This window comes from Dipodomys merriami, unplaced genomic scaffold (genome assembly GCF_024711535.1).
Source record: "Dipodomys merriami isolate MVZ:Mamm:240054 unplaced genomic scaffold, mDipMer1.0.p SCAF_30, whole genome shotgun sequence".
Taxonomy (NCBI): Eukaryota; Metazoa; Chordata; class Mammalia; order Rodentia; family Heteromyidae; genus Dipodomys; species Dipodomys merriami.
This window is the reverse complement of record NW_027204493.1, coordinates 14,608,460-14,752,638: the sequence shown is the minus strand read 5'-3', so window position 1 is coordinate 14,752,638 and position 144,179 is coordinate 14,608,460. Positions and strand designations below refer to the sequence as shown.

At 36.6% G+C, this 144,179-nt stretch overlaps 2 protein-coding genes across 15 annotated transcripts; one reads left to right on the top strand and one right to left on the bottom strand.

Moving 5' to 3' along the window:
- Positions 1–3,089: 3,089 nt before the first annotated feature.
- On the bottom strand, positions 3,090–61,802 carry Ddx4 (DEAD-box helicase 4). 4 transcript variants are annotated; one of them, XM_070041189.1, is made up of 22 exons: positions 61,721–61,802; positions 60,009–60,094; positions 56,122–56,182; positions 44,771–44,848; positions 40,677–40,754; positions 38,575–38,625; positions 34,615–34,674; positions 25,859–25,963; positions 24,800–24,883; positions 24,282–24,329; positions 22,059–22,106; positions 21,914–21,961; positions 21,571–21,713; positions 20,525–20,677; positions 19,061–19,215; positions 15,891–16,020; positions 12,286–12,452; positions 9,819–9,964; positions 6,651–6,750; positions 4,736–5,006; positions 4,492–4,602; positions 3,090–3,746 (listed from the first exon to the last, which is right to left on the bottom strand). In XM_070041189.1, exons 2-22 carry the CDS (start codon positions 60,078–60,080, stop codon positions 3,660–3,662), a joined length of 2,196 nt encoding a protein of 731 aa, XP_069897290.1. In that variant the 5' UTR covers positions 60,081–60,094; positions 61,721–61,802; the 3' UTR covers positions 3,090–3,659. The 4 variants fall into 4 exon arrangements, with proteins under 4 accessions (XP_069897290.1, XP_069897291.1, XP_069897292.1 ...); XM_070041190.1 differs by having other exon boundaries at positions 25,907–25,963; XM_070041191.1 differs by lacking the exon at positions 24,282–24,329.
- Positions 61,803–75,553: 13,751 nt separating this feature from the next.
- Slc38a9 (solute carrier family 38 member 9) lies at positions 75,554–143,826 on the top strand. Of its 11 annotated transcripts, XM_070041179.1 has the most exons (16): positions 75,576–75,703; positions 78,454–78,581; positions 84,801–84,945; positions 95,027–95,159; positions 96,461–96,582; positions 96,698–96,761; positions 97,334–97,427; positions 99,435–99,605; positions 105,385–105,444; positions 109,299–109,493; positions 111,713–111,820; positions 118,868–118,974; positions 131,544–131,657; positions 134,630–134,778; positions 139,093–139,182; positions 140,508–143,826. In XM_070041179.1, exons 3-16 carry the CDS (start codon positions 84,836–84,838, stop codon positions 140,671–140,673), a joined length of 1,683 nt encoding a protein of 560 aa, XP_069897280.1. In that variant the 5' UTR covers positions 75,576–75,703; positions 78,454–78,581; positions 84,801–84,835; the 3' UTR covers positions 140,674–143,826. The 11 variants fall into 11 exon arrangements, 10 of the variants coding, with proteins under 10 accessions (XP_069897284.1, XP_069897280.1, XP_069897279.1 ...); XM_070041183.1 differs by lacking the exon at positions 78,454–78,581 and having other exon boundaries at positions 75,554–75,606; XM_070041178.1 differs by lacking the exon at positions 78,454–78,581.
- The last annotated feature ends 353 nt before the right edge of the window (positions 143,827–144,179 follow it).

The following is a 144,179-nucleotide window of genomic DNA, read 5'->3' as shown; positions in this document are numbered from 1 at the left end:
TGTTGTTGTTTTTAATGTACTGAATGAAGTTATTTCTTTTTTTTTCTTATTTTTTTCCTTTGGTTCATCCCCCATTTTCAATGTTTGTGATTTTGGTACCCTGTGTCTTGTATATACATTTATCTGATTTGGGAGAAGGAAGGGGAGCAAAAAAATAGTGAGGCAAAGGACAAAGGGTGAACTAACGTAACAACCATAATTACAAGACACTATGTTGGAAATGAACTTTACAATTTGGTGGGGGGTGTGGGGAGGGAAGTGGGAGAAAATGAGGGAGGGGGTAACAATATTCAGCAATTACATATCTAGCTGTAACCCCTCTGTACCTTTTTTACAATAAAATTAAAATTTAAGACAAAGAAAAAGCTCTTGGATATTAAAACTCACCCAAAAAAAGGAAAAAGCTGAAAAATTCTACCAGAACGTAATGACAAGCAAAAACAATAATTTTTTTACAAAGATATGATATAGAAGATTAATTCAGCAGTTCTGGATAGACATTCTAAAAAGAACAGAAAAAAATTTGGTGATAAGTATCTAAGAAATAATGCAAAAGCACTCTGAACTATAAAGATAACTATTCAAAGCACAGTAAATACTTCCTAGGATTAAAAGGACCATTAATCAGCTGGGCACCAGGTGGCTCACACCTGTAATCCTAGCTACTCAAGAGGCTGAGATCTGAGGATCTTGGTTTGAAGCCAGCCCAGGGCAGAAAAGTCTATGAGACTCTTATCCCCAATAAAGTACTCAGAAAAAGCCAGAAGTAACACTGTGTCTCAAGTGGTAGAGTGCTAGCCTGAGCATAAAGAGGTTCAGGGACAGCACCCAGGCCCTGAGTTCAAGCCTCAGGACTAGCAAAAATAAATTAAATAGATAAAGGACCATTAATCATCAATCAATATGAAACAAGACTATATTAATCAATATAGAACAAGACTAATATGATCTCTTATGGAAAGTTTAAGCCTAGATGTAAAAAAAAAAGGGGGACAGTATATATACACAGTAAATAAATTGCTTAGATTATGAGCCATATTTAAAGAAAATTGGTGTGTGGAATTTTTTAAATCAATATCCACTTGGCCCTATATATTAGAATAATTCTCCCTGCAGACACAAATAGAGGTCATAAAATTAAGAAAACAGTTAAGATAATCAAGACTATTAACTGAGCCTACCCAGTGACCAATATTTAAATGGTTAAAATGTAAACACTGGCTATTGTGTGCTGGCGGCCTGCCTAGCTAACCCTGAGTTTTCAGTCTTTCCCAGGAATAAGCTTCCAATATGAAATATTTTCAAGATTTTCATTAGTTCAACTTTTTGAATTGAATTGTCTATGTTCTTTGAATATTTTTCTATGAGTATTCCTATTCTGTGAATATTCCTTCATATCCTATGTAAAGAACTACACTGAGTGAGAGAAAATGATGCAACAGGTAACATCACCCAAAGATATGTTGTACTTCTAAACTGATAACCCCTTCTACAGCAACATAAGATAAAAACATAAATAAAAATAAAAGATAAACATAAGATAAACTACACAGTGATAATCAACTCTGGTCACAAGTAATATTTTTTCTAATCCACTTTTTATTCTTTTTATATAAATTAGTAATCCTTTGACTTTTGTTATTGGAGGTTTTAACATCAAACTTTGTCTTCAAAGATTTTTTTCTTTTTCCAGAGCTGATAACCAAATTCAGGGCCTTCCACTTGCCAGGCCACTGAGCTAAATCCCCAATTCCAAAGTTTTTTTGTTTTTGTTTTTGTTTTTTTTTTGTCCGTCGTGGGGCTTGAACTCTGGGCCTGGGCGCTGTCCCTCAGCTCTTCAGCTCAAGGCGAGCGCTCTACCACTTGAGCTACAGCACCACTTCCGGTTTTCTGGTGGTTTATTGGAGATAGGAGTCTCACGGTCTCTCCTGCCCGGGCTGGCTTTGAACCGCGATCCTCAGATCTCAGCCTCCTGAGTAGCTAGGATTACAGGCGTGAGCCACCAGCACCCGGCTCCAAAGATTTTTAACTCTACCTTGCATTCTCGTTCTTTTAAAGTTCACATGGATTTTGAATATAAGGTAAGGTAGTAATCAGACACCCCAATGCTATCTGTTAAATATCCTTCCCTTTTTTTTTTTTTTTTTTTTGGTTGGTCGTGGAGTCTGAACTCTGGGCCTGGGCGGTGTCCCTCAGCTCTTCAGCTTAAGGCTAGCACTCTACCACTTGAGCCACCTTCCCCGCCCTATCCTTCCTTTTTTCATATATGCCTCACTAAATTCTTTTAACAAGATACGTATTAAGAGGTGGATATGTGTGCGTGTATGCGTGTGTGTACACGCCAGTCCTGGGGCTTGAATTCAGTAGCTGGGTTGCTGTTTCTGAGCTTTTTTGTCCCTGAGCTATTTTATTCAAGGCTAAGCTAGTACACCTAACTACAGCTCTACTTCCAGCTTTTTTGTGGTTATTTGGAGGTATGAATGTTATGGGCTTTCTGATCAGGCTGGTTTTGAATGGTGATCCTCAGATCTTAGCCACTGGAATGTGACAACATGTCACTAGATTATTTTAACAAACAATCTAAATACTCAAAACTGACCATTTTTATCTCAATAATATTTATACTTTGTCTTATGTCTTAACATTTGAATTCATTCCTTTACATTAAGATTTCTTACACTTTAGGCACCTACTTTTATCTCAATAATATTTATACCTTGTCTTATGTCTTAACATTTGAATTCATTCCTTTACATTAAGATTTCTTACACTTTAGGCACCTACATTCAAGATATACAAATGGTGAATGAAAAAATATGATTTTTTCCACTTCATCAATAATAAAATATGTATCAAAATCATGTCAAGGGTAAATAGTGCTGTTTGGAGTTGATGAGTGAGTTTTGGATTCTAGACTAATTTTCATTACCACATCTGTATGTTAATGTATACTACACAGTAATGTGTAAGACTTTTTGTTCACTATACTGGTTTCACAAGATGCAATAAAACAAATTTCAAAATATCAGGAGTTGAGAATTGTGAATTTAACAGAGAAAAATAAAGTGACATTGGAACCTTAGGGAAAATGTGTTTCATCTTTTATTTCCAAGGAAAGTCGTATATTATAAAAACAAACAATGTTATGCCATTGAGTACAGAGATCATTTTGCAAACTTAACCATTTTCAGCACACATCTGAAAATCTAAAATCAAAATCACCTTGAAAGGCTTCAGTCTTCTACTGTTTACAAAAATCATGTTATCACATTGTAATAACAAAAAATTGCTTTAAAGGTTCAAGTAGAAATGAGACCCAATAATTTGTAACCACAAGTACATTATATCCTATTGGTTGTTTATAGGAGCAATTAGTATTATACTGAGACTTAGCATTTCTACATGACCTGAATACTAGAAATAAGACACTTAGATTGCTTTAATATTTTCAGTTAACACCATCTGTATATGTAACAATAACGTTGTAACTTTTAGCATTTTGCATAACTAGTTTGCATAGTTTTTTAAGGGTAGGAGAACAGAAGGATAAGAGTTATAATGTCAGATTTCACACTTCTGTTAAAAATTTAAAAATCAAAACTTTTCTTCTCTCCATCAAAACCATACTTGAAGCATTTTTTGGTCGTTTGTTTTTTGCTTTAATCCCATGAATCATTATCTACTGGATTCGCAGCTTGTAAAGAAGAAAATCCGGCTGTATTCAAAGTGCTCTTGCCCTGGAAATTCTAGGAAGGAAGGAAGGAAGGTAGGAAGGAAGAAAGGAATGGAGGGAGGAAGGGAGGATGGAAGGAAGGAAGAAAGGAAGGTTTTTTTAAGTTACAGTTACATTGCCCAGACTAATAGCAGAGACTTGAGCTTTCTATGTTATCTGTTCCAAATATAAAGACCTTTATTCTCTAGCTGAAGATATGTACTCAGTAACTCCTCCTCATCCTCAAAAAAGACCTTCATTCTCAATGGATATGATTCATTTTTTAAAGACTCTTATCAAATGGGAAGTGTAAACTTCACAAAGTTACTAAGACAAATATTTTATCAATCCCTAGTTTTGGAAAGTAGAAAAACACTAATACTTCAATAACATATAAATAATTAGTATGTTTATTGTTTCTATATAAAGGTATACTGCCTTAAAACTGACAAAAAAAAAAAAACCTTCCAGTCCCCTAATTTGAACATTTTGTATTAATAATATGGCCAAAATTCTAAACTTAAAAGAACTCTACAGAAACTTCAGAAGATCTCAAATTAAATTAAAAATACCAGAAAATTTAGAAATTGAAATGAAAATCTAATTCAAACTCCTTACCTTTAAAATTCAAAATATATTTACACAAAATTTTACAAAGTAGCTTTCTTCTAGACATGAAAATAATGGTTTCAATGAATTACTGAAGTTATTTCACTATATCAAGCATAATATTTTCAAAGAACTGGAAGCCAAGTTACAAATTTTTCACTTCAACTAACCTTTCTAGTATCGACTGATGCAAACACATTTCCTCTTGTACTACCACTGAAGCCAGGAACATATGTACTAAAGGCAATTTCCTCCAACCATGCAGGAACATCCTGTTGAGCCTTAAAAACAAATTAAGTTCAAATACAATACACAGTCTCAAAGATTGAAAATGTTTACTTTTATGCATATGTATAAATGTCTCAACAACAAAGAAAGAACACTACCCATTCAACTCAAAAAATTAAAACTTACATCTGACAGTACTTTGACTAGAGGCTGTGCTAAATGGTTATCTGATTCAGGATCAAAAAAAGAAATTGCTCTGCCGGTATTCCCACAACGCCCAGTACGTCCAATTCGATGAACATATTCATCAATGGTAGAAGGAAGATCAAAATTGATAACATGTTGAACATTCTCAATATCCAATCCTCTGGCAGCTACTGAAGTAGCAACAAGAACTGGACACTTTCCATAGCGAAAATCTCCAAGAGCTTGCTCTCTCTCTCTCTGTTCTCGATCACTTGAAAAAAAAGATACTCCCATTAAGACTACTCTTAAGAAAAAACATTAAACTTTTAATTTATTTTAGTTTTTTGTGATGGAACTGAGCTTAAACTCAGGGCATGAACCCTCTTTCCCTTAGCTTTTTCAATCAAGGCTGGCACTCTACCACTTAAACCAAAGCTCAACTTCCAGTATTTGGGGAGTTAATTGGAAATCAGAGTCTAACAGACTCTTCCACCCATGCTGGCTTTGAACTTAGATCTCAGCCTTCTGAGTAGGTAGGATTACACACAAGAACCACCAGAATTTAGCTCAACTTATTTTAATTTGTAAAAGTAATGGAATTTAGTATTAATGTCCTATATACTAGGTACTTAATACAGTACATTAAGCATTAAGCATTACTTGACTGTTGTAATTTATGATAAATTCCTAGATACTTAATACTGTATTTAAGTACTAGTATGTTAAATAACTTCTAAGCCAATACTGTATTCTCACAATACTCTGAGTTGGAATAATGATCCATTTGTGGGTGAGGTAACAGCAAACTGAACTAGAATATAAATATAAACTTAAGTATAACAAAGTTCAAATTCTACTTACTAATAGTCTTTATGCCTTCTAATTTCAATGAAATACATACAATTAATTGATTGCAATACTTTCTCAAAACAGTTCTTAAAAGTATAAGTTGAGTCCAGTGCTGGAGTGCCCAGGTCTTGAGTTCAAGTTCCATGACTGACAAAAACATATGTACATTCGAAATAGTACATATTTAGACATTTTAGATCTACTTGTAAAATACCAATAAAATTGTGTTGATGTAACATTTTTAATTACTCCAATGTTTTTAAGTCCAGCATCAAAAGGTTAGATTCAGCAGATAAAAAACTTGTAAAACCCCAAATCCTTAAGTGAAATCTTGTATTCCCAGTCCTCATGATCAGGAACCTAATGTACATCTTTAACTTGCCAATCCCCAACACTTAGTTCCTATAATAATTAAAAATAAAATAAACAAAAACTGTTTAATCCTCCTGAGTATTACACTGTTTTTTTTTGGTTCAAGTAGGGAAAGAGTAAGTTCAGATTTTGAGAGAATTCTGAATCCTAGGATTTTATCATATAAATTACAGCAGTCAAGGGCTGGGAAGGTGGCTCAGTGGTAGAGCGCATGCCTTGCATGCCAGAGGCCCTGGGTTCGATTCCTCAGCACCACATAAGCAAAAAGAAAAAGGCCGGAAGTGGCGCTGTGGCTCAAGTGGTAGAATGCTAGCCTTGAGCTGAAGAGCTGAGGGACAGCGCCCAGGCCCAGAGTTCAGGCCCCATGACCGGACCCAAAAAAAAAAAAATTACAGCAGTCAAGTAATGCATAATGATAAAAACAAGTTCTAAGGAATGTGCCATTAGCCTATTTCATCACAGTGCAAACATCATAGTGTACTTCTGTAAACTAAGACAGTTATATTACTATGTGATATATATAACCTTATGTGACCTACTGTCATATATGCAAGTCTGTCACTGACCCCAAGTGGTACCTGACCTCCCCCGCCACACACGCACGTACAGAGTTTTTAAATGTCAAACAGAAGTCATTTTCCTTTTGTGATTTTCATACTGTGATATACACAGGTTATCACATTAATTTACTCACCCATGAATACTTGTAGTTGATATTTTTTCTTGACAAAGAAAGGTTGCAATAAAATCTGCTTTTTTCTTAGTTTCAACAAAGACCATAGTTCTCTCATCACCTTTGAAACAATGAAAATTATTCAAAGTACAAAATTAGGAAAAGGGGGCATGTTAGAACAGAAAACTTTGTTTTATCCACTACTATACTATCAACACCCAGAGAGAGTCCTGATAGGTAGGAGGAAGACAAATGTTTCCTGAATGAATGTCAAGGATAACTGCCAAGGACTATTTTTCTAGTAGAGAGATTAAAGGATTGCCTTTTCTCCTCCCAGAACAACTAAGAACATAGATATTGAGGGAAAGGTAAATAATTGCCTGCTATTGGTAGTTTCAAACTTGTCTTTGTCTTTCTTTACCCACTTCATTTCTCTCTAAAAATAGCCTTCCGACTTCTAATGATAATTCAACCTTTCATTCTGCCTTGATCAAACAAAATGTTTGTAACAGTGGCATATGACTCACAGCTGTAAACTCTATAACCTATGTTATAGCATTATCTTTTAATTCAAACCTTCATTTCCAAAATTATACAGACACATACAAACACACACATTATATGTCTGAAGCTATTAGGAAATATTTATTACTTCATAGATTAAAGTAGTAAAGTGGTAGAAAAGCAAGCATGGCCCAAAGGTTTTTCCACATAGATAATGTCCCCATAAAAAATGTTAGAGAAGTCCAGTTGCTGGTGGCTCATGCCTATAAGAAGGCTACTCAGGAGGCTAAAATCTGAAGATCACGTTTCAGACCTGGCAGGAAAATCGATGAGACTATTTTCTCCAACTAACCACCCAAAAGCCAGAAGTAGAAGTGTAGCTCAAGCCAGAGAATGCTAGCCTTGAGCAAAAGAAGCTCAGGGGCAGTGTTTAGAGGCCCTGTGTTCAAAGCCCAGAACCAGAACAACAACAACAAAAAGATGTTAGAAAAGAAAGATAATTCATAGCCTTAGTGACAATAATGTAACACTGTTCATAGTCAATCTCTACCACCCCCATCAGCTCACTTCATTCATTCACTTATTCAACAAGCAAGCCACCTCGTAGATATCTGACACTATTCTAGGTTTTGGGAATACAAAAATAAGGCAAATTTAAAAAGACTCTGTGTTAAATCATAAAAATGTCGTCGTTGTTGTCGTCGTCATCATCATCATCATCATCATCATCATCATCATCATCATCATCATCATCATCATCATCATCATCATCATCATCATCATCATCATCATCATGTTTTAGATCCAGAGTTTACTTTAACTATAGTAGATGGCACTTGAGTAAAGAAACAACTTTTCGTTTCACTGATTTTTAGGTCTTTATTAATTTCTTCCCTCATCTTTATTGTGTTTTCCATATGCTAACTTTTTGTTCTGTTTATTGAGATTAAAAGCCTTTTTGTTCATTGTGAATTAAAATCAACTAAGGACATAAAAAGGCCAAGTATGGTGGTATACAGCCTTAATTCTAGCATTGGGCAGAAAGATTGAGGCAGAAAGATCACTGGAGACCAGAAGTTAAGAGACCAGCCTATGCAATGTAATAGTGAAACTCTATCAAAAGAGAGTCAAGAAGTGTAGATCAATGGGGCTGAGGAGGTGGCTCAGTGGTAGAGTGCTTGCCTTGCATGCCTAAGGCCCTGGGTTCGATTCCCCAGTACCACAGAAGCAAAAAAAAAAAAAAAAAAAAAAAAAAGAAGTGTAGATCAAGTGGTAGAGCACCTGCCAGCAAACATCAAGACCCTAAGTTAAACTCTGGTACCACAAAAAAAAGTGGGAGGAAAGGGTTTGTATGCATGTGTGTGTTTGCACATGCATGCCAGTCCTGAGGCTTGAACTCAGAGCCTGCACACTCTCCTTGAGCTTTTGTGCTCAAAGCCAATACTACCACTTTGAGCCCACAGCTCCACTTGTGGCTTTTCTGGTAGTTTAGTGGAGATGAAAGTCTCTTTCCTGCCCAGGCTGGCTTTGAACCATGATCCTCAGATCTCAGAGTCTCCTGAGTAGCTAGAATTACAGGTATGAGCCAGTGATGCCCATCTGTAATTTTTTTATAAAACAGTAAAAACAAAGATTGGAGATCTTTATGTGCTTTCTAAATTACTTTCCCAATTTTTTTTTTTTTTTTTTGGGTCCGGTCATGAGGCTTAAACTCTGGGCCTGGGCGCTGTCCCTCAGCTCTTCAGCTCAGGGCTAGCGCTCTACCACTTGAGCCACAGCGCCACTTCCAGCTTTTTTCTTTTTGCTTATGTGGTGCTGAGGAATTGAACCCAGGGCCTCAGGCTTGCAAGGCAAGCGCTCTACCACTGAGCCACCTTCCCAGCCCCTACTTTCCCAATTTTTGTTTTGCTAATTACTGAGACTGATTTCCTGTCTCCTGTTTTCAAATTCAAGAAGGGATTGTGAATGTGAGAAAAGATAGGGAAACTATGTAGACTTAGCCTGAGCTATCAAGGAAGTATCAAAACAACCACATGATAAATTTATAGTATAAAATAAAGCAGTAGTACATAAAAAGGCTTTATTTTCTTTAAAAATACAAATAATTTTTGGAAGTATTTTTATAGGTATTATGATGGAAAAAGATAGATCTCAAGTCTTAGCTCTGAAATTCTTTCAAGCTATATATACGGGAAGTGTTATTAGCAAGCAAGAAACGGGAACTAGAACTGTAAAAACAAAGTTTGCTGGTTTTTATTTTTGAGACAGGGACTTACTCAAGCTGGCTTCAAAACTATGTAGACCAGGCTGATCTTGAGTCATGATTCTTGTGTGTCAGCTTCCCTCATTCTGTATTACAATGTCTAGCTTGAAGTGTTCACTTATGATAGAATAACACAGTGACAGAAACATGTATAACTAAGTCTTTCTAGTTTCCACAAACAAAAAGTATGTCTGTTGTTAACAATTATAATCTAAATCTCAAATGCCTCCTATTTAACCTTTTTGAGAAGTAACTATATTTTTATATAATTTATTCAGAAAACTGCATTATAAGTTCTTTACAGAGGAAGAGCTTTAGAGGAAGAAGAAACAACAAACATACTAAAAGCTATACAAACCAATAGTTTTTTTTAAGTTGGTCCTTTTTAAAAATCAAAACATGACAAAAGTAACATGAGATACCTATGTTTCGTAGAATTTCAACAAGTTTTTCTCTTTTTGAGTACTGGCCAACTTGAAGAATGCTTTGTTGAACATCTCTACACGCTCCACCCACTTGTCCAACAGCAACAAACAAATAATTTGACTTTAAAAACTCCCCAGCCAACCTTGAGAGAGAAAAGATTACTTCTTAGCTTACTTTACTCCAAACATGCTGATAATATCTGCTCATGATGTCCTGCAAATATTATTTCCTTATTAATTAGCAAACAGTTATAACAGCAATAAGACAAAGCAGTTACATGTCACTCAAGTACAGTCTCCAAAGATTAGGAAGTATGTTAAGATTATGTAAAACATAATTACTATCAAAGAAGCTCAGGTCAAATTATGGATTCAGCAATTTTTTTTCACATTTTAATTTCTTGTTTAGAGGGTTTTTTATTGTTCTTTTATTATCTTTAAGTAGCTGTACAAAGGACTTGTCACTTAATAAAGCAGTTTATGAATACAATGTATCTTGATCAACATCAAGGCTTTCAACATTCTCCCCCATCATTTCCCTATTTACCCCTTCCTCAACTCTTCTTATAGATATTCTGTCTGTTCAAAGACATATACATATAATAAAAACTATGAACTAAAATACTAATTGCAATGAATAAAATTTTACTTAAAAATGGACTTGCTATCTATCACAAGCAAATAGAACCTAAAAGAAAGCAGGAGTAGCTATACTCCTTTGAAAAAGCAGATTTCATACCAAAATTTGTGAGAAAAACTAATAAAAGGAACAATCTATCAAAATGATATAATTGTAAACATATACATATCTAATTTCTTTAACAAAAGAAAAAAAAAGAAATACATTGCTGGGCACCTATGGTTTACCAGGAAGCTCTGATCTTAGGAGGCTGAGATCTGAGGGTCATGGTTCAAAGCCATCTAGCAAGGGAATCTTTGAGACTCTTATTTCCAATTAACTACAAAAAAGCTGGAAGTGGAGCTGTGGCTAAAGTGGTAGAGTTGTTGTCTTGATCAAAAAAGCTCAGAGAGGGCTGGGAAGGTGGCTCAGTGGTAGAGTGCTTGCCTTGCATGCATGAGGCCCTGGGTTCGATTCCTCAGCATCACATAAGCAGGGAAAAAAAGCCAGAAGTGGCGCTGTGGCTCAAGTGGTAGAGCGCTAGCCTTGAGCTGAAGAGCTAAGGGACAGCGCCCAGGCCCAGAGTTCAGGCCCATTACTGGACCAAAAAAAAAAAAAAAAAGCTCAGGGACAGTGCCCAGGCTCTGAGTTCAAGCCCAGGATTGGTACCAAAACAAACAAACAAACAAACAAAAACACTACTGGACAAAAGAAGCACAGCTAAGACCCCAAAACAACCACAGATTTGAAGTTAGTGCCTTCAAAATCTCTCAATAGTATCTCTGGGGACCAATTTTCAATACATAAATAAACCTCTTAAGGACATATCATATCTAAAGCACAACTATGTGCCATTAAAATCTAGAAGAAATGACAAATGGGCAAATATGATCTCTCAATTCTCTCATATTCTATATGAACCACAATCTATAACAAGCAACGGGACTGAAGAAGTAACAGCTTTCCAAAAAAAAAAGGACAAAGACTGGATGAATTCACTGCTGAATTTTACCACACTTTTGAGAAAGCACTAATATCAATGCTCCTCAAAATATTCCATATAAATACAAAGGGAAGAAACACTTCCAAACTCATTCTAGGAAGCTAGTATTACTCATGACAACATCCCACTTTAGAAAGAGGCCAAAGGTAAAAGTGTCATACTCAGAAGCTATTCCCAGAAAAAAACTGAGACAAAATAATTGGTACAAAATAATTAAAACTGTGATAAAGTTTTGTTGTTTTTTTTGGGGGGGTCCAGTCGTGGGCCTGAACTCTGGGCCTGGGCACTGTCCCTCAGCTCTTAAGCTCAAGGCTAGCACTCTACCTCTTGAGCCACAGTGCCACTTCTGGCTTTTTTCTTTTTGCCTATGTGGTGCTGAGGAATCGAACTCAGGGCCTCAGGCATGCAAGGCAAGCGCTCTACCACTGAGCCACGTTCCCAGTTTTTAAGACTACAATTTCCTTTTAAAAACTCATCAGGGTTGCAAAGACGTGATGGCTCATACCTGCAATCCAACTACTCAAGAGGCTGATACCTGAGAATTGTGGTTCAATGCCAGTCTGGGCAGTAAAGTCTGCAAAACTCTTATCTTCAATTAACTATCAAAAAAGCTGGAAGTGGAACTGTTGGTCAAGAGGTAGAATGCTAGACTTGAGCAAAAAAACTCAGTGTCAGCATCCAGGCCCCGAGTTCAAGCCCCAGGACCAGCATGTACACACTTGCGTGCGTGTGCCCCCCCCATCAGTGTAAAAATATACAAAGAAGGTAATTTCTAAAAACAGAATATTCATATTACTCTCATTTGATTATAACAAAACCATTTTAAGAAGAAAAATATTTACCTCTGAATTTCTTCTGGAAAAGTAGCACTAAACAAAAGGGTTTGACGTTGTTCTTTTGATGGCATTCCTGGGCAAGAAATCAGCTTCTTCATTTCTGGTCCAAAGCCCATATCCAACATGCGATCTGCCTCATCCAAAACTAAATACTTGACTTGTTTGAGTCCAATCTTTGAGATTATTTTCAAGGGTAAGAACAGATGATACATGCTAGTTTATATTTAAACTAAAATGTTTCCCACAATTTTAACTATTAAAATTTCTTAGGGACAAAAACAAGAAGCCAATGCATAAAATAAAAATTATTAAGCTCATCAGACAAATATTAGGTAATACTTTTATAAAGCTTTTGTAATCCATTTTTTCTAATGTATAAAACATTTTTCAAATAAGTCTTTAAAAAAAGTAATCTATAATTAATACTTCACAATAAGAATCTATGGTAAATGAAAGTTCTACTAGCTGCACTGTGAAACTTCCCATTAGTTTTATGTGGCTATTAAACACTTGAAATGTGAGTACTATGACTATGGAACTGAAAAAAAAATTTTTTTTGGTCAGTCCTGGGGCTTGAACTCTGGGCCTGGGCGCTGTCCCTCAGCTCTTCAATTCAAGGCTAGTGCTCTACCACTTGAGGCACAGCACCCCTTCCAGTTTTCTGAATGGTTTACTGGAGATAAAAGTCTCATGGACTTTCCTGCGTGGACTAGCTTTGAACCACAATCCTCAGATCTTAGCCTCCTGAGGAGCTAAGATTGCAGGATGTGAGCCCCAGCACCTGGCTAGAACTGAATTTTTAATTTTATTATTTTAAAATTTAAATAGCAACAGGTAGATAATGGTTTACTTATATTGGACAGCACAGATCTATCCTATCTGATGAAGTCAGACTCATTTATAATTTATAATTTCCTTCTAAACACTTCAAATTCTCCATAAATTAATTCTCCACTCTTTAATCACTCAAGAAGAACTGGGAAACTTTTCTAACACTTGCATAAACCAAAGTACTATCTCCTATAATTAGAACAAACTGTCAAATGAACAAATGACTTGGATAGCATATAGACACTTAGCAAAACTTAAGGGAGAATTCTCTAGCTGTCCCTTACCTAGTTTTTAAAAATTTTTATTTTATTGTAAAAATGCTATAGTGAGGTTACAGACAGTTACATGAGTAAGTCATTGAATACATTATTTGTCGATCATTGTTACCCCTTCCCTTGTTGTTGTCATATCTTCCCTCCCCCACCTTCAACACTCCTCCCCACCCCACCCCACCCTGAAGTTATAAAGTTTGTGTCCAATATACTGTCCTGTGGATACCATTGTTGCAATGGTCCTGTGTCCTTGTTTCAGCATTTTGTTATCCCCTTCCCCTCCCCAGATTAGACAAATGTATGTAATACAAGATACCAAAATCAAGTACAGTGACATGATGAAAGCAGAAAAACAGCCCCCAAATAAAGAATCAGGTAAACACAGGCAGAATCTAGGTGACCGAGCCCCTAAGAAGGTAGATAACATGACAGGGAACTACCAAACACCTCTCAATTCTAACTCTCAATATTAACGGACTTAATTCTCCAATAAAACGACATAGAATCTCAAAAAACAGGATCTGTCTGTCTGCTGTTTTCAAGAGATGTACCTTCCCTATACAAAGACAAACATATTCTGAAAGTGAAAGGCTGGAATAAATTCTACCTTAGCTACTTTTGCTCAAGGCTAGTGTTCTACTACTTGAGCCACAGCACTACTTCTGGCTTTTTCTGAGTAGTTTATATTAGAGATAAAGAGTCTCATGGACTTTCCTGCCTGAACTGGCATGGAATCCTGATCCTCAGTCTCTTAAGTAGTGAGGATTACAGGTGTGAGCCATTGGCAAGTTCTAGATGCTAAAAGTATCCTATAAAGATATCTTCATGCAAAAAGAGAACATTTTTAGTCATCATCATAGCTAAAGTGGTACAGCAAAGGCCCTTAAACTCCAGTACTGTAAGAACAAACAGAAGAACATTTTAAGTAACACTTTTAGAGTACAAGAAAGCAAATAAGGTTTATTAAAGTGTTGATGTAGAGATGTACAAGGGTGGTATGTAAATTCCTAAATGAGTATACAGTCTAAAAAACCTCTTTTTAGAACTTTGTAAGTGGCAGAGATCAGGAGGATCTCTGAGACTGCACTTCAATCAAAAAGCTGGGAATGGTGGCATGTGTCTATAATCTTAGCTATATGGAAAACATTCTTGGTAGGATGATTTCGGTTCAAGGCCACCACTAGGCAAAAATACAAGCCCCTATCTAAAAAAGAAGGGCTAGAGCATGGCTCAATTAGTAAAGCATTTTTCAAGCAACTCTGAGTTTTAAAAAAAGGAAAACAAATTATTTTAAAAGACTTAGCAAATTAACAATCTACGTTAACATCATTCACAACTCATAACAGGAGACAAAATTATAATATCCAAGACACTCAGTTAAAGGATCTAGGAACTTTATTACCACCATGCAGGGACTGCTTCCTACCACGGGGAAAGTAGGAAAACAGCCTTGAGCTTAGGGTAGGATGGGTTTTTATAGGGGTAGGTTACATAGTTACATAGACAAGCCAGGCAAGTCATATTTGGACATTTTCATTGGTTATAGCTATATGACCTTTAAATTCATTTGTTCTTTATGGTAAATATCATATGTAATAAATTGCAATGGGCTGCCCATAGTGGAACCACCAGTGGTGGTTTTCAATTGGTGGGCTGAAGGTCCTATTACTGAGGCAAGCAAGGTTACAGAAGCAAAACATAGCAAAAACATAGTCTTGAGTCATATGAGCATAGGCAAATCATAATCTTGACTTAGTCAGCATGACCAATACTATCAATGCTATTGACATTATTACAGAAATCTGACCAATACAGCAATTCAGTGCAGCTGGTGATAAGCCTTAAGGTTGTCAGAAGCCTTCTGCAAAGCTGGCAACTTGGTAAACTTGAGTGAGGGAGAGATGTTCTTTTGCTTTTTAGCAAGGATGGAGAAGGGGCAAAGGCTGACTACTGGTCAGCCTTTGTCTGGAATTTTTCTTTACCAAGAGATTTTGCCCTCTATCAATAATTTTGTTCTGTTTTCTGATTTCACATTTTAGTTCCCATGGATATTCTTTTCCCAGGGAAAAGTGTGTCCCAGGGAGATATAGGAGGAACTTTCTGCCAGTAAATAGCAACTCAGCTATTACAAACATTAACTGATGTAAAAAAATTCTTGTAGAAAAACTACTCACCAAGATACATTTGAAAGTAGGTATTTACTTTATTTTCCTGCCAATATAATACGACTGATAAGATATGGATTCTAGAATCATACCCAGATTCTAACTCTATTGAATTTATTAGAGCTAACAGGAATTTTAAATAAATTATATAATCTTAATGATACTATTTTCCAAATAGAAAATATTACTATATCTTGGAATTTCTGTGAATATATGCAAAGAACTGATGGAACCTAACAGATAAACAGGGAGTTAGGAAATATATTTTTCTTACTCCATCCCTTTCCTTTCCCCTATAAAAAAGTTATCCATCTTATAAGTTTGTTTTCCTTCTAAGGCTTACCTTCTCTTTACCTATGATATCCATCAGTCTCCCAGGTGTGGCACATAATATATTACAGCCTTGTACTATCTGTCGAATTGAATGACCCAACTGGGTTCCCCCATATATAACAACTGCTCTGATGCAAGTCCTACAGACAAAAAATTAAAAGATGTAAGATAAAATTTGGAAGGACAGAATACAACAACTTTAAAAAAAATTAAGTTTTTTTCCAGGAAGAAGTTGAAAAGCTAACACTGAAAACAAACAATGAATAGAGAAAATGTATTTTGTAACCTATTTTATAAAGGCTTTTCAAAAATAATGAAAAGTACCACTATTTTCCGCCCTAAATTACTGCTTACAAGAAATAGTCAAAGACATGAAAAAAAAACAATTTATGAAATGACGAATAACTTTAAAACTTTTTTTAAGTTCAGCCAGGCTCAGTGACTCACATCTATAATACTAGCTAGCTACTACAGGGCAGAAATTGGAAGTATTTGAATTTGAGGCCTGCCTGACCAAAAAATTTATAAGACCCCATTTTTAACTAATATAAGCTGGCCATGACTGTGTGTGCCACTCATTCCAGCTATATAGAAAGTATAAATAGGAAGACCACAATCCAAGCCAACCCAGTCATAAACACATTATTTTACTTGAAAAAGAAAGCAAAATAGGCTAGGACATTGATGAAGTAGTAGAGCCCCTATCTGGCAAGTGAGAGGCACTGAGTTCAAACCCAAGTATTGCCCAAATACATATATACATACACATATGTATATATACAGATATATACACATAAATATATACAAAAATACAGAAAAAAAAAACAGAACTATATAGCCAAATGTCTGTTATGGGTTTATCTATAATAGCTTCAAGTTTTAAAAAAAAAACCCAAATACCTCAAAATAAATAAAATGTATATACATGGACAATTTTAAAGTCATTAAAAATAGATCTGATTATGGAAAACTTGTTTTCTACAATCTAACATTGTATGTAAAAGGGCAGATAATTATCTGGGAATTCCAGAGTATATTCTTAAACATGCATTTAAAATTACACACAAACACACCAGAATTTTCTTATTTTCTATGTCTATCATCTAATTGTTAATAAGCATGTTTCTCTTAAAAAAAGGACTTTTTTTCCAAACATCTCTCTTTTTTTTTATTGTGAAAATACCGTACAGAGGAGTTATAATTAGTACATTTCTTATCAAGCATTGTTCCCTCCTCTTTGTTTCCCCTTTCCATCTCTTCCCATACTCCTCCCCTACTCCCTACCCTATCCTCCTCCCACCCCCCACCAAAGCTGTAAAGTTCGTTTTTCGACATAAGGACTTGTACATCTCATTGTTGCAATGGGTCCACCTGTATCCCTAGTTAAACGATTTGTTTTTTCCTTCCCCTCCACAAATTGTACCAACATCAAATACAGTGAAAGTATGGGGGAGGGACATACAAAACAACAAAGAAATCATCTTATAAATATGTTAGAAACAATTGCATGAAAGGAAAAAAAACAAAAAAATAACCATTTGAATACTTATCTTGGGTTCATTCCCCTAACATCAATTTATCTGACCTTTTCTGCTTGACTCAGACATATACTAGTTATTGCAAATAAGGGAAACCATGGGACCTATGTTTCTTTGGGCCTGGCTTACTTCACTTAATTAATTTTTTTCCAAGTCTTTCCATTTCCTAATAAATGGGGCAATGTCATTCTGATGGAGGCATAGAATTCCATTGTGTATATATACCGCATTTTCTTGATCCATTCATCTACTGAGGGGCATCAGGGTTGGTTCCATATCTTAGCAATGGTAAATAATGCTGCAATAAACTGTACCAGACTCAACTCCAAATGGATCAAAGGCCTCAGAGTCAAAGCAGACACTCTGAAAACATTACAGGATGGAATAGGAGAAACCCTAGGTCTCCTTGGCACAGGCCGAAACTTTCTTAATAGAGACCCAGAAACACAATAAATCAAAGAAAGGTTGGACAAATGGGATTGCATGAAGTTGCAGAGCTTCTGCATGGCAAAGGACATAGCACGCAAGATTAACAGAAAGCCCACAGATTGGGAGAAGATTTTCACTAGCCATACAACAGACAAGGGTCTCATATCTAAAATATACCTGGAGCTTAAAAAATTAAATCCTCCAAAAACAAATCTTCAAAGAAACAACTGCCCAATAAATAAGTGGGCTAAAGACTTACAGAGAAACTTCTCTGAAGAGGAAAGAAGGATGGCCAATAGACACATGAAGAAATGCTCAGCCTCCCTACCCATAAAAGAAATGCAAATCAAAACAACATTGATACACCACCTCACTCCAGTTAGAATAGCTATAATCAAGAACTCCAGGGCTGGGAAGGTGGCTCAGTGGTAGAGCGCTTGCCTTGCATGCATGAGGCCCTTGGTTCGATATCTCAGCACCACATAAGCAGAAAGAAAAACGCCGGAAGTGGCGCTGTGGCTCAAGTGGTAGAGCACTAGCCTTGAGCTAAAGGGCTGAGGGACAGCGCCCAGGCCCAGAGTTCAGGCCCCCCCCCCCAAAAAAAAGAACTCTAATAACAACAGATGCTAGAGGGGATGTGGACAGAAGGGAACCTTACCTGCATTGTTGGTGGGAGTGTAAACTTGTTCAACCACTTTGGAAAGCAGTATGGAGGTTCCTCAAAAGGCTCTACATAGAGCTCCCCTATGACCCAGCAATCCCACTTTTGGGCATTTACCCAAATGATCACAAACAAGACCACACTAAAGCTACCAGCACGACTATGGTTAAAAAAGGATTCTTTAGCCAGGAGCCAGTGGCTCATGCCTGTAATCTTAGCCACTCAGGAGGCTAAGATCTGAGGATCATGGTTCTAAGCCAGGCAGGTAAGTCTGTGAGACTCTTTCCTCCACTAATCTACCAAAAAAACCTGGAAGTGGAGTTGTGGCTCAGTAGCAGAGCCCTAGTCTTAAAAAAAGAAGCTTAGAGACAGCACCCAGACCTTAGATTCAAGCCCCAGGATCAGCCTAGAAAAAAAAAAAGGATTATTTACATAGTATTATGAAAAAAATATATACTGCTACCAAGTAATGCTAAAAATTGTATGTGATTACTGAGTTCTCTTTAAAATAAGTGAGGAAAATCTAAGAAAAACTATTCTAGATATTCTTACCCAAAAGAAAATTTTCTGGCCTCCAAATAAATCTGGTTGATCAATTCTCGAGTTGGTGCTACAATAATACACTCTGGTTCCTGAAGCTCTTTAAAGCGACTTGCAGTTATTCCATCACGCATCAGATGAGCCAATATAGGCAAGAGAAAAGCCGCCTGCAAATTATATAGCCTAATTTACAAACTTACAATGCATTATGTTCTTCCTACATAAAGCTAATTCTTATGCCCTTACAGCCTTTAAGATTCTCTTAAAAGTTTTTAACTTCAAGGCTAACATTTAAGTATTCACACTTACACAGCATTTGTCATAAAATGAAAATACTCATATATTCTAAACAGATTACTGTTACTAGCTTACAGAGGAATATGTAAATCTAATTAGCTACAGGCTACTGCATTTAGAAGTCTAAATTAGACTAATTAGACTTTGGAAGTAATAATAAAACAATCACAAATAGAAAAATAACTGGCCGGGTACCTGTGGCTCACACTTGCAATCCTAGCAATTCAGGAGGCTCACAATCTAGGGTCACAGTTCAAAGCCAGCCTAGGCAGGAAATTCTATAAGACTCTTATCCCCAATAAACTACTCAGAAAAATCTGGAAGTGGTGCCATGGTTTAAGTGGTAGAGTGGTAGCTTGTAGCACAGAGACAGTGCCCAGATCTGGAGTTCAAGCCCAGGACAGCAGAAGAAAAGAATAATAATAATAATAATGATAATAATGATGACAACTGGTTTTTATAGGTAGTGCACAAATCTGGAAATTATCTGGATTTCTGAACATATCTTATTCAAGTTCTATCAGACATACAAATTTTGTACTATAGTGTTCTCATTTAAGCAAGTACCTTACAAAATCTAACTCCAAAGCCATGTTTAAATCACTCATTAGCTGCTATATTATACAACTCACCTATTATAATTCTATGTCAGAGACTAAAACTAAAATGGTATGGACCAGGATTCTACAATTCTAGAAATAGTCTCATCTCATGGAAACCCTATTTAACAAATAAATTCATCATATTTGTCTTAAAACCAACTTGATTTCATTAATTTCTTTGCAAATTATCACAACATGAGGCTACATTTAAGTAAAGATCTTATACAATACATATAGCTGTTTCTTATCTTTACCTTTTGACTCCAAGTTTCTACTGGCTATATTACAGAAATTATTTTCTTCAATGTATCATACTGAGTCACACTGGGTGCTTTTGATGTTAATTTTGTTTTAGCTAATACTATGTCCCAAAAAGAATTAAACCCACTCAGAAATATACAACAAAACCCTAGAAATATTCAAAACTTTTTCCTCAGAAGTTTACAAACTTAAAATCAAAAACAAAATCATGAATATTTATGACAGGTCACTGAAACTATAAAATGTCTATCCAACCTATAAAACTTCTATACAGAGTTTGGACAGAGGGCAGAATACATTTGGAAAAATGACTTACAGTCTTCCCAGACCCTGTTTGAGCACAAGCCATCAAATCTCGTCCAGCTAATATAATAGGAATACTGTATTTTTGCACAGGTGTAAGCTTAGTATAACCAGCTTTGGCAATGTTGTTACTCAATGTTTGACAAAGATTAGCTTCTTCAAAAGTCTTTAAAAAGAAAAGAAAGGGAATGATTAGACTTCACATACCTATCATATGTACATAACTTCAGAAACATATTCCATTTGATAATTGGATAATTTTACTACATATACTAAAATTACCAATATGTTCCCCATTGAAAAGTAAATATCCAAGCCGAGTGCTAGTGGCTCACATTTATAATCCTAGCTACTCAGGAGGCTGAGATCTGAGAATCCCGGTTCAAAACCAGCCTGGTCAGGAAAGTCCATGAGACTCCAATTAACCACCTAAAAAAGAAACTGGAAGTGGAGCTGTGGCTCAAAGTGCTGGAACACTAGTCTTGAGCACAAAAGATCAGTGCCCAGGCCCTGAGTTAAAGCCCACAACCACCAACAACAACAACAAAAAGAAAAACAAAAACAAAAGTATCCTAAGCATATTTATTATGGCTGATAGAACTATTCCCTTTTGACGGTGTTCTCAAAACATTTTTCTGTCCCCTTAAACCTGTAAGATATCAATTATTTTTTAAAAAGAATGCTAATCAGTAAAGAGAGCTCATTATAAGCATAATTATTAACAGGAGACAGAAGAATCCCTCCCTCAACTCTCTTTAGAAAATCTACTCCCACAAAGGCACATACTTAGGAAGTGAAGATATCTAATCTCTAGAAAAACTGTCCTTCTTAAACAGTGAAATTCAAAAAGAGTTCCATTCTAGTATGGGAAGTGAAGATGAACTTAGTAGTTTCTCTTTTGCCGCAACAATTAATTCTACTTAAATTAGTAGATATGTTTCTAAATTTCCAACAAGACATTAGATGCTAAAAATAATTCTGTATTAATATCAACTTAAAATACCATGTCCTTTTAAAACCAAAGTATACTATATATCAATTTAGAAATAATACACTGACCAGAATTGCTTGTGGTGCCTCATGTCCAGATACTTCTACAAGAATAGTGTCATATTTGTCAAAGTTTATGCCTGTCTGATAATGTGCAAAGATGGAATCTTCATCCTCTGGTGGAGGAGGGGGTATGTAGGTCACTTTCGGTCCTTGGATTAAACAACAACAAAAGAAGTTTACATTCTGCCAACTAGCAGCATAAGAGAAAATAGAAAAAAATAACAAAATCAAGTTTGGGGCTTACCAGTAAAGTTCTCACTGTTCAAATTTTTAAAATTTAACTCCACATTATGTATTTTAGTAAAATGCAAAATATATATTCATAAGGATCATTCAAATGTCAAAATACCTTGAACGTCACCACTTTCTCCTCCTTCAGCTTCTGACTTCCAAGAATCTTAAAGGTGATTAAGCCAAAAAGTGATAGTTTTTAGAAATCAAGAGGTAAAATGAGTCTCATTACAAATATCAAATTATCTAAAGTAAAAACTTACTCTTTCCAGTGCCTGTTATTACTTCTTCATTTAAACCTTTATAACCACCTATTAAAGAAATTCATAGTGACAGTCAAGATACAAAGTATACAACATCTTAATTTTCACTACTTGTCTTCAAAGAGGACAAGTCCTAGAAGTTCATACATCTTTAAAGGCATTTCTTAAAAATGATGGTGGAATGCTTGCTTAGCATGGGTGAGACCTGTGTTTGATTCCTAGCACTAAATAAAATTAGAATCCTGGTATTCAAAATGCTGATTTTATGCAGATGAGACTATACTATTTTTTACTTATGCAAAGTACTATATTTTCTTGAAAAAAACACCTAAAATTCATCTTGAAAAGTACCCCCAAACTATCTCCAGTTTATGATTTGCTAGGGACCAACTACTCATGGCTCTGATGCACTACAGTGAAATAACAAAGAACAAAACCAGCCAAGAGATGAAAAAGGTGAGGTAAAGCCTAGAGAAAACGAGGTACAACCTGCCAAGAATATTCTCCTAGTGAAATCACAAAGTTAGGACAATGTAAGAGAAAGAAATGTTAACTACCAGACTTGCTTATCAGAGACTCAATACCCAGAGTTTCATTGGGGAATAATAATGCATCTTCTTGGTGCATGTAATACAAAATTTCCAACTCTTGGAAGGAAAATTAAAATCCAGAAAAAACTATGTTGTTTGTACAAATAAGTTCAAGTTCTCAGATACTAGCTGTAATGGTAATTTTAGGTTTCAATTTAACTAAATTAAGGATATACAGAAAACTGGTAGGCATTATTTTCTGGTTATGTTTATGAGAATATTTCCAGAAGAGATCAGTATTTCAATTAATGGACAGAAATGGGCAGGTACCAAATAGAACAGCACTCTTCTGGAGCTGGCTGCCCTTCTTTCCCTGCCCTTAAGCATTAGAATCCTAGATTCTCCAGTCTTTAGGCTCCAGGTCTTTCATCAGCAGCTCCCAATCATATTCAGGCCTTTGCCTCCAGAATGAAAGTTATACTAGTTTCCCTGGTACTAGGTCCTTGACAGTTGGCCTGAGTCATGCTACTGTATTTCCTGATTCCCAGCATGCAGATGGCCTACTGTTTAACTTTTAGCCTCCTTACAAAGTGAGACAATTACTCTAATAAATTCCCCTTTCATTAATCTATATGCTGAGAACCCTACTTAATAATATACTAGCCAGAAACCAAGTTTGTATAAGGATTTCCAATTCCATCTATTGGCTAATTCTATTTGAAGAGCAAGTTGGTCTGCTAACTTTCTTCTATGAGCTATCTTTTCAACTTTTTTAGATAATAATAATCTGTAATACTTTTAGGTACTATGATTGTCAAAGTTAATCAATACATAACATTTTTTACATGTGAGCTAATTTTCTGTACATGGTCTTGAAATCCTTCTTCATAGATGATGTGAGCATTAAGAAATTTTTCTATACTGAAAAAAATGTAAAAATCCAAGGGCATGGAGCTGTTATAACATGCACTCAGACTACTGAGTACTTTTAATTTTGTTTTTTGTTTTTTGTTTTTTTTGGGTCCGGTCATGGGGCCTGAAATCTGGGCCTGGGCGCTGTCCCTCAGCTCTTCAGCTCAAGGCTAGCGCTCTACCACTAGAGCCAAAGCACCACTTCTGGCTTTTTCCTTTTTGCTTATGTGGTGCTGAGGAATCAAATCCAGGGCCTCTGGCATGCAAGGCATGCGCTCTACCACTGAGCCACCTTCCCAGCCCCAAGTACTGATAATTTTTTAAGACATCAAATATTTTTTGTGCTTACAAATCATACATTTAAGTAATACCCTGAAAAAAGTTCAAAGCAAAAAAAATCACAATGAACTAACTTTATTCTTTAGACCAAATTATATAACTATACCAAGATTAGCTTACTTTTCATACTTATTTCAACACACAGATAAATATATTTCAATATTTAACACCTGCACAGTATATCTTCATGATAAAACCTTAGATACTTCTTAAATTTTTACTTAAGTATAAATGAAGACTCTAAACATCCTTAAAGCATTTACAAATACATCTATAGTATAAAATTCCTATAATGAATGTCTAGATCAGAAAATAACCTGGAGAATATTAACAAAATTTTCAATACAGGGTATGTAAGATATTCCTTACAGTGTCTAAGGACAGTAACAATTACCTTTACAATCATTTTAATCTCCAACATATAAATCAAATAAGAACGTACCTCGTCCACTACCACTACCACTTCTGCTTTGGAAAGTGTCACCATTACCTGTAAGGCATTGTTTTACAGAATATTTAGCAAAAGCACAGATCCCTCTATTGTATGTAAATCAGTTTTTCTCTAGTCAATACTGAGAAACTTCTTAGAAATCCTTTAAATCTTTTTTCCCTAGATTTAAGTCTTACCTTTATTTGAACATTTTTCATCTATAATTGTGGGAGACTTTTTTCATTTCTCCTCAAATTGCACAAACTGTTTTCCCCTAACTTAGAAAGCTTTCTCTGAAAGCAATGCAAGCTTAATTTTTTGTTCCTCAAAAGTATAATTCACATCTCATATTAACTGGTATAAAAGAAAAAATAACTGTTGTTTGCAAATTTTGAGAAGGCAAAATTATCCTTGTATTTTTGCCTATAGTTCCTACCAGAATTCAGGAGCTACCTCATATATAGTTTAGGATTAGGTTTACTGATTAATACTTGTACAGAAATAATTTTCAGCAGTAAGTGTTGTCTTACCTGCACCACTTAAGGCTGGTCTTCTAGAACCAAAAAGACCACTGGCACGCTGTGTTCCCTCATCTTGATCGTTGTTCTCACTGCCTTGTTTGGGGGGAAAAATTTAAATTGTCACTTTTAAGAAGTTTCTAATCTTATTCAGTAAGAAAAATTTGGGGGGAAAAATTTAAATTGTTACTTATTCAGTAAAACATCATGGTGTGGTTTCAGAAGTTAGAAGATGTAGGGATAAAAAATTACAATCAGTATTTTTCTAAGTACAGCACACAAATTATAAATATCTCAAAAAATTGGACTAATGGTGTGGCACAAGAAGAGAACTAGCTTTGAGTGTAAACATTTTTATTAAAATTATTTTATAAATAAATTAGGGACAACTGTATACCAAAATATTACATAAACAAAATCTATCTCCTCTTGAAAGTAGCTCTGTTACTACATCCATACACTTCACATTGCCTCATTTCACTGCTTCTTCTCCAGAATATAGCAGTTCTGTCCCACTGTTGCTAATAATGTTATCAATGAGGTATAGAATTTCTCTTCACTTTTTAGAAAAGATTAATCTGCTATGTATTATTAAATAGCTATTACAAATGTATGTTCTTAACTTTCAAAATCATTTATCTGTTCTCACCTATTATAGACATGTGCTATTTTAATGATGACTTCTGAAGATAATAGGTTAGTGTAGAAAAATAATGACTGAAAAATTTGAGGTAGGAAGCCACACTGACAAAAGAATATATATTATAGGACAGAGCCACCTATGCATAAGGTCAGCCCTAGCAACATGGCTCTAAAACACTCAACAATATGTAATACTAAAGAAATGGCTTACATAAATTTGAAATAATTCAGGTATTTCAACTTAACCAGTATGTAATTAAATTTGTGTCTGAAAATAACAATGTGATATATAATGTTGGTCATTAATTTATGTGAGCCAATGTGCTAATACATACTCATTTTAATCCTCTGAGCAAACCTCATGTGATACTTTTTTTTATCATTTCCTTTTTAACAAATGGAGAACACCATTTACAATCTACTACTAACTTGGTCTTCCTATACCACCAAATCCTCCACGGCAACCTCGGAAACTACCTCTTCCACCTCTTCTGGGTGGCCCGGAAGCTTCTGATTCATTTCCATCTTGAAAGCCTACAATAGTAAATACACAGAAAAGACACAATAATGACACAATAAAAACAAAGTAATCTTGGAACCACAGTGACAAAATTTAAGCTATGTATAATTCAGTGGTTTTAAGTAAACACTTTAAAGCATAAATGGATAGTTATTAAAAAGAAAAGCCACAATTGACCTATGAATGTTCTCCTTTACTGATAGAAAAAACAATGCTTGCTTTGAGAATCAAAACTAAAAGGGGCTGGGAAGGTGGCTCAGTGGTAGAGTGCTTGTCTTGCATGCATGAGGCCCTAGATTCGATTCCTCAGCACCACATAAGCAAAAAGAAAAAGAAGTGAGTGGCACTGTGGCTCAAATGGTAGAGCGCTAGCCTTGAGCTGAATTGATGAGGGACAACGCCCAGGCCCAGAGTTCAGGCTCCAAGACCGGACCAAAAAACAAACAAACAAACAAAAAAAACGAGTAAAAGTGTCATTTGACTAAAACACTGAAAGTTGCCACAACTTCACAATTAACTGGTATTTCTATATTTACAGACAGATTAAATAAATCGTAGGCTTATGATTCCTCCTTATAGAAAATAACAATAAACACCTTTTCAAAGCACAGATAGGTAGACACATAAGTCTCATTTCCTAAATACAAAAAAAGTGTGTGTGTGTGTGCGTGTGTGCGTGTGTGCGTGCGTGCGCGCGCGCACGCGCATGCTTGAGCAACAGTCCAGGCTTGAACTCAGGGCTTGGGCCCTGTCCTTGAGCTTCTTTTGCTCAAGGCTAGTGCTCTACAACTTAAGCCACAGCTCTACATCTGGCTTTTTTAGTAGTCTCACAGACTTTCCTGTCCAGGCTGGCTTTGAAATACAATCCTCAGATTTCAGCCTCCTGAGTAGCTGGGATTACAGGCATGAGCAACCAGAACCCAGCTAAAATAATTTTTAATTCAATTGATAACCAAACAAATTCAGTTCAAGTAAAATCTGATTCCACTGGGGAGGGGGGAGGCTGGGAAGGGAGGTGAAGGGTAAACAAAGGAGGAGGCTGCAATGCTTGGTAAGAAATGTATGCATTATCCTGCCCATGTAATTGTAACTCCTCTGTACAGTATGTTCTCAAATAAAATAAAATAAAATTTAAAAAAATCTGATTCCACTTAGGTCAAAGATGTAGGTCTAGATGTAACGGCAAATCAAAGTGACAATTACAGAGGAAAAAAAATTGAGAATCTGACTGTTGTCTACTTGTCTCCCTGGTGGATTAAGTATATCTTTATCCTTAATATAATTTAGATTATATTTTCTCTCCCATTTATATATAAACTTTTTGGGGTTAATATTATCTTATATTTTTCTTATTTTCAACTCTGCAATGAAATTTGTTTCTTAGGTTTGTGGGGTTTTTTTCTGGGGAGGAGGGGGTAACACGTATGCCTTCCATGTACATGTGGGGGCCAGTACTAGGGCTGGAATTCAGGGCCTTGCACTCTCCTTTGACTTTTTCCACTCAATGCTGGTGGTGTAACCTGAGCCACACTTCTACTTTCAGCTATTTGCTAGTTAATTGGAGTTAGGAGTCTCATGGACTTTTCTATTTGGGCTAGCTTTTACTCAACCTGTGATCCTCAGAGATTGCAGCCTCCTGAATAGCAAGGATTGCAAAAGCTACCAGGGACTGGCACTGAAATATGTTTACCTATATTCCAAGTAATGATACATAGATTTTTGTTTCTAACATCTTAGTTTTATAGTTTTTCCTTTAATGTTTGTTTCTTTAATGTTTTTGTTTTATTAATCTTTCTACCTAATTTTACCCAAATGATGTAATATATTTTTATCAATTTCTTCATGAACATTTCAGAAATCTTTAAATTATTTTAAATCTATTTTTCTTCTTCAGAGTTCTATTAGACTTTCTCTGATTTCCTTTCAACTTAATCTATTTAAGAAATCTTTTAGTTTTTATTTTAGACAAGCTGACAAAGAACACCTATTTTTTTGTTTTTTAAATACCTAATAGTTGTTGCTCTTTTACATAATCAATACTTATCAGTTTATTGATATGCCTACAAATGAAACCATTTTTATCTTTTTCTGGTTCACTGATTCTTAATTTCTACTTATTTCTTTCTATATTTTTTACCTTCTTACTACTGTGTATGATTTAGTAATTCTTTCTGCAATGTTCTGAGAGTATTAGATACTATTATTTGAATGGTATTATTTCTCCATAGCACCTAAATATCTGAGTACACTAGTTTGGGTTATCCTCAGCATTTGAATTTACTATTCTATATAATGACAATCTTTACTAAAGAAAAACTTCTGTTGCCAAGATATTGTACTTTAACAAGTAAATCTTTTCTTTTTTTCTCTCAAGCTTATTTTTTAATTTGGAAATACTAAGCTTTATATATATATATATATATATATATGAATGAGCATGAGTTTATTTCTGGTTAATCAAGATTCTGTGCCTTTTTAACTCTAGGAAGGTCATATATTCTTTTTTAATATTCTTCATTCCATATTCTCTATCCTCTCCTTGGGAGATATTTTACTATATGATAGACAAGCAGGCATTCTTGGTCTATTTTACATATCTTTTAACTTTATTCTTATTTCCCATGTCCAATTTAGAGAGTTTCCCCAGTCTATCTTTTGATTCATTTATTTTATTCATTTGTGATTAATTTGCTTAACCCATACATTATGCTTTTACTTTTTCTGTAAGTATAAGATAGGTCCTTTTTAAACTTATCTTCTGTGTCTGAGCCAATGACTATACAAGGCCTCAGCATCTCTATACCTTAATGTCTCCAAACATAATAGAAACATACATTTAAAGAAAATGCTTTTTTCTTCAGAGTTGATGGTAGTTTCTAGTTATGTTAAAACAGTAACTAGAACTGAAACATGGGTATTATGTAGAATTATAAAGAGAGAAGCAGAAACTATTTCATAGAATCTTATGAATCATTTTTGTTAAAGAAATAGGTTAAAGAATAAGATACAGAGTTAAAAGCTGGGAGATCCTGGCTCATGTAATCTTACTCAGGAGACTGAGACTAGGTGGATCATGATTCAAAGCCAAACCAGGCAAAAAAGTCCATGAGACTCCATCTCCAACTAACCAGCAAAATCAGACTAGAAGCATGGATCAAATGGTCAGTAACAACTGTGGACAAGAAAGCTGAGTAAGAGCATCAGGCTCCAGTACAAGGCCCAGAGTTCAAGCCCACAATGGCACAAGAAAAGGCACAACGTTAAAAATAAACAAAAGTCACACTTTTAAAATAAAATATTGAATTAAGAAGTCAAAAACAGACCTATTAACACTTTATAAATTATCGAGTATGTACACTAATGTCAAAATAAGATATCTCTGGGAAGAAGTTACTTGCTCCTTTGGGCTATCCAACAGTTCTTTTTTTTTTTTTTTCTGGCATGAAATAAATGAGACAATGTTCCCACTAAAAATATAGGTAGTCATATATACATATTTATAACAGAATAATTTTAACTTTTATAGTGACTAAGATATTTAAAAATTAACCTTTTTTTTGGTCAGTCATGGGGCTTGAACTCTGTGCCTAGGCATTGTCCCTGAGCTCTTTAAGCTCAAGCAAGCACTATACCTTGAGCCACAGCACCACTTTCAGTTTTTCTGGTAGTTAGTTGGAAATAAAGAGTCTTATAGACTTTCTTGCCCAGGCTGGCTTTACCGTGATCCTCAGAGCTCAGCCCCCTGAGTAGCTAGAATTACAGGCATGAACCACTGGTGCCTGGCCAAAAATTAACCTCTTTAAATGTCACTTTACATCTAACATAACATTTTGGAGAACAGTAATGAAAATCAAACCCAGGGTATCATGCATTTATTCTCCCACTGAGCTATAATCCCAGCTTGAACATCAACTTACTTTGAAAGATAATAAAAGTCATATTCTGATGGAGGCATAGAATTCCATTGTGTGTGTGTATCACATTTTTCTTGACCTATTTATATACTAAGGGGCATCTGGGTTGGTTCCTTATCTTAGCTATGGTAAATAATGCTGCGATAAACATAATTGTGCTGGTAGCTTTAGTATGGCCTTGTTTGTGATCATTTGGGTAAATGCTCAAAAGTGGGATTTCTGGGTCATAGGGGAGCTCTATGTGGAGTCTTTTGAGGAACCTCCATACTGCTTTCCAAGGTGGTTGAAAAAGTTTACATTCCCACCAACAATGCAGTAGGGTTCCCTTTTGGCCACTGATACTGCCCCATTTGTTAGGAAATGGAAAGACCTGGAAAAAATTATATTAAGTGAAATAAGACCCAAAGAAACATAAGTCCCATGGTATCCCTTATCTGCAATAACTAGTGTATGCCCAGGACAAGCAGAAGAGGTCAAAAGCTATGTAAATATGACCATATAACCTGATGCTAAGCAAAATGAACCCCAAGATAGGGACACAAGAGATTTTATCTTTCTTGTTATTCTTTTTAATGTACTTATAATGTACTATGTAATTTTTAACAAGTTTTTTATTGTAAAAATACTGTACAGAGGGGTTACAGTTACATGAGCAAGGTAATGAGTACATTTCTTATCAAGTATTATTGCCTCCTTCTTTGTTTTTCCCCTACCATCCTCTTCCCTCCCACCTCCACAAGTACTATGTAATCGATTTTTTTTTTTGTTTCTTTGTATGTTCTTCCCCCATGGCACAACCCCTGCTGTCATTTTTCTAATTTGGGGAGGGGAAGGGAAATAACAAAATGCTGAAATAAAGATACAGTATGACCCATTGTAACAATGAGATGTACAAGACAGTATGTTGAAAACTAACTTTACTACTTTGCCGAGAGGGGTGGGTGGGTAGGATTTGGGGGGAAGGGATGGTAGGTGAAAAACAAAGGAGGGGGTAACAATGCTCGATAGGAAATGGACTCATTTCCTCTGTACAGTATCTTTACAACAAAAATTTTAAATTAAAAATATATTCAAATAGCATCTCAAAAAAGTCATATTCTTCATTTCATAAAGGACAGATCACAATCTCTTGCAGGTCTTGAAGATGTTTGGTAACTATCTTCAGAAAAGAAAGTTCATAAATCACTTAACTCTTATGTAAAAGAAATGTAAGTATTTCTACTTTATAAACCACTTGCCAGAAATTTATCAACGTCATTAAGCCTTCAATATACAAAATCCACTTGTATTTTACATACAATGAAACAAATAGAATGAAAATTTTAAGAGATACGCACTACTGATTATCAATGAAAATGAAAAATAAGTAATTATACATTCTCCTACTCCCTAAAATGAAGAAAAGGAACAAAATTTTCAAAATTAACTATTATACAAAGGCTGGAGCAACTCGGGGGGTTGGGGAGGAAATACATACTGGAGATGAGCCAGGCACTGATGGCTCATACCTGTAATCCTAGCTTCTCATGAGGTTGAGTTCTGAAGATTGTGGTTTGACAGCAGCATGGGCAACAAAGTCCTTTACAATAGTATCTCTAACCAGGAAAAATCTTAAAGTAGAACTATCATTCAAGTGGTAGAGTTCTAGCCTTGAGCAAAAAAGCTTAGGGACAGCACGAAACTCAGGCTCTGAGTTCAAGCCTCAGGTCTGGCACCAATAATAATAATAATAAGGCTAGTGATTATAAACAGAAAATTTTGTGGCATTTTAATTTACTTTAGTCTCATTTGTTAGCTGTTCCACTGCTAGTTAAATGACCAAAAGATTTGAAAACAGAGACTCAAAACAACTGTAACATTCATAGCAACATAATTTACAATAGCCAAAATGGACAAACAAAATGGTGGCAAATATATACAATAGAATATTTAACCATAAAAAGGAATATGGTTCTAATACATACTATAACATGGGTGAATATTTAAAACATAATGCTAAATAAAATCAGCTGAAGAGGACAGGGTAAACATTATCGTTCCAGTTGCAGGCAAATTCATAAAGAATATAGAACAATAGAAGTGGCTCATGGCTGGTAATCCTAGCTCCTGAGTTCTGAGGATCATGATTCTAAATCAGCCCAGAGAGGAAAGTCTGCGAGACTCTTATCTCCAATTAACCACCAAAAAGCCAAAAGTGAAGCTGTGGCTCAAATGGTAGAATGCTAGCCTTCAGCAAAAAGGGTCAGGCTCAGCGCTTAGGCCCTGATTTCAGCCCAAGGACAGGCACACATGCATACATGCACGCATATGCACACGTGCACACACACACAAACTCACAAAATTACCAGAGAGTAGGTATGAATTGTTGCCAAATGGGCATAGGGTGATAAGAGAGATGATGACTGCACAACACTGTGAACATACTTAATGTTATCAATTTAAAATAGCTTTAAAACTAAAACCAGAGGAGGATATTCTTAGGAGAGGATCACAAAGGCTCAATAGCTATATTCATATGATCATATAAAATGATATTTATCAAAATGAACTTCAAGAAATGGAAACAATAGGTTTTTGTTATTTTGCTTTTTGTTTTTGTTTTGTTTTCCTTCTTTGTCGTTTTGTCTTGTATGCAAGTTTATCTATTTGGGGGAGGGTTGAGGGAGGACAGAAATGGTGAGACAAAGGGTGAACAAATGATACTCACTAGACACTCTGTTGAAAATGAACTATATAATTTGTAGGGTAGAGGGGTAAGGAGGGAAAAAAAACTAGGAGAAAACAAGGGAAAGGTGACACTGTTGTCTTACATAACTGTAACCCCTCTGGACATAACTTTTACAATAAAAAAAATCCAATACAAGGAAAAAACTAGATTTTAAACAGCTAAAAAGTCAAATTATAAGTATTTTCACAAAAAAGCAAAACCCTTCCCAAATTTAATGAAAAAGTATCAATCTGTGCATCCAAGTTCAATTGAAAGGTGGATAAATCCAAGAGCCATACCTAATGCATCAATATAAAGCAGCAACAAATGATACCAGGATATCTAGATATTTGCCAAAACAAAAACTTGCCTCATACCATGTGTGCAAACAAACTCAAAATAGATCAAACACTTATATGTATGAGCTAAAACTATGAAATTTTAGGGTAGAAATACCGGAAAAAATCTGTATGATTTCAGATTAGCTAAATTTTCTAGATATGACACCCAACCACAAGCAGCTAAAAAAATAAACATAAATCTGATTACATAAAAATTTCACTTTGGAAGTAGTGTTGTGGCTTAAGTGGCAGAGCACTGGCCTTGAGTAAAAAAGCTCAGTGGATAGCACCCATGAAGTTCAAACTTCATGACTGACCGAAAAAAAAAATTCACTTTGGTACTTCAAAAGCTATCATCAAAAAAGTGAAGACAACACGCATCAATGGCTGATTCCTGTCATCCAAGCTACTCAGGAGGCCACAATCAGGAAAATTGCAATTCCAGTCGAGCCAGTCAAGCTAGTCCAGCCAAAAAAAGTTCAAGAAACAACAGGAAAAAAAAGCTGAGCACTGTGGTGTATACCTGTCATCCCAGCTATGGCAAGAAAATCAAACAGGAGACCCTATCTGAAAAGTAAGAGCTTAAAGGGATTGAAATATCTCAAGCAGAAGACCTGCAGAACCCTCCTGAGTTGAAACCCTAGTACTGCTCAAGTTTTTAAGTAAAGACAATTCAAAGGAAGGTAAGAAGATATTTTCAAATTATGCATCTGATAAGAGTGATAATGAGAATGTGTAAATAACTCATAAAACACTAAAAATAAAATTGCCAGGGGACACAAAGTAAAGAAGTGACACTGCCCAAAAATAAATATACTCATTACCTGACTTATGAAATGGTAATCCTTTGTATATCACACCTTAATAATAACACAAAAGTTAAATCAAATTTCCAACTATTAAAATGAACAATCTGCACACTGATTTCTCCAGAGATACACAAATGTTCAATAAATACATGAAAAGCTGCTCAACATCAAAGTCACCATAAAATGCAAACAAAAACTACAATAAGGTACCCACTTATATGCTAGCATCAAAGACAGACAATAATTAATATTGGTAAAGATGTGAAGGAACCAGAATCCCAGTACACTGAGACCAGGAATGTAAAATGACGTAGTTTCTATGGCAAACAATTGCTAATTTCTCAAAAAGTTAAGCATAAGGCAAGGAGATTTTATTCCAGAAAATGAAGGCATGTTCAAAACCTTGCACACAAATGTTTATATAATGCTCTAGCCAAAATTAGCTATGTTGGCCAAAAGTGGAAACTACTCTCATTGTGTCTATCAACTGAAGTATCAAAAAAAATGGTATATAATGGATGATAAGCTTTGATTTGTAGGCATTAGTGAGTGAAAATGAGTATGGGGAAGTGAGGTGCTAGTCACTGATGAACACACCAGGTCTATGGTTTAACTTTGTTGGAGTGCTTGCCTAACAAATGCAAGGCTCTGATGTCAAGCCCCCCAAAAAAGAAGAAGAAGAAAAGGAAGGCGGTGGAACTGAATGGGAGGGAGGAAGATTAACAAAGACTACTAAATATTCATTTACTAAAGATTTAAAAGCAGAGAACATCAAGTAAAGAATTTAAAAGTTCTTCATCACCAGAATTATTCTTATAGCTCTTCTAAATCAGTTTTGTCAGCTTAGTATCTGTCTTAAACACAAATTGTACAAAAACATTAAATTTTCCTTACCGCCTCTCTTGGAAAACCCTCTGTTCCATGTTTGATTATCTTCACAATCATTATTAGACTCTTGAATAAAAATTTAACATGTCAATAGCACACAAATAATTGACTTTAAGGATAATATCTAAAGAATAGCACTGTTGCAAAGTAAATAATATTTTCATTAAGTTAAAACTAAACACCTTAATTCTTATACCTTTAATTATAACATAAAATATAAAATATCTAATATATCTCAGTATTAATTATATAATTGAAAACTCACTATTTGCCAAGAGATATTCTTACAAAACAATCTGAAAAATTCATAGATGTCAGTTTGATACAATTTCAGGAATATCTAAACTATTAAGTAATCACTAGAAAAATATGGCTTTTCTATTTAAATTGTCATTATATTCTAGCTAATGAAGAGGCTAAGATATAAGGATTTGTAATTCAAAGCCAGCCCAGGCCGGAAGATTCATGTGACTCTTATCTTCAGTTAATTGGCAAAAAAGCCAAAGGTCTGGCTCAAGTGGTAAAGCACTACCCTTGAGTCAAAAAACTAAGGTACATGGGGCTGGGAAGGTGGCTCAGTGCTAGAGTGCTTGCCTTGCATGCATGAGGCCCTAGGTTCAATTCCTTAGCACCACATAAACAGAAAAAGCTGAAAGTGACGCTATGGCTCAAGTGGTAGAGTGCTAGCCTTGAGCTGAATAGCTGAGGGACGACACCCAGGCCCAGAGTTCAAGCCCCACAACTGACAAAAAACAAAACTAAACTAAGGGACAGGGCCCAGGTCCTGAGTTCAAGCCCCAGTACTGGCACAAAAAAATTAAATTGTCATATATTTTTCTGTATTCATTCATCTGAAATTATTCAAAAAATGAGATTAACAAATAACATTTTAAACAATTTTTTAAAACATTTTTAAAAATCAGATTGACAAGTAACATTTCTAGGTTTCAACTTCTAAAGCCTGCCTGAGACTTATCAGGAGAACTGATTAAAAATAATGTCCACATCTATACCAACATTCTTTTCAGGCCCCGTTCCTGGACCAACAAGTACTCCAGGTGTGCCTTGAAAACTGGACAACTCTTTCAAAGAAAATTCCCAGGGATCCAGTGGGAATATTAAATGGTATGGCCTTGAGGGCTGGACAGCTAAATTCTTAACAAAGAGACCACCCTTAGAAAGTGGCTGCCAAACCTGCACAGAGTAATCCACAAGCTTTCCAGCACCTTCCTACTCCCTTCCCCATTTTGATGTCCTTATGCAGGTTTTGTAGTGAAAAGGGTCAAGAATAGACCAGTACCATGGAGGCAAGCATTTACAGTAAATTAAAATACCAAAGAAGGTAAGACGCTTGAAATTTTGAAAGATATAATTAAACATTTAGAATATTAAAAAATAATAATGTCCAGACCCCACTCTAAGATTTATCCTCAAAGTGTAGAATGATAGCAAGTAATTAATAATTTTTCAAACTACTCCTGAGTAGCTAAGATTACAGAGGTGAGCCACTGGCGCATAGCCAAAATTTAAAGGTTTTTATATTACTAATGTAACTTTAAGCATGGCAGAAAAGTCCAACAAAATCACATTTGTGAAATAGATAGTGTTAAGTAATATTTGTACATGTCACTGATATTTAATATCTAAGGTTTTTATTGTGTGGTACAGGGCCTTGCCCTTACTAAACAAGCCCTCTAATCATCTTAGATATACCCATCTTTTGCTTTTAGTTCTACTTTTTGCTAGCCCCACCTCCTGAGAAGCTGGAATTACAGGTAAGCACCACATCTATCCTTTTTCATTTTGTTCTTTTTTGGTAGTACTGGTGTTTGAATTCAAGGCTTCAAACTTGCTAAGCAGGCACTTTACCCCTTGAGCCATGGCCCTAGTCTTTGTTGCTTTATTTTGGGGGGTTGGGTCTGACATTATTGCCCAAGGGCCAGGCTTGGATCATGATCCTCTTACCATAGCTTCCCAAATAGCTAGCAAAGATAACTGATCTTTGTTGGCTGAGATTAAGGTATGGCTAACTTTTTGCCATTGCCGACAGAGGAACCATGAGCCTCCCTATCTTCTGTTACCATTATGGGTAAAAATCATTGTGCTGAGCTAAATAACTTTCTGAACATAACTGTTAGGAAGAGGAACTGGGTTTCAAATTCAACCTGGATTCCTTATCACCAAGTGGGCAAAACTAGAAATCAGGAAAAACTACCATAAACACATTTTCAAGTAAGACCTTCTATCAGAATCTTAAAAACCCCCTCCAGGACTTGTCAACAATTTTGAGAATGAACAAATTTGATAAATTTCTTATTTTCGGTGAACTAAGAATAAAGAGAAGAAAGTAAACAGAAGTGGAGAGAACAAGTTCTCTCGAGTTCTATGGAAAACTCAAATGCATGCTTATATGTTTACAGAAATTATTCAACTTGGGAAAGACAGTTTCCCAGATAACAAGACAGAGATCTGAACAAACCATGGAACTCCAAAGTATACTATCTTATAAATATTCTATTGAAGCTGGGCACTGGTGGCTCCTACCTATAATCCTAGCTACACAGGAGGCTAAGATCTGAAGATCCTGGCTCAAAAGCTAGCCCAGGCAGAAAAGTCCATGAGACACTATCTCAAATTAACCACCAGAAAACTAAGTGGAGCTGTGGCTCAAAGTGGTGGAGCACTAGCCTGAGCACAAAAGTTCAGGGACAACATCCAGTCCCTGAGTTAAAACCTTACCCCATGGCCAACAATAAAGTTTTACTGAAAGCCAGATGCAGTGGTATACCCAGCAATCCTAGCACAATTGAGGCAGAACAATCCCAAATTTGAGGATATGCTGGGTTTTGAGTTCCAGGCCAGTTTAAAGCTAAATAGGGAGAGTTTGCCTCCAAAAAAAAAATTCCATAGATCAATAGTTTTTCTTTTCTTTTTTTGGGGGGGGGTCCGGTCGTGAGGCCTGAACTCTGGGCCTGGGCGCTGTCCCTCAACTCTTCAGCTCAAGGCTAGCGCACTACCACTTGAGCCACAGCGCCTCTTCCAGCTTTTTTTCTTATGTGGTGCTGGGGAATCAAATCCAGGGCCTCATGCATTCAAGGCAAGTGCTCTACCACTGAGCCACATTCCCAGCCCAGATCAATAGTTTTTAAAGAACTGAATCCAAGTTTTTTAAAATACAGGCTTCATTCAAATCTATTCATTAGACATGAGAAAGAAAAGTTAATTATTGTAGTCTCTCTTGTGGGAATAGTATTCTGTTCTCATCATTCTCTGTATTTCCCCAAACCAGAGTAGCAATATCTTTGCCAAAAATGTTTTAAATTTTATTGGTAATTTACATTGTTAAGAATCATCCTCCTAGGGGCTGGGAATGTGGCTTAGTGGTAGAGCACTTGCCTAGCATGCATGAATCCCTGGGTTTTATTCCTCAGTACAACATAAATAGAAAAGGCCAGAAGTGGTGCTATGACTCAGGTGGTAGAGTGTTAACCTTGAGCAAAAGCAGCTCAGGAACAATGCCCAGGGCCTGAGTTCAAGCCCCAGGACTGGCAAAAAAAAAAAAAAAGTCCTCCTCCTAGACTTACTTTAGTCTAAATGGCCTCAGAGATATGAACAAGTGTGAAAGTGAAAAGTATATTATGTTATAAAGATTTTATTATTACAACATTAATATATAGAGAGAGGAGCTTTGATTCTTGATTTGCTCTATTTGCCCCTTTTTCTGAAAATAGCACAATTTTCAAAAGTTGCACCTCATAGATTTTAACTAAAATAGATAGAAATGGGTCAAATTAGAATGCCTTCATTATTTACCTATAAATTAGTAACACCTGTCATTGGGGCTCATATAGCTGCTTTTTAAAACCTGATTTTAGAACTAGATGAGACAAAAATAATACTAATTTCCTTTTAGCATGTGCTGTTGACTTGCATTTTTTAAAATCACTACAAAAGCACCAAACTTACCTTTCCAGAAACCAGAGCTATCACCTTCTTCAAACTTATTATTTGAAAAACCTATACAAAATAAAAAATAAAACAAATTTCTGGAAAAATTTCTACATTTCTGTAACTTTCTGCCACCTTATCAACATATAGCTCCACACTCTTAAAATTAAAAGCAACTTTCTTTTCAGCAAATTTTATATTACTTGAAATGTTCTATCAGTATAGCAATATACTTACTGTTTAAACGTTTTTGAGCTGGGTGCCAGGGGTTCACATCTGTAATCCTAGTTTCTTATGAGTCTGAGATTTGTAGGCTAGCCCATACAAAAATGTTCTCTAAGACATATGCCCAGGCAGGAAGCCTGATTCTATCTCATTAAAAAAAAAAAAGGCCAAAGGCACAGTTAGCAGTAAACTCACTCCTGCCTAGCAGTTCAAAACTTCAGAACCAGTGAGCAATGGTGGCTCATGCCTAAAAGCCTAGCTACTTAAAAGGCTTAAATCTGAGGATCAAGGTTTGGAGCCATCCTGAATAGACAAATCTGAGAGACTCTAATCTCTAATTACCCAGCAAAAAAAGCTGGTAAATAAATAAACTTAAAACTTTACAAGTTAACACACAGTCTCATTTACAAAGGACAGTACAACTAATTTTTCAGTTAATGCAGAAATCCTGTTTTCTTTTTGTATAACATTTAACAAAAAAAGTGTTACCAAGCTCCACTTTCAAATTTCTTATTTTATAAAAACCTATGTTCAACGTTTATGCATCTCTGGAACATACAAATATGCCCCTAAAACTATTTTAGAAGCATGCATCAGTAACCATAAAATTTAAAATGTTTTGCCCATGTAATTTACTCTGTATGGTATTTTCACAATAAAAATTTTTTAATGTTGCCTCTTTAATAAAAGGTATTAATGCAGACACACTAAGGGAACCAGATGTGGTAGTGTCTGCCTATAGTCCTAGCTATTTGAGAGACTAAGAGGGAGAACACTAGCAACAGTACTTTCAAGACCAGTCCAGGCCACATAATGAGACCCTGCTTCAGAGAGAAGAAGAGAGAGAAGGAAAAAAGGGAGGAGAAAGGAAAAAAGGGAAAATGAAAATAAATAAAAATAAACTCAGGGAACGTATATTTGAAAATTAAATGTCAATGTGGAATGCTCATCATCATCAATTAGTATTTAAAGTAAATGGGCTTTTTTGATACAAGTACTAATACTATCTGGAAAGCTTGTCATTTTATGTACAAAGTATGTACATTTATCTCATTTAGTATCCCAAATTCAAAAAATATGAGAATCCTTCCAGCAATAAAATGCCATGGAAATTTAATATACAATTAGCATGTACTAGCAATTCCCTATAATCTCACTATAAAACTGAATGCCAAAATAATTTCCTAGAGATCATTATAAAATATATAAAAATAATCCCTAAATAAAGAATATATTCCATACAGTATTTTCACAATAAAAAAAGAATATATTCCAACAAAATCCAAGTTTTGAGTTATTTTATTTACTTAAATATTTCCAGTCTTCAAAGTTGCCTGAGAAAATGACCATATTCTACTACCCCTCACAACTGCTGCTTCCTCATTTTCTCTCCCCAAAAAGAATCAGTGCTGAGTTTCCAAAATGCTTGGGAAAGTCTGCCACCTACACATTAATAAACTTGATCTTAAACTCTAATTTTGACTTATAAGGTTTTTGTAAATATTAAGGAAAAAATGTAATTTCAAGACTTATACCAATTCTTTGCTCAGCTATAAATAGTCTCATCTCACATGTTTGTATGTGATCTCTGAGTCTTGAGTAAAAGAGCAAAGACCAGGGTTCCTATGTAAATAAAGTTAATCTAATAAAAGATGCTGTAGCAAGGAACATGGGTATCTGTCAAACAGGGAAAAATAATAGAACACACATCCAAAGCAATGAAACTGCTGTTTCAAGCTATGACAGGGAAAAAGAAAATGGTAAGACTCCTTTGTGATCTTCATAAATTCTTAAGAAAGGAAATATACTTTATTTATACTTTAAAGGGAAATAGAAACCTTAAGATTGACAGTTAAGACATTTTGATTGTAAAGTATAAAAAGAAAAGTAGTTACCTCTGTTTCCAAAACCTTTTCCACTTCCAAAACTACCCATTGTGGGTATAGTCTCTCTTTTACTAAACTCTCCAACATCTGAAAAAGTTCATATGATTAAGTTCATTAACATATTATAATTGCATCAAAAACTTGAAATAAACATTTGAGGTAAGGGAAATATTAAATATGGAAAAAACAGTACAGCGACAATAAAAATAGTACAAGGATATAAAATTTAAATTATGCTATCAAGATTAAAATACATATCTATAAATAATGAAATACAGGTTTCTATTGTTATTTCCTTGGAGACCAGGAATTTCATTTCTTGATTTCCTTTATGTTGAACACTTACTTTGATAGACCCAGCTATTATATTTGGCCCCTACATGAAAGTCATTGCTATTCAAACTTCATGCTATTCAATACTTTATACTTATGTCCTATTTATTAATTTCTATTATTTTTCTACTATATCTCTGTCAGCTTTTCCCCATCTCCTCTACAAGTTATACTGACATCAAATATAGTGAAAGCAGGGGTTATACTGTGGGGGAGGGACATACAAAGCAACAAAGAGATAATCTTATAAATGCGTTCTCTGTCAGCTTTTCTACTTTTAAAATTAAGCATGACTTCTCCTTCACATTCTCTCTTCATCATTCCATACTATTTTCCCATATTAACTAAGCTTTGGCTTTACTTTAATTCTGAGTACCCAACATTTTTTTGGTGGTACCTGGATATAAATAAATCAATAACCAATTCACCTGTAAAGTTTTCCTTGAGCGTGCCCATCATAATCCTCCTTCTACATTTCCAATACCAAACTACCTCTACTTCTTTTTTAGTAATATTTCATGTATTTCTCTACCATTAAGAATCTTAGTCATACATAGGGTGATGCAACTATAGTTCCAGCTACCCAGGAGTCTAAGCATGAGGATTACTGAAGCTGAGAAGTTTGAAACTAATCTAAGAACCATTCTTTTAAAGAAAAATAATCTTACAAGTAGAGATTAAACATCAAGAAACTTCTTTCTTTGGTGCTCTATCATTTGAACCACAACTCCAGCCCTGAATTTTGCTGGTTATTTTGGAGATAGAGTTCTATGGATTTTTCTGTCCAGGTTTATTTCAGCATTGATTCTGTTTCTCAAACAGGATCTCTCTATGTAGATGAAGCTCTAGTCCAGTCTTGAATGCATGACTCTGCTTTAGCCTTCTGATTGCTGGTATTAGGGACATGTACCACCACGCCCAACTCAACAGTTTTGTCATCAGAAAATTGGAAACAACTGTGGCAAAATCTGTCCCATGAATGGTTTTCTCACTGAAAATTGCTTTATCCTACAATATTTAGAAACCCACATCAAAATCTTATCTAAAATAGGATTTTAAGTGTGTATATAAGTGTGTATATGTATACATATGTGTGTATATATATACTTATATATACTCCTGAATATGATACTAGGTATTAATTCTTAGTAGGAAGTATAAAAATCATCATTTGAACCTCTTAACATAATTACATGGTCCAGATCTGAAAATGTTCACTAAATAAGTAGGCTCCAAAAGTAAAATGTATGTATATTTGAAAATTAAGTGTATTAATTATAGTAGGAATATTCCTTAATATAGAATTCAAATTTTTGTTAGTTGTACCTAAGAAAGTAAGTGTCCAAGTATCAATAAGTGTCCAACTAATACAATGATGATAAAATCCCTGGAAGTATCAAAAAATGAGCCAACTTGCCAGTCCTCAAAAATGTTTTTTAAAAGATAAATTTAGGAAGTCGGATGCCAGTGGATAACACCTGTAATCCTATCTACTCAGGAGGCTGAGATCTAAGAATCTTGGTTCAAAGCCAGCTCAAGCAGGAAAGTCTGGAGATTCTTATCTCCAATTAACCACCAGAAAACCAGAAGTGGCACTATGGCTTAAGTGGTAGAGCACTAGCCTTGAGCTGAAGAGCTCAGGGACAGTGCCCAGGCACAGAGTTCAAGTCCCCTAACCAACAACAACAACAACAAAAAAGATAAATTCAGGAATCAGTGTTACATATATTTTTAATATATTTTTTATTGTAAAGATACTGTATAGAGGAGTTACAGTTACATGAGTAAGGTTACATTTCCTATCAAGCATTGTTACTATCTCCTTTGATTTTTCCCTACCATCCCTTCCCTCCCCACCTCCCCAACTCCTTCCTCACCCCCCCCCCAAAAGTTGTGAAGTTTTCAATATAGTATCTTGTACATCTTGTTATAATGGGTCAACCTGTATCCCTATTTAAGTATTTTGTTTTTCCCTTCCCCTCCCCAAATTAAAAAAATGTACATACAAGATGCAGGGCATTGGAATCAAATACAGTGAAAACAGGGGTTATACCATGGAGGAGGAACATACCAAAGAAACAAAAAAAAGCACATAGTACATTATAAATACGTTAAAAACAATAGCAAGAAAGAAAAAACCACTTGTGTCCCTATCTTGAAGCTCATTTCGCTTAACATCACCTTTTTTTTCTTTTTTTTTTACATGTTTTTTATTGTGAAAATACTGTACAGAAGGGGCTTAACATCATCTTACATGGTCATATGTACATAGCTTTTCACCTTTTCTGCTTGACCAAGAGAAACTTCTCTGAAGAGGAAATAAGAATGGCCAATAGACACAGAAAGAAATGCTCAACTTCTCTAGCCATAAAAGAAAGGCAAATCAAAACAATACTGAGATTCCACCTCACCCCAGTTAGAATGGCTATAATCAAGAAATCCAGTAATAACAGATACTGGAGGGGATGTGACCAAAAGGGAACCCTACTACATTGCTGGTGGGAGTGTAAACTTGTTCAACCACTTTGGAAAGCAGTATGGAGGTTCCTCAAAAGACTCCACATAGAGCTCCCCTATGACCCAGCAATCCCACTTTTGGGCATTTACCCAAATGATTACAAACAAGGTCATACTAAAGCTACCAGCACAGCTATGTTTATCGCAGCATTATTTACAACATAGTTAAGATAAGGAACCAACCCAGATGCCTCTCAGTGGATAAATGGATCAAGAAAATATAATATATATATATATATATATAAAATCACACACACACACACACACACACACACACACACACACACACACACACACACACACACACACACACACACACACACACACACACACACACACACACACACACACACACACACACACACATATATTAGTGGAATTCTATGCCTCCATCAGAAAGAATGACATTGGCCCATGTGTTAGGAAATGAAAAGACTTGGAAAAAATTATATTAAGTGAAGTAAGCCAGGCCCAAAGAAACATAGGTCCCATGGTTTCCCTTATTTGCAATAACTAGTGTTACATATATTGAAACTAACCATGGTACACACACCCCATAAAAGTCATATAGTTTTTAAGATAACATAACTTTCAACTTTTACTATAATAAAACAATGCAAAATCTTTGCAGCATTTTATATCTAGTCTAAAAATAGGTTACACAAAAGTATTTGGTAAGTTATTATCTGTCAAATCTTTTGTTGTTTTGTTGTTGTTGTTTTGAGATAAGGTCTCACTATATATCTGAGGCTATCCTTAAATTTACAATCCTCTACCTGAGTACTGGGATTATAGGCTTTTGCCTTTATTCTAAGTAAGTGTTGGTAGTTCAAAAAGTAAACTTAAAAACTTATGCTCTGGAAAATAATCTCAAACTAACTGCTAATGAGCAAACAAGTATCTCTCTTACTGCTTTTCTTGAGAAATCTAAAACTCAAGAAATATGTCCTCACCCTAACCAATAGCTTTTACAAGCATTCTTCCTATGTCAATTGTTGGAAATCACTCCTCATATATAAGTAGCTGTGTGGAACATAGGTCCACTAATTTTTCCATCCATTCAACTATGTCACACTATCTCAAAGAAATAAAATAGAGAACAGTGGCATTTTAAATAAATGAATCCATGATCCAAAAATCCCTACTATACACTGAGTTACTATACAGAATTGGCTTTGCATTAAACAGCCATGAAAGCCTTTACTTCATCATTCAACAGTTCAGGAAAATAAAAGAAAAACAATGATACTTACCTCTGTTTCCCAAACTTCTCCCAGAGCCAAATCCAGTCCTCAAGAAAGGATCTTTCCTTGAAGATCCATTGTCCATTTCTAAAGCAAATATCATTTTGAAGGAAGTTAGATAAAATTAAGTGTTTAGGTAGTATACACATTTTTCAATGTGTCACCCATGCAGCTAAAGGGAAATTTTATACACAAATAAGAAACAACCTAGTTTAAAAAAAATAAGCCATGAATCGGTAGCTCTCCAAAAGAAAAAAAAAGCTAACATTCATTGGATAAATGCCCAGGAGTAGAATTGCTGGATCACAGGAAAGCTCTGTTTAGTCTTTTGAGGAGCCTCCATATCACTTTCCAGAGTGGTTGAACAAATTTAACATTCCCACCAACAGGGTAGTAGTGTTCCCTTTGGTCACATCCCCACCAGCATCTGTTATTGTTAGCTTTCTTAAAAATGGCCATTCTAATTGGGATGAGGTGGAATCTCAATGTTGTTTTGATTTACATTTCTTTTATGGCCAGAGATGTTGAACATTTCTTCTTATGTCTATTGATCATTCTTATTTCTTTTTGAGAAGTCTGTCTTCAAGTCTTTAGACAATTTATTAATTGGGTTGTTGTTTCTTTGAGGGTTTATTTTAGAGTGGGTTAATTTTTTGAGCTCTAAGTATATTTTAGATATGAGGCCCTTGTCTGATGCATAGCTAATAAAAAATATTCTCCCATTTTGTGGGCTTTCTATTTAGATGGTAGCAATTTTTAACCACATGATTGCTAACAGGTTTTAAGTTTACTAAATACCCAGAATAGACAAGGACATTGGTTAAAAAAAAAAAACATAAACCAGGCACAGTGGCTCACAACTATAAAACATCTGTAAGATCAGCTACTATGCATGCAGATTGAGAGGAGTACAGTTCAAGGCCAGCCTAGACAAAAAGTTAGTAAAACCTTATCTTAAGAAGTTGAGCACTAGTGGTGCACACTTGACATCCCAGCTATACTAGAGACATAACCAAGTGTGCAAAGCTAGTCCTGAGTGGGCATCTATCCATGTTCACTGCTGAACTATTCACAATAGCAAAATTAGAGAAACATTCCAGATGCCCTACGATAAATGAGTGGATCAATGAAAGATGATATATATACACAATAGAATTTTATTCAACCATTAGAAAGAGTAAGATGTGATTTGCAAGGAATTGAATGGACTTAGAATACGTCATGCTGAGGTAGGTAAGCCAAGCTCAGAGAGACAAAAGGCCCAAGTTTTCTCTATACAGGACTCTAGGCATTCACACACACAGACCAAAGGAGGATACCCTTAGGGGAAGAATTCAAAGGTATAAAACTCCTCTGAACATTAAAATACTACTTAAGAAAACATATTTCAGGAAATGGAAACATGGGGTTTTGTTGATGGTGGTGCTGTATTTGCTTTTGGGATTTTTTTTCTTGGGAGAGGGCAAAGGAAAGGGTGCAAAAAGGAGGGAGGAAGGATAAGTAAATGCAATCATGCTATTTAGTATATGGAAATGAACAATGTAACTTGTAGGTAAGGATGGGAGGAGGAAACTGGGGGAAAGTGAAGAAATGAGTGACACTGTCCAAAAAAGGAAATGTACTCATTATCTGACTTATGAAATGGTTGTACAACACCTTAGTAACAACAATAAAATTATATTTAAAAATGAAGTATAAAAATTTTAAAAAGCTAGTCCTAGGGAAAAACAAAACTATCAAAAAGATAGCTAAAGCAAAAGATGGCTAGGGGTGGTTCAAGCAGTAGAACCATGTGCCTAGCAAGCATGAGGCCCTGAGTTCAACCCTCAGTACTGCCAACACACACACACACACACACACACACACACTCTCTCTCTCTCTCTCTCTCTCTCTCACTCTCTCTCTCTCTTTTTCTCTCCCCTCTTTCTCCAAAAACATGCACAATGCTTGATAAGAAATGTACTCATTATCTTGCCCATGTAATTGTAACCCCTCTGTACAGTATTTTCACAATAAAAAAAGAAAAAAATGCAAAACATAATCTTTAAAATACACACATAAAAAAATAATGGTTCCGTTCACTGCTGCACTATTCATAATAGTCAAGTTATGGAAACAGCCCAGATACCCTACAATAGACGAGTGTATCCAAAAAATGTGGTACCTTTACGTAATGGAATTTTATACTGCCATTAGAAAGAATATTATGTCATTTGCAGGGAAGTGAATGAACCTACAACAAATCATGTTAAGTGAAGCAAAGCTCAGATAGACAAACAATGAATGTTTTCTCTCATTTGCAGAAGCTGAAAATACACTGGGGACATGACTGGAGGCATTCACATCTAGTGAGACTAAAGGAGGATATTTATAGGAGAGGAACCCAATGGTACAATGCCTATGTGCCTTATAAAAAAAAATATTGATCTAAATGGATTCCAGGAAATGAAACAAAAGGTTTTTTTCTTTGCTGCTGTTTTTGTTTACTTTTTGTCTTATCTGTTTAGGGAGTGTAATGAGGGGAACAGAAATGGAGGAAGAAGGGTGAACAAATGCAGCAGTGATTCTAGACATTATACTGAAAGTGGACTTGTGAGGATAGGAAGGAATAACTGGAAGAGAGCGAGGGAAAAGGTGACACTGTCATAAAAGAAATGTACTCTTGGCCAGTCACCGGTGGCTTATACCTATAATCCTAGCTACTCAGGAGGCTGAGATCTGAGAAATGCAGTTCAAAGCCAGCCTGGGCAGAAAAGTCCCTGTAAGACTCAAAAAAAAACCTGCAAGTGGCTCTGTGACTGAAATGGTAGAGTGCTAGCCTTGAGGCTCAGGGCCAGTGCCCAGGCCTTGAGTTCAAAGCCCCAAACCAACAAAGAGAGGGAGGAAGGGGGAGGAAGGAAGGAAGGAAGTCTTTTCCTGACATATGTAACTGCTTTTTGTTTTTGTTTTGTTTTTTTTGTCAGTCATGGGGCTTGAACTCTAGGGCGCTGTCCATCTCTTCAGCTCAAGGCAATTGTTCTATACTGCTTGAGCCACAGCACCACTTCTGGTTTTCTGGTGGTTAACTGGAGATAAGACTCTCATGGACTTTCCTACCCAGGCTACCCTGGCAGCCTCCTGAGCAGCTGGTGGCTCGATGAGCCACCAGCACCCAGCCTGACTTATGTAACTGTAACCCCTTTGTATATCAACTTTATAAAAACCATAAACATATTTTTAAACAATGGCTTCTGTGTAAGATTGGTAAAACCCTTGCTAATGTGAACAAAAGGAGAGAACAGATTCAAATAAATAAAACTAGACATGAAAAAAGGGAATATCACAACAAATACTAAAGACATCCAAAGGATAAAGGAATACTTTGAAAACCTATACTCAAGCTCAAAAAAACTAAAAGAAATGAATATACTTTTAGAGATGGCTGACCCCTCAAACTAAACCGAAAGTATGTAAGTACTTAAATAGAGTCATAAAAAACAATGAAACTGAAGCAATAATAGTCTTTCAACAAAGAAAAGCCCAGGGACAAATGTATTTACAGCTGAATTCTACCAGAATTCTACTTTCAGAGAACAATATTCTTCCAACTATTCCAATCAAGACAAAAAAATGCTACCAAATCATACTATGAAGCAAAAATTATACTCATACCAATACCAGACAGATACAACACTAAAAGAGAATCATGGACCAATCTCATTGCTGACCATTGATGCAAAATTTTTTCAATAAAATCCCTGGACGTAGAATTCAACAACACATCAAAGCCAATCAGTCATGTTCATCAGTTCATCCTAAGGATGTTAGGATATGTAACATATATAAATTTCTTTGTAACATACAAATAATATTTTTCTTTTTTTGTCGGTCGTGGAGCCTGAACTCTGGGCCTGGGCGCTGTCCCTCAGCTCTTCAGCTCAAAGCTAGTGCCCTAGCATGTGAGCCACAGCGCCACTTCTGGCTTTTTTCTGCTTATGTGGTGCTGAGTTGCAAACCTAGAGTCTCATGCATGCAAGGCAAGCACTCTTACCACTGAGCCAATTTCCCAGCCAACAAAAAATATTTTTAAGACATCACATAAACAAAGGAAAAAATTATATGATCATCTAGACCACTGCAGAGAAGACCTTTGATGAAATTCAATATCCTTTTCTTATGATAAAAATTTTAAAGAAACTACAAATGTTGAAGACATACATTTAATAAAATTTATCTATATATGACAAACCTAAAGCAAGCATCACATTAAATGAGAAAAAAAAACTAAAATCATTCCCCTAAAATCAAGAATAAAAAATGTCTACCTTCCCCACTCCTACTCAATATTACACCAGAATTCTTAGCCAGAATAAGATAAAAACAAAATAAAATAAAAGGGCTGGGCACCGGTGGCTCACACTTGTCCTAGCAACTAAGGAGGCTGAGATATAAGGATCGTGGTTCAAAGCCAGCCTGGGCAGGAAACTCTGTGAGACTCTTATCTCCAATAAACCACCAGAAAATCGGAAGTGGCGCTGTAGCGCAAGTGGTAGAGCACTAGCCTTGAGCTGAACAGCGAAGGGACAGTGCTCAGGCCCAGAGTTCAAGCCCCAAGACCAACAAAAAATAAAAAATAAAAGGCACGCAGAGACAGGAAAATCCAAATATTCCCTATTTCCTGATACGATTGTACTTAGCAGAACCTAAGACTCCACACAAAAATTCTAGAACTGGTGTTTTGAAAAGGTAGCAATACAAAAAAGAAATCAATATTCATTGGGTACCAGTGGTTCACCCCTATAATCCTAGCTACTTAGTAAGGGAGAGATCTGGCTATCATGGTTCAAAGCCAGCAGAGCAGGAAAGTCTGTGAGACTCTTATCTCCAATTAACCACCAGAAAAACAGAAGTAGTGCTGCAGCTCACAGTGGTAGAACGCTAGCCTTGAGCACAAAGAGGCTCAAGGACAACAACTAGGCCCTGAATTCAAGCCTCACAACCAACAACAACAACAACAAAAAAATCAATATTCAAAAATTAGGGTTTTGTGTGTGCTGGTACTGGGGTTTGAACTTGCATAGCTGGTGCTCTACTACTTCAGTCCTGTATCTGGTTCCAACTTTTTGCTTGTTAAGTGAAGCTAAGAGTCACACAATTTATCTTCCCAAACTGGATCCTCAGATTTCAGCCTCCTGAATGGTTAGGATTATAGGCATAAACCCATAGAGCCTGGCTTTTCTAAATACTAAAAATACACTGGCTGAGCAAAAATATCAGGAAAACAATTCAATTTATAATAGTTTCAAAAACAATTAATACTTAGGTATTAACTTAACCAAAGAAAAGGGCTCTATAGGGAAAGCTGTAAAACCATGAAGAAAGAAATTAAAGAAGACACCAGAAGATGGAAAGACACCCCATGCTCATAGATTAGCAGAATTAATATTGTGAAAATGGTCAGACTGCCAAAAGCAATACACAAATTGAATGCAATGACCATCAAATGTCAATACCATTCCTCACAGAATTAACAGAATCAATCCAAATCATATCAAGGAATAAAATACCCTAAATAGCAAAAGTAATTCCAAGCATTTTTTTAAAAAGCACTACCGAGGTATCACAGTATTTTACTTCCAATTACACAATACAGCCACAGTAATAAAAACAGCTTGGTATTGCCACAAAAATAAGCCCAAAGACTACTGGAATAATGTAGAAGACCCAGGAATAAAACCACATACCTAAAGCCAACTAATTTTTAACAAAGAAATGAAGAACCTACAATGGAGGGAAAAAAAACAGCTTCTTCAACAAATGGTGCTAGGAAAACTCAAGTGTCTTATCTGCGGAAGACTGCAACTGAACCTCATACAAAACAACTCCAACTGGATCAAAGACCTGAAACTTGTAGGAAAACCCTTGAAAGTTATAGATACAGTAAAAATTTTTCTAAGTAGGACTCCAGATGCATAAAGGATAGGAAAACAATTGACAAATAGAACTATGTCAAAGTAGAGTTTCTACATAACAACAACAAAAAATCACTAGAGGGGCTGGGAAGGTGGCTCAGTGGTAGAGTGCTTGCCTTGCATGCTCAAGGCCCTGGGTTCAATTCCTCAGCACCACATAAGCAAAAAGAAAAAGCCGGAAGTGGCACTGTGGCTCAAGTGGTAGAGCGCTAGCCTTGAGCTGAAGAGCCGAGGAACAGCAACCAGGCCCAGAGTTCAGGCCCCACCACCGGACCCAAAAAAAAAAAAAAAAAAATCACTAGAAACAAGAGACAACCCACAGAATGGTAGAAAAATCTCTGCCAGCTAGTCACTAGATTTAATATCCAGAATATACAAAAACCTCAAAAAATTAAACAGCAAGAGAACAAATAACCCAATTCATAAATGGGCAAGCAAACTGAGCAGTTACCACAGAAATACAAATGGCTAATAGACACATAAAGAAAGATTCAACATCCTTAGCCATAAAGGAAATGCAATTCAAAACCATATAAACATCCATCTCACACCAGTCAGAAATCAAACAGTAACAGCTAGATACGCGTGTCTCACATATGTAATCCTAGCAACCCAGGAGGCTGGATCTGAGGATTGTAGTTCCAACCAGCAGCAGTAGGAAAGCCGGAGAGTTTCTTACCTACAATTATCTACCACGAGGATTTCAAGTTCAATGCCAAAAGTGGACTATACAGCAAGTTCCAGGCCAGTCTGGGATGCATAGGGAGACCATATCAGAGAGTGAGGGAAGGAGGAAGGAAGCAGAGACTAGAGAAAAACTGCTCTCCCAAACAGAACTTTTGTCAAATCACTGAGCCCACTACTAAACAATCTTGTGCACATGTGCACAAAGTTGAACTTTAAATATTTTATTTATTTTTTTTGTCAGTCGTGGAGCCTGAACTCTGGGCCTGGGCGCTGTCCCTCAGCTCTTCAGCAATAGACTAGCGCTCTACCACTTGAGCCTCAGCCCACTTCCAGCTTTTTCTGCTTATGTGGTGCTAAGGAATTGAACCCAGGGCCTCATGCAAGGCAAGCACTCTACGACTGAGCCACCTTCCCAGCCCCGAACTTTAAATATTTAAAGGTCTACTCTTAAATACAAAAAAAAGCAGACAATTATCAGTAGACTTTTAAAAATATTATCTAGATAAGACTAATCAATAGAATTTTAAAGAAAATTATCTAGATAAGACTAACATGTAGACATGTATATGCAGACATGCAAACACACACACACACACACACACACACACACACATACAAACACGAAACACACAGGGAGTGGGGGGGGTTAGATAGAAACATTAACAGGAACAGAATTAACTTCAGAATTAACTTCAAATAAAAATTATAGTCATCCTTACAGAAAATAACACAAGCAAATTAATTTATCAGAAATTAAAATAAGCGCTGGGAAGGTGACTCAGTGATAGAGTGCTTGCCTTGCATGCATGAGGCCCTAGGTTCGAATCCTCAGCACCACATAAGCAAAAGGAAAAAACGCTAAGTGGTGCTGTGGCTCAAGTGGTAGAGCGCTAGCCTTGAGCTGAAGAGCTGAGGGACAGGGCCCAGGCCCAGAGTTCAGGCTCCATGACTGGACCCCCAAAAAAACAAAACAACAAAAAAATTAAAATAAGCCACCAATGTTTTAAATAATAAACTAAAACTCCCAAACATCATGTTACATAATTTATATATAACGTACATAATCATAGTTTTCAAAATACAGAATCAAAATAAGATTGTAAAAGCTTTAGCAATGTTTAGAGAAGTAGTTATGTACAAAGGATAAGAATTCAGATTATCAAACTTAACATCCCTACAATTCCACATACTACCTAAAGTTCAGGATGAAAATTATTTCCAAAATAAAATGCTAAAGGGACAAAGGGTGAACAAATGCAGCAGTGGTACTCACTAGACACTATACTGAAAATGAACTGTATAACTTGTGGGTGGGAGCAGGAGAGAAAAACTGACAGCATGCAAAGGAAGGGGTGACCTTGTCCAAAAAAGAAATACACCCTTCACCTGGCCATGTAACTGCAACCCGTCTGTTCCTCACCTTTATAATAACAATAAAAATTTAAAATATAATAAAATGCTGTCCATAAACTATCCATCAAAGTATGAGGATAAAGTTATCTTAATCTCTCAAATATAATTCTTTTCTTACAAAGCTGCAAGAAAAAAAATGGGTTCTATTGAAGTGAAGGGGCAGGAAGATCAAGATAGAAAAAAAATAGGAGACAGAGAATATGGAATGTGACACAAGAAAGAAGTCTCCTGGCAAAACAACCAACAGTAGTCCTTTTATATTAGCTAGCTGGATGGAGGGTTCAAAAAAGAGGCTTAAAAAATAATGAATCAAATTATGTCTTAGAAACTGAATGGTATTTGTGCTTCTGGCTGAGATGGGGAATGGTTGAAGAAAATGGTTTAAGAAGCCATAATGCAGAGTAGATAGGTGAAAAGTAATTATATGGCTATGAAGATATAAAAATTAAATATAGGTGTTAAGCAAAAAGTATAATAACTATTAAGAACATGAGAAGGGAAAAAGTTTGAGTAGGGCAAATGACTATAAATACTTTTCTGCTCTAGGAAGACAAAAGATAGTGAGAAAGGGGATTAAATGCTTTTCATCGTTACAAAGTTACTATTTCATGTTTTTTTTTTTTTTTTTTTTTTTTTTTTTGTCGGTCGTGGGGCTTGAACTCTGGGCCTGGGCGCTGTCCCTCAGCTCTTCAGCTCAAGGCGAGCGCTCTACCACTTGAGCTACAGCGCCACTTCCAGTTTTCTGGTGGTTTATTAGAGATAGGAGTCTCACGGTCTCTCCTGCCCGGGCTGGCTTTGAACCGCGATCCTCAGATCTCAGCCTCCTGAGTAGCTAGGATTACAGGCGTGAGCCACCAGCGCCCGGCTTACTATTTCATGTTTTAAAGCCAAGTAATGTGAATTTTTCATTTACTTTCAGAAAAAGTTAGATTATACCAGTTGCTTAGAAGGGTTTCCTTGAAATACCATTAGTAAAGACAAGATACATTATAACAGGATTCCATTAGACAGTGGAAAGAAACATGTCTAAGTACAATTTTAATATCATAAAGAAGACATAGACAGTGAAGCAAAGAATTCAAGTAATAAGTATACAAAGAAACATGTCTAAGTACAATTTTAATATCATAAAGAAGACATAGGAGGTAAAGCAAAGAACTCAAAGTATACATATACACAATTGTGTACAGAGGAACATTCACAGACATCTGAAAAAAATCAGGCACAGATCGTCAATGATAGCTAAATCTGGGGTGACAATTTAATTTTTTGACAATAAGCCTATTTATGTATCTGTTTATAATTTACTCTTACCCGGTATATTCTGTAATAAAGTCTATTTTTAATTTTTTAAAGAATTACAGGGGCTGGTAGAGCGCTTGCCTTGTATGCATGAGGCCCTGGGTTCGATTCCTCAGCACAACATAAGCAGAAAAAAAAAGCCGGTAGTGGTGCTGTGGCTCACGTGGTAGCACGCTAGCCCTTGAGCTGAAGAGCTGAGGGACAGCGCTCAGGCCCCACGACCGAATCAAAAAATAAATAAATAAAAGAATTACAAAAAAAACTTGTTATCCAGAAGGTAAGAAGACAATATTTCTTTTTGAAAATCCCACTAACAAACAAGAGTGTTATGTTTTCATATATATTACAGATCTAAAGTTCCATTTCTTTACTAAAATTGGGTTTTGTTTGTATTACAAAAAGCCAGCTTTCTCCTAACTACAAAGTATCTACACAAATACAGTATAAATTTTTACTTATTTGTCTCTTTTTAACATTTCAAGTACAGAGAAAAAGAGAAAGAGAGAGATCAACTATACAGTATAAGTAAAATTAGCCATTTACTAGTTGTAGTCGGCAGCAATCCCAAACTTGATAATTTGAATAGTTACATATTAAAGTAGTATTTTTATTTATGAAAGATAAATAACAATTGCAAAAGCTTGTCTAAACTTCTTTGAATAGATTTATCTTGAACTTTAGGTTCATATGAGCATTAAACTTGTTTTAACCTGACAAACTCTCAAACACACCTCACAATTTTTAGCAATAAGCAATGATTTATTCAAAAATGGCATGTTATAGTACAGTGAATTCTCTAACATTTTTGCTTGTTGTTTTACCCACAACTTTCCAGATATATTAATGATTTTACAAAGTAAAAGCTCATTTTTCAAGGTGGCTTGAGAGCCACCAGATAGAGAAGAATGGATCTGGAACTCTTTCAAAGAGTTTCAGAGTCACCCCCACATTTAAAACTGTCTTATCACAAGCTTTTTATTTTAAAGCAGGCTTCAGTCAGCCAGTAGAGCTCCCTTGACTACAAAATATTCATCCTCTTTTTTTTTAATAAAATGATAAAGACAGTACCTCTAAGCCTTACACTTAAAAGGCTTCTTCCTTAAAATAAATAATAATTCAAAATAAAGTGCAATGGTGGTTTTCAGGGCCTAGAGAAAGGAGGAAGTTGAGAGCTAATGCTTAAAGCATACAGAATTTCAGTCTGAGAAGTGAAAAAGTTCTAGAGATAGATGGTGGGTAATGTTCACACAATGTGAATATACTTAATGTTATTAAACTATATACACACACAATGGTCAAAATAATCATATATATTTTAACACACACAAAAAAAACTTTCAATCTAAACTTTCCAAACTAAACAATCACATTTCAGCCTGTTTTGGATGTGAACAAAGTAAAAGACTCTTGCCTGGGTTTAATTTCTCAGCCAATGTCCTATCCTTTCCATCATTTTTCCATCTACATCAAATCTACAGAGTGGTCTAGCAGTCCCATAGGGTGAGATACACAGCCCAGGTGGAAACAAATGCAGAAAAGAGGGTTGAGGGCAACAGGACAGATAAGTCTCTTTTACCTAAACATTAATTTCTCTTAGGAACTTTCTGAAATTAGTCTTCTGACCCCAAAGAAACTCATAATAGCTTGATGTTAATGGCTGCTTTAGCTTAAACAGTTGTTACCCTGCCAATCACCATTGCTGGAACCTGCTTCAATAATTATATAGTCTGTCTTCTCCATTACCCTTGCCAGGAATCCTGACAATGCGCTAGCAACCTAGAAACCCAACATGTAACTTCCAAAATATATTCTATAATGTTATATTCTCCATTCTCCATTCTCTAGCTAGAAGCACCCCATCCCAAAATTTCCAAATTAAAATATATTCTCACCATGACATTTTCAACACCTTATTATATGTCTGCCATATGTCTGACAACCTACTCCTCACTCACTAAATAAAACCCCTAAACCTAAAATATTTTACCTTTTTCCATTAAAACATACCTGGTGATGAAACTGAAGTCCTGTTAAATGTGTCTCCATTTGCTCCAGAAGAATATTTATCCTGTAAAAAGAACAATCAGTATTCTACTTTGAGTAAGAATGTATCATCTACTTAACAAATAGAAAATTACAGCAGACCTTTTCTATAAATACATACAAAGTGACAATCAGGTTCCATGTTTGAAACCATAGATACTCAGTACCAAACCAGATACATGTTTTTTTTTCCTATACATACCTATGATAACATTTTATTTATAAATTAGGCACATAAAATATACAACAATTATAGTAATATACTGTAATAAAACTAATATAAGCCAGGTGCCAGTGGCTCATGTCTGTAATCCTAGCTACTCAGGAGGCTAAGCTCTGAGGATCAGGATTCAAAGCAGAAACCCTGAAATTCTTATCTCCAATTAACCACCAAAAAATACCCTCCCTCCCTCCATCCAAAAAAAAAAAAAAGCCAGAACTAAAGCTCAGGAACAGCACTCAGGCCCTGAGTTCAAGCTCTAGGACTGCCACAAAAATAAAAATTAAAAAAATCTTACATAAATGAGGTCTCATTATTGTACTGTATTCACCCTTCCTGTAATTATGCAACATGATAAAATGTCTGTGTAATGAGATGGTGTAAGTTATATTACATAGTCATTCTGATGTAGCATTAGACAACCTTGATCTTCTGAGAATGTTAAGAGGATCAGCTGCTTCAGAGATCCTAGATCATTAGCCCATGCCAATGTCTGACAGGCAATGTATAGAACATGGATAGACAATAAGATGACTCACATTCTAGGTGGGGGCAGAAAGGGGTAGCAGGTTTCATCATACTACTTTGAATAGCATTACTTAAAAATGGTTTATTTCTGGAATTTTCCATTTAATTATAGGTAACTCAAACCATGGAAAGCAAAACTGCTACTATGTAACAACTAAGCTTGTTCAGAACAAAACAATGGTAAGCAATAACAAGGTTTTCTAGGTCCCTGGATGTTCATTTACTAAGTATCCCATGATAACAGTTACTCTAACACTGTGTATGTATATGTATGTGTGTATGTACAAGTACTATGTGCATACGTGTGTGTGTGTCATGAATATATCACTTCAAAGAGGGGTAAACAACAGCCATAGGCCAAATCTGGTGGGTCACTCATTTTTGTAAACAGTTTTATTGAGCACATCATTCTCATTCTTCTATGTTTATTTTCACACTACAGTGGTCAAGTTGTGGCTGAGACTATGAATCCTATTTGGCCTGTAAAGCCTAATTTTCTAATTGGCAAGAGTGTTTGCTAATATCTGACTTAAGCACTTAGTCATTTCAATCTCTCACTCATATTCTCAGAAATATAATTCATTAATAAATCAATCCCTGGTAATATGCAATACACTTTGCAGAGTTCAGCATTTTTACAATATACTCATCAAAATTATACAAACTAACGTAGAACACAGAAAAGAAATTTGTAGGTAACAGACTCAACAAAAAAATTTTTTTAAGTGGCATAGTTGCTCAAGCTGTAATCCTAACTGCTTGGGAATCAGTGATGGAAGGATAGAGGTTCAATGACAATCATAGCTCACAAGACTCCGTATCAATCAATGGCTTGGTATAATAGCATACACCTAATCATCCATCTCCAGTGATATGGAAGAACACTTAAGCCTAGGCTAGCCTGGGAATAAAAGTAAGACTCTACCTCAAAAATTACCAAGGTAAGAAGGGGCTCAAAAGCCAGACGCCAGTGGCTCACGCCTGTAATCATAGCTATTCAGGAGGCTGAGATCTGAGGATCAGAATTTTTTTTTAATGCAACAAACAGGCACACATAGCCTTTCATGAAGACAAAAATCTCAACTAAAAGTAAAAATTGAATAATGACTTTTAAAGTCCTAATTCAAGACAGTCAGTATCTCTAAACTAAAGTTTGTGTTACTACAAATTTATTGAGGACTAGAAGAAAACATACTCCTCCTACAAGTAATTCCACTTAAAAAATTAAATAAGCTACAGAAACTCATAATATCTCATAGTGAAAAGCTAACACAATTTTACAATCCCATAAAAAGAAAATCAGTTATGGGTCTGGGTACCATAGAATATTGCTGTAATTCCGGCTACTAGAAAGGCAGAAACAGGGGGATCTCAAAACTCCTGTAGCCCAGTCAATCAATCAATCAATCAAATGTCTGAGGGTGTAGCTCTAACAGTAGACTGCTTACATAAGAAAAGCCCCAGTTTAATACATTCTGTGGCAAAAAGAAAAATCATTTGTAATAGAAATTTGTGATTAACCTTATTATCAGTAAAAAAAATATTTTTGTACTTTAATAATGTGGAATGAAAAATAGTATGAAGAATGTAAAAAATGGATTCAAAAACTTCTGTTGTGAAATCATCATTAAAACTATATGTTTTGGAAAGGCAGAAAAATGCTAAAAATTTAACAGAAGTGGTTGTGCTACTAGGGAAGATTTATAGGTAATTGTTCTCTTTTCCAAATTTTTTTTATTTTTTTATTATGCAAAGATTATGAAAAGGTACCATATAAAAGATATTGTTTCTAAGTTCTAAGAAGAAAGATTATAAATTCAGATTAACATTTTGGTATTTTAATCCACACACCAATCCAATCCAATTAAATCAAGGTACTGAATATTTTCTATTTTTCTGTAAAATCAGAATTTCCACAAAATCAGAAAGTGAGCCAGGTGCCTGTGGTTCACACCTATAATCCTAGCTACTTCGGGCTAGCCCAGGCAAAGTGTTCTCAGTACTCCTATCTCAACAGAAAGGGCTAATCAGAGTGTTATATGTCTTTCAGCAACCTGAGAAGCATAAATACAAGATTTTAAGGCTAGCATGAGCAAAAATTGAGACACTATCTCAAGAAAGTAAAGCTACGAGGGCTTGAGGTGTAGCTCAGGTGGTAGTGTCTGCCTAGAATCTGGTTCAAACTCCAGCACTGGAGGAAAAAAAATCATGAAGTGTCAGAATTGACTAACATACAAATTATGGCTGGAGAAGGGGAGGCCCACCGGTATGATAAAGACAAAGGACTTTTAGGGATACTACAAAAACAATCCCTTAAAACATGTATCTTATAAAGTATATTCAATTAATTTTTAAGTTAGAACTGAAACCCCAAAACCTAAGCACTAGTTGTTTTGAATTACAATGTAACTCCCCCAAAGCATTTAGAAAAGTGATCTCATATTTCATATCAAACTGGTGTCTGAACCAAACTAATATTTTTATCTTGAGAGCCTTCCTTGTACAAAATCAATTCCTAAAATTAAAATATCACCCAGATTCAATTTTCCATATGATTTAACCATTTAACATTTGTACAATATGTACACCCTAAATCACTGAGATTTAAATAACACTGTTAACATTTTATCTATTCTATGTTAGCTTTTAGTTGTCACAAATACATTATTCTCTTTGAGGTTCAGCCTACTTCCTTCTCAGTCCCCATAAAATAGTAGTAATCACCTGGAAATAACCTTTGACACACTCCAATTTACAATTTCCCCACCAGTTTTTTTTTTTTGTGTGTGGGTCATGGGGCTTGAACTCTGGGCCTGAGCACTGTCCCTCAGCTCTTCAGCTCAAGGCGAGCACTCTACCACTTGAGCTACAGCGCCACTTCTGGTTTTCTGGTGGTTTATTGGAGATAAGAGTCTCACGGTCTTTCCTGCCCGGGGTGGCTTTGAACCACGATCCTCAGATCTCAGCCTCCTGAGTAGCTAGGATTACAGGTGTGAGCCACCAGCGCCTGGCTTCCCCACTAGTTTTTGAACTTTGATAAAATTCGTAACATTAAAAACTGCACACACACAAAAAAAAAACTGCACACATTAAATTTTATTACCTTTTCAAATACAGGAACATAAGAAGACACATGAGGTTTGATGATTTCTGCTTCCCAATCTTCATCTCCCATGGTGGCTTCAGGTTCTATTTTAATATTTTTTTAAAAATGCACTTTGGCCTTGGTTAGATCAAAATTATATCTTTAAAAGCATAAGCTATAGGGCTTGGAATGTAGCTCCGTGAGAGCATACAAGGCACTGGATTTGATGACCAGTACTACCAAATAGAGAAAAAGAAGTTACCTTTTCACATATAGTTCTTGCAACTAGTTAATTACTCCCTTACCTTCCCAGAAAGTTTTTTTTGCAAAAAGAGGGATTTGGCCTCACCTCTTATCTAGAGATGACATTTGTATGATTTCTTAAAAAAAAAAAAAAACCAGTTGAACGACTTTTCTGTCTAGAAAGCATCATTTCCCAAAGATGGTTAGACTTTTTCCCCCCAAAATCTGTTCTCCTTCAAAAGGTTATTAAAGTATTAAAGGCAAGGGCACAAATTTTTCTCATATTCGGAAGCTAGACCTAAAATACACCAGGACATGATAACTTATACAGGACTCTAGGCATTCACACAGAGGAGGATACTCTTAAGGGAGGAACACAGAGGCATAATGCCTCTGTGCTTCTGGTCATATAATACTGACCAAAATGAATTCCAGAAAATGGTGCACAAACACACACTCACACAAAAAGAGGTTCCTAAAGAGCCATTTGGGAGAAGGGGAGAATTTTTACTGTACTATTAAAGGTTTTCCCATTTGCATACTTTCTCCCTTTGCATTCCCTCAAAGGTAGAGAGGGCTGGCACTGGTAGTTCATGCCTGCAATCCTAGCTACTCAAGAGGTGAAGAGGTGAGTTCAAAGCCAGCCAGAGAAGGAAAGTCCATGAGACTCTTACCTCCAAATTTAACCACCAAAAAAACACGACAGTTGCGGCTTAAGTGGTAGAGCACCAGCCTTGAATAAAAATAGGTAAGGGAACCTGGTGTCGGTGGCTCATACCTGTAATCCTAGCTACTCAGGAGGCTGAGGTCTGACTATCACAGTTCAAAGCCAGCCTAGGCAGGTAGGGCCGGGAGCCTCTTATCTCCAATAAACCACCAGAAAATCGGAAGTGGCGCTGTGGCTCGTGGTGGAGCGCTAGCCTTGAGCTGAAACAGCGCCCAGGCCTAGAGTTCAAGCCCCATGACCGACAAAAAAAGAAAAAGAAAAGAAAAAAATGCTAAGGAATAGCACCCCGACCCTGAATATAAATAAATGATAAATGTCTTTTCCTGTTTGCGGGGGAGGGGAGGGGAAGGACCGAGGGGGAGGGGAGGGAGAGGCCCTACAGACCCACCCTAAGAGGAGCGTTTGCGTGGCCCAATCTCCCTGGCAAAGGACATCTAGTTTCCCCAAGCAGTGTTGGTGCACAAATGGCACCACACACTTTTCATTTCCGAGAAAAGGCCGCCCAGGCCTGGGCACGTCGCTCCGTCCCCGCTTGGGCAGGCCTCACAGCCAGCCTTCCGCACCTGAGCGGCTCCGGGCCCAGGCTGGAAGGGGAAGGTTCCTCAAAGGCGCCTCAAACTCCTGCCCGGCCTCACCTACTTTTCCTTTCGTCCAAACCCTGACTATGCTGCACCCCGCCCCCTCCCCGAAAAAGGTCTCTGGGCCCCCTCCCCCGACGAAGGCCACAGGGGGCCACGACCAAGGCCGCCGGCCCACTCACCTCCGAGCTTCTCGCTCTCACAAGATCCTCGAAGGCACTGGAGGCTGCCTTAAACGGCTGCACGTGCGCAACGTGGTGCGTCAGGTCAGGAGCGCAGGGCCAACAAATAAAACCAGGCAACGAGCGCCACCAGCCAATCAGCGTTCAGACGGCACGAGGCTTCCCGCCCCCACCACGCCCTTAGGTTCACTCTGTCCGACGTGACACTTTTGGCGCTGGAGCGGCCGGTTCCACTGGCCTTCAGGTTGAGGGGCCCCGTGGGGACTGTGGGTACAAGTCTGGCCACGAGCCTTTTATCTACTTGACTCCATGCTCTCGGGAGGAATGCCTACATGTTTCTTGCGCATGCGCTGCTAGCCAAAAAAAACGCCCACGTCCATTTTTCTAATAGAAGTGGAATATGCGGAGAAAGCCTACCCTCCTAGCACTTTGGCTTCCTTTAGCCCTGTTACTCCTCGGCTCTGACCGTTATCCTCTCCAGTGCTGCATCTCCGCTGCGCTCAACTCACATCCGGGGAATCCGGGCCCTTAATGGGCAGCTGAGGCCAGTGAAGTTGGCAAATCCCTTGTTCCTGTCTGTAAGCAGGGTGAGGGTGAGACTGGCCGAGGGGCACCCCACGGGGTTGTGAAGAACCCAGTCTGTCATGTGAAGTTGTGGGAAGGAAACTGCCTCTGGATCCAGAAGAAACTCAGAAATCGGTCCCAGCATTGATCATTCATCAGGGATTAGTCTTTGGTTTATATCCTTAGGGGCGATGCTGGGGAATTGCCTGGCTCCGGTGGCTCACGCCTGTGTAATCCTAGCTACTCAGGAGGCTGAGATCGAGGATCGCGGTTCAAAGCCAGCCGGGGCAGGAAAGTCCGTGAGACGCTTATCTCCAATGAACCATCAGAAAATCGGAAGTAGCACTGTGGCTCGAGTGGTAGAGTACTAGCTTTGAGCTGAAGAGCTGAGGGGCAGCGCCAGGCCCAGAGTTCAAGACCCACGACTGATAGTATCCCATTTCTCCAGTAATAAAAATAATAATAATAAGCACAACTGGCTGTTTAAAAGTGTAATTTAGCATATCTGTAATCCCAGCTACTCAGGTGACACAAGAGCCTGGAAGCCAACCAGACAGAAATCTACAGAGATAAGCCAGGATGCTGGTCCCGGATTGTGGTCCTCCTTAATGGGAGATGCATAAGCAGGAAGACCGTCCTCAGAAGCCAGCATCAGGCAAAAATTTTAAAAAGGAAACTATGTGAAAATAGCTCAAGCTAAAAAGGGGCTATAGACATGGCTCAAGTGATAGAACACTTGCCTCGCAGGCATGAGGTCCTGAATTCAAACCCCAGCAACACATACACAGAGCAATAAAAGTAAAATTAACCATTTCAAGAAATAGTCCAATGAAAACAATTCAGTGACAACTGGAATTTAAAACTTTAAATCTCCTATCTCAAAAGATTCATTAGCTGAAGGAAGACAGCCTTATCATACAAAGTTTTTACAATTTCTGAAAATCTTGTGTAATAAAGTAGGACAATAGTTTTCTTATACAAGTGCGTTTTACAACAAGTTTATAGTTAAGACACTTTACACTTTAGAGATTCTAGGTTCTCCAAGTTAATACGAATAAATTGCTTTTTTTGTCTTTTTATGTTCTCAGCATTATCTCCACTTTGAACAATATTTTATTGCTGAAGGTCGTATGGACTATGCATGACTTAACACCATGGTAAAATTTGAATCTGCCGGTAGGCAAAAAGTATATTACCTCAAATGGGGGGAAGGGGACATAAGGGTTCATTCTTAAATACCTTCTTTCTCTACACAAACCATATATTAAATAAAACACAAAATAATAGGTTGGAGCCACATAAAAATCAATACAAAATGAAGCAAGTAGGGAAGACAATGTCTTCAAGATACCATCTTCCTAATTAGCCAATATAGGGAAGAAATTCTACAGAGAGGCTTTCAGCATAGCAAATAGGGTAGAGATGGGGAATCATTTTTCTGTCATAGGCCATTTGGATTTTTATAGTATTCAGTGGCCTAGATTATTTGAATATTTCACTTTGAAAAAGAGCTCCTAGATTTGAATTCATAATCCCGTCTACAGTTTTGATGTTATAAGGCTTTTACCACCCAAGACAAACCCTTGGTTTAGAGAGACAAACTTTATTTTCAATAATGTCTAAGGTGATATTCACTAATGTGTGGTAGAGATAGCACAACAATCTTTAAGCAATTCATAGACAATTTTTACTTTGATGGCTACTTTTGTATTTATACTTTATTATGTATTAGAAAACCATAGTAGCATACCAAATTTCAGAACTGATATTGTTTAGAAAGATGCTAATTTTCAAATTGTAACATAAGGAAAAATAGAATATGCAGGAATGGCAGAAATCATGAATATGGTATTCAAATACCTATGATGTGATACAATGAAAAGACAAATGACAAAGATCTGAGGACAGGTCACAAGAAAGATGTTCTCCATTGTGAGTAATGGTATGCATCATCATTCTATTCTGATTATATACTCACTTAGCAATTTCATGACTATGACTCATCTTCCCAAGTACCTTCACACTAGGAAAGAAGGTGACATGAATAAGATATATCAATATTACTTGTTCCCTATTATGAAATAATACATTGAGATTCTGGTTTGGAAACCAGCCTTGAGTTCAGGTAGTGTTCCTGAAAGTTCCAACCTGTAATCAACTATACCTTGAGTGTGTTAGATGACATAATACATTCAATGTTCCCTAAATATTGTTACAAATACATTTAATGTGAACTCTTTTTTTTTTTGTCAGTCATGGAACTTGAACTCTGGGCCTGGGCACTGTCCCTCAGCTCTTCAGCTCAAGGTGAGCGCTCTACCACTTGAGCCATAGTGCCACTTCTGGTTTTTCTGAGTGGCTGTATTGGAGATAAGAGTCTTACAGACTTTTCTGCCCAGGCTGGCTTTGAACCGAGATAGTCAGATCTCGGTCTCCTGAGTAGCTAGGATTACAGGCATGAGTCACTGGCACCCAATTCTGAAAAGTGTTTTTTGAATGTCATTGCTGTCTTATCCTGGATATTTTTTTCTTTGAAATCACTTTAGGAGAAGAACTGAGCACAATCATTTCTGTGAACTTGACCAGGAATGAATACTTTTTTGTTTACTCCTCCTCAGACTAAAGTATTAAAGCTTAGAAACATAAAAGAAATCACCAGCAACTGGCTGCAAATTCTGCACTGATTGTCCATCAATCAGCTATATGACTTTAGGCAACTTATGTCATTTCTCTTGGTAAAATAGGTATAACAAGGGCCAGAGCTTCGAGATACTTTGATGATTGTCGTACCCTACACAAAGACACCAACCTACAGGGCAAAAAGTTGCTAAAATCCATTTTACTGTACTTCCTAAGCTACCCTCCTCTGCAACCATATTTTTCTTCTATGTACAGTACCATTTTTTGACTCCCACAAAAAAATTCCTCATATCTTAAATATGTGTAATGGTATCTATTTTCCTGGATACCCTGAATGACAGGTGTTTTACTAAAGACCCTTTTTGCCTGGAACCTACCTTTTAGAATTCTGAATCTTTTATACAGTGCCTAATAAAAAGATTATTAATTTGGGAGCTTAAAGGAAGTTATATATACTGTCAAAGCTTGTAGAATTCACAAACAGTAAGACCAATATAATGACAATTTGCTTTGTGAAGGTTAAAATATGTTTGTAACTTTAAGTATCACTATCCTACAATACTGTGAAGTTTATGTAATCACTTAATTTCAATAAAAATTATTTTTTTAAAGTTATATACACTTGGCTACCCATTTTTCATCCTTTTTCTATCTTCAACCCATTGCTATCTGACATTAGGCCCCATTGCTTCACTGAAACTGCCATTGCCAAGGTCATATTATTTGTCACATTACTTGTTTCAAAACCTTATTGAGTTTTCAATTCTTACCTAGGAAACCTCTTAGGAGTCCTTGATATTGTTTAACTGCTTCTTTATGAAAATGCTCTCTATATAACCAAATTATATATATATATAACTAATATATACTTATATATTCTATATAACTTGGTCACCATCAGGAAAAAAATACACAATTGAACTTTTTCTTCACAACATTTAACAGGATAACAAATTCAAATATAAAAACAAAATTATAAATTTATTAAAATAAAATATTGAATTCCTCTATAGTTTCTACATAAGACTCAAAACTCCAGAATGAACAATTTTTCAATATATATATTTGTTTATTTGTTTATTTGTTTTTGGTGGGTCATGAGGCCTGAACTCTGGGAGCTGTCCCTCAGGTCTTCAGCTGCAGACTAGTACTCTACCACTTGAGCCTCAGCCCCACTCCCAGCTTTTTCTGCTTATGTGATGCTGAGGAATCGAACCCAGGGCCTCATGCATGCAAGGCAAGCACTCTACCACTGAGCCACCTTCCCTGCCCCACAATTTGTTTTTAATTGTGGGGCTTGAACTCTGGGCCTGGGTGCTATCCCTCAGCTCTCCAGCTTAAGGCTAGTGCTCTACCACTTGAGCCACAGCACCACTTCCCAAAATGAACAATTTTATGAAATATAACTAGATAAAGACAAAAAAATGAGACTTTTTATGGCAAAAGAAAAATAATCACAATAAAGGAAAAAAGTGATAAACTGGAAATCTATATACACAGAAATAAGATTAACACCATTAATACAGAGAACATCTAAAGTAAAAAAGAAAAGTATCAACACAGAACATCGGAAAGTTAAAAGAAAAACATTAACAACTATAAAGAAAAAGGGTAGAAAATATAAACAATTCATAGAAAAAAAAGCAAATACCCTACACTTGAAGAGATGCTCAACTTCATTTATTTTAAAAACAATGTAGATTAGAACACTGAGATACAATTTTTACACCTCTATTAGAATGGCAAACTTTAGATGATATACTATGTTAGAGAAGCTTTAAGTTATAGGCACATTGCTGTTAGGAATGCTTCGTGTTATAACCCTGAAGGAAGAAAATTTGACAATGTCTAGCAAAATCACACTCATTGCCCTTTGATTGACAAATCTGACATAAGAATTTAGCTTCCAGAAAACCCAACAGGATTTGACATAAAATTATTAACTGCAGAGCTAAAAGCTAAAACTAAAAACAACTGTAATGTACCTCAGTAGCAGAGAAGAACCTCTACCAATGGATTACAGTCATTAAATAGGAAGAGGATTATCTCTACATACTATTGGGCAGTGACTATTAAAACACATTATTAGGGAGAAAAAGCCAGTGCAAAGTAATGTGTTTTTAATAGGAGAATAAGCAAAAAAAAAATAATAAAATACTCATGAGAAAGAAAAGAGGCAACAAGTACAGAAGAAGAACGTGCATTAGACTTAGTATTTTTATTTGACAGTTAATAGTACATGCAATTTCCTATCTCAACATCCCTCAATTTGGACCTAATGTCACCTAATAACGAGATTTAGATTATGCATTTTGGCAGTAATGCTGTTTGTGTAACATCACATCTTGTTCCCAGTGTATTAAGTGCATCAAAAAGCACATGACACTACTTTGCCATCATTGATGATGTTAATTTTGATTACTTAAGTGCTGTCTCCCCATTTACTTTACTGTACAATGAAAAACTGTACTTATCCTTTATAATTAAAAAGTCATTTGAGTTGGGTGCCTGCACTCACATATGTAATCCTAGCTACTCAGGAGGCCCAGATCTAAGGATTACAGTTAGAAGCCAACTCAGACAGGAAATTCCATGAGACTCTTATCTCCAATTAACCACCAAAAGCAAGAAGCAGGGCTACAGCGCTCTCTCTCTCTGGCGCTCTCTCTCTCTCTCTCTCTCTCTCTCTCTCTCTCTCTCTTTCTCTCTCTCTCTCTCTCTCACACACACACACACACACACATACACACACACACACACACACACGGGGTGGAATACTGATTTTAGTATTCAAATACTGATTTTAGTATCTACAGATAACTTTTGTCTGATGGTTACAGTAATTGTAAAATTACTTTCTAACATTATCATCCATCCTGCATTTCATAGTTGGTATCCGCTGTTGTTTGAAAGTTGAATGCCTGCCACAAGTCCACAAGCTAAAGGCTTGGACCCCAGTGGTACTGTTGGTAGATGCTGGATTATCTTTAAGAAGGCCTTATGGCAGGTCCTTACATTATTGGGGAAGGGGGGCGGGGAGCACTTAAAGAAGACTGTGGCCAGAGGAGGCCCTTTAATCACACTCTCAAGATTTTTCTGACATGTCTCTATCACAATTTGAACCATAATATCACTTTTATTTGTAGGACACCAAACTCTTCCTTTTTCCTTCCTGGCTGATGAAGTAACCAATTTTACTCTTTCATATACTCTACCATGATGTGCTAACACCCACAAGCCCAAAGCAGTGGGACTAAATCAGTCATGGACTGGAAACACCAAAACTGTAAGTAAAAGCTAACCTTTTTTTTTTTCTTTGCAGGTGTTTAATTATAGTAAAAGGAAGCTAACACACAAAACACCAAGTTCTCTTATTGGCTTATTGTAAGCATAAATTCAGACTTGAACTCAGGCCCCTCTGCTTTTGTCCTCAGCTTTTTTGGCTCATAGCTTGTGATCCATTGAACCACTTGAGCCACACCTCCAGTCCATCTTCTTTGCTGGTTAACTTGAGATATAGGCTCTTAGACTTTGCAGGATGGTTTCAAACACAGTCTTCAGATTTCAGCCTCCTAAGTAGCTAAGATTATAGATGAGTGCTACTGACACCCAACTCTTTCAGTAAATTTGATTATAAAAATATGGGATTGTTACACCAAATTATAAAACAAAATAAAATCAAAATATAAAGAACAACCCAGAAACAAAAAAACACATATTCCACTAGTAGTTTAGCCACACAGAGAAGAATTATTTCAAGTGACTTAAGCTATAGCAATTTAGCCAGTTATGCTGATGCATAGCTGTAATCCCAGCCCTTAGAAAGCAAAGCAGGAGGATCTTGAAGTCCAGGCTGGCCTGGGTTACCTAGCAACACCTTGTCTCAAGAAACAAGAGTTGGGTGTATATTCTAAAAGAAAAACCTTTTGCTATAACACATGAGGCCCCTGGATTTAGACTTCAGCATTGTTAAATTAATTAATTAGCATTAATTAATAACAATAATCTGAGCATATGTCCCTAGTGGAATATTATCCAAAGGCAAAAAGAACTGATAACAATAAACAATTTTAGAAACAATATTATTAGTGACAAAGTGCTGTATATTAATGTTAAGAACTAAGTTTTTTCATTGTGATAACAAATTTAAATATAAAATCAGTTCGGAAATAAGTCTGTACACCTAAATTTGAGTTGAAAGTGCCAATGAAAAATCATTTCTAGAAATAATGACCATGCTTTTAGCAATAAGCATGGTAGCACACAGATTGTGGGCTCTTCAAGAAACTAATCTCCTTGAAAAAAAAGCAAGGATACTTTTAAAAACTACCAAAGCATAAGGAGTCAGAAAATAGGTTCTCACTGACCAAATATGAGACAATTTAAGCATCAAATGACAAGAAAGATAATAACATTATAATCCATTGAATAAAATAAGTCATTATATATTGATCATAAATAAATGAACAAAGAAAAGAAAATCTTTCTTATAGTAGAAAACTAATTAATAAGTGCAGAACAAATAAAAGATTTTTTTAAACCATCACTTTGCAACTAACTATCAGTAACATTTGATTTAGCTTATTAAAACTAACAATTGAGGGGCTGGGAAGGTGGCTCAGTGGTAGAGTGCTTGCCTTGCATGCATGAGGCCTGGGTCCAATTCCTCAGCACCACATAAGCAGAAAAAACCAGAAGTGGTGCTGTGGCTCAAGTGGTAGAGCCCTAGCCTTGAGCTAAAGAGCTGAGGGACAGCGCCCAGGTCCAGACTTCTGGCCCCACAACTGGCTAAAACAAAAAAAAACTTAACAATTGAAATTTTGAGGGAAAAAGGACACATAAGATCTTCAAGTATCTCTATTTTTTCGACTATAAAATAAATAAGAATTATACAATGGAGAAATTTAGTAGATACTAGTGTAACCAAGTGATCGAAGTTAACAATATTATTTTGTTACCTATTGCTCTAAAAAAACTATTATCTCTAATAGATGTGTGGATTAAGGGAGCTCAGTAGGACCTCTTCTGCAGTACATTTAGATGTTGACTGGGCCTTGATTCATCTGACAGTTCAATATCAATGTGTTTAAACATCTAAGATGGGCTGGGATGGCTAGAACAATTTTTGCATTTTTCTCTGCAAGTAACTTCCTCATATATGGTCTTCACCACACTTTGTATGGTGGTTCCCTATCTCTAAAAAGAGCATTCCAACTAAACAAACAGCATTTCAAGACACAGGGAAGAAGCTGCAAGGTTTTTTTCAGATCTAGCAAAGAAGTTAAACAGTTACCTCTGCCACATTCTTTATTAGTTATACAAAAGTCACAGGCCAGTCTAGATTCAAGAAAGAGACTTACACAATGCCATAAAATCAAGAGATACAATTCACTGAAAGACTTGGAAACTAGCTCTACATGAGGATCCATGTGTATCTGTTGACACCTTCAGCATTCCCAGTCCCTATTTGCTATTTTAATAAAATATTAAAGTTCCTAAAGGCTTTCTTCAATCATCTTTCTTCTTTTATCACTTTTCCTCCATGTTTTTAAATATCCTGTCCTCATGCTCACTGATTTTTCTCCTGTTGGTTTTACCTTATTGATGCTTTAAGATATTTTTAGAAGTTCAGTTAGTATAATTTTAGCTCAATGACTTTTTGCTTCTTTTGCTATTTTTTTCCACTAGAGTATTAAATTATTTCTCTGTGTTCTCTCGAAGTCTGATGAGTTTCCTTAAAAGTTTTCAGATAGAACATTTTTCAATGTTCTATCTGAGCATTCACCTGGACTGCTTACTATCTGTTCAGTTTCTGACACTTTATTCTGACCATTGCAATGACTGTGTTCTATGAATGGTTTTCATGCTTAGTGATATATGACATCATCTGAGAACTAAAGGACAGGTGCTTATTCCAGAATCTGGCTTGTTTGTGCCCATCTTTCCAGAAATTCAAGTAAAATGTTTATTTCTCCTAACCTGTAATCACTTCTATTTCAGCACTAGGTGGCATCCTAAGTTGAGGGCTGTGAATCTTGCTACTGGTGTATTGTCACTGCATCAGTACCAGAAGGTTTGCCCCCAAATCTTCAATGGATGTGTTATTCTGTATGAATTATGGAAGCACCTTTAAAGTCCATCCATGCAAGCCTCTCCCCAGGGCCAGTGTATACTCAAATGCCTCATTTATAGTCACAAACCTATGCTTAGGAACTGTGGAATTTAATCTGACACCACAATTCTGTGTCATACAACTCACAACCCACCAAGACAAGAACAGCAGTAAGTCTGGGCACTGGTGGTTCATGCCTATAATCCTAGCTACTTAGGAGGCTGAGATCTGAGGATCTCAGCCATACAAGAAAGTCCATGAGAAACTTATCTCTAATAAACTTCTCAGAAAAAGCCAGAAGTGGCACTGTGGCTCTTGGTAGAGTGTGAGCCTTGAGCACAAAGAGGCTCAGGGACAGAGTCTAGGACATGAGTGCAAGGCCCAGGACTGGGGGTGGGGGGGTGAGGGCGGGTGAGGGGAAGAACAATAGAGTAGGACCAAGGCTCCCAACTGCTGAGATGAACTAATAGGCTAAGACTGATTGAACCAACTGTAGATGATGCTGGCAAGAATAGAGGTTCAATGAAGCTGAATCCACAGGCACACTGGAGTTGGAGGCTGTGAGTATTTGTCTACCCAGTGTTAGGTTTTCATAAGCCCAGCACTGAATTTTAAGGCATAGTCTTTTGCTTATTACCCTTTCTGTCTCTGGTAAGTGATTTCTTTCCCATGCTATTCTACCCAAGGTTGAAGTAGTATTGGTAAAGGCAGTTCCTTGATTACCTTACCCAAGTTGATACTGAATTGGGTCATACCTGTCAATCACAAGGGGCACCCAGGCCTATACCACAGGTGGCAGAGACACAAACTGAAGTAAGTCTACCCCAACATGGCACAAAATTATGCATGGTGCTAGAACAGTCTTAAGCTCTGTCAGTCAGTACTGAAGGATAACTGTGCTGCTAGAGGTTGGGGGGAGAGTGGTAGAAAGTTTGTGGGCCACCAAGTGGCCAGTGCTAGGGTGGGTCACATCTGAGTCTCACAAGGATGCCAGGCCCATCCACTCCAAGACTGGTTAGATGTAGGCCAAAACTTGTCTGTCCCACCGTATTTAGGTTTCTGTGTGATGCTGAAGTTCTGTGCGCTTGGTCTCAGCTGTATGTAAGTTGCTAAACTAGGAGTGGCACATAGGTCCATGGCAAAACCCTGCTAACCCAACAAGTACATAGTTCTTGCTCCTCACTCTTCTTCCTGAGACTGGGGAAGGGGTGGTAACAACAATCTTGCAAGGAAAACACACATAAGCTGCTCTCCCTCAGAGGAACCTAGTTCTCAGCATTTTCTCCTTTCCACTGCTTTCCCTATCTCAAGGATTAACTATTAGTCTGTTTTTACAGATTAATGGCATACTACAGTTAACTAGGAATAAACAAACGCTCCTTCCCCCACACCCTCTCTAGCCCCAAGTTACAGAAGCTCACACCCAGAAGGGTGCTTGCTAGAAACACAGACCACAACAAAAAACAGGCACAAATCACTGTAATCAACAGTTATGTTGATCATGTGTATCTTTTTTATAAAGCCACAGGACTGCCACTCTTGCTAACTTATAACAACAAAATAAGATTTCACAGCTCACTCTGTGCAAGAGGCTACTGGACAACTAAGAGACTACCTCCTGACTTGGGCTTGTGATGAAGCATACATCTTGGCAAAAGCATGTGGTGGAGGAATTTGTTCACCTCATGGTGGCACAGAAATAAAGAACAGAAGCTAGGATACTAATTTTCTCTGAGAACACCTGATCCTCCTGCCTCCACATCCCAAGTAGCTATGTTCACAGATATGTATCACCATACCAAACTATCTCAAAGCATTTTCTATATTCTTTATGAAATTTTTCCATTAGCCCACTGGTGATTTAAAATTTTATTATTTAATAATTCTCATGTATTTGCAATTTTATTCATTTGTATTTTTAGTTTCATCCTAAATGATACTCTCTCTTTCTCTCCCTCCCCCCTCTATATATGTATATATATATATATATATATATATATATATATATATATATATGCTTTTTTCCATTTTGGGTGTCATATATATACTTTGAAAACTAATTTTTGACTAAATATGTGGTCTATTTTTGTGAATGTTCCATATGCAGTTTAGAAGAATATGTATTCTGCTTTTGGGTAGCGTGCTCTGTAAGTGTATGTTGTCTAGTTTTAGTACTGTATGAGTCTTCTATTTCCTGGTATTCTGTTTTCTTATTGGCTTCTATCTAGTAATTTACTGAAAGTATGGTAATGCATTCTAACCTATGAGTATAGAATTACCTTTAAGGTTTCATGTACTGTATACCCACTAACATAGATACAAGGTCTAGAATTTTTGCTTGGGCTAGTCTAGGCCACATTCTCCTATTTATACTTCCTCCATAGCTGGAATCACAAGGGGGACAATTAACTATACATGAGGCACTCCTTCAATGCTTTATCCTGGCAGCTCACTGCCACACCTTCACCTTACACTTGCATAGAGCCTGAAAGTGAACCAGCGGTGAAAACTTAAGACATTCGGAGAACTTTTCTGAGCATGAACAGGGCATGCACATAATTCCTAGATGTCCCACCCAGAAAAGCCTTAATTCTCCCGAATAAGCCCTTTCTCAGCCTTTCCTTTTTCAAGATTTTTTTGGTTTATGTATTGCTTGCTTGAACTTATATCTAGCGTCTGTGGCAGAGGCTGTTTGTGATACAATCCTTTACACAAAACTGCCCTGAGGAATACTGAGGCAGGTAAAACTAAGGCTAAGGCCTTAAGTTGAACTTTCAGATAACCAATAGACAGGCCCAAATTGACAACTTACAATTCCTTGAGAAGGAGATCAATTGTGTTCTTTGGTGCTTGTGATATGTATTATGAATGTGGCTTCATCTTCAATGACACTGCCAATCTGGGGAGTGGAAAATTACTGAAGAGTTCCCTTACCAAAGTTCAGCAAGTATTTTTTCCCCTCATTTCTCTAGTTATTGTAATTTTTTTCATTATTAGTTCAGAGTTTTCTTCAGAATTATTCTTGTTTTGGGAGGGGGGAAGAATGGAAATTGAACTCAGGGCCTAGCACTATCCATTAGCTTTTCACTAAGGCAAGTGCACTGCCATTTGGGCAACAGATCTACTTCTGGCTTTTTTGGTGATTAAGTGGAAATAAAGAGTCTCATAAACTTTCTTGACTGGGCAGGCTCTGAATTGTGATTCTCAGATCTGTCTCCTGAGACAAGGAACACAGTAAAAAATGATGCTGACAGTTTTGCTAGTTTCTCATTGCTTTAGAGGGACAGATATTCTCACTTTCCTATTCTTTCACTTTTTGTTGATATCTCTTTGTTTACTTTGTCCTTTCTAGCCTTGCTTTATATTGTTTTCCCTTCCTGGAATGCTGAGAAAGAAGAAAACTTTGCTATCACTGACACTATCAAAAGAACATACTGCTGATTTGAAAGAAAGGCCAAATAGCAGTTGCAAAAGTTTTATAACAAGAACATCATCAGCAAAATGATTTTCATCTCTCTTAAATACAACATTCACTAAATCACCTACTTGTATTTGCCAAGCTTTGAATGACAAAGATAGTGTTTGGTGTGAGTTTAAGAACTCAGACTTTGGGATAATACCTTGGTCCATGCTCCAAATATACTTCCACTTCAAAGTTGCTTGGTGGTGGCAACTTATTTAAAAGTCCTTAAGATTGTTTGTTTACTGTAAAATATGAATAAAATACACTCACAGAATTGTGCTAAAAATTAAAAAGGAATATTATAAGTAAATTACTTAAGGTTAACTTTTTATCATATTATGGTACAGTGTGGGTTTGCTGTTATTTTGTCGTTGTTGTTTTTACAGGTTTCCTCTTTCTTTAAAGGGCCACTACTGGCTTACTGTGTAGACAGGGCTTATGGGTTGCTATATGGTTTACAGGGATTTATCTTGAGCAAGTCTTCCCCAAGGAACACGTTTATTTTACGTTGTTAGATTGTGTATTATGTTGACTTTGGGAAAAATTGCTGGGAAGAGGAGCTAATATTCTCCAAAAGTCCCCCCTTCAAGTTTAGACACTAATTTACCATTGAAAAAGTCTCGAAGAAGGAGGAAGCATGCCAAACCAACTTTTGCCCCTCAAACCTGCTTCTCCTGACGTCCACAGGGCCCAAGCGTGTGACCACAATACATGTAACACCAGCCACAAAGGCCGGTCAGGGGAGATATACAGAAAATCAGCCTTAGAGGGAGACACGTCCCATCAGCATTTCCCAACGTCTGAGGCTGTAGACGCCGCAAGAGATGGCTTCCCGGCTAGATGCTTCCGTCGCTCTCGCCGAAACCAGCCCCAACACTCAACGAACTGGAACACCAGCCGGCGGTGGGACCGTCCTGGCCGGGGCTCGAAAGGAAGAGCACCAGCAGCCGCGCAGTCCTCTGGGAGTCGTAGTCCAGCGAGGCGGGGATTGGACTTTGGCCGCGGGCGCGGCGCACCCTGGACTACATCCCCCGCCGGCCCTTGCGGGCTAGGCCATTGCTTCTTCCTGTTTGGGGGACGTGTAGCCGGCGGGCCGCGAATTGCAAGGTTTGGAAAGAGGTCTTCGCCTCCTCCCCGTCTTTCTGAGGTGGAAGGCTTGGCCTGCTTGTGCGGAGCACCGTCTCTCGCGGGCAAACTAATTCCGGTGAGGGCGGGAAGGGGAGCCGACGGGGACCGGTGGAAATGAGTTTTCCGCCGCGCCGGCTGTCACCGGGATGGGCTTGTCCCTTCGGGGAGAAGCGGGGATCCGAGCCGGGCCGCGGGGACGGCCCGGGGTGGCGGCGCGCGCTGCTCTCAGCCGGGAGTCGGCGGGGCGGAGAGGACGGGCGTCTGCTGGAGCCTTCGGAAATGACAGGGTCACCACAAGGAAGCACGCGGAAGCTGGGGTGAGAGGAGAGTCGAGGGAGTTGCAGAACTGGAAGCGCCCTTTTCTGTCGAGTGGGAAAGTTTAGAGGTGGGGGTGGGAGGAAGCCCGTAGGCACCCGTGCTAGGACTGGAGTGGAGGAGGGCCGAGACGCGTTAGCCCGCGTGCGGTCCGCTGTCCGCCTTCCTGGGCAACGCGCTTGTTAACTGCGGGTGGCCTGGCGGGGTTTGTTCCCCGTCCTCCAATACTGGAGGCTTATGGATAGATAGCGCGTGTGTTGCTCACTTCCATCTCAGGGAACCGAGTTGGAGAAACCCCTCTCATTCATCACCAATCAGTTCATAACCAACTTAGCCGGAACCTAATTATCCTGACTCTTTGACAGTCCCTTGTCCAGTGCTATTAGTAGATCTGCGAACTGATGTGCACTTCCTTTTAAATATGTTCTGACATGGCAAATATCTGACATATGCAAAGTAATAAGAAAATGCTGAGTTGTTTTTTTTAAACTTCTCAATAGGTCAGACTAAACACTAACGAATTAAAAACCACTTTACTTGGGGCTGGGAAGGTGGCTCAGTGGTAGAGCGCTTGCCTTGCATGCCTGAGGCCCTGGGTTCGATTCCTCAGCACCACATAAACAAAAAGAAAAAAGCCGGAAGTGGCGCTGTGGCTCAAGTGGTAGAGTGCTAGCCTTGAGCTGAAGAGCTCAGGGACAGCGCCCAGGCCCAGAGTTCAGGCCCATGACCGGACCTTCCCCCCCCCCCCAAAAAAAAACGAAACCACTTTACATTATAAACAAACTTTCATATTAAGATAAAAGTTGATATCAAAGATGTTATACCTTTAGTCTTTAATGCCTCTAAGAAAATATTTACCTTCCCATTCCCAGTTTATAGCGTTCTGAGATCATTTAACAATAAATTTCTTATTACAATCTCAATACAGTGTACCTTTTATACCCACAAAATATGCTATTGTGATTTTGTGATATCCTGTCTATACAACAAAGGGTAAGTCCAGCATCGGAAAATGAGAATATAAAATTGAATTACAAGTTGAAAGAATACAATTTTATTTATTTTTCTTAACGGTCGTGGGGCTTGAACTCTGGGCCTTGGCACTGTCCCTGAGCTAAAGGGCTCAGGGTGAGCACTCTGCCACTTGAGCCACAGTGCTACTTCCGGTTTTCTGGTGGTTAATTGGAGATGAGTCAGACGGACTTTCCTGCCCCGGCTGGCTTTGAACCGCGATCCTCAGATCTCAGCCTCCTGAGTAGGGAAGATTACAGGCGTAAGCCAGTGCCCTGCTAATACAATATTTTTTTAAAGATAAAAATGTTGTTAGAATTTCCTGTCAGCCTTATATTTTGTAATATACACGAATTCCAGCCGTTTGCTGATATTTTTATCACTTAAACTTGACTACAGAACATTTAGTGTTTCTGATGTCGAAACAGGTTTTTTAGTACTTAACATTGCTTGGATTGGTAATGTTTTGCAGATACTGAGACTTGAACTCAGAGCCTGCATACTTTCCCTTTTTTCAGTCAAGGCTGACAATCTAGCACTTGAGCCATGAGCTTGGGCTGTTTCTTAACTTTTTCATTCAAGGCTGGTGCTCTGTCACTTGACCCACAGCTTCACTTCTGGTTTTCTGGTGGTTAATTGGAGATCAGAGTCTCCCAGACTTCTCTGCCTGGGCTGACTTCAAACCTCAATTCTCAGCTCTCAGCCTCTTGAGTAGCTAGGATTACAGACCCACCTCTGATAATTTCTTAATAGGTTCACGTTGCCCTCTAGAATGGAAGCATTAAACGATTAGATTAGAAGCATGTTAGATTAGAAGAGTGTAATAGCTTCTACTAACTAGGGAAGAAATTTTAGATACATTTATTCGTTCCTTTTATGGCAGTAACAGGCTTTTAGAGAAGAAAATAAATATGTATATCATAACTACTTCCACTAGTTTGCCTTTTTTATGGTGTTCCATAGCTTTTGTATTGGTATATAATAGGAGTGGGTAAAATGGCCAGATTCTATCTGTTGATAGATCTATTTTCTTTTTTGTTGGACTACAACCATATACACTCCTTTACACATTGCCTTTCATGCTGAAGCAGAGTTGAGTAATTCAGGAAACCATGTAGCCTTAAGTATTTACTGTCTAGCCCTTTGCAGAAAAGATTTTACAAATCCCTGGCTAGTAAACCAAACTCAAAATATCTGAAAGTCTATAACATTTGCAGATGAAAATTAGTATTAATTTTCATCCTCTGAGAAAGAACATAAATATTTGTGTATTAGATCCACTGTCATATTTGTTTGGGAACAAACTTCGTGTATTCTATTGCCAGTCAATGCTAACATCTTCACCTAGATTCTACAGGTTTACCTTTGTAAAGAATTGTGAAAGGGAGTTTGAGTCTAGTATGGAAAGAACTGACAGACTTTCAGATATACTGATAATTATAGTCAAACCTTTAAAAAATAATGTGATACAGGCTTTCTTGCTCTCTATGTCCTTTGTAGGGATATAAGTGCTTCTCAAGGTACCACTGTTTTAAATAAAACTGGAAAATATCACACAAATTAGAGAAGCTACTGATGTCCCCTTGGAATTGACTGTTCATCCTGCTCTTATAAAATACTGAGACTGGGTAATGTATAAAGGAGAAATTTATATCCACCAATTATTGAATCTAGAATTCCAAGATCAAGGTACACTCAGGTTGGTGTTTGGTAATGGTCTGGTCTCTGCTTCCAAGATCGCACGTTCTTGCTGTTTTCACAGGGTAGAAGGGACAGAAAAACAAAGGGGACCTGGCTAGTTTCTTCAGCCTATCAATATGATACTAATACCATTGGTAGTTCAGTCATCTTCTGAAAGGCCCCATCTTTTTAATATTAATATTGGCACTTATGTTTCACTTCAATTGAATTTTGTAAGTGGTACAAAGAGTCGAGCATAACAGGACCCTTTACTAAACCAAGTCTTAAACAATTAGGGACTGATTATTCAGGAACTTAGTTTTGACTTAATAGTTTTGCATCTGGGACTTTATCTTAAAACTCAGAGATTGATAAAGTGAATCTGTTTATGTTGTAATTACATCTGTTACGCTTATTGCAAATTGTCATAGAAGCAGCATTTGAGTCATTGATAGACTATTTGACATTTTCGTCTATATGATATTAGCTGCACAGCTCTAATTTTCCCTCTGCTTAGTTTTTTTTTGTTGTTTGTTTTTTGGTATTGGTTGTGGGGCTTGAACTCAGGACCTGGGCACTGTCCCTGAGCCTGTTTGTGCTCAAGGGCAGTGCTCTACCACTTGAGCCACAGTGCCACTTCCCTTTTTTTTAGGGGTTAATTGGAGATAAGAGTCTCATGGGGACTTTTCTGCCTTGGCTGACTGAACCATGATTCTCAGATCTCAGTCTCCTGAGTAGCTAGGATTACAGGTGTGAACCACCAGCACCTATAGTTTTACTCATCACAAAAGCATTAAAGTGGGTTTGGAACAATGTTCTGGGGATAGGGGTTGAAATCCAGGCTAATTAATTGAGACAACTCAAAATCACCAAGTTCCTGACTTTCTGAAAAATGTCATTTTTTTTTTGTTTTTTGGGTTGCTTTTTTTTAATAAAAGCACCACCAAGAACTTTGGATCCTACATTTATGATTTGCTACTTTCAATAACAGATATGGTCTATTTTCTGCCTCTCTGTAATAAATAGCTAATTTTATTATGCCTTAAAATTTTAAGTTTACTCTAAACAAGTATTCATATGTGATTAAACGGGAACCTATAAATTCTATAATGTCCTCACATTTCCCCCGATCTTGATTGCTTATTTTAGTTTGTCCGTCAGTGGGCTTGAACTTGGGGACTGGGGGGCTGTCCCTGAGCTTTTGCACTTAAGGCTCATCATGCTTTGAGCCACAGCATTACTTTCAGTTTTCTGGTGGTTAATTGAAGTTTTGTGAACTTTGCTGCCAGTGTTGGCTTTGAACTGTGTCTCAGCCTTCTGGCTAGGTCTTACAGGTGCAAGCTATTGGCACCAGCAATAATTACTTTTTCATAAGGCTGACTAAAGTCTAAAGATCTTAAGTTTTTTCTCTCTATGGGTTTTCTAGCATTTAATCTCTAGTTTAAAAAAATGAATCTCCTGGAGTTAAAAGGGTCCACTCTTTCTAAACTCAGCCTCATTCTTACTTTACATCTTACAAACCATAAATCTTAGGAAAATTAAGTAAGTTTCCCAGAGCCACACAGTTGGCAATTGGTAGAGCTAAGATTTTTTTTTAAGTAGTTGTACAAAGAACTTCCCATTCTACAAAACAGTATATGAATACAAGGTGTCTGATAACATTGTCACCCATTGCTCCTAACTCATCCCTTCTCTCACTTTTCTTTTTTTTTTAAATTGAGACTAGGTGATTACATAAATTTCACATATTTCACAGTATTGTGAAATAGTGATACTTAAAGTCACAAACACATTTTAACCTTCACAAGGTAAATTGTCATCATGGTCTATAAGTTTGTGAATTTTATGAGCTTTGACAATACAATTATTTCTTCCACATCAGGTGATGTTTACATTTCTTTCCTTTTGCTTAGTGTAAGCTGTTCCCTCTTTCCCTCTCATTCCTCCCTTCCCATCACTGTCTTTGGGTTGCTTAGTTCATTTTCATCTCTGTCCAGTGCAGCTGATGGGCCCCTCTGTTGTATGTTTTCCCATTTCCCACTGATTCTGTGTCTTCCTCCTAGCTTCCCCACATTGTGTGCATATATATATACCATATATGTGATCAAGAGCATGGAGTCATTTAACAAGGATATGACAAAATGAGTGGCTGTCCTTTGTTTCTTGAGTCCTGTTTACTTTGGGTAGAGCTAAGATTAAATGCAGGTAGGCTTCTATGTGAGCTGCCAGCCACCGTACTTGACTTAATAGAACCAGAATAAACCAGATCCCAAATTTACCATTGTGTGTAATTCAAACAAAACAATGCCCTGGTAATTCTTTTTGAAGGTTTTTTAATCGGTCATTGGAGAAATAGGAGCAAGATTATTCCTATTCCTCAGTTCCACATTTTTTCTCTAGCATTTCTTAGCAACTCTGTAGATGATTTTTTTTGTCCCCAAAATATAAAAGTTTAAATAAGTTTAGTTTCATTAAGTTAAAAAATAACATAGTGTCTTGTATATTTCGTTGTTACAATGGGTCATCCTGTAACCTTATTTCAGCATTTGTTATTTCCCTTCCCCTCCCCAAATAAGTACAAGATACTATGTTGAAAATGAACTTTAGGACTTAGTGGTGAGGGGAGGGGGGAGGGGCAAGAAGTTAGGGAGGTAGGGAGGGAAGGGATAATAGGGGAAAAACAAAGGAGAAGGTAACAACACTTGATAGGAAATGTACTCATTGACTTACTCATGTAACTATGACCCTTCTGTACAGTATTTTTACAATAAAAATATATATAATAAAAACAGGGATAGATATACCTCAAAAGTTAAAAAATAATTCAAGAAAATTCATTAGTATTGCTTGGTTTAGTTGCTTGGATTATATTGCTTGATATGGTTCTAAATGTTTGTTCATACGAATTTTATATTTTAAAATACTTTTATGTGTTTTTAGATCTCGAGAATGAGTTTTTCCCAACTTATTTGTTGGTTCCTTTTGCTTTTTTCCTCTTCTTAGGGCTCAAACCATGGCCTTACATATGATACACAAATCCCCTACCAGTGATTTTTAACCCCAACCTATGTTATTCTTTTTAGTGAAAGGATACAGGCTTCCTTGCAATCATCTTTTCAATTTTGAAGGATTTTGTTTTGTTTTGTTCGTACTGGACTTTGAAGTCAGGGCCTTGCCCTTGCTAAGCAAATGCTCTACCACTGAGCCACTCTGCCAGCCCTTTTTTTATGGTTTGTTTTCTACAAAGTCTTTATGGACAGGCTTGCTTGGACTGTGATATATTACTGCTTCCCTTTGTCACTGAAACAACAGTAGTGTACCACCTTGCCCAACCATTAGTTTAAATTGATTCTCAAGACCTTTTTGTCCCAGTCTGGTATCAAACTGATTTCTTAATCTCTGTCTTACAAGTAGTTAGAACTACAGCTATAGGTTTGAGCCATTGCTCCCAGCCAATTTTTTTTTCTTTTCTGATTGGTTGTGGGGCTTGAACTCTGGGCCTGGGCCTTATCCCTGAGCTCTTCAGCTCAAGGCAAGTGCTCTACCACTTGAGCCACAACACCACTTCCGGTTTTCTGAGTGGTTTATTGGAGATAAGAGTCTCACAGACTTTCTTGCCCGGCTGGCTTTGAACCACGATCCCAGATCTCAGCCTCCTGAGTAGCTAGAATTCAGGCATGAGCCACTAGCCAGCGCCCCGCTGGCTATTCCAGCCTATTTTTAAAGTAATTCTTTTTAGTCAAAAGAATGTTTTAGCTGGAGGTACTGGTCGTTCCATCCTATAATCTTAACTACTTAGGAAGCTAAGATCTGAGGATTGAAGTTTGGAGACAGCCAACACCAAAAAGAGAAATGGAGCTTAAGAGGTAGAGCTCTAAAGTGAAAAACCTAAGGGACAGTGTTCAAACCCTGAGCTCAAGCCCTAGTACTGGCACACAAAAAGCGTTGCTTTTACTATTTGTAAAGCTATAACAAAAATCTTACATAAAATAAGTTTTATATCTTTCCTTAATGTCGCTACCGCCTCGACCAGCAAGGAGACGCGACACCGGACTCTTCTCTCTGCCGTTTATTCAGGACCTTTTTTTAATCTTGTGACCCCAACCCCGGGGAGAATTCCCCACAGCCTTAAGTACCCGCTGGGTAGCCAACCGTGATACGCCACGTGGGAACCACCAATAGGTTCAGGTGCGCGGAAGCAAGCCAGATTCTTTGCCTTAGCCATATCAGGAGTTGTTTACCACAGAGAGCACTCGCCATTGGGAAGGCGGAGGGCGGAAGCTGGCACCATCTTCCAGGTGCGGCCTCTCACAGCTCTCTACACCTTAAGCTTTTAACTCCTTTGTTATGCCCAAATTAATTTAAAATGTATCTTTTATTCGAATGGATAAATGTTCATTTTAATTAATTTAACTGATTTAATGAATTTGAATTTAATTTTAATAATTTTAATCAAATTGCCATTTTAAAATGAAAGAAATTTAATAGAACTGCCAGTCCTTATTTTATAAATTTATTGAATTAGAAAGATGAAACTTCTATTTTTTACTTCTCTCATGCAGTAACACTAACTTTATCTCATTTTTTTCCATATTAGTGAATTTCAATAATAATTTACCTTGACTATATCTTATAATGAAGAATATTTCTTATACTGTATATTTGAATAAGTACAGTAGATTTCTCAATCTGTGTTTTATTTTTTATTTTATTTTATTTTTTTGTCGGCCATGGGGCTTGAACTCTGGGCCTGGGCGCTGTCCCTCAGCTCTTCAGCTCAAGGTGAGCACTCTACCACTTGAGCTACAGCGCCACTTCCGGTTTTCTGGTGGTTTATTGGAGATAGGAGTCTCACGGTCTCTCCTGCCCCGGCTGGCTTTGAACCGCGATCCTCATATCTCAGCCTCCTGAGTAGCTAGGATTACAGGCGTGAGCCACCAGCGCCCGCCTCAATCTGTGTTTTAAAGAGTCAACTACAAAAATTTTGTGTGTGCTAATACTGGAGCTTGAACTCAGGGCCTTGTGCTCTTGCTTAGCTTTTATAAAGCTCAAGAATGTCACTTTACCACTCGAACCACAGCTTCACTTCTGTCTTTTTGCTGGTTAGACAGTTGTCTGCTTGATCTGACTGCAAACTGGGACTCTGAGATCTCAGCTTTCTGTGTAGCTAGGATTACAGTTATGAGCCACCAAAGCCTGGCCCAAATAAAGTTTTTAAATTTGGAATAAATCTTTCACTGATTTGTTTATAAAAGTTAGAGACAGTCATCTGGCTATGAGGGATTCCTATGGACTTCCCTCTCCTCTCCAGCCCCTAAGGTACTGTGTCATTTAAGCCAGCACCTAATCTGATAGTAAATTCACTATTATCCTTACTTTATATGAAGTCTTAAGTTTTTTCTCCTATTTCTGTAATACTTATTGTTGAACTTTGAAAACAGCTCAGACTCTCTTGGTACAAAAAAATCCTTTCCAAGAAGCAGCAGTTTCCTTTAGCTATTTCTAGTTTTATTAACTTTGGCCAAGAATAGCCTATTGAAGCTTTTCAAAAGATCTTTAAAGTTTTTGTTTTTTTTTCAGTGTCAGGTCCAAATAGAACTATTATGTTTTATTCCTGGAAATGGTTTGTCCTATTTCTCATTAAGCTGAAAAGTATGTAACTTGACTTCATGTTAGCAAGTTTCTGATAAACATTTCCGACCTCTCCTTCAGTTAAGATTATTCAGCTTCACATGATAGATGCACATCTATAGTCCCAGCTACTCAGGAGCTACACAAAGAGGATTTCTTCAATTCAGAACTTTGAAGCCAGCCTGAGCAACATAGTGAGACGGTGTCTCAAAAAAAAAAAAAAAAAACAGAAAACAAAAAAACTCTAGCAGGGCTGGGAAGGTGGCTCAGTGGTAGAGCGCTTGCCTTGCATGCATGAGGCCCTGGGTTCAATTCCTCAGCACCACATAAGAAAAAAGAAAAAAGCCGGAAGTGGCGCTGTGGCTCAAGTGGTAGAGCGCTAGCCTTGAGCTGAAGAGCTGAGGGACAGCGCCCAGGCCCAGAGTTCAGGCCCCACGACTGGACCCCCCCCCCCAAAAAAAAAAAACTCTAGCAAATTCCTATACTTTTCTTATACATATATTTTAAAAATTCTTTATATTTTCTGATTTATATAGGTCTACCTTCCTCAGTGCTTAGAATCTGAGAAAAAATGGCAAATGTGGACAGAGATTCTAGACATCTCATCTCAGAGGAAGATCATGAAATAAATCCTGGTCCTATGAATATCCAATTTGATTCATCAGATCTAAGATCCAAAAGGTAAGAGTTAAAAACACTTATTAACTGATTATAAAACCTTAATTTGTTATAGAATATGTTTGTATGTCTATGTAGGAGGATATGAATATTACTATTTTTAAGTAAATATTTCTGTTGGGAAAGGGGTTGAGATAAGTTTTATAAAGTAAGATGAATTCATTTAATTCACTCTAGTGTATATCAATGTATGCATGTTAATATGCCAGGGGCTAGAAACAGAGCAGTAAAAGTAACAGACATAACCTCTCTCTTTATTGTACTTAAACAGCAGTTTAAGATAATTTGAGATTAAATTATATTTCAGTTTGTATGTAGAAAATTGAAAAGAATTTGTTGAAAAAAAGATAAATAAAAGAATTCAATAAAGTGGTTTTTACCAAAGTAGTTAAACGTAAGGCATATTCTACTCCCCGTAAATAAATAGAGATGTCATACTCTTTAAATTTAATCTGTACATTCAGTGAGAATTCCCCCCATAATGGGAGCAGCCAATTCCAAAGGTGATATGGATCAGCAGTTTGATTACTAACCACTAACACACTATCAAATCTACAAGGGTGCTTATTGTCATAATTTTTGATAGCAAAGATTGAAGGCAAACAAAATGTATTTTCCTTCAGGACTAGACAAGTATAGCATATTCATACAATGGAATGTTTTTCATCTATTAAAAAGGAAAAGGTGGCTTTATTACATATCAGAATGGAATAAGTCTTCAACCTATTTTGTTAAGTGAAAAAGTACAGACGAGAATATAGAGTATGCTACCTTTTGATTAAAAAGTCAATATATATAATACAATTTGTATAAATGTACATATTGCCCACTTAGAAACTGAGTTCTTGAAGTGACACAGTATGGCAGATACTATTAGGTAGACACCTAACAGTTAGTCAGTCCCTGTCAACAGAATCCTAATTTTTGGTTAAGATTTACACTGATTCCCAGTCTAGGAAATGAAAGGATTGGTATAAACTCTTCTGGATAATCTTGTTGCCATTTTCCAGATACTTAATTTTTTAGTCTTTTTTGCAGCTTGAGATAGAAAACTTAAATTTATCACACAAAAAAATTGTCATTGTCATTTATAGTGGCTCCAGAAAAGGAATTAGGAACTTAATCTTGTGACTCAGTCAGTGAATATATGTACGAATGCTGACTAAATGCTGAGGGTTTTCTTGAAACCTCTAAATTCTATGATAAACAATTGACCACTGTGACAATAGGGCATAGGTCATTCAGGTACATTCCATTACAATAAGTTGGCAGGAGTTCAGATAGTTGAAAACAGGGTAGATGAAATGGAATTGGATTTTCTATAACCTTTGAAAATCAAAGGGAATCAACTATTTACAATCATGGCACACTTACCTGGATAAGCATGGTTTAAGGAAGGCAAATACATATAGGAACTTAGTTCTGAATGCTAATTAGCTTGTAAAATAATTTCTTTTTAAGAAAATAGAAACTATTTGGTGAGGGGAAAAAAACTGTAAGTATCTTAAACCATTGTCTCTGTTTAAGTATGGATTTCTTTATATATGTATATAAAGGCACATAGAGGAAAAAAATATCTTCCATTAGAAAAACCAACTTAAAGAACTGTTCACAGTCATTTTGGTGTGGTCCAAGTACCGTTTCTATCATTTTCATGTTTCTTAAAAATGTTTGCTTGGCCGGGCGCTGGTGGCTCACGCCTGTAATCCTAGCTACTCAGGAGGCTGAGATCTGAGGATCGCGGTTCAAAGCCAGCCCGAGCAGGAGAGACCATGAGACTCCTATCTCCAATAAACCACCAGAAAACCGGAAGTGGCGCTGTAGCTCAAGTGGTAGAGCGCTCGCCTTGAGCTGAAGAGCTGAGGGACAGCGCCCAGGCCTGGAGTTCAAGCCCCATGACCGACAAAAAAAAAAAAAAAAAAATGTTTGCTTGCTGGGCACCGGTGGTTCACGCTTATTATCCTAGCTACTCAGCAGGCTGAGACTTGAGGATTGCGGTTCAAAGCCAGCCAGGGCAGGAAGATCTGCGAGACTTATCTCTAATAAAACCACCAGAAAACCAAAAATGGCTCTCTGCTCAGGTGGTAGAGTGCTAGCCTTGAGTTGAAGAGTTGAGGGACAGCACCCAGGCCCAGAGTTCAAGCCCCACAACCGACAAAAAAAAAGTTTGCTTTTTTAGATTAAGGTTAACTTAGCCTTACATATTTGCAAAATGATCGATTTGAAGTGTTCTTTGTGTCTTTTTATATAAGTTGCAACCAATACTATTACTAAATAGTGGTTAAATAATAAATAGTTATTGCTAAGTGCTGTTAATAGCATCCATGCTTATGCTGCATAAAATCTTCTTATCTATAGTATTACACTTTACAAATTGTTTCACTTTAGAAAAGCATTTAATGCTTCTAAAATAGGTTCGCTTGTGTGGCTTTCTATATTTTCCACTAGATGGCAGTCAAAAATCTTATATTGGTTCAAACTTAGACTTAGTAACTGCTGGGGACTGAGAGAATATATTGGATCTACTTATCATTTGAACTTTATTTTTCTTCTACCAATACCAGGGCTTGAACTCTGGTCTGTGTGCTGTCCCTTAACCTTTTTGCTCCCAACTGGCATTCTACCACTTGAGCCACAGCTCCAGTTTCCACTTTTTGCTGGTTGATTGGAGATATGGTACCACAGACTTTCTTGCTTAGGCTTGTTTTGAATTGCTGGTCATCAGATCTCAGCCTCCTAAGTAGCAAGGGTTACAGATGTGAGCCACCAAGCACCCAACTTGCTTATGTGAGGTCTAACTTAGGTAGATGAAGGAGCTTGTCTTTATAGGGGAACGACACATGTAGAGTCATTTGGATCATTGTGGGGCTTTTTCAAACTATATAGTCCACATTTTTACTCAGCATGCCTCCCTCACTCATCATTTCACTTGTCTTTCACTTATTTGGGGGTGGAATGAGGAAAGTGGATAGAGACAGAAAGAACATAAAGATTTCAACATCTTTCACGTCGAGTATTAGCAGTACCAGTTTAAGAATTTTTATTTCTACGTTCCCCAGACTTTCTGGTAACCAAAGATAGAGCTGGTATTTTTCTGGTAACCAAAGATAGAGCTGGTATTCTGGATTGCTTCAGGATTGTGTGCTTTTCTGGGACTATGCCCTGAGGGAGTTGGCCATTCCAGGCAGCCTTCAACCAAATTGTGAAATGGTGCTTTTGTTTTCTAAGCTTTCCCTTTCTTTTTTCAGTCTGTTTCCTCTTCTACTTTGCCTCAGGCCTAGGACTTCAGTGCCTTTCTCTGTGTTGTCAGTGCTACCTAAGACCGGAGTTCACTCAGGCTTAACCCCTGAAGAACACTTCATATACCATATTTTTCTTCTACTCCTTGCTGTCGTATTCTTTCATGGTTCTTTTGTAAGCTTGATATTAAGATGGAAATAATCTTACGTATCAAAGACCTACTCCGTTACCTTTCCATGGATATTTTTGCATTTTAACATGCAGAGTCCTAAAAATATAAAATCCTAACCTACAGTTTCAAGATTTTTCTAATTGGTAACATTTCAAGTGCTCTGAAAAACCACTAGGATAGAAGTGGATATTTAAAATAACATTCCTCGTGCTCTTTACATAAACAGGGTATGCTATGTCATCTTGTTTTTTACATTTTTTTTAGTGAGAATGTTATTCTGTCTTTTGTTGTTGTTGTTGGCTATGGGGCTTGAACTTAGGGCCTAGGTGCTGTCCCTAAGCTAGTGCTGTACAATTTTGAACCACAGCACCACTTCCAGTTTTCTGGTGGTTAGTTGGAGATAAGAGTCTTACGTACTTTTCTGCGTGGGCTGGCTTTGAACTGTGGTCCTCACATCTCAGCTTCCTGAATAGCTAGGATTATAGACATAAGCCACTGGTGCCTGGATTCTGTAGTTTTTTAATTGTACAAAATAATGTGTTTCATTATGACCTTTTCATACACATATACAATGTACTTTGATTATATTCATTCTCTACTACTTCCACTTTCATGTCTTTTTTTCCATCTAAATTCTGTATATGACAGAAAGTTTGTAATATTTTTCTTACTGAATCTGGCTAATTTCCCTTAACATGATTATCTCTCACCATTTTCCTATAAACGGTATGGTTTTATTTTTCTTTATGGCTGAATAATAATACTTCATTGTGTGTATGTTTATATTTTCTTCATCCATTCATTAGTTGATAGGCATAAAGACTGATTCCATAGGTGAAATTATTGTGAATATTGCTGCAATAAACATGGATATACAGGTATGTCTATTATATGGTGACGTATTCCTTCAGCTATATATCTAGGATCATACAGTATTTCTGGGTTTTAGTGTTTTGAAGAAGGAGCATACTTATTTCTATAGTGGCTGCACTTCTTTACATTCCTTCCCACAGTGTATGAGAGTCTCTTCCCCCAGCATTTGTTGTTGCTTGTTTTCTTGATAGCTATTCTAACTAGTTGATGTCTCAATGTAGTTTTGAATTACATTCCATTTATGGTTAACATCGTTTCTTCATGTATTTATTGGCTACTTATAGCTCTTCTTTTGAGACCTATCTGTTCAGGTCTACAGATGGAACCCAAGGTTTTACATATTCTGGGCAAATGCTCTACTACTGAGCTACAGTCCCAGCTTGTAATTCATGTATTTATTTCTTTTTTTCCTTTTTTTTTTTTTTTTTGTCAGTCATAGGGCCTGAACTCTGAACCTGGGCACTGTCCCTCAGCTCTTCAGCTCAAGGCTAACACTCTACCACTTGAGCCATAGTGCCACTTTGTTTTCTGAGTGGTTTATTGGAGATCAGAGTCTCTTCTTGCCCAGGCTGGCTTTGAACCACCTCAGATCTCAGCCTCCTGAGGAGCTAGGATTACAGGTGTGAGCCACCAGCACCCGGCTCATTTATTTCTAAATACTTTAAACACTTCTAAACACTTTTAATTTAAATACTAATATCTGCATTATAAATACTAGGCTATTGCTAATGTCATTTATTTTTGTACTTATTTCTTTGATTTTTTGTTATATTAATAACAGGTTCAAAAGCCATTTAAATTTTTCATTTGAAAGTTTTTGAACTTAGAAAAATTTGAATCTATATCTATAAAATTGCAGAAATTAGTTGAGAAATGAGTTAAATCCTTTGTTAGTATGTGAAATCTTCCATGTACTACTTCAGGTATATATAGATAAGTGTATATCTTGTTCATTTCTTCAGTGTGTATGTTTTTGCACACTCATGTATCACATACACATCCATGAGTCAAGCACTAGGAATAGAACCCAGGTCTTTGTATATGCTATGCATACACTGAATTGCCACACCCTATTTTCTGAAACACCTTTCTTTTCTTCTTCCCATGCCTGGCTAAGTCTTTCATAATTTAATTTTTTTTTTTTTTTTTTTTTTGCAGTTCTAGGGTTTGAACGTAGTGTCTTGCACACTTTCAGCTTCCATGCTCACAACTTGCCCTCTACTATTTGAGCCACCTCTCCAGCCCATCCAGCATTTTGCTAATTAATTGTAGATAGAATCTAATATTCTTTTCTGCCTGGGCTTACTCAAACTGTGATCCTCCAGGTCTCAACCTCCTGAATATGATTATCAACATGAGCCACCAGAACCCAGCTTCCTTTTTGTTGTTGTTGTTGTTGTTGGTGGTGGTGGTGGTGGTGGTGGTGGTGGTCATAGCGCTTGAACTATGGACCTGGACTCTGTCCCCAGCCCTTCAGCTCAAGGCCAGCGCTCTACCACTTGAGCCACAGTGCCACTTCCAGTTTTTTCTGTTTATATGGTGCTGAGGAATCGAACCCAGGGCCCCATGTATGTGAGGCACGCACTCTACCACTGAGCCACCTTCCCTGTCCCCCCCCACCCCCTGCTTCCTTTTATGTCTGCTAAGATTCAGCTGAACTATAGGTTCCTCATAGGTCTGCTAGATAAGGTTTAGCTCTGTTTTCTGTGTGGTCCCCATCACACAAGCCTTTCCCTTTTGTTGCTCCTTTGTTTGCATATGAGCACTACCCTTCTCCCTGTCTCATTTTCTCTCTGGATCAGAATTGCTTAGTTACCTGTTTCCTCCAGCCAGATTACTATTAAGATACTTGAAGTTCTATACCTTATTCATGTTTAATGTGTCACTTAATGCTTAATACTTGGTTGAGACTTAAATAATTTTACATAATAAATTTGAGAACCAGTTAATTAGCCAAGATAGAGAAAACCCTGTACAGGTTTAGCCTATGGCAACAAACTCCATTAAAAATAGAGATTAGAGCAAGGCTTTTTGTGAACTATGATGTTGTATAGGAATCAGAAGAAATGATAAAAATGTCAACAAGTCAGAAAATACCAGTATTTTTCTAGTAGCAATAAGGAATGTTTAGGTGCAGAGGCTTGATTAAGTTCTTTATCTGCCTTTTTTATTGAAAAGGTGTCTGGCAGACATAAAATGTTTTGCCAAGCTGGTAGAAGCAAGTACAGCTTGTTCACTATTTGAATGTTTAGTTGCATGGCATTTTCTTTTCTTTTCTTTTCTTTTTTTTGGGGTCCAGTCGTTAGGCCTGAACTCTGGGCCTGGGCATTGTCCCTCAGCTCTTCAGCTCAAGGCTAGCACTCTACCACTTGAGACACAGCACTACTTTCGGCTTTTTTCTTTTTGCTTATGTGGTGCTGAGGAATCGAACCCGGGGACCTCAGGCATGCAAGGCAAGCGCTCTACCACTGAGCCACCTTCCCAGCCCTTGCATGGCATTTCCTTTTTCCTTTCTTTTTTTTTTTTTGTGCCAATATTGGGGCAAAAGTTCCTAAGATCTTTTACTCAAGGCTAGCGCTTTATCACTTGAACTATAGCACCACTTCCAGCTTATTCTGAGTAGTTGGTTGGAGATAAGTCTTACAGACTCTTCTACCTGGGCTGGTTTCGAATTGTGATCATCAGATCTCAGACTCCTGAGTAGCTAGGATTGCAGGTGTGAGCCACTGGCTCCTGGCTCCTTTTCACTTTTTAACAAATTATCCCAATCTGTCAGGTGTTAGAATAACTCAACTTTTGTGGGGGTATGAATAAATGAGCAGTTTTAACTCAAAGTGTTAGGAAATTAAGATTAATAGACTTTGCCAGAGAACCATGCAGACATACAGGTACATAGAACTAAGGAGAGGGGGGGCTGGCAAGACTCCTCACAAGGGAGGAATGAGAAGAAGCACTGGCTATTGTCTGGGGTGACTTATATAACTTAGGAGGGTTAGGAGGGGCTAGAAGGGGCTAGGAGGCGGAGACCCTGGTATGGACGTGTAGGCCAGGGGCTTCATCATGGCGGACTAGGATTTATAGCTGCCGTCCAAGTAGTAGATAAGGGGTCCTGCAGCTGTCTAGTCCTGAAGGTCACTCTAAGGGGCTCTTGTTACCTTATATGGTGGTAGCTTCTCCAGAGAAGTGCCATCCTAAGGTAAAGGGGGCTGGAAGTTGATTATTTACTGCCTTTACTACATGGGCCTGGTGTTGCCTAGGAAGGGAGCATGCTAAGCTGTGGAGAAGGGAAAGAGTGGACTAAGCTATGGGAAAGGAACTCATTTTGCTAGCACAAAGTATTAATCTTTTAAAGCATTGTGGAAGTGTTAAACTTCTGAGAAGCCTAACTGGTCAGTAGAAGGGTGGAGACAGTTTTAAAGGCCAGAAATTTCTAAGGAATTTAAGGAGTGGAACTCAGAAAAGGTGTTAGTTGAAATACTGTTTCTCTGTTTGTAAGTGTATTGAATGAACACATGAAGTTTGACTCATATTTTTAAATATTTTGCAATTTTTTCTTAGTATTAAAACATTTGCCCTGTGGTATGATATAAATATTTACAAGGAAAGACAAATATAATTTCTTTATTTTCAGTGTGGTACAGCTGAACTTCATATCAAGTAGGAAGTAACATTGATGAGAAGTGATGTGAAACTGTTTAAAAGCTCAAGTCTTTTTATTCTGAGCATTATTTTCTGTATAGCATTGCTTAATCTTAAAAGGATTTTAAGATCTTACTTAAGTTCGTGTTAGAAATATATTTTCACTCTCTTAAATGAAGCTTTAGGCACATGTTTCTAATAACTCAGTGAAATATGCTGAGTTGTATGTTTTTCTAGAGAATCTGTTTTGAAAAGATTCCAAAATATTTGTTTGAACAGGCACTCAGCATCTCGATGAAAACAGTTGGAAAAGAAAACCTTTCAGATTCATTCTGCTCTCAGAGTACCCAAGCCAACCAACTGGTACAGTTAACACTTCTGTTAGAGGCCAGGAGCCACGAAATTTAGCCCTTCCTGAACTGCTTTTCATCAGACCTTCAACCCAACTTAGTGGTTGATATTAATACCATTGAGTTTTTAGCAAAAGTTAGAAGTAGACAATTTCTATCAATATTGTACTTGTTTCTTTTAGTAACCTATAAGCTCCAATCTTTGTTTTATGTAAGCATTCTTGAAATTTATGGAGCACTGTTTTTGCCAAGAAGAGAATGTACTATAGATTGTGATGCCAAGTATGATTGAACCCTCTGTTAGATATTTTTACATTATTTCTTAGCATCACTGAGTGCTATAGTAGAGATCTAAATTATATAATATATCATAATGATTTGGAAAGATTGAGAGTTATATTAAGCTACCAAATGTATAAGTAGGGATTGTTTATTTGGCCACTGAACTATTTATTTTCATGATATCTCCCTTGAAGTTTATTGATACCACTGAATACACTTAGGAGTAAAAGCTTGGTATTTGTGATATGTCATATTGATCTCCTCTCCATTTATATATCCTTTCTTAAGAACTATTTATATATTCATTGATTTGAACTAGATTATTCTCACCATTTTTATGTATTCTTAATTTTTCCCTTTATATTTAGATGCTATTTTGGCAAATAATAATAAAACAGTCAGATTTATATACTGATTAGAAAGAAAAGACTAAATTCATCATCTATACTATCATTCCTCAGATATCACAATTAGAAAAACAAATTAAATTTTTAATCATTTGCTCCTTCAAGTGCCTCCCACAAAGGGTAGGTTAATGATGCCTTCAAAAATTGTTACCATACCTTTATATATTTTAAATTTCTTTCAGAATCACTAAACGTAAAGGAGTTACATGAAATCAGTGATAAATCTTTTTTCCATTATTTTGATGTTTGTATGTTATAAAATGGGAAATTATATACTGTTTATGAAACAGTATTAGTTATTATTTCAAGAGGTCTGAGACATAACAAAGAAATATATTGGTCTCATGCAACTCTGGTCTTTGCATCTTGGGCAGTATGAGTGGAAGGTTAGAAGTCAAATGAGGAACTATCAAAAGTAGCTAAAGATAGTACTGACTGAATGTAATGATTGAAGACCAGAATCTTCAGTTCATTGGATACAATCATGGAAGGAAGCACATATATAAATAACAGTACAATAGAGCACATTACCAACATCCTCAAAAGTAAAAGAAAGCAAAATACAGTGTCCCAATATTCCATTTGATACTATTTTGGCTAAGTGTCATGAGAAAATGGTTGAGATCACTGGTCATTAGCACATGAACTGAGGAATAGGAATTTTGTTTATCATAGAGAGTAACTTGGACCTATTAGGAAAGAGACTCTTCAGCAGAGGAACAGTTTTATTTGTAATTTCTCTGATTTTGTTCCAGAAATCTTTTGAAATATTAGTCAAAGCTGTTTCTGTCAGGGCTTCATGTTAGAAACTGATAGCTTCTAAACTTTTTCTTAACTATTTTTCTTTTTAATAACTGATTTAAGCTCTTGTCTTCTCTTTTGTGAAATTTTTTAAGATTAAAATATGTTTAAAGTAAAAGCATTATGTGATAAAAGCTATAGTTTCTGAATAGAATAATGCTACTTTTGTGACATTTTCTTTTCCCACCAAAAGTGAGAAGTGAATCCTTGCCTTTGTACATCCAGTTTTTCATGGAGGACAAGAAGTCATTTTCTTCAATGGCTGACTTCCAGAAGTTTTGCCTGAGTGTTTTTTGTCAAGCATATATTCCCTTCTTTAGGCCTTTCTATATAGAGCCCACAAACATCGTCAATGTGAATGATGTCATTCAGAGGGTTAGTGACCATGCCTCTGCCATGAACAAGAGGATTCATTACTACAGCCGGCTCACCACTCCTGCAGACAAGGCACTGGTAAGAGGCAAAGCATTGCTAATTGTCTAAAGTGGAGTTGAAATGAACAGTGAACAACATAAACCATGGGAACTCCCACTGGTTGAACTTTTTCTGGCTGTATTCCAAGGACAGTATGATGCACAAAGATGGTAATTAATACATGTGCTCTCAAGCTAGTTCAGTCTTCTCTGGCCTGACATAAGATATTTGAAAATATCTCCTTGCTGACAATAGCCTGGAGATGTTTGGAATAAATTCCGCTTATCTATCCCCTATCCCAAGAGCTCCGTGGAAGATAAAATGCTTTTGAAGTAGTACCTTATATCTTTGACTAAAAACATAGTAAGATTCTGCTTCAGTGTCTTCAACTTTTATGTTTGAAGATACAAAGGAAAAATGTTTTCAGAACTGTTCTGAAGAAGTAAAACCCTGAACTAAACTCAAACATGTGTATAATGTTTTCCTATTTGGCAATATCCCTTTTTAGATAAAAAACAATAGTGATATGACCAGATACTGTATGTTTAGGCTTTGCAGGCCACATACTGTCAAAAGTTGTTCTTTGTTTTGTCTTTTTTTTTGGTTGGTTGTGGGGCCTGAACTCTGGGCCTGGGTGCTAGCTCAAAGCCAGTGCTCTACCACTTGAGCCACAGTGCCACTTCCAGCTTTTTCTGCTTATGTGATGCTGAGGAATCGAACCCAAGGCCTCATGCATGCAAGGCAAGCAGTCTACCACTGAGCCACCTTCCCAGCCCCTTTGTTTTGTCTTCTAACCATTAAGAACTTAAAAACATGCCGGGCGCTGGTGGCTCACGCCTGTAATCCTAGCTACTCAGGAGGCTGAGATCTGAGGATCGAGGTTCAAAGCCAGCCCGGGCAGGAAAGACTGTGAGACTCCTATCTCCAATAAACCACCAGAAAACCGGAAGTGGCGCTGTAGCTCAAGTGGTAGAGCGCTTGCCTTGAGCTGAAGAGCTGAGGGACAGTGCCCAGGCCCAGAGTTCAAGCCCCACGACCGACAAAAACAAACAAACAAAAAAAAACAAAGAACTTAAAAACATCCTTAGGGAAGGGCAGGAAAGTCAGATTGAAGGTCAGTTTGAGCCATAAATTATAAATCATAACATAGATCATTGCTCATCTAAAATCTTTAAAAATATATGCACATAGTAATTTAGTTGCTTATAAAAATTATCACATATGAGCTATTCAGAAATTTGAAATCCTAAAGAAAAACAGGAATATTTCAGGAGAAAGAACATAGTTTTGAGAAAGAAACCAACATTTACTGATTCTGTCATTTCTGTTTATTTTTCTAGGTTGCTCCAGATCATGTAGTTCCAACACCAGGGGAGTGCTATGTATATAGTCCGTTAGGTTCTGCTTATAAACTCCAAAGTTACTCTGAAGGACATGGGAAAAACAATAGTTTAGTCACCATGTGAGTAATATAATATTTTTAAACGCTGTGTGAATAGAAATTACTGAGTAAGTTTTGTCTTTACTAAAATGCTTGAAGAAACTAATTCTCTATTCTTATGTTACTCTGTTTTCAGTTTTATGATTTGGAATACCATGATGGGAACATCTATATTAAGTATTCCTTGGGGCATTAAACAGGTAATATAATTTTTCAGAACCCTTTTTGTTTTTGTTTTGTTTTTTGCTGTTATGGTAGAAAGGAACTCAAAGTCTCATATTTGCTCAGCTTACTTGCTCAATTCATGAGCCACCACATCAGCCCAGGTTTTTGCTGGTTACTTTGAAATGGAGTCTCCCCTGACTTTTCTTCCCTGGCTAGCTTTTGAACTGTGATCTTCTAAATCTCAGCTTCATGAGTAACCAGAATTAGAGGTATAGGCTACTAGTTCCCAGCTTCAGCACATTTTTATCTGAAATTGTTTCTATACCTATTATCCAAGCACTTGGGAAACTAATACATGAAGGTTGTGAGTTCAAGGCCATCATGGCTACATAGTGAGACCAGGCATCCACAAAATAATATTAGTAACAACAACCACTTTGAATTATTTTTCTTTACATTGTAAGTTTATATAATTCATAGACTTCAATAAAGAAAATGAAATAATTATAGTTATTGTCAGATTTTTATCATGACTGTTTAGGATAACAACATGGTTGTATATGAATTTATTCTTACATGATGAACTATGTCCTATATTTTTAAACAGGCTGGATTTACTACTGGAATGGGTGTCATCGTGTTGATGGGCCTCTTAACACTTTATTGCTGCTACAGAGTGGTAAAATCACGGACTATGATATGTAAGAATCTGACACAATGAAAATAGATTGTTCATATGGTATTAGTAAGTTTTTCCCATTGAGGCAAATCCAAATGAGTATAATACATATGTGTATCAATTACCTACTTTTTATTTAAAGATTTTTCCCCTCTTTGAGTCAAATTAATCAGTTATATATTGGTGGTTCCCTTTGAAATTCAGAAATGCTGGGAGATTTTGCACTATACATTTAGTTTGGTACTAATTTCTTCATAAGAATAAAAACTCTTCATGCTCCTGCCTCTGCTTCCCAAGTGCTGGAATTACCAGCCTTGCTCAATTTTTTCTTTTTTCTTTTTTCTTTTTTTGCCAGTCGTGGGCCTGAACTCTGGGCCTGGGCACTGTCCCTTAGCTCTTCAGCTCAAGGCTAGCACTCTACCACTTGAGACACAGTGCCACTTCCGGCTTTTTCTGCTTATGTGGTGCTGAGGAATCGAACCCAGGGCCTCATGCATGCAAGGCAAGCACTCTACCACTGAGCCACCTTCCCAGCCTGCTCAATTTTTTCTGATATTAGGGAAGCACTCCAGCCCTTCTGCTACATCTTCAAGTCCCATTTTGCTTTATAATTGCTTTCCTGGTTGTGTTTCATATTTTTTTCCTGGAGCCATACTTAGACCTTAATTCTCTTACGTTGTCTCCCACATAGATGAGACTATATACATTTACCATCATGCCCACCTTGTTTGTTAAGATGAAGGCTGGCCTCAAATATAATCCTTTTGATCCTCTGCCTCCCAAGTAGGTGGGATTGTAGTTGTGAACCACAGTGCCTGATATGTAGTTTTTATCTTGTAATAACTGAACAGCTATATATGATAACTCTATTGTGTTTGCTTATTGTTCTACTTTTTTATGTTTAGTTAATTCCTGGGGTTGCGTTGTTCTGATACTCCCCTAAAATATTTTATACCTGCTTCATGCTTCCTTGTAAAATAATTGCTTAAAGTTTTCAAAGAAAAAGGAAAATTCTGAACTAAGGGTATAAACTCAGTGATAGATAAGCATGCTTACAGCTTACAGTCTGCAAGCCTCAGCACATAATTAAAAAAGAGGCCAATTATAAAATTTATTTTTATGATCTATATAGCTATGAATGAATGATACTGAAATCTTGAAGCTTGCTGTTATTTTATGTTTCCATCTTTGTTTTGTTTCAGTACTTTAAAAGTAGTACATTTTCTTTAAGTATATTATTTATTTATATTCCTGCCCTCTTACGCACAAATCCCTTAGTGTACTCATGGTTCTGCTGAGCTCTGCATATGACATACTAGATCTTTATCTGTAATTTTCTTTAAATTCTTTACAATTAGAAGAGTGTCTTTGTGTTTTCTGTTTCTTCAGTTGATACAAAAGTATATAACCTTTGACATTTACATTGTGTTCTAACTGTTCTGTTAATGTTTTAATTCATTGTTCATTAAATTGACATGTGACTTAAATTATGATTTGAGCTGGGTTCATACCTATAATCCTAGTCACTGAGGCAGCTGAGATCTGAGGATTGCTGTTTCAAGCCAGCTCAGGCAGAATAGTCTCTGTGAGACTCTCATTTCCAGTTAACCGCTCAAAAACTGGAAGGAACTCTATGGCTCAAATGGTAGAGAGCACAAAGATGTTCAGGGACAGTGCCCAGGCACTGATTTCAAGCCCCACAAGCAGCCAAAAAATAAATTATGATTTGAGAGAACTTTCATTCATATTTTTATCTATATATGTCATCTATTAGTGTTTTCTATCCATACTAGTGGGTTTGTCTATCCTTGCTTTATCGCTTGCTTTTGTTAATTATAAAAGGTCATTTTGCTATAAAGTTTTCAACTCATTTATATTAAATAATTTATTTTTGTGTTTGTTTTATATTCTAACTGCTTTTATTTCTGGAGGTAAAGTACCCAGGATGTTTTGCCAAATATCTTAATTAGAAGAAAACAAGTTATGAATATGAAATATAATTATTTTCTTTCTTTCTGTTTTCACCTAGGTTCATTAGATACCACCAGTTGGGAATATCCAGATGTCTGCAGACATTATTTTGGCCACTTTGGGCAGTGGTCCAGTCTCCTTTTCTCCTTGGTATCTCTCATTGGAGCAATGATAGTTTATTGGGTGCTTATGTCTAATTTTCTTTTTAATACTGGAAAGTTTATTTTTAGTAAGTATCAATATTATATGCTTTACTATATTCTCAAATACAGTTACTACTGTTCAGTTTAAGTTCCATTCTTAAATTCTGTGACTTTAGGAATGTAAAGTAAGAAATAAATTAAGTGTATAATTCTTGAAAATATACTTGATATAGCTTATATTCTTTTTTTAACTCAAATAACATGTACAATAATTTCAAGCATTTTCAAGAAATAATATTCAAAATCTTTAATACAAAATATATTTATCACAGAGCAGATATTGTAAGCATTGTTTCAGGCTTCACCACAAAATTTTTGTACTGTAACAGGAACTTTTATAAAAGTCATTGGTATTTGTTGGTATAGAACTTGATGTGTAGACTGTAGGGAAAACAAATTTTATTCATTTATTTTCACACATTTGATCTAAAATTAGGAAGAATAATAGAATTTATTTTATTAATATGTTATTTATATTCCACAGAATTATAATCTGCTTAAATCAACTACTTGAATTCTGAGCAGAGTTATTAGAAATTCAAACCAAATGTTTTTTCATATTATTTTTTAATTAGATAATTTTATATTACATGTTGTTCCAATATTGATTCTATCCATGAATATAGACGGTCTTTCTATTTCAGAAGATAATCCTCAAATCTCAGCATCCTGAGTAACAAGGATTATAGGCATGAGCTACTGGTGTCCAGCTTTATTCAGTTTTTTAATTGTACTTTCAAATTTGTTTTTACCCCCATTATTACCCATAACTCTTCACACACATTTTACAATCAACTTATCAAGTTCTAGAACAATACAGTTAGAATTGCCTTGACATAACATTGATTTCTTTTTCAGTTAGTATACTCTGATGTGATTTGGGTAGGGAAGTTAGGATTTAGTAAGAATTACATTTGATTTATAGGTGTGTAGAGGTTATTTATATACATTGTATTCCTACCTATGAATGTGACATCATATAGTTCTCCATATCTTTCTTAATTCTTCTGAATTTTCTTGACAAAAGTCTAGAGAAGACTTTTAAGAAGACTTTTTTGTTTGTTTTTTTGTTTGTTTTTTGGGTCTGGTTGTGGGGCCTGAACTCTGGGCCTGGGCACTGTCCCTCAGCTCTTCAGCTCAAGGCTAGCACTCTACCACTTAAGCCACAGCGCCACTTCTGGCTTTTTTCTTTTTGCTTATGTGGTACTGAGGATCGAACCCAGGGCCTCAGGCATGCAAGGCAAGCGCTCTACCACTGAGCCACCTTCCCAGCCCAAGAAGACTTTTTTCTTAGAGCCTTTTTTTTTTTTTTTTAATTTTTTTATTGTAAAGATACTATACAGAGGGTTACAGTTACATGAGTGGGGTAATGAGTACACTTCCTCTTGAACATTGTTACCCCCTCCGTTGTTTTCTCCCTACCATCCCCTCCCTCCCTCCCTTCCCCAAGGTTCTTAGAGCCTTTTTTATAAGTGTTTGAATTTAATATTTGGCACGTTTACTTTTTACTACAGGTAATTTCAAACATATATAAAACCAGAATAATACAAAAAACATCATATTCCCCCCTCACCCAGCTTCACCAGTTGTCAGCATTGTACTAGTCAAGAATCACATACAGTAGTGATTCTCAACCTTTTTTTTATTATTGCTCCCTTAAGGGCTTTTCTAGACTTTTTTTTCCTAATCTTACCTCTTATGAAATTTTAATATAGATAAAGCTTTTTTATGAACTACACATGCATCTGTGATTTATATGTAAAAAAAATTGTTTATTTTTCTCCCCTGGGAATAAATTTGCTCCCTCTTGGAATTTTGCCTTCATTGAAAAAGTGTGATCTATGTTATATTACCAATTTAATTATTATTACATGCATAGTTTTCTTTATTAGATAGAATTCATTCACCAAAATAGACAAATCCACTATATATATTGGTTCATGCATGTATTCCTACTATGTAGGAAGCTGAGCAAGAGGTTCATGGTCCAGGGACATCCAGACAAAGCAAGATCCTATCTCAAAAACAAAATATAAACAAAAAGGCTAGGGTATGGCTCAAGTGAAACAGACCTTGCCTAGCATAGGCTTCAGGCCCTGGTTGAATCACCAGTATTGGAAAAATGAAAAGAAAAAATGTCATTTTTGCCAGAAAAAAAGAAAAAAGAAAGAAATACACACAAAAGAAGAAACAGAAAATATCTTTTGTCAGATGTTTTTGACAAATGGATGCAGGTATACATGACACATTTTCATCAAGAAACAATATTTTTATCTGTTCAGAAATAGTATTTTTCACTATTTATTCAAATTATTGGTTGGTATTATATACACACTTGAGTTCTAAATGTTTATTTTTATAACTGCGTTATAAATGTTTATGTTAATTTGAAACTTGCTGGATTCTTGTTGATTCTAATTTTGTAGTTGCACTGCAAAAGATTTAGATTGTGAATAAAAAAGACTATTTTCTGTCTAGTTATTTTTAAATGGTTTGCATGTATATTACATTTATGTATATATATATATATACATATTTCTAAATAAATAAATGCATGTGTATATATGTGGACTGGTATATCATCTTTATGTAAAGTTGCACAGAAGCAGTGATAGTACACATTTTTATATTGTTGCTGAGGAAATCTTTCTAGTATAATTGTATTTTGTTTGTTTAGTGGTACTGATGTTTGAACTCAGTGCCTCACACTAGGCAGAGTGCTCTCCTACTTGTGTACTGTCCCCAGCCCTTTTTACTTTAGTCGTTTTTCTAATAGGGTCTCATGTTTTTGGACAGGCTGGTCTGGACCACAATCCTCCTCTATACTTCCCACATAACTGAAATGACAGATACATGCCACCATGCTCATCTGTTGGTTGAAGTGGGGGGGAGGGTGGGCCCTGCACTTTTTGCTCACACTGGCCTCAAACCTCTACCGCCACGTAACTAAGATTTCAAACAGGAGCCACTGTATCCAGCACCCTTTAGTAATTTAAAATATTATGCATATGGCTTCCTTAAGTATTTTATTAATATGTGCTGAATTTTATCTGGCACTTAATCTGCATTTCTTGAGATCCTCCTTTTCTCTTTAAATTATTAATATGCTTAATTAAAGAGAGATATTTGTCAAATCTAAACCTTTCTTTTGTTTTAGGATAAACAGATTTGTTTAGTAGTCATGGTTGATTTTTTTTTAATTCCTGACTAGATTGCATTTGCTTTTTTGGATGCATAGGAGCCTCTTTTCATAAGAGATATTAGCTAGCTTCTCATGCTATTTTCCTATGGTGATGTAACAAATTACTATTACTATAACCTAGTGGCTTAAAAAATGTTTTTTTTTTCATAATTATGGAGAGTATAAGGTCAAATTAAAATGCCAGATGGGCCCTGCTCCCTCTGAAGGCTTTAAGAATGATTCCTCTCTTGCTTAGTTGTTGTTGTTGTTGTTGTTGTTTTTGGGTCCGGTAGTGGGGCCTGAACTCTGGGCCTGGGCGCTGTCCCTCAGCTCTTCAGCTCAAGGCTAGCGCTCTACCACTTGAGCCACAATGCCACTTCCGGCTTTTTTCTTTTTGCTTATGTGGTGTTGAGGAATTGAACCCAGGGCCTCAGGCATGCAAGGCAAGCACTCTACCACTGAGCCACCTTCCCAGCCCCTTGCTTAGTTGTTTTTAATCCTTGGCATTCCTTAGGAAATAACTGTATTCCAATTTCTCCTTAATCTTCACATGGCTGTTTTCCTTTTGGGTGTGTCCAAACACATAATCATGTGAACATATTACTCTTTCTATAAGGACACCAGCTACTGACTTTTGAGCCCATTTAATCCAGTATGACCTCATATTAATTTGATTTAATTTACAAAATCTCTATTTCCAAATATAGTCACATTTTGAGATTCCTATTGGTAGGTTTTCATTTCTTGAAAGAGACCCTTCAACCCAGTACATTTGATACCATGGTTTTACTAGTCTTATATAAGTGTTTGGCATGAAGAAATGATGAACTTTCATAACTTGTAATATAAAATCCTAAATAATACTTAGAAATGTTTATAAAAGGCCAGAACACTATACTGATGCTTTTTTTTCTAGTTTGAGAAATATATGGTACAATTAAAATATAGAAGTCTTGTATTTAACTTATTTTCATCACCTTAAAACTGAACACCTTTTATCATCTCATTTAGGTTTTGCAGCAAATACTTTCAAGTAATTGTCACTACAGTTATAAAAAGTTAATATCATACTGGGCACAGTGGTTCAAACTTGTAATCTTAGCTACTTGTGAGGCAAAATGGGATTGTGGTTCAATTCCAGCATAGGCATAGAATATTTTAGCTTTTTCTTGCAAGAGACTTTTTTTTCTTAATTAATGGCTGGGGTATGGTGGCATGTACTTGTTTTCCCAGCTATGAGGAAAGCACAGTGTCTGGGTGTTGTATTCCCCAGGGGTTGTGTGGTGGCTCAAGTGTGCTATTCTTGCTATTTAAGAGACAAAGATAGGGGAATCACAATGTTAGGCAAGGATCCTTCTTAATATCGCCCCAGCTGTATGGGAAGCAAAATATTCACAGGTACATATCTGTCATCTTCAATGACATGGAAAATACAAATAAAATTGCAACCCAGACTCACCAGGCATAAAATAAAAATGTATCTTAAAATAACCAATGCATAAAGAGGCTGGAGGCATGGCTCAAGTGGTAGAGCAACTGCTTTACAAACATGAAACCCTGATTCCAATCACCAGTGCAGACCCCCCCAAAAATTAAAATTCCATAAAATAAACATTACAGGTTAACAAGAAAGCACATTCTTTGCTAAGTGTTTTGATATGCAACTATAAAACCCAGCATATGAGATGTGGAAGACATGAGTATCTTGTTTGTTTTGGAGGCAGAATTGTATGAAAGAACATTGTTATTCAGTCTTATATTCACTATAAAATATGAATGTTGCCGGGCACCATTGGCTCACGCCTGTAATCCTAGCTACTCAGGAGGCTGAGATCTGAGAATCGCAGTTCAAAGCCAGCCCGGGCAGGAAAGTCCATGAGACTCTTATCTCCAATAAAGCACTAGAAAACTGAAAGTGGCACTGTGGCTCAAGTGTTAGAGTGCTCGCCTTGAGCTGAAGAGCGCAAGGACAGCACCCAAGCCCAGAGTTCCAGCTCCATGACTGACAAAAATAAAAAAAATAAAAATAAAATATATATATATATATATATATGAATGTTCAGAAACCTGAATATGCATTTTTCTTCACTACTTTCTTTAGTACGGTTCTTTTGAACATAATTGCTATACAGCTCTCAATAGATAAAAGAATATACAATACTTTATAAACCCTTTTCCAAGTAAGTTTATATAAAATTATATATAGTGCTTTGTTAACCTTTTTAGTAATTTTCCAAGTAAGTTTAACTGTATATGGTAAAAGGTTTTCCATTTTTGCATAGTTGAGAACATTATATAACGTATAGATGAATGTACATAAATTGGTGTAGTATAGGAAAAGAATATATATAATCATTATTTCAGTCCTTTACCATTAAAGAGTAGATTTTTTAAATGTTCCATCATGTAAAATATCACCTCAATGAAGCTGAAAACAATGACATTATCATTCCTAAAAGTGAAAAAAACTATACAAGGTAAAGCAAAATTAAGGATGAAGTAGTTTGGGTTCAGTGTATTAGATGATACTATATATATTTTAAGCATCTCTATAAGTAAAAGGCTGACAGTAATATAGTTTATCATCTTTTATTCTTTATTAAACTTTTATTTTTAATTTTTAGATTTTATTCATCACATTAATGACACAGACAATATACCGAGAACCAATAATAGCAATCCTGGTAAGTAGTTTGAGATTTATTTGTTTCCTTATTTACCATCTTTCTCCAATAATGATTTAACTTCTCTATATTATACAACTCATAGATGCTGTCAAAACATCCATATTTACCTGTAAATAATCAATATTCTCAAGGGCTTGTATCACTTCTGATTGTTTCAGATGTCCAGAGCATACATCTCAGTTTGTCTGTTTAGTTTTAGATATTTATTATTTTAATGACTAATATATAGGCTATGCAAATTTGTAGTACTAGAGTTAGTTTTTTTTCTTTTTGCTTATGTGGTGCTGAGGAATCGAACCCAGGGCCTCATGCATGCAAGGCAAGCGCTCTACCACTGAGCCACTTTCCCAGCAGGCTATGCAAATTTGTAACATATAAAATAATTTTCTATAATGGAGCAGAAGGAAATAAATATGGAAAAATAATGTGAAGCTTTTGCTCCAAAATATTTAATATCTATTAATTTATTTAATTATTTAATTAAGTATTTATTAAAAGTACATATTTGAGTCTGGACACCAGTGCCTAATGCGTATATAGTCCTAGCTATTCAAGAGTCAGAGATCAAGAGAGTGATCTTCAATCAAGAGATTGAAGGCCAGCCTGAGCAAAAAGTTAATGAGACCCATGACAATAAATAGCAGGAGGCTGAGTTAGTAAGGGTAGTAAGTTTCAGGCAAGCCCTAGGGGAAAAAAAAGTCATTACAAAAAGCTAGTCCTGCTGGGCACCCTGCTGGGCCTGTAAGTAGTTAGCTACTTATGAGGCTGAGATCTGAAGATCATGATTCAAAGCCAGCTCAGGCAGGAAAGTCCAAGAGACTCTTATCTCCAGTTAACCATGAGAAAACTGGAAGTGGCACTGTGGCTCAAGTAGTAGAGTGGTAGCCTTGAGCTGAAGAGCTCAGGGACAGCACCCAGGTTGAGTTCAAGCCCCACAACTGACAAAAAAAAGTCCAGATGCTTCACATCTGTCATACTAGCTACATACTAGGAAGCAATCCAAGATAGCTGGAGCAAAATGTGAGACTATATCAAATATAACCAATGTAAAAAGGGCAGGGGGGCATGGCTCAAGTGGTAGAGCACCTGCCTGGCAAACACAAAGCCCTAAGTCCAAATCCCAGAACACACACACACACACACACACACACACACACACACACACACACGCACGCACGCACGCACGTACGCACACACGCATGCACACACAGAGCTTGGAACTGGAGGTAAATGTCAGTACTGGATCACCTGCCTAGCATATATGAGGGACTGGATTCCATCCTCAGAACCAAAAAAATTTTTTAAAAATTATAAATTTAAAAAAGAAGCCCTTGTGGCTTTAATTCAATATGGAAGTAATAAGAAAGAAAAATGAGCATAATTACTAATATAACATTGTTAATAATTATCTATTAATCTTGACTATCACCTAAAACTTTTGTGAGATATATATAATATATATATATATTTATATATAAAGCCCATATGTGTTAGGAGCTGTTTTAGAAACTGGGGGTATATAATAGTGAAAAGACAATAGTCCCTCTTGTGTACATTGCAATGTTTGCCATCCAGTGTCATACTTTGCTCCTTAATAAAACCTGAATAACCCATCATTTGTTAACATGAGAGAATGAGTGAGTGAAGAACTAGCCTTTGTTTCTATGGATACATACAGACCTTCTAGTCCTTCACCCCAGAATTTTCAAAAGACCAAATAGTATCTTTGGCATAAAGAGAAATTGATTTTGCTGTAATGCTATTTTGATGAATGTTGATGAAACTATAGTTTAATTAGTATCTCAGTGTTTCTTCTTCTATAGGTAGTAATTAAGATCATAAATAATCATAGTTACATTGATAATTTGTAGAGTATCATCAGTAAAATCAATTTACTTTGCATACTTCAAAGTAAATTGATGCTTATTTTATTTTATTTTTTGTAAAGATGCTGTACAGATGGGTTACAGTTACATGAGTAAGGCAATGAGTACATTTCTTGTTGAGTATTGTTACCCCTTCCCTTGTTGTTTTCCCATTATCTCTTCTCTCCTCCACCTCCCTCCCCCCTCCCTCTTCTTCCCCCACCCCACCTGAAGGTGTAAAGTACATATACTGTCTTATGGATATCATTGTTATAGTGGGTCATCCTGTGTCCTTGTTTCAGCGTTTTGTTATTCCCCTTACCCTCCCTAAATGAGACAAATGTATATACAAGATGCAGGGTATCAAAATCAAGTACAGTGACAACAGGGGATATACCATAGGGGAATGAACATACAAAGGAAACAAAAAAATCACATAGTACATTAAAAACAACAACAAAGAAAGACGTCTTGTGTCCATATCTCGTGGTTCATTTGAACAGTATGGTAAATAAGACTGTAACCAAACAATCCAACTCAATTAGTGTTGAAATTTACAGTGTTGAAATTTACAGTATTGAAATTTACAGCTAAGGTTTATGTACACACGTTCTAAATGTTTTATAGGAGCCCTAAAAGGTAATATTGTTAGTTTCACTTTATAAATAAGGAATCCAAGGCACAGAGATGTTAACTTGCCCAAGAGTTTGTTTTCATAGTCTGAAACAAAATTCTACCAGAAGAAAAAAGTGTTGAGAGAATAAGGAAAAAAACTGAAATGTTAAGCTTTGTGTCACGAAAAATATGGGGGGAGAATAAAATTCAAAGTACAATTAATAATAAATATTCTTTTCACTTTGGAAAGTGATAAGTTTGATGTTTGCATAATGTATTTATTTTTACTAAGATTAAGCTTTCTTCCAAGTGAAGTAAACTTTTATTGCTTATATTTTTAAAAAGAGATTTTTATAAGCTGAGTATATAGTACACACTTACATTCCCCAACTACTCAGGAGGTAAAGGCACAAGGACCTCCTGTTCAAGGCCAGCCTGGGCAAAGTTATTGAGACCCTATCTTGGAAATAGAATTTAAATATAAAATAAAGTAAAAGGGCTGGGGGTATGGCTCACATGGAAGAGTGCTTGCCTACAAGCTAAATGCCCTATATTCAATCTCTTGTATAGGAAAGGGTGTGTTCTTTATGAAAAGCTGACTCCTACCTACTCAGGAGACTAAGATCTGAGGATCAAAGCTAGAAAAAAAGTCAGATGCTTAATTTCAGTTAACCAGCAAAATCCTAGACTCAGAGGTATAGCTCAACTGGTAGAATGCCAGCTCTTAAGGGGTCAAACCAAGCAAACAAATAACTCCCCTCCCCCCCAACTTCTAGCAACAGCTCTATTGTGAAATTAGAAACCAAGTAAGAATGTTTTATACTCTTAATAGGAAAAATTACTATCTATAGATCAGTGTCTCAGTTATCTGAATACTCTTAGGTGTCTCTCACATATCACTGATAGAGTTCCAGAACTGTTTCAGACTGTTACTGAGAAAATTCACAGTTCCCAACTTTTAATGAATGATTGGGTTTTTTGTAATACCATGACAACTATTTCTACTGTTTTTATTCCATCATTGGTTTTGTTTGTTATTTTAAAAGTTTGGTCTTTGTACGAGTTGTTAGTACAGCAGTTGCCCTATATGATATTTCTTACGTTATTACATAAATAAGACTAAATACTTTATAGCTTAATATTTTCTCTGGTAATGGAGCCAAAAAATGTTTAAAAGGATATTTTTATAGTTTCCAGTAGAGGTTAAGGATATACTTCCAAGTTTTTTTGAGAGTGCCTCAGCTTTCATTGTTTAGTTTTAGGTGGAGTCCTAATGTGCCTAAATATAACCTTCTTTATTTTTTTTTCCAGAAAGGAGATCGTAGTTTTTGGATTTTGTAATGTTCTCATTACAATGCTTTTTCCTTACAGTGATTTGTCCAAATGCTGGGAGTGGTGGCCATCCTGACAACAGCTCCCTGATTTTCTTCACCAATGACACGGAAGTTGAACAGTTCGCAAAGTGGTGGAATAAATCCAAGACAGTACCCTTTTACCTTATAGGGCTCCTCCTGCCACTGCTCAATTTTAAATCACCATCGTTTTTTTCAAAATTTAATATCCTAGGTAAGACACAAGACTAAGTTGTGGAACCTCTGTGTCATAGAACATATATATGGTCAATCCTGTGAAACTATTTAACTAGGGAAAAAGTTGCCTTCCAGGGCTGTTTATCTATATTTACTGTCCTCATCCATGTAGTCTTTTTTGTTTATTTCTGTTTTCTGTATCGATTAGCACAGAGAAAAATATAGATGATCATTTCAAGTCACTTTTTGTTTTTTGGCATTTTGAGTCATGAGTTACTTGGATTCCCATTCTAAATTAGTGATCAAAATGGATATTATGTGATTCCTCTATTTCTAAGAGCTGGATATTATGACTTAATAAAGGAAGTAAAGAAATGTCTTTTCCTGTAATTTCTATTTGAGTAATACACAATTATCACCTGACTTTGAGCATGGGAGATTATTCTCTAGAGAAGATGCTTTTTCCCTCCTCTCAGCCCCTCATATTGACACTCTAACCCAGAGCCTGGTACATGATGGGTAAGTGCTCTACTACTGAGCTGTACTCCCAGTCTTAGCTCAGACTTTCAGATTTTTTTTTTCTGCTGTTCTTTTTTTTAGTACTTGGGTTTAAACTCAGGAGCACCCACTTCCTAGACAGGTACTCTCCCACTAAGTCATACCTCTTTCCTTTCCTTTTCTGCACATGCTATTTTTGATATAGAAGCTTGCTTCCATGGCTTGGGTATATGTCTGGATCATGATCTATTTTTCTCCATAGCTGAGATGACAGGCATGTATCATCATAGTCTAGCTTCTACCATTGAGATGGAGACTTTTCTGAACTTTAGTCTTCCCAATCTCAGCCTGCCATAGGTCAGATTGCAGGATGAGATACTAGCACCCAGCTCTATTCTGTGTTTTTCTATCTTCCTCAGTGTTTGTTCTATTTTAGAATGCTCTTATTTTTTTAAAGGAGCAGACATCTTTCTGTAAACCCTGTTAATCTGAAATCACAAAAGTGACATTTTGATCCCATTTAAGTTGGCAATAGGGAAAAAAGAAAATACAAAGAATCATTTAAATAATTGGTAGATCCAAATACTTTATAGAATTTTGTCTGTCTTGATCTGATCTCCCTGTAAGACATCTGTAGTATATAATAATCAGATTATTTATTACCGTAAGGAACCAGGAGATGCCAACCCAAAATGTGGATGAGTTTTCAGAAAAATGAATAATGTCTCTTTATCACAAAGTAGAATTCACTATAAGTTACCATAAACACAAAGAAAAATGTGGTTATATAAGCCCTGACCTCTTGTTTTTATCCTTTCTGAATCAGCTAATCTTTAAACCCACAGTAGAGCTTATACAGCTCATTTGTGGTTTCCTGACTTGCTTGCTGATTTTCCAGTGGAACAAGTCTTTCTAAAGTACATAAACTGATAGAAGGCTTTTCTCGGTTGGACAGAACAGTCACCAGACTTGGAATCAAGTTGATTATTCTCCATTTCCTTTAGGGTATTCTGCTTTTGTCCTTTTTCTTGGTATTTTCTCTATCCCTTTCTTTTGCAGTTATAACTTTTAAGTATATTCTAGGCTTCCTGAGTGTAGCTCAGTACTACAGTGCTTGCAAAAGAGGGAGAGAGAGAGAATGAGCAAGATAATGGGTTTGATCCTCACTACTTCAAAAATCTTTTTTAATTTTTATAATTTTGTGATGGACTCCTTGCTTGTATTTTACACCAAATTCAGCTTATAAGTATTAAAGAGTCTTCCATTCAGCAGTATAGGAACTATTTTCATTCAGGTCTTCTTTGGCTAACTACCAAGTTTGTGTTTGTTTCTTTGAAATTGACAAATTTATTCTATTTTTTTAGATCCCAGCTAGGTTTTAGTAAGGATAATCAATAAAGCTAAAAGTGATCCAAACTCAGGTGAAAACATGGAAACAAAGCTTGACTTTTAAAATAGTATGTAAAACACATAGAGATATAAACAGCAGGGCTGGGAAGGTGGCTCAGTGGTACAGTGCTTGCCTTGCATGCATGAGGCCCTGGGTTCGATTCCTCAGCACCACATAAGCAAAAAGAAAAAAGCTGGAAATGGTGCTGTGGCTCAAGTGGTAGAGTGCTAGCCTTGAGCTGAAGAGCTGAGGGACAGCACCTAGGCCCTGAGTTCAGGCCCCACAACCGGACACTCTTCCCCCCCCCCCCCCCAAAAAAAGAGATATAAACAGCAGTTTCTGTTTTTGTTTTGTTTTTTTTCTTACAGGAACAGTATCTGTTCTCTATTTGATTTTTTTTGTTACCTTGAAGGCTATTCGCCTGGGATTTCATTTGGAATTTCATTGGCTTACACCAACAGAATTTTTTGTACCAGGTAAGTTGTTTTAATAAATAAAAAATTAATAAGTTACAATAATGTAATTTTTATTAATATATACTATACTACAAATAATAGCATCTTTTCTTCTGAACATTTCCATTAGTGCTGTTAGGCTTAAAATAGGACTTAAGATAGGATTTCTTTGGATTCCTTGCAGTTAGGAGTAGCCATTGTCATTGCAAATTGGCATTTAATATTTATTTAAGTTACACAATTTTAAAAAGCAAGTACTTATTCATTACAGTCTTCTAAAAAACATATCACTAGATGGGCTGGGAAGGTGGCTCAGTGGTAGAGTGCTTACCTCGCATAATGAGGCCCTGGGTTTGATTCCCCAGCACCACATAAGCAGAAAAAGCTGGAAATGGCACTGTGGCTGTAGTGGTCGAGCACTAGCATTGAGCTGAAGAGCTTAGGGACAGCACCCAAGCCCAAAGTTCAGGCCCATGACCCACCAAAAAAAAAAAAAAAAAACCACTAGAATTTCAGAGACTTAGAACAGAGTGATGTATATAGGTAACACTCATTGAAACCATTGCTCTCCTATGTATTTTTTAATATTACTGTTTTTAGCCTAAAATTGTGATTATTAAATGTTTTGCTCCTTTTTTTTCTTCAGTTTCTCCCAAATCTAGAATACTTGGCACATGACAAAAGCACCATGAAACCATGAGTATACCAAATGAGGGGACAGATCAGAAAATAAAGTGATTGTTGAGCTAGTATATTAAAAACTAATAATTGAAAAAATAGTTCATAGTTCTCCTGTTGGTTTAGAAACACTGTTTTGTTTGTTTTTTTCTATTCCTCATCTATTTAGGCAGTATAGGATTCCATCTCACTATTCAGTAACATTGAACAGTATATTCTAATTGGTATATACTAATAATATATACTATACTAGTAATATAGAATTCCACTTCACTATTCAGTACCTTTCAAAACTTGTAATTGTGATCAGACACTGGTAGCTGGCTCATGCGTGTAATTAGCTACTCAGGAGGTTGAAATACAAGGATTGTGGTTCGAAGCCAGCCCAAGCAGGAAAGCCCATGAGACTTTTTATCTCCAGTTAACCACACACACACACACACACACACACACACACACACACAGAGAGAGAAGTGGAGCTGTGACTCAAGTGGTAGACACACACACACACACACACACACACACACACACACAAGTGGAGCTGTGACTCAAGTGGTGGAGCACTAGTCTTAAGCTGAAAAGCTTGTAGACAGTGCCCAGGCCTTAAGCTGAAAAGCTTGTAGACAGTGCCCAGGCCCTGAGTTCAAGCTCTAAGACTGGCACATGCACACACACAAAAAATTGTACTTGTGTTTACCTATCACTCCATTTCTTTGTTACATTCCTGGGTTATCTAGGTATATGGAATAAGTATTTATTGGGAGTTGGTTATATTACTAAGGCTAGTTTTCTTCAGAACATCTGACTGTATTAGCTTTGATTTTCAATTCTATCAGAAGTTTACAAAGACTTAAAAGTTATTGTAGATTCAGGAAAAAGGAAGTAAAGAAGTTGAAAGGCATTCTTCTTTCCAAAATTATGTTTGAAAATAGACACTGAAAATGACAATTTTAAGCTAGTTCTTTCATTGACTGATAAAAATAGTCTAAGGCATTATTTTCTTAAATTGGGTCTATTGTGACTAATAAAGAGTCTTAGTGATGAAAGTTTCTGCTGATGACAGTACATTAGAAATAGAAGGGAAAGGACAAATAGCTATTCAGAAAACATATTTAAAATGTTTAAAAAGATATTGGCTCACTTTTTTCACTTTGCTTCTTTTCTTTCTTTCTTTCTTTTTTTTTTTTTTTTTTTTGGTCGTGGGGCCTGAACTCCAAGCCTGGGGGCTGTCCCAGAGCTCTTCAGCTCAAGGCTAGTACTCTACCACTTGAGCCACAGCACCACTTCCGGCTTTTTCTGCTGATGTGGTGCTGAGGAATAGCCTCATGCATGCAAGGCAAGCATTCTACCACTGAGCCATCTTTCCAGTCCCACTTTGCTTCATTTTTAAAGGATATGAAAAGGAAATAATCAATTTTTTAAAATCTTGTTTTAATATTTAGGATTCTGAAATTAATTACATTAATAGTTGAGAAATTTCCCAAGAATGAAAAAATATCATAAGTCCTTCTCAGTTGAGGCTTATTAAAAGTCAGAGAACTTTGCAAGAAGTGAACCTTTACTGTCCTGATGAAAATTTACATTTATAGTTCTGATTGAATCATTAGTGTATATTCTTGTATTCAGAATTGTGCTTTTTACTACCATAGATTCTAACTTGGAAGCTTTGCTTTTACTGTGTGTGAAATGCCCTTCTGTTTTCTCAAATATCAAGATGGTTAACATTAGAGAGACTTCTTTGGCCAACTGCCCATACCCATTCTTCCTCCTTGTGCCCTGTTTTTCTTTAGAGCTCTTATTACTACCAGATCTTATATACAGATATACTTGACTATCAAACTCTATTAATTGCTGATTTTGATACGTTGAAATATTGGCAAATACCAAGTTGTAATCTACTTGGTTCTTAACTTTCGAAAAGAAGCGAAAGTTGAGATTTTTTAAAAAGACTTCTCAAAACAAAGTTTGCAAAATCTTTTTAGTTCTTGAATTCATATAGTGAAAAGTCAGATGGTAAGGAATACCTGTCTCAGTGTATTTTTCTTAGCTCTCCTTTTACTGTCATGTTAATGCCAAGAAAAGGAATACTCTTATTTTTAAACTTCTGTATTATTATTGTATCCCCAAGTCCCATAATACTTCCTGGCACAGAGCAAATACTCAATAACTAATGGTTGAATGTGTTTATTTTACTCCATCTTAAATCCTACTAAAGCAACATAAAGAGAGAAGCAGTGAAGGGAATTCATAGGAAACAATTGTGTAACTGGCCTAGTGTACAGCCAGACCAGATTACAGTAGGTAGACAGGCCGCCCCAGGAGGGATTTTTTTTTCCCAAGAAAATAAAATACAAAGTATTTCTGATATGTTGTACCAGTGTAGAGGAGTTTTGCAATTCTTTTGGAAAGTTTGGGGAAGAATTAAAAAATTAGGGAACCAAAAAAGCAAACAGTATTTTCTCAGAAAAACAAGTCATTGAAAATATTTTTATATAAAAGGAAATTTCATTTTAATACATTCTAAGGCTTACATAGATAATAATAGTAAAAATAAACACTATTGATTGTATAAAGTCAAAATTAAAAGTACAGTTATAATAAGGGGATAGTTGAAAAGTATATGACAAGCATAATATGAAAATAATAAAACTTTCTGGAGGAGCATAAATGAATTAGGTCATTTTATTAAATTTTATCAAAGCAGAATATGTATATATAAAACTATGTTATCAAGTGTACATCGTGGTTAATTTCACAAATGGAACACATTATACAGCCAGCATCCAGAACAAAGCTTATAATGTCTGTTTTCCTCAAGCCCCTATCAGTCACTAATAACTGCTATTCTCATTTCTGACCCTAACGTTTTTATTTTTAGGTTTGAGGGTGTTTTGTTTTGTGTTTGTGGAATAGAGGTTTGAATTCAAGACTTGTTCTTTCGAGACAGGTGCTGTCCCACTTTAGCCACTTAGCCCTTTTGCTTTAGGTAATTTTCAGGTAGGTTCTCAAAAAAGGAAGGTTAGTTTTGTTTTCCATGTAGTGGGGGAAGTGAGACTGAGTTTTGAACTCAGGACTCACACTCATTCTGCTGGCTCTTTAATACCTCAGCCATACCTCTAACCCTGCTTTTTTGCAGTTTATTTTGGAAATGGAAAATCTAGGGAATTCTTCCTGGGCTACTCTCCATATCTCAGCCTTTTTTTACATCATATAAATGGAACAGACAATAAATATTCTTTGCATTCTGGCTTCTTTCAGTTAACATCGTGTGAGGTTGATCCACATTGGTACATATGTTTGTAATTCATTTTATGTTTTATTTTCTATTTACCACAGTTTATCTTTTACTGCTTGACATTTGAGTAGTATTCAGCTTTTAACTCTTTTTTTTTTTTCCTTTGGTTGGTCGTTGGGCTTGAACTCTGGGCCTGAGCGCTGTCCCTCAGCTCTTCAGCTCAAGGCTAGCGCTCTACTGCTTGAGCCACAGTGCCACTTCCGGCTTTCTAGTGGTTTATTGGAGATAGGAGTCTCATGGACTTTCCTGCCCGGGCTGGCTTTGAACCTCGATCCTCAGATCTCAGCCTCCTGAGTAGCTAGGATTACAGGCATGAACCACCGGTGCCCAGCAGCTTTTAACTCTTTAGGTTTATTTTTATTGATTTTTTAAGGAATTGTACAAAGGGGTTACAATTTCATAAGTCAGGTTATAAGTACGGTGCTTCTTGGGTGATGTCACCCCTTCGTTTGCTTTCCCCTATGTCTCCCCACCCCCGTCCCTACCTACAAATTATATAGCTCATTATTTACATAGTGTACATTGAATGTAATTACTTGATTTGATCACTCTTCCTCCTGTTATTCCTGTGTCCCCTTTATGATTATTTTAATACAGTCTTTTGGAGAACATATGACTTTCCTATTGAGTGTATATCTAGGAGTAGAATTACTAGGTCAAAGGATATGCAGGTGTTCTGCTTTAGTAGAACTAGCCCAATAACTTTGCAAATGGTTGGACCAGTTTCCATTTCTCCCAGCACTGTTTTATAGTCTAGTTGCTCCACAACTTCAACAATGCTTGTATTTTCTGTCTTTTTCATCTGGCTTTTCTGGTATATGATGGTATCAGTTTATAGTTTTCATTTGCATTTTCTATGACTTTTCATAATATAATGACTTTTCATTAACTATTGACTCTTCAAGTCTTCACTCATTTTTTTCTATTTAGTTACTTGATATATTTCTTACTGATTTATAGGATATATATTCTGGATACAAGCCTTTTTTCAGATACATGTATTGCATTATTTTCTCCTTATCTTCTTTCCACCTTTTCTCTCTGTCCTCTCCACTTTCCTCCATCCCCCTCCCCTCCCCTCTCCTCCCTTCCTCTCCTCTCCATAATGGAATCAAACACAAGGCTAGTGTTTTACACCCTCAGGCCCTGCTTATATTCACTCTTGATATGCATTTTCAAAAGAATAAGCAGTCTAGCTGGCCCCAGTGGCTCACACATGTAATCCTAGCTACTCAGGAGACTTAAGATCTGAGGATCCTTGTTCAAAGCTAGCTCAGGCAGGAAACTCCATGGGACTCATACCTCTAATAAACTACTCAAAAAAACACTAAGTGACACTGTGGATCAAGTGGTAGAGCACTCACCTTGAGCAAAGGACAGTGCCCAGGCCCAGAGTTCAAGTCCCAGGACCTGATTTTAAAAAAAAGAATAAACAGTCTGAAAATAATCAGAGGTTTTGAGCCTATTTAAAACCACTTTGAAGAGAAATATACCTGTCTTCTTTATTATATAATAATCACAATGTAAATGGTATGTTCTTTAAAAAGGCATATTTTTCACACAAGAGTGTATACATTGTAGTGGCATTAGTCAGAATAGCCAGTGTCTGTCACTGATGAGTGTATAAAGTGTGATATTCCATACAGTGGAATATTATTCCACAATAGAAAAAGAATAAGTACTATGGTTTTGGTTGCCCAACTCTGACTATACAAAAAAAATTTAATAGTGTACTTGGTATTAGTGAGCCCTATATGAATTTATCTCAGTAACATTGCTTGAAAGAATCACAGGTTTAAAAAATATTCTCAGGAACCATTTTCATTAGTTAAATTGGAAAAAAAAAAAAAGCAGGATTCCCACTCTAGTTTGATAAGTTAGAACGCTGGTAACAGTGATATCATCTTTCTTTTTTTTGTTGTTGTTGTTGGTCATGGGTCTTGAACTCTGGGCTTGGGCACTGTCCCTCAGCTCTTCAAGCTGGAGGCGAGCACTCCATCACTTGAGCCACGAGCCACTTCGTTTTCTCGTGGTTTATTGGAGATAGGAGTTTCATGGACTTTCCTGCCTGGGCTGGCTTTGAACCATGATCCTCAGATCTCAGCCTCCTGAGTAGCTAGGATTCCAGGCGTGAGCAACCAGCACCCAGCGGATATCATCTTTCTGAATTAGAAAAGAATCAGATTACAATCCTAGTTTTTTCACTTTATTATTATTTTGAACAATTGTGTATTGTTGCACAAAATTTAAAACATGTAGTTACTTTAAAATAAATCTTGCTGGAAGTGGCGCTGTAGCTCAAGTGGTAGAGCACTCGCCTTGAGCTGAAGAGCTGAGGGACAGCGCCTCGGCCCAGAGTTCAAGCCCCACGACTGACAAAAAAAAAAAAATCTTGCTGGAAGTGGTGCTGTAGCTCAAGTGGTAGAGCACTAACCTTGAGCTGAAGAGCTGAGGGACAACGCTCAGGCCCAGAGTTCAAGCCCCATGACCGACAAAAATAAATAAATAAATAAAATAAATCTTGCTATTTGTATTTTTGTAAATACCCCTACAGTATATTTTTATCTATATATATGCATATTTTTAGAAATAAAAGTAAAATCACATTACAGATGCTGTATGACTCATGAACATGTGAATAGCATAAAGTCTTTCCCAATAACCTAATTTTTAAACATATATACCATTTTTCAACACTCTCTTAGTTTAATTAGTCCCATTTAAATGAGCATTTATTTCTATTGTTTTTAACCAGTGCTTTTTTGATTTGCAATTTCAGAATGTTAAGTGACTAATTTTCATCCCATGATTCCTTTTGTAGAAGTAGTTTTCTGGTAAATATATATGTTAGAAAAGTGAAAGATTTTAGAGTCAGACAGACACTGAATTTGAATTCTGCTCTGCCATTTACTGAGTGTATGAGAGCAAACAGGAATATCTGATATAAGGGACCTACTTGCAAGTACTCTGCCTAGTAAAATACTGACCTTGAGGAACTTTGCAGAGACATATTAATATTCTTATTCCAGGGACAAATAGAAACAGCTAAGTTTGTTTCCTATGTTTCAGCTTTAACATTTTTGTTTTTCTCCTAGAGCTAAGATTTCAGTTTCCACAGCTGACTGGAGTGCTTACTCTTGCTTTCTTTATTCATAATTGCATTATCACACTTTTGAAAACCAACAAGAATCAAGAAAACAACGTGAGTATTTGCACAATTTACTGAGTGATTAAAGCACTTTATATTGGGAGTACAATTATTCAGTTTGTTTCAACATCTTAATTTTTAAATTTAAGCTATAGAGCAGCGGTCTAACTTTTTATGTAAAAGTTTGGAAGGTAAGTAGGCTCTTGTAGGTAATATGTTCTTATTACAACTACCCAATTCTGCTATTATGGCATGGAAACAGCTATAGACAAGGAACTGAATGGTGGCTGTGTCTACAAAACTTTATTTACAGAAACATACAATGGGTAAGATTTGATCCATGACCACTGCTTGCAGCCTCTGCTGTAAAGCAGTCACTTAAAAAAATGAAGTATAGCTAATAAGCCAATATTGGTGAGTAACTTATATTTTTAAAAATACCCACCCAACTAATCCAAGAGAAAATAGGGAAATGAGAACAACAAATAAACATGACTAAGCAAGCAAATTACAAGATAATTATATTTACAAATGGTCCAAATACTGGCATTAAAAAAGAGAAATTGTAAGGTTCATTAAAAATATATATATAATCTAGGCTGGGAATGTGGCTTAGTGGTAGAGTGCTTGCCTAGCATGCCATGAAGCCTGGGTTCAATTCCTCAGTACCATGTTACAGAAAGAGCCAGAAGTGGTGCTGTGGCTCAAATGGTAGAGTGCTAGTCTTGAGCAAAAGAAGCTCAGGGACAGTGTCCAAGCCCTGAGTCAAGCCCCAGGACTGGTAAAAATAAATAAATAAATAAAAGCTTACATGCTTTAAAATATAAACACATTCCATTCAAACAATAAACATTAAAGTGGAGCAGCTCTATTGATATCAGACAAAGCACACCTGAGAACAAGGAGTAATGTCAGATAAAAAGGAACATTATATAATTTTCCTCATGTACCAGCTCAGCAAGAAGACATAATCTTAAATCTATATTACCTAGTGAAAGAGTTTGAAATAAAAGAATAACTGACAAACAGAAAACAGACAAATCTGCTATTAAAATTGGAGATTTTATCACCTCTCCCTAAGTAATTAGAACAAATTAACAAAAATAGTTAAGAATATAAAGTATGAAAAATGCCATCAATCTACTTGATATGATATTTGTAAGTCCTCTATCACCAAGTACTGGTAGCTCAGGCCTATTATCTTAACTACTCAGGAGGCTGCGATCTGAGGATCATGGTTTAAAAGCCAGGCAGGCAGGAAAGTCTGTGACACTCTTATCTCCAATTAACTACCAAAAAAAAAAAAAAGCTCAGAGACATTGTCTAACCCCTGAGTTTAAGCCCCAGAACTAGCACAAAAATCACACGCGAAATGGAAAAAAAGTCTTCCCTCAGCAACAGAACACGTTGTATTTATTTATTTATGCATGCATGCATACATGCATGCCAGTCCTGGGACTTTTGAACTCAGGGCCTGGGCACTGAACTTCTTTTGCTCAAGGCTAGTACTGTATCACTCCAGCCACAACGCCACTTCTGGCTTTTTCAGGGTTTGTGGTACTGAGGTATCAAACCCAGGGTTTTCATGCATGCTAGGCAAGTACTGTACCACTAAGCCACCTTCCCATCCCCCACATTGTATTTAAATACACAGGATCATTTACAAGACTGTACTGCAATAGGTCACAAAACAAGTCTCAATAAATTTAAAAGGAAATTATGCTACGTATGTTCTCTGACTATAATGAAGTTACAAAATAATACCTACATTAGTAAAACTGGAGAAAGATCTCAAATTAAGAAAAAAAAAAACCTACTTAATTTTATACCTTACCATATTAGATAGCAAAGTTACTTGTTGCCATGTCTGTGGATTTTGAGCTCAGTTGAACAGTTTCTTACCACATAAAAGTCACAATGAAACTAGCAGAAGTTTAATAAGATGGTTAGTGAAATACTAAAGCAGAAAGGATTCATTGTACCTGAGGATTCTGAGAAGGCTTTGAGTTTGGCAAAGTCATTGTAAGGGTGAAAGATTTATAAGTTGAGGAAAGTAAGGTGTCAATATAAGCATGGAAGGCAACTCTTCCACCTTCATCTTTACTGATACACATCTGACATGTTGCTTGTAAATGGAATTGTAATTCAGTTAATCTAGATTTGCTATACTTGTCAACTGTGTGATACTGCCTCAAATTTCATTTTCCTTGACCATAAAACAGCATTAATGATATCTACCTGTCAGTGTTCAACATGACTTTACATACATTAGAAAAACTGAAATTTTACTCTTACTCCTAAAATTTACAGCCTGTTTTATTATGCTAAATTAGACCAAATACCCAGAAGAAACCCATTCTGTAATGTATTGAGTCATTTTATCTGTTAAAATGTACTTCATAAAAAAGACTTTACTACCAAAATCTCCATAACAATAGAGAACAAAATTTTATTGAAGTCTCAGGTGTGTGTGTGTGTATGTGTGTGTGTGTCTGTTTGTCTGTCTGTGTCTGTGTCTGTGTGTGTGTTTGTGTGTCTGTTTGATGTTTGTTTGCATTCACCAGTCCTGGGGTTTGAACATAGGGCCTGGGTGCTGTTTCTGAGCTTTTTTGTTCAAAGTGAACACTCAGCCGTTTGACCTACAGCTCCACTCCTGTCTTTTTGGTGGTTAGAGATAACCTACCCAGGCTAGATCCTCAGATCTCAACCTCCTGTGTAGCTAGGATATAGGCATGAGCCTCTGGCATCTGATGTGGTCTCATTTTTTAAATCTTAAATGTTCCTTCCTATTTTTATCATAATTGTAACTAACTTGTCTTTCTAGTTAGTTTCAAAATATTGAATTACTCTCACATTGTGTGATTCCTACATGCACAAATTTTTTTTTTTTTTTTATTTGATGCGGTTGTGGAGCCTGAACTCTGGACCTGGGCGCTGTCCCTCAGCTCTTTCAGCTCAAGGCTAGCACTCTACCACTTGAGCCACAGCTCCATTTCTGGCTTTTTTTTTCTGCTTATGTGGTGCTGAGGAATCAAACCCAGGGCTAATGCATGCAAGGCAAGTGCTCTACCACTGAGCCACCTTCCCAGCCCCACATGCACAAATATTGATAGTAATCGAGATTAAATATATGAGGGCCCCCCCCCACGACCTATATCAAATTTCAGTTACCACAGGATTTTTTTTGGTGGGGGGGGGTCCAGTTGTGGGGCCTGAACTCTGGGCCTGAGCGCTGTCCCTCAGCTTTCAGCTCAAGGCTAGCACTCTACCACTTGAGCCACAGCGCCACTTCCGGCTTTTTTCTTTTTGCTTGTGTGGTGCTGAGGATCGAACCCAGGGCCTCATACATGCAAGGCAAGCGCTCTACCACTGCGCCACCTTCCCAGCCCATACCACAGGATTTAAACTGTGATTATTTATATTAAATAATAGCAACTAGCCCTTTGGTTTACCAATCACTTTGTAAAAACCAAGTACACATCGTGATTAGTGACTAAACAGACCTGACTTCTAAGTCTTTCTCACCTTGAAGTCTACAAGTGTACTGTTCCCTTGTCATAGTAATCCAGATAGCATTTATAAATATTGATAATTGAGTTAGCAAACCAAGGTGAAAATGCAATAGTAAAGCCAATATGATAATGCTGAAGGCAAAATTTAAATTGAACATAAGTGCAGTTAAAAAAAAAGAAGAGCTCACTGTGGAATGTTGATACTTTGCCATTTGAGAGACTCCAGACCTGCAGCCAGAGAAACTTAAAGAGAATCTATCACCTTAAACTTGGAAAGTACTTATCAACTCTAATCACCTATGGAACAGTTTCAAAACAAAGGCTTAAAAGCAAATGTTCATAGAGCTTCCCTATGACCCAGCAAGCCCACTTTTGGGCATTTACTCAAATGATCACAAAGAAGGCCATACTAAAGCTACCAGCACAACTATGTTTATCGCACCATTATTCTCCATAGCTAAGATATGGAACCAACCCAGATGCCCTCAGTAGATGAATGGATCAAGAAAACCTGATATAGATAGATAGATAGATAGATAGATAGATAGATAGATAGATAGATAGATAGATAGATAGATCACTGCCCCATTTGTTAGGAAATGGAAAGACTTGGAAAAAAATAGATTAAGTGAAGTAAGCCAGGCCCAAAGAAACATAGGTCCCATGGTTTCCCTTATTTGCAATAACTAGTATATGTCTGGAACAAGCAGAAAAGGTCAAAAGCTATGTACATGTGACTAGATAAGATGATGTTAAGTGAAATGAACCCCAAGATAGGGACACAAGAGGTTTTTTTCTTTGTTGCTGTTGTTTTTAAAGTACTTATAATTTACTATGTGTTTTCTTTTGTTTCTTTTGTATGTTCTTCCCCCATCATACAACCCCTGTTTTCACTGTATTTGATTCTGGTACCCTGAATCTTGCATGTACATTTTTCTGAATTGGGGAGGGGAAGGGAAATAAAAAATGCTGAAACAAGGATACAGGTTGACCCATTGTAATGTACTCATTCGGGGCTGGGAAGGTGGCTCAGTGGTAGAGTGCTTGCCTTGTATGCATGAGGCCCTGGGTTGACTTCCTCAGAACCACATAAGCAGAAAAAAATAGAAGGGGCACTGTGGCTCAAGTGGTAGAGCGCTCGCCTGAGCTGAAGAGTTGAGGGACAGTGCCCAGGCCGAGTGCAAGCCCCACAGTGGACAAAATTTTTTTTAAAAAAAGGAAATGTACTCATCTACTTATATAACTGTAACCCCTCTGTACAGTATCTTTACAATAAAAAAATATATATTGAAAAAAAGCAAATGGTCAGCCTGGAACCACACAGCTCACACAGTAACTACTCAGGGGACTGAGATCATGGATCACAATTCAAATACAGCCTGGGCAGGAAAGTCTGTGAGACTCTTATCTCCAATTAACCACCAATTTTCCAAGTTCAACTTAATTTCCTGTATTTTTGTTGTAAAGCCTAACCTTTTGGGGAGGTGAGGGGACAATATTATTTTTTATTAATAAGTTTATTTTATTGTGAAAATACTGTACAGAGGAGTTACAATTACATGAGCAAGATAATGAATGCATTTCTTATCAAGCATTGTTGCCTCCTCCTTTGTTTCCCCTTACCATCCCTGTCCTCCCATCCCCTGCCTCCCCGCCAAAGTTGTAAAGTTTGTTTTTCGACATAGAATCTTGTACATCTCATTGTTGGAATGGGTCCACCTGTATCCCTATTTAAACAATTTGTTTTTGAGGGGACAATATTATTATTTGAACTTACATTTGGTTTTTATTGGCCATGCATCCAGCATTTTTTGTTCTAATTATTTTTTCTCATGTATTGTTATTATTATATTATTATAAAGATGATGTACAGTGGAGTTATAGTTACATAAGTCAGTTATAGTTATATAAGTACATTTATTTTTTAAATGTTGCCTCTTCCCTTTTCTCCCAGTTTTTTTTTCTCCTGATGTCCCCAAAAATTGTTCATTTTGAACATATTGCTAGTGAGTATCACTGCTAGATTTGCTCACCCTTTGTCCTTCCATTTCTGTGCCCCCAGCCTCCTAAAGACAGATAAACAAGGCAAAAAGAAAATAAAACAGAAACAGAAAATAACCTCTTGCTTCCATTTCCTGGAGGTCATTTCAATAAATACTATTTTATATGATCAAATGCACATCGATACGTGTCTTTGTGTTCTGCTCCTAAGAAGATCTTCCTTGGTCTCACTCTGTGTGAATGCCTAGAGACCTGTATTATTTATCATGTCCCAGTATATAATATTTATTTACCATCCAGTATGTTTACTTGTACATTTATACACACATTCTATCTTCCACAAATGATGGAAACCATGAAGCACATGTTTCCCTGGGCCAGGCTTACTTTGCTTAATATAATTTTTTCCCAAATCTTTCCATTTCATTAAATATCATTCTTTCTGATAGATGAGTAGAGTTCCATTGTGTATATATGCCACATTTTCTTGATCTGTTTTTCCACTGAAGGGCATCTGGTTGATTCCATATCTTAGCTATGGAAAACAATTCTGCAGTGAAAATGGTTATGCTGGTAGCTCTACTGTGGTCTTGTTTGTGGTCTATTGGACAAATGCTCAGGAGTGGAATTTCGGGATCATAGGCTAGCTCTATGTTTAGTCTTTTGAGGAACCACCATACTGCTTTCCAGAGCAGTTGAACAAGTTTACATTCCCACCAACAGAGTAACAGAGTTCCCTTTTGGCCTTGTCCACATAGTTTTGGTTAATTTTTTTACATAGAATCTCTCTTTTTACATGTGTCAGTCAGGACCACAATCCTTGCAATCAGTGTAAGATGTACTAGGCTGACACCATTGTGCCAAACTATTGGCTGAGATGGGGTTCTCGCTTGTTGCCCAGGTTGGCCTTGAACCAAATCCTCCTGAACTCTCCCTTCAGCTAGTTAGAATTACAGACATTAATCACCACACCTGATTCTTAATTTTTTTTCCCTCAGGGCAGAGGTGGGGTGAAGGGAAGGGGGAGAAGGAGGGGTGGGGGTGGGAGTTGAATGCAGGCCTGGGCCCTGTCCCTGAGCTCTTTTGATCAAGGCTAACACTGAACCTCTTTGCGCCACAGCCCCCCTTCCTCTCTATTTTCTGGTGGTGAATTGGAGATAAGAGTCTCACAGGCTTTCCTGCCTGGTGCTTCATATCTCAGGCACCTGAATAGTTAGGATTACAGGTTGTAAGCCACCAGCACCCAGCTGACTCATATCTTTTGCTTAGCATGGTATTATTTGTATTCCTCAGTAAGGCTTAGCCTACCAAAAATAATTAGTAGGTTGAAGATAAACTCCTTATCACCAAAATATGTAATCCTTATAACTATGTATATATGAATTAGCCTTTTGATGTTTATCATATTAGAATCAGAACCTATATACTTTTTTTCTGTTTCATTCTCTCTTTATTTGGTTGTGCTTCTCTGCCTTATTCTTTAAAACAAATTTGAGATGCTTTATATCTTAATATGTTCATATTTCTCTGCTCCATGTGAGTCTGTAAGTTTACTTGGCCATTCACCAGCGCAAGTTTTATATATATGTTTAAGGTAGGTATGTGTAGTTGTTTTTTGTCATATTTCTTAGTAAATGCTCCATTGGGTACTATTTCCACTATGAGTGATACATGGAACAAGTAGTAAACTATGTTTGACAAACAGAATGTGTTCCCAGACTTACTTCTGACCTTTTTGTAAACCTAGTCCAAAGCAGAGGAGTTACCTGTAATATATGCTTTTTGACATATTCCCAGCTTATATTGTCACTTTTGTATCTCTTTGAATATAATTTTTATTTTGGGCCTCATTTCTTTTTTTTAATTTAATTTAATTTTATTTGTGAACATACTGTACAGAGGGGTTACAATTACATGGGCAGGATAATGCGTACATTTCTTACCAAGCATTGCACCCTCCTCCTTTGGTTTACCCTTCACATCCCTTCCTAGCCTCCCCCCTCCCCCCCAATCCCAATCCTTCTCCTTCCCCCCACTCCCCTCCCCCCGCACCGACGTTGTAAAGCTCGTTTTGGACATGACAACTTGTACTTCTCATTGTTGCAACAGGTCCACCTGTATCCTTAAACAACTGGTTTTTCCCCATCTCCTCCACAAGTTATACTGACATCAAATATAGTGAAAGCAGGGGTTATACTGTGGGGGAAGGACATACAAAGCAACAAAGAGATAATCTTATAAATGCGTTAGAAACACATGCATGAAAGAAAAAAACATTAAAATACATATCTAAGGGTTCATTTTCCTGTCCTCACCTTTTCCGCTTGACTCATACATATACTAGATATTGCAAATAAGGAAAACCATAGGACCTATGTTTCTTTGGGCCTGGCTTACTTCACTTAATATAATTTTTTTCAAGTTATTCCATTTCCTAACAAATGGGGCAATGTCATTCTTTCTGATGGAGGCATAGAATTCCATTGTGTATATATACCACATTTTCTTGATCTATTCATCTGCTGAGGGGCATCTGGGTTGGTTCCATATCTTAGTTATGGTAAATAATGCTGCAATAAACATTGTTGTGCTGGTAGCTTTAGTGTGGTCTTGTTTGTAAACATTTGGGTAAATGCCCAAAAGTGGGATTGCTGGGTCATAGGGGAGATCTATGTGAAGTCTTTTGAGGAACCTCCATACTGCTTTCCAAAGTGGTTGAACAAGTTTACATTCCCACCAACAATGAAGTAAGGTTCCTTTCTGTCCACATCCCCTCCAGCATCTGTTGTTGTTAGAGTTCTTGATTTTTGCCGTTCTAACTGGGGTGAGGTGATATCTCAATGTTGTTTTGATTTGCATTTCTTTTATGGCTAGGCATGTTGAACATTTCTTCATGTGTCTATTGGCCATCCTTCTTTCTTCTTCAGAGAAGTTTCTCTTTAAGTCTTTTGCCCACTTATTTATTGGGCAGTTGTTTCTTTGAGGATTTGTTGTTGGGGGGTTTAATTTTTTGAGTTCCAAGTAGATATGAGACCCTTGTCCGTTGTATGGCTAGTAAAGATCTTCTCCCAATCAGTGGGCTTTCTATTGATCTTGCTAGCTATGTCATTTGCCCTGCAAAAGCTCTGCAACTTTATGCAATCCCATTTGTCCAACCTTTCTTTGATTTGTTGTGTTTCCGGGTCTCTATTTAAAAAATTTCAGCCTGAGCCAAGGAGACCTAGGGTTTCTCCTATTCCATCCTGTAATGTTTTCAGAGTGTCTGCTTTGACTTCAAGGTCTTTGATCCATTTGGAGTTGATTCTGGTGCAGGGTGATATATAAGGATCTAGCTTTAGTTTTCTACATGTAGTTAACCAATTTTGCCAGCACCATTTACTGAAGAGGCTGTCTTTCTTCCATTCTATTGTTTTTTTGGGCCTCATTTCTAAAATACAGCTTTTTCCTTTTTTTTTTTTAATAAGATTTTAAGAAGCCATATCTTTTTCCTTCCTTTGGAAGTACTGGGGTTTGCTATCAGGGCCTTGAACTTAGGCTGTACCTTCAGCCCTTCTTCCTTTAGTGTGTTTTTCAGATAGGGTCTTGCTTTTTGCCTCGGCCAACTTGAAACCATGATCCTTCTATTTCTACCTCCCATGTAGGTTAAATGCACCATAACCATGCACCAATACTTCTAGCTTATTGAGATAGTGGTCTTATTAACTTTTTGCCTGACATAGCTTCACACAGTGATCCCAATGTCCCACTCCTGAGTAGCCAGAAGTACAAGTGTGAGCCACTCACCTCACCTAAGAAGCCATATTGTAAAACCTACTACAATGTAGCTTGGGTTCAAGGTCAAAAACAGCAAGTCTCATGTATTCGTAGGTAATGTGTTTCCCAGATGACTCTCAGCCTTAGCTGCTTTTCTAATAAAACATTGTTTCTGTTCATTAGAATATTTTCAGATGGAAACAGATGTTCAATTCCTAATCCAGTTCTACTGAGTGTATGTTAGAATACTATGAAATAGAACTTGTGCTTGTTCTGGTTTTAGTATCTCTCTTGGCATCTCTTACTGTGCTGTAATACACTTGTTACTCATAATTTCTTTTCATTTTTGTTTATTGTTGTTTATTAACTATGATATAAATACACTGCAGACTGGAAAACTCTCTATTACAGTAGCTAAGGGCATGTAATTTAGAACCAGATAGACTTTGATTGGATATTGAATTCAGCAGCCACTTACCTTTGTAACTTTGCTACACTTAAACTCTGCTCATCTATAAAATGAAGAAATTGACTGTACCTACATCATTATGAGGATTAAATGAGGTAGCTTAGAACATAGCCTGATGAAGGTAATGTTCTTTATATTTTTTTAAAATCTTCCTTGAGAAGTGTGTGAGGGCTTGTTCTAGGTGTTGGAGATATTAAATGAAAAAAGAACCAGTCCCAAGAAGCAGATCTTGTAATAGTGATGTGGACCAATTTAAAGAAAAATACCTATAAGATATTGGAATGATTAAATTTGGCTCTTATTTAAATATCAAGGGACATTTCCTCTCTATTTGTGAACTTTTATGTCATGAACATGATTTATTCTTATAGTAAAAAAAAAACCTGACAATTATGATGTAGCTTAATAGTTGCTATATTTGAGATCTGTGTATAATACTATGAGAACAGTATTATAACAGAATTATTATAACAGTATTATTAACAGAATCTTCATTTTCTTCCAAAGTGTATATTAAGGTACACCTTTTTTTCCACGGGAAATCAAACCAACTTATATGATCAGGTAGCATATATAAGTTAACTACCTGTGAAATGGTGACTGTCCCTCTTTATACGTAGCTTTCTTTTTGGCACATCTGTTTTACCTCTCGTATTTTTTTTTTAACAAGGCTATCTCTGTTTCTGAGTGGCTTTTATATTGAGGGTTAAATGACTTTGAAACATCGTAATTGGAGACTACTACCCTTTTGTATGAAGATAGGTGTTGACTGGTTCATTTCTGTTCATCCCACACAAAAGCTTGAGTGACTGAATTCTAGGCTGCCATAGGCAGTAGAGCTTCATGAACTAAAAAGATTTTGAAACCCATCCCTGGAGGTTTGGTCATCTTTCCATCCCTCAACCCCAAGCAGTAAGATTTTCCAAAGTCTGGAGAAGTAGAATCAATATGACTTTAAATCAGTGTATCTTTAAAACTATAGGTGTAGCCACCATATAATTTAGTTTTTGTTTTTAAGTTGTCAATTTAGAAAAGACCTTAAGATTTTTCATAGCTTGTTGTGACTTGCTTTTTAATTGGATTTATGAAAATTCAAATTTATAAAGTACTGCTATTGTTTTGGTGCGTTTAAAGAATTAACCAGAGCCGGGCGCTGGTGGCTCACGCCTACAATCCTTGCTACTCAGGAGGCTGAGATCTGAGGATCAAGGTTCAAGGCCAGCCTGGGCAAGAAAGACCATGAGACTCCTATCTTCAGAAACTCCTAGAAAAACCGGAAGTGACACTGTGGCTCAAGTGCTAGAACACTCGCCTTGAGCTGAAGAGCTGAGGGACAGCACCCACACCCAGAGTTCAAGCCCCACAATGGACAAAAAAAAAGAATTAACCAGAGCCAAGCTCTTGGTGGCTCAAAGCTGTAATCCTAGCTACTCAGAAGGCTGTGATCTGAGAATCATGGTTCAAAGCCGTCCTGGACAGGAAAGTCTGTGAGACTCTGATTTCCAATAAACCACTCAGAAAACCGAAAGTAGCAGGGTGGCTCAAGTGGTAGAGCGCTAGCCTTGAGCTGAAGAGCCTAGGCCCACAGTTCAAGCCCCATAACTGACCAAAAAAAAAATTAAAAAATTAGAAAAATCAGAATGTTCCCCAATTCCAAATACATAGTAACTCTTACTGTGTTATAAAAGATTGATGTCTTAATCTGCATTGTTAGCTTTTTGTCCATAGTAATTTGTGTTTTAAGTGAAAAACACTAAAATTGCGACTTATTGGCACAGTTCAGTTGTGCTGAATTGTTTGGCTATAACCTCAGATGTGGTGGAAGAAAATTGCAAGCTGTGGAAACTCTTCTGTTAGGATCCGACAGCTGGCTGCATTAAATATCTTGGAGCTTTTTATTTTGTGGGAGGGTGGGAGGGTGGGAACAGCAGTTGAAGAAAACAATCCACTTCGTTTAATGGGCAGTATTTGTTTACTGATTCCAGTAATAACATTGTGCAGCTATTTGAACAGCTGCCTTTTGGTTTCCTTTGTTTACTGTTTAGGTTTATTAAGCTGATCTTTAATACTTATTCTTCAATTAGTTTTTTGTTCTTTATTAAATATTTTAATAGGTTTAGGCATGCTTTGATGGTACAAGCTTATTCACAAAAGAATTTTTTAATTTGTACAAGTCACACTGATGGTGGCTTATAGCTTTTTTGTCCTTTAGTTTAATTATTATAGTTAGATATTTTATAATTTGGTAGATAAATTGCCTTTTGAAATAAAGCCAGAATTTCAATATTGTTAAACCAGTTTGTGTTAACTTCCTAAATTTGTCAAAAAGTAGTTTAGTCTGCATGCTCTAAGTAGCTTTAAAAAAAAAAAACCCTGGCAGATTAATTATAAGTTATATAGATTTTAATTTTCTATGAAGTTTAAGTTTCTATGAAGATTAGGTTAAAAGTGTAGCACATAGGAGGAATCAGAGAAAAACAACAGTGGGACCCATCAGCTGCACTGGACATTGATCAAGATGAACTAAGCAACTCAACGGCAGTGATGGGAGGGAGGGAACGAGTGGGAAAGAGGGAACAGCTGACGCTATACAAAACAAAAGAAATGTACATATCACCCAGGGTGGCAGAAATAACTGTATTGTCAAAGCTCATAGAACTCATAAATGTTATAGACCACGATAGACAATTTGCCCCATGAAAGTTAGAATGTGTTTGTGACTTTAACTAAGCATCACTATCCCACGATACTGTGAAATTTGTGAATTATGTAAGCACTTAATCACAATAAAGAATTTGGAAACAAAAAAACGTATAGCATACATACCAGGTAAAAGAAATAAGTTCATATTTGTCACATTGACAGGGAATTTTGTTCTATATTTACAGGTGAGGGACCTGTGTATTGCTTATATGCTGGTAACAATAACCTATCTGTATATAGGATTCCTGGTTTTTGCTTCTTTTCCTTCACCTCCATTATCCAAAGATTGTATTGAGCAGGTAAGATACTGTGCACCTCTCTGATTGCTTATACTTCCTAGATGAATAGTAAGCAGGATGACACAGTGACAAGATATAAATCATAGAGGTCAGTGTTTGAACACCATCTCTACCAACTGCTTGTAATGTGGAGCTCTTGGCACTTTTCCTGTCCTTTCTGGGTCTCCTTTTCCATTAGCTAGTATAACACATATTCTGTTTGATGTTTATGGATTCTGAAATAATGTATTACACTTACAGATTCTGAAATAATATATTACACTTCAAGCACTGTGCAGTGCTCAAATCAACAACTATTATTTTTTTTTGGGGGGGGGGGACCAGTCGTGGGTCCTGAACTCTGGGCCTGGGCGCTGTCCCTCAGTTCTTCAACTCAAGGCTAGTGCTCTACCACTTGAGCCACAGCACTACTTCCAGCTTTTTTCTTTTGCTTATGTGGTGCTGAGGAATCGAACCCAGGGTCTAATGAATGCAAGGCAAGCACTCTACTACTGAGCCACCTTCCCAGCCCTCAAATCAACAACTATTAGACATATATTTTTCTTTATGTAGAGAACTGTTATTAAGAGTTTTCATGGATTTATAAATCCTCCACAGAGAATGTACATATTACTCAGTCTTCGTATGACAAGTCTGGAAATGCCCTGAATAAACTCATCTTGACTCATCAGTCTTTTAGGATAGATCTGATTCCACTTTGATACTGAGTAGCAGACAGAAAAATGAAGATAATTTGTTAAAAAGAGAAAGAAAAAAATCTAAGAGTTACCATAAGTAAAAAAATTTTTTTTGGGGGGGTTGGTCATGGGGCCTGAACTTTGGGCCTGGGCACTGTTCCTCAGCTGTTCAGCTCAAGGCTAGCGCTCTACCACTTGAGCCACAATGCCACTTCCAGCTTTTTTCTTTTTGCTTATGTGGTGCTGAGGAATCGAATCCAAGGCCTCATGCATGCAAGGCAAGTGCTCTACCACTGAGCCACCTTCCCAGCCCCCCATAAGTAAAATTTTATTTGATTTAGTCCACCAAAAACTTAGGAGTACTGTAGTCTTAGTTTAATGAGAATGAATAATTTATAATAATTTGTGAATAATCAAAAAATAGTGTTTCAGCCAGGCACCAGTGGTTCACATGTATAATCCTAGCTACTTAGGAGGCTGAGATCAGAGGATCATGGTTCAAAGCCTGCGCAGGCAGGAAAGTCCATGAGACTTACCAAAAAGCTGGAAGTGAAGCTGTGACTCAAGTAGTAGAGCACTAGTCTTGACCAAAAGAAGCTTAGGGGCAATGCCCAGGCCCTAAGTTCAAGCCTCAGGACCGATACTACCTCCCCCCAAAAAGTATTTCACAGATAATTGTAGTACAATATAAAGTGTGATTTAGTGAATTACAGGCTTACTTCAGCAGATTGTTAATAGTGTTTTCATCTCAAAGTAAAAGAGGTTACTGAAGAGGTTACTGCAGTTATGAAAGCTCAAAATGTTCTTGTTCTCTTGATTTCCTTGATTCCAATATTACTCTGGCAGCCAAGTCTTCTGAAAATTTCCCTAATATGAACAATCCCACAAAAAGCCTACTCCTTTGGGAATTGGAATATTTGTGGTATTTGTATTTGGAAGGAAAATATTTTTGGGCCATTAACTTTTTTTAGATATCAAACTAATGTGATGATTATGAAAAATGTAGAAGCCGAGTATGATGGCATATGCCTACAATCTTAGCACTTGGAAGCAAGAGAATTGTGAATTTGATGCCAGTTTGGGCTTCTTAACAAGTTCAGCCTTGGCTACATGTCAAGATTGTGTGTCAAAAAACAACACCAAAAACAAGAATGTAGAAATAAATCTACTTGGTAATAGACTATATATAAACGATGATACTAGGCAATTGATATACTTACTTTATTCTGTAAATTTTACTTTGAAATGCTTCAGTGCTTCAGGAGAATAAAAGCAAGAAAGCTAGTGAAGATATAACATTGAATTTAATTACTATTAAATATACTAAAAGCAGATGTGGAGCCACCAGGGTGCCAGTGACTCACATTCATAATCCAAAGGCTGAGACCTCTGGATCAATCTTTGACGCCAGCCCAGACTAAAAAGTCCAGGAAACTCTGTTTACAACTAATCAACAAAAATGCCACAGAGCAACAGTTGAGCACCAGCCATGAACAAAAAGCTCTTAGTGAAGCACAAAGCACTGAGTTCAGGCACACATAATAAAAGCAGATTTGGAAGTCAAGCATGGTGCCAGCACTCCAGAGGCTGAGACAGTCCTCAGGTTTGAGGACAATCTGAATTATGTAATGAGACCTCTCAAAAAAACAAACAAAGGGGCTGGGAAGTTGGCTCAGTGGTAGAGCGCTTTCCTTGCGTGCCTGAGGCCCTGGGTTTGATTCCTCAGCACCACATAAGCAAAAAGAAAAAAGCTGGAAGTGGTGCTGTGGCTCAAGTGGAAGAGCACTAGCCTTGAGCTGAAGAGCTGAGGGACAGCACCCAGGCCTAGAGTTCAGGCCCCACAACTGGACCCAAAACAAACAAACAAACAAACAGAAAAAGGGATAGGAAATAGTGCAATAGTAGAGTATTTGCCTAGCATGCAAAATGCCCTGTATTCAGTCTTCTGCACTGAATGAAGGGGTTGAGAAGAAACAAGACCAGATTTGGGTATTGGGCTTGAACCTTATATAGAGCAATAAAGGGCAAGATTTTCTTTGTTGTTGTTCTTTTAATGTCAAATCAGTTGCAAATTGAAACTATTATAAAAGATAATTAAAATATGCCAATATCAGATTTCCATACAAGTTTTTAAGCATTTAGTTTCCATTTCTGTTCTTCATAGAAAAAAAGCTGTACATAGTAGATGAGCATCGTTTCTCAAAACACAATTTGCATAGCACCTGTGTTTAAAATAAGTTTTGAATTTGTATGTACTAAATTGAATTTAACATTACCTCATTCTTTTTGGATTAGAACTTTTTAGACAACTTCCCTAGCAGTGACATCCTGTCCTTCATTGGAAGGATATTCCTGTTGTTCCAGATGATGACTGTGTACCCACTCTTAGGCTACTTGGCTCGTGTCCAGCTATTGGGCCATGTCTTCGGTGACATTTATCCTAGGTAAGGACTCTTCTCTTGACCAGCAAGATGTGCCAAGCAACAAATGACTGTGCAAACAGGTCAGTTTAAAGTATGACTGATCCTTTTGCTATAAAAATTTATCTAATGAAAATCCTTACTAAGGATAGCTCACTGGTGCCCTTTTCCCAGAAGAACTTTAAATAGAAGCCACTTGTCTAGAATGATTTAAAGTTCATTCCTTCCAGTATAGTTAATTAGCTCTGATAGCAGTTACGTTTATCTTAAGATTCAAATTTTGCAGATAATATCTACCAATATTTAACATTAAAAATAAAAACTTAGGGCTGGGAATGTGGCTTAATGATAGAGTGCTTGTCTAGCATGCATGAAGCCCTGGGTTCATTCCATAAGTACCACATATTCAGAAAAAGCCAGAAGTGGCACTATGGCTCAAGTGATAGAATGCTAACCTTGAGCAGAAGTAGCTCAGGGACAGTGCACAGGCCATGAGTTCAAGCCCAGGACTGACAAAAAAATAAAAATAAAAACTTGGAATTTTAGTTATTTGTTAATTTCCTTAAAAATCAGTAAGGTAAAGCACAGTGGCACAACTTGTAACCAGCTACTTGGAAGGCTAAAGCAGGACACTTGAGTTTAAGGCCAGCTTAGGTAACATACTAAGACCCTGTCTCCAAAAAATAAAAAATAAGTTAATATAAGTTAAATAAAAATAAGTTAAATAATAAAGCCAGGTGCTAGTGTCTCACACCTGTCATCCTAGCTACTAAGTAGGCTCTGGAAGATTACAGTCCAAACAGAAAAATCCATTAGACTCCATCTCCAAAATAACCAGCAAAAAGCAAGGCTTGAGGAATGCCAACCAACCAAGAATACTGAGCAAATGGGAAACCCTGTGTTCAAACCCCAGTACAGCCAAAAGAAAATCATTAGCATGTATATTTTGTTAAAAAAATACAAATTTTTTTCTTTTACATCCTAAAACGCTTAGTGCTTTTAGACAATTGGATTCTCCATTTTTGCATTATCTAATATACTATATCTACATTTAAATGTATGACGAATATTCACATAGTTGAAAAAAGTAGGAGTACTTTTAATAGCCTTTTCAGCTAGTTGATACCATGCCAACACATAACAAGTTGTAGTTTCTATGGATCACAATGTATAATCTGAATTTTGGCTATATTAAAAACTACTGGTCACTTGGGGCTGGGAAGGTGGCTCAGTGGTAGAGTGCTTGCCTTGCATGCATGAGGCCCTGGGTTCAATTCCTCATAACCACATAAGCAAAAAAATGCCCAGAAGTGGCGATGTGGCTCAAGTGGTAGAGCGCTAGCCTAGAGCTGAAGAGCTGAGGGATAGTGCCCAGGCCGAGTTCAGGCCAATGACTGACAAAAACAAACAAACAAACAAACAAAAAAAACTACTGGTCTCTGCCAGGTGCTAGTGACTCACATCTGTAATTCTAGCTACTGAGGAGGCTGAGGAGGATAAAGGAGGTTCAAAATGAACCATGAAAGTTCATGAGACTCTTATCTCGTTAATTAACAAAAGGCTAGAAGTTGAGCTGTAGCTCCAAGTGATAGAGTGCTGGCCTCAAGTACAAAATCTCAGGGAAGTACTCAGGCCCAGACACACACACACACACCATTTGGTCAATATTGGCTTAATAAATTTTGCAGATCTTCCATATACTAAAATCCACATTTCGTTTATATCAAGTTCAAAATAGCAAATGTAAGTTCTTAAAATTCTAATTTTTATAGGAAATCTTAAATGTTAGCATTGCCAACAAATTCTGCTAGGTGTTTTCCTAAGTGATAACTCTTCATTTATTTTAAAGAAAACATCTGGGGGCTGAGAAGGTGGCTCAGTGGTAGAGTGCTTGCCTTGCATGCATGAGGCCCTGGGTTCGATTCCTCAGCACCACATAAGCAGAAAAAGCTAGAAGTGGGGCTGACGCTCAGGTGGTAGAGTGCTAGCCTTCAGCTGAAGATCAGAGGAACAGCTGCCAGGCCCAGAGTTCAGGCCCCACGACCGACCAAAAAGAAAAAAAAAAAAAAGAAAACATCTGCTGGGTGTGATGGTACCTGCCTACCAGGGAGGTAGAGGCAAGAGGATTAGGAGGATTGTGTGCATTCCAGGCCAGCCTCTGCTGCTTAATATGATACTGTCTTACAAAATGAAAAAACAAAATGGGTGCCAAACTCCCAAGTGTGGATGACCATTGGTCGTATTTAAAGTAGAGATTGCATTTGTTGGGGAAAACAGCTAGTTTGGCCTCCATTGCACAAGTATTTTTCCCCAAAGCAACCATTGTACTTCAGTATGCTTTATTATATACTTAACACTTAACCACTTAGGGTGTTAAAAAAGTAAATATTCAAAGCATGAGATTTAATAAAATTTTTACTCCTTTGTCAGGGACTTTCTTTTTCTTCTTTTTTTTTTCAGTAATGCTGGAGATCCAATCTTGTACATGTTAAGCAAATGTTCTGCCACTGACTTCTAGCCCCAGTCTTTTCAAGAACCTTGTTACTAAAACATTTTTTGTGTTTTTTTTTCCTTTTGGTCACATTTGGCAATAAAGAATACAATATATAATAAAGATAGGTGCAATTGCCCTATCCATGGTAAGGGATCAACTGTTTATCCAACATTGCTTTTGCAAAGCAGATAATATCTTGTACAACTAATTATAAAAGTGATTTTTTTTTATCTCAAAGTCTTCATGGGAGGAGGGTATTGGGAAGCCCCTGGACTTCATGATCATATTTTAAAAATTACTATTTGGGAAAATAAAAAGTTGTTTCCTTTTCCAACACAGAAATATATTAAAAGCCCAGCCAATGTCTCAAAATTCTGAGGCAATTTTACTCTTGGAGTTCCTGAATAAATAGGAAGATTTTGAAGATTTTGAAGACTATCTTCATAATTTATCAGGATATCTGACTAACCACTTATAAATAATTTTTCATATGGTTAATTCTTTCTATAATCTTATCTGGAATTAATTAACCTCTGATAATTTAGGTCAAAAGATTACTTTCATGTATTCATTTGTTTTTGTTGTGTTTTTTTTGAGAATCATCTTTTGGGAGAAATAGAATTATTTTCTGAGCATCAAGTCTACATTTTTTTAGTCTACATTTATCTTTGTTTCCAAAATTGATTCTCAAACTGTATTGTTAATGTCTAGTTAAAGTGTTTAGCAAATATTCTGCTTGTGGTAAACAGGGAATGGTTTTAAGTGGGTAAGTCTGAAAAATAAAAACCTCTATTTATCTTTTCCTTGATAATATATATTTATTTTTCTATTAGAAATATGATAAACACTTTACAACAAATATATTAATTGTAGAAAAGAGATTATATTACCTTAAATTTCAAATCATAATGCCTGCACATGCACTTCTGTCTTTTCAGTATAATTCTTTTTTCAAATGCTTTTGGATTTTTTCTTTTTTTGTGTGATACTAGAATTTGAACTCAAGGTCTCTAACTTATTAGGCAGGTGCTGTATCATTTGAGCCACACTTCCAGCCCTTTTTTGCTTTATCTTTCAGGTAGAATTTCAAAGTTTTGCCCAGGGCTGGCCTCAAACTGTGGTCTTCCCCATCTCTACTTCCTGAAAAAGCTGATCTTACAGGCCTGAGTCACCACACCTGCCTAGATTTTCTTGTGTAGTAAAATCCAACTAGCTTTTTTCTAGATTACCTAGGTAAATTTAACCATTACATAATAATAGTTTTTAACAATCCTTACTATAAATTGTTGCCTTGCTAAATCTAGAATTCTTCTATTTTTTCCATAAACATATTTATTAGCTTTTTTATGGCCATAGTTATTTTCTCAGGATAGTCTAAATGGAATTGTAGATCAAAGAATATGAACTCTGATCATACTACTGTTTGTGCCTACAATATTTAGCCTATTTATATAATTTCATTTTAAAAAAAAGTTTTACTGTCTCAGGACCAGCATTGTATAATGTTGCCGTCTCTTTTCTCTGTGATTTTATTAGGATGCTTAAAGACACTCATTTTAAAGAATAGTAAGGGTCTAGGAATCTGGCTTAGTGGTATGCCTAGCATTCATGAAGCCTGGGTTTGATTCCTCAGTATGACATAAATAGAAAAGGCCAGAAGCGGTGCTGTGGCTCATGTGGTAGAGTGATGGTTTAAGCAAAAGAAGTTCAGGGACAGTGCCCAGGCCCTGAGTTCAAGCCCCAGGACTGGCAAAAAAAAAAAAAAAAGAATGAATGAATTTCATTCCATTAGTGTTTATAATTTTCCTGTTTTTATTTTTCTTTCTTTAACCTCTGTTCTCTAGCATTTTCCACGTGCTGATTCTTAATATAATTATTGTGGGAGCTGGAGTGCTCATGGCCTGTTTCTACCCAAACATAGGAGGGATCATAAGGTACTGCCTATAAAGAATTGTGCTTTCTTGTATATTGGTTTTTATTTTTTAGGCCTTTCCTCTTGTTATCACTGTTGATTGACTTTTATAAAATATCTATACGTTTTTCAAACTGGTAGTGTTCAGGTTTAGTTCTCTAGTTTCAAACCTCAGTTATCATAAAACAAAAATCATAAAACAAAAAATGTCTTCTGGGGCTGGGAAGGTGGCTCAGTGGTAGAGCGCTTGCCTTGCATGCATGAGGCCCTGGATTCGATTCCTCAGCACCACATAAGCAAAAAAGAAAAAAGCTGGAAGTGGTGCTGTGGCTCAAGTGGTAGAGCAGCACTAGCCTTTAGCTGAAGAGCTGAGGGACGGCTCCCAGGCCCAGAGTTCAGGACCCATGACCGGACCCCCCCAAAAAAAAGTCTTCTGCAAATGCAGTTCCCTGATATCAGTTGAGTTGTCTTTTTAATTCCATTTCTGTTTATTTCCAGTGGAGAACTGACTCCAGAAGCCTTGTTATCCTTAGCCTCAGATATACCTTGCATTCTCTTTTTTCTCATCATATGAAATATAGTTATTTTCAGTATATAGCTTCTTGGGAGAACCCACAAAGTCCTTTATATGCCAAGGCTATTTTAATTGTCAGAAAGTTAAGAGCTTAGGTCCAAGATGGAGGTTTCCTTAATAATAAAGTTGTAACCGTAGATTCTCATGGGAAACTCGATTCAGAATGGTCTGCTTGCTTTCCTTAATATACATGGCAAAGTAGAGTTGCTTTATATATAAAAAAAAATCTTACCCAAGAAAGTAAGAAGAAACAAGAAACAAGAATAGATTATTAGCTATGATATAATGGACTTGTGAAATTCCTATAAACTTTTCCTTAAAACTGGAAAAAGAATATATTTTTTGTTACTATCTTTGGTAATAATGCTGACTGCCACTTAGCCACTCATCTGTTTTCATTATTAAACAGATAAGAACATTCTCACATAAACTCAGAATGTGTAATTAGTTTTTAAAGATCAAAGATAGACGGCCCATCTCCAAATGTTTCTGGGGGGAGCAGCTACCATCACTGAAACACAGAGAACTATGGAGATTTGAAGGATGAATAAAAATTCTTTGTCAAGCAAATGCTATAAAGACAGGCAGCACATAATAATCTTGCATTAACAAATAAAATGAGTTTTAAGCCCAAATATCAGCAACAAATAAATAAAAATAATTTTGTTGCAATATGAAACTAAGTAATATTTAAATTTTACAATACTTTAATTATAAATTATAAAAAGCAAAATATAAGATGAATATTAACTTGAAAAGCTTTTATTTTGCAGATATTCAGGAGCAGCATGTGGCCTGGCCTTTGTATTCATATATCCTTCTCTCATCTATATAATTTCCCTCTACCAAGAAGAGCGTCTGACATGGCCTAAACTAATCTTTCACATGTTCATCATCATTTTGGGCTTGGCTAACCTGATTGTTCAGTTTTTTATGTGAAAATTAGTTTTCTCAAGATCTTTCATGGTATTTTGAACTTCAACAACAGTTCTACATAAACTCACTTGTAAATGCTATTGTTGCTGTAATTCTAAATGTTTTTCTAAGAAAATCTGAAAACAAGGGAAATGGTGCATTAATACATATTCTTTGTAGACTGGAAAAAGGGCAGTAAGAATGATCTTATTAGACTCTTGATCTTTCTCATATTCACTCATCTCTTCATTCTTATTTGTGTTTTCTGGGAGAAATATAGGGGAAGTCCTACTGAATGTTTTTTTTTAAATAAGTATGAAGTAGAGGGATATATTTTGGCTACAGCAGGGATTCTTAGGTTATAACAATAGCATATTGCTAGAGCTTGTTTTCTATTTCTCTACATTCATTTTCATTTACTTACTAAACCATTTTTACAGTTTACCTAAACTTCTACTGTTTGAGACAGTAAACCAAATACCTCATTCTTAAAAAAGACGTTTCCATGGCATCAGTGCTAATAAAATGAATTTTTAGCTGACTATATTTGAAGAACAAAAGTTTAGAAGTTGTATCAGTATTAACCTCATGATCAGAAAATGTTAACAAAATAATGTAGGAGAGTTTGTTACTGTCTAACTCTTCATTTCTAATGCAGTTCCAGTGATGTATGTTTTCTAAATCCAGACCCAAATTCAGCATAGGAATGAGAATGATTGTCTCCAAAGTACAGGGGATGTCTTGGCTTTTTGGATGCCCAAAAATTTCATAGATTGTCATGACAGGCCCAATGGGCATAGGAGGGGCATTTGAGGACCTGCAAGAGAGAAAGAGAGTGTAGAAGGGGCAAGGAGGTTGATGCTATGCCCAGTATATCCTCATTCTTTGGGGATAAAAGTGATTTTTATACCATAGGGATAGGTTCATTCTCTTTAGAATATGATCTTCTGGAGACTCCCTGTGCTTGCACCTGTAACTGGCTGGGTAGAGTTAAATGTCTCAAGGAAAACTTAGACCTGAAAGGAGGATTAGGAATCTGGACTCTTGCAACTAACACTCTTCATTTTTCTCCCAAGCTAAATCTAAATGTCTTCCCTATACCACAGCCTCTGTGTTCAGCCCAAGACTACTGATAACTAATTTTAGGCTAACATTTCTGTTGTTGTTTTTTTGAAATGTGTCATAATGATACAGATTCCAGAGCAGTATGTAGATGAACAAAAATGATGACATGGTGTATCTATTCAGTGTCCTTTCTTTCCACCGAAGTATTTTTAGAGTCAATCTCAAACATTGTACCATTTCATTTCTACAAACCTTATGTTCATCTTTTGAACATAGCTGTGTTTATTATGGAGATGGTCTAAAATGTTTTTGTTAGTCGAGACTTTTCTTAGGTTTAGTAGAAAATTGTGAATTAGATTTTTTTTTTAATCCAAGACTATCGGACACTTTCACTCATTGGCTGCTGCTCTGCCACCTGAGCTATGCTTCCAACCCCATGAATTACATTCTTGACCTCTTTGTCAACCTGTCTTAGGAGTATAAGGGACAGGTAGTGCAAGGTGCTCTTAAACCTCTGGAACTTATAAATGGCTTCTGTCTTGTTCAGTTAACTGACAGGATTCAAAACTGGGTACTTTTAAGAGCTGTTCTATGCTTAATCCCTGTTTATATTCCTAGTTGCCTCCCCTGTCTTTTAAGAACTTTAAAAGTATGTTTCCATTGCCTCTTTTTAATAATGTATTTAAATGTATGTGTTAAGGTGATTTGATGTGATTTTGCCTATTTCATGAACAAAAAAAAATGTGACAAGACATTATTTTCTAAACATAAGAGTATGAATCATTGTTTTTGTCCTTTTGGAAGAGTTAATAATTTAGAGCTTTTAAAATCCTATGTTAGACCTTCTAGCTGAATGGCTTTGTCTTCCTAAGTTTGTTTTCATGAGATTGACTCTTTAGCTTGTTATTGAACATGGTCAGAAAACTGAGTGTTTCTTAGTTCACATATTAAAATGACAAGAGCTCATTTAAATAACATGACAGTTTTGAGCTCTCCTTTTATCTCTAAACTAATTAAAATGCTTTCACTCTTTGTTCTGATGTGGTTAACCTTAGTTTGTTTAAATTTAGCTTATTTATCTCACCATAAAAGACAGTATGGTTACACTGGACCCTGGTGGCTTACACTTGTAATCCTAGCTAGTCAGGAGGCTGAGATCTGAGGATCATGGTTCAAAGCCAGCCCAGGCAGAAAAGTCGCTAAGAGACTTTTATCTCCAGTTAATCACTCAAAAACTGGAAGGTGCACTGTGGCCCAGACTAGTAGATCACTAGCCTTGAGCAAAAAGAGTTCAGGGACAGTTGCCCAGGAAGTGAGTTCATGCCCCACAGCTAACCAAAAAAAGACATTATAGTTAAATTCTTTAAATGGGTTTCAAAGGGTCTTTAGAAAACCTATGGATGGATATGTAGTATGCTAATACTAAACCCAAAAGGACAAAAAAATGTAAATAAGTTGGAAACCAGGTCACATCAAATCATACCCTATTTCATTGGAATAAGAACAATTTATCCATAAAAAGGGACTATATTAAGGAAATTTATGATAAATATATTTTGAAAACACTATGTAACCACTAACTGTAATTGTAGAGAAGTTTTCTATTTCTTCTTGGACTTTACCAAGAGAATTTTTATTTGTTGTTTATTTGTTGTTTTGTATTCATTTCCATAAATAATTGATGTTCAGTGATGTTCATTGCTTTGAAGGAGATAAAGATATGCATAAAGATATGTAACAGTTCATGCATATCCTAAAGGTACTTTTAATCTAGTAGAGAAACTACACAGTTAAAATGAAGCGAGACAGTTTTTGTGAAGAACTCTTAAAGGAGAAACAGATGAGTTCTTTCTGTTGGTACCTAAGGAACAGGTGGTAATAACTGCGATAAAAAGCCTCAAAGACACATCTTCAGGTTCCTGTTAATAGCTCTGCAAATGTTACTTTTGGTATGTTCATCAGCAAATAGATTCATGTATATTATTAAGTGCTTGCATAAATTTCCTCTAAGACATGTTTGATGAAATGTGTTTAGCTTCTTTGTGCTCTAATTTTCTTTGCCCTTTTGTAGTTTAATCTTTTTTAATTAAATAAAAATTTAAATATAGCAAATGCCAAAGTTTATTTGTATAGAGGTAATGTTTCATGGAGTTATTTATTCTCTCTTTGTATCTTTAACATATTGCAATATTTGTTTTTGTAAATCTTGGATAGCAAAGCACAATTGGGCAATAAAGGAAATAATTAGTAACACATTAGGTCTTACAAACAGATTCTATAAAACCTTCTCTCCAGACACTTTAGTTTTAAATATTCAAGAATGTCAGATATTTGAGTTCATTGCTAACAGAAGAAAATATTGATGCCGCATATTTTTTTTACAAACATTGCTTTAAATCCAAACGTAGTTGACACATAGGTAGTGGAATGTTAACAAACATTTGTTGATCCAAAGTGAAGTATAG

Excerpts from the sequence above, each read along its gene's own strand:
- Ddx4 (XM_070041189.1), bottom strand. The coding sequence starts at position 60,080 with ATGGGAGATGAAGATTGGGAAGCAGAAATCATCAAACCTCATGTGTCT. Across the intron at positions 38,626-40,676 it reads AAAAGGTTTTGGAAACAGAG|GTTTTTCAAATAATAAGTTT; the intron begins GTAACTACTTTT and ends TATTTTGTATAG. Across the intron at positions 24,330-24,799 it reads ACCAGCCTTAAGTGGTGCAG|GTAATGGTGACACTTTCCAA; the intron begins GTAAGACAACAC and ends AATGCCTTACAG.
- Slc38a9 (XM_070041183.1), top strand. The coding sequence starts at position 84,836 with ATGGCAAATGTGGACAGAGATTCTAGACATCTCATCTCAGAGGAAGAT. Across the intron at positions 84,946-95,026 it reads TCAGATCTAAGATCCAAAAG|GCCTTTCTATATAGAGCCCA; the intron begins GTAAGAGTTAAA and ends TCCCTTCTTTAG. Across the intron at positions 118,975-131,543 it reads ACAAGAATCAAGAAAACAAC|GTGAGGGACCTGTGTATTGC; the intron begins GTGAGTATTTGC and ends CTATATTTACAG.